This window comes from Phyllostomus hastatus, unplaced genomic scaffold (genome assembly GCF_019186645.2).
Source record: "Phyllostomus hastatus isolate PE091 unplaced genomic scaffold, TTU_PhHast_1.1 phas_contig_58, whole genome shotgun sequence".
Classification (NCBI taxonomy): Eukaryota; Metazoa; Chordata; class Mammalia; order Chiroptera; family Phyllostomidae; genus Phyllostomus; species Phyllostomus hastatus.
This window is the reverse complement of record NW_025333916.1, coordinates 32204368-32326263: the sequence shown is the minus strand read 5'-3', so window position 1 is coordinate 32326263 and position 121896 is coordinate 32204368. Positions and strand designations below refer to the sequence as shown.

General features: G+C 49.6%; 2 protein-coding genes and 2 pseudogenes across 2 annotated transcripts; all 4 read right to left on the bottom strand.

Moving 5' to 3' along the window:
* Window positions 1-444: 444 nt before the first annotated feature.
* Window positions 445-6220, bottom strand: LRRC14B (leucine rich repeat containing 14B). The gene is made up of 2 exons (XM_045848073.1): window positions 5290-6220; window positions 445-2145 (listed from the first exon to the last, which is right to left on the bottom strand). Exons 1-2 carry the CDS (start codon window positions 6180-6182, stop codon window positions 1500-1502), a joined length of 1539 nt encoding a protein of 512 aa, XP_045704029.1. The 5' UTR covers window positions 6183-6220; the 3' UTR covers window positions 445-1499.
* A 1715-nt stretch (window positions 6221-7935) lies between these two features.
* On the bottom strand, window positions 7936-92413 carry PLEKHG4B (pleckstrin homology and RhoGEF domain containing G4B). Its single transcript, XM_045847698.1, has 22 exons — window positions 92262-92413; window positions 64670-64867; window positions 48187-49336; window positions 43965-44156; window positions 43290-43413; window positions 40287-40380; window positions 34293-34379; window positions 30287-30403; window positions 29883-29981; window positions 29110-29252; window positions 28311-28449; window positions 24320-24463; window positions 22688-23439; window positions 19987-20239; window positions 18794-18883; window positions 18487-18717; window positions 16716-16886; window positions 15923-16103; window positions 14476-14592; window positions 14064-14291; window positions 10942-11120; window positions 7936-8845 (listed from the first exon to the last, which is right to left on the bottom strand). Exons 1-22 carry the CDS (start codon window positions 92307-92309, stop codon window positions 8840-8842), a joined length of 4743 nt encoding a protein of 1580 aa, XP_045703654.1. The 5' UTR covers window positions 92310-92413; the 3' UTR covers window positions 7936-8839.
* On the bottom strand, window positions 75241-76088 carry LOC123824903 (annotated as a pseudogene).
* Window positions 87074-89056, bottom strand: LOC123824902 (annotated as a pseudogene).
* Window positions 92414-121896: the final 29483 nt, after the last annotated feature.

Genomic DNA, 121896 nt, shown 5'->3' with positions numbered 1-121896 from the left:
ACAGACACAAAGAGTGGAAGCTACTCTGCTCTTCACAGTTAGAATCAAATCATTTAAAAATGTCGCCATGCCTACTCTCTTTGCAAGAGCTTCTTACAATGGCAAACTCCATGTGCCGGAAATAGGATTCCAGAGATGACCCACATAATAGAACCGGGTGTGCAGCGGGTCAGCAGAGAGCAGATCTGATTAGCACGCATGCTCCAGGTCCCCACTTCCCTCCCCCCTGCCCACTCAGTGGAAGGAAGGTTACTGCCTCCCTCAGCTGGCAGGCTCCCAAGAGAGCACTCTGGAGACCCAGCCCCAGGGGCCCCACTCCTTTGTGGGAGGAAGGCAGGGGACATACCTAGGGCAGGAGTATCTGGGTGGGGGCACACCTGGGGAGGAGCAGCACGGAGTTGGACCCTCATGGAGCCTTGTGGTGTAAGGAGGGTTTGGCCAGATCAAGTACCAGCTTCTGTCTTGAGAAAATGTTTTATTTTCTTTAGGGTCCTTTAAAAATTCTGAATTGCACTGAAATTAAAATCACATCTGAATAAGACACACTGATGTTTTATTTGTATTTAATCATCCTAATCACCTTTGCACCAATCAGAGCTCGGTGGAAACCAAGTCCACCTGTGTCCTCTCGTGCACCAGGACTGAGACAACCAGGCAGAGCCGCTTCCCCGGACCCCACAGAGAGCCCTGCCCCGGGCCTCCACCCGAGTCTAAGGAGGCAGAACCTGGGCCACAGGGGTGGGGTTGTTGCAGGCCCTGTGGTTTCCGTGCAGTGACAGGTGCCCTCCCAGAGCTGCGGTGGGCAGAGAAGGCCCTTTGGTTCCTTAACCTTGTGCTCTCAGGCTCGCCAGCAGCAACAGAGCCCGAGCACTGCAAACCCCTCGAAAGTGGATGGAAGCCATTAATCACTGAAGCCCCAGGTCCATGCTAGGCTGGCCTCTGTACATACCCAGACAGACATCACCTTGGAAGTGTCAGCACCGCACACAACCGAGGGGGGTGGGCCAGCGTCTGGCTCCCATGCTCTTCACTTTCACCCTTTTCCCAGTTGGTTGCTTTCTGACATCTGATCTGTGGCGTTTCCTCTAGTTTCTTCCCTCTCATGCCAGCCTGATGTCCTGCTCCCGCACCTCCTCTTTGCTGCCACTGCCAGCCTGCACCTCACACGCAACCCGGGATGCACCACGACCAGGACAGCCACTCTCCGTCCCTTGGTGCCTTCGTGCCCACCACTGTGATGGTGGCTTCTGTGACCCCAGGGCTTTTTCTGCTCCAACACACCCGCTGTGCTTTGACGCTAAAGTGACCCTCGTGTCACATCTACTGAGAGGCAGGGCTTCCTCTCCTGTAGCGCCTAGCGGATACCAAGAACAACTCTGACTAAGAAATGCTTTGGGTGACGCGGTGAGGGTGCCAAGGCTCGGCCCAGGCTGCCGGCCTGGGGCCGGAACACGACCTGCCGGCTGAAATGCCAGACCCGCTGGGGCCTGTTGAGGGGACTACTCCATTTGTTTCAGTGCCCTGGAAAAGTTTTCTAGGGCAGTTTTGAAAGCTTGCAGCAAGAAAGCTCCAAGTTCATTGCTTGTTTCTTGAATATCTGGGTCAAAACTGCCGAAGACTGGCGTGGAGACCTGGATGTCATCCCGGCCGGCCCGCAGCAGCACCCCACGCAGGTCCTCGGCGATTGTGTTGTATTTCTGCTGGTCGAACCTGGACATGGCCAGCTCGTCCTGAGGGTAGGCGGCACCCTCAGGGAAGCAGTCCTTGGGCACTGGGAACTCCACCCACCGCAGCTTGGGGAGCTCACAGAGAGCCAGGAAGAGGCGCCGCAGGGCAGAGGCGGACAGCGGGTTCCCCAGGAAGCGGAGCTCCTGGAGCTGCTGGCAGGGGCTCAGGGCCAGGATCAGCGTGCTCAGGTGGTGGTCGTCGAGGCTGCACTCCTCCAGGGTGAGGACCCTCAGGGTCTGGGCGGCCCTGCCCAGCAGCCTGAAGAAGCTCGAAGGGAAAAGGTGGACCAGGCTATGCCCGCTGAGGTCTAGCACCTCCAGGTGGGTGGCGTGGGTGCAGTCTGCCAAGAAGGCCATGTCCGCGTGGTTCAGGGAGCAGTTGGCCAGGTCCAGCGCCCTCAGCGGGGTCCTCAGGGGGCTGCAGGGCGGGGTGGAAAATAGCAGATGTGAGAGGCGGTCCCAGCGTGGAGCTCTAGGGGCAGTCTGGTGGATTCTGTCTCCAGCCAGCAGTCCACAACCGGAGGGCCAAAGCCACCAGCCACCTGATTGTGTCCCTACTGAGATCTAAAGTGGTTCTGACATTTCAAAATAGTTGGACAAGTCAAAAGAAGAATAATAGTTTGTGATATGGGAAAATTACATGAATTCAAATCCCAGTGGCCATGAATCAGGTGTCATTGGGACACAGCCTCGCTCATGCATCTCCGTACTGTCTGTGGCTGCGCTGGGGTCAAAGGGCAGAACTGCACCCTCGAGACAGTGGTGTGGCTGCATGGAGGAGAGTCAACTTTACCAAAGGCGGGTCTGGGTCTGGCCTTGTCCACAGCTCCTAAAAGGACAAATCTGTGTTGTCAGCACTTTTCAGGGTGACTGTAAGGAAGTGACCCCGGCGGTCTCTTCGGAGAATGTCTGCTCATGAGCTTGTTGTGGGGCAGTGAGGTACATGTGAACTGGCAGGAAACGAAACACCCAGGTTTCATTCAAGAGTGAAGCCACAAGGTTTCAGGGCTGGGAGGGCCTTGGAGCCATCTATTCCAGGCTTAGCATTGCTTGGGACCTAAAAGGCCCTCCCTTCGTGGTGGGGGTGGCCCGACATAAATAAACACACAGCTGGGGTGCAACCCTGCTTTGGCCCAGGGTCCTCAAAGTCAGGAACAGCATGCGTCACAGGTCCTTCGAGAGATGTGCATTCTTGGTCTACCTGCGCCCAGGTCGCTGGACCTGAGCCTGGTTTCATGGGAGGAAGTATGGCGTCTTGTTCTCTATCCCTGCCCATCTTCCTGCTGGAGCTGCCTCCCCTCGCACCTCCTGCACCTGTACTATGCATGCACTGAGTGCCTAGTGTCTACCCATGAACCTGCATGGCTGAGCACTTGCTGTCTACCCACAGTGTGCTCTCACTGTCCTTGCTTGGCTCCATGGGTGAATGTTTCTCATCCCATTTTTTTGATGCCAGGTCCACCCATGAGGAAATCCAGTCAATCCTCCCTCACGTCAAGTCCAGGTCTGAGCTCTGCTCTCCACCTGCCTTGCTCACAGGTGATCCTTCCCCAGTCCTCTTACCGGCACTTGGCAGGGCCTCCTGTGTGAACAAGGGCCAACAGAGCAGGCCTGACTACCGCCCCTGGGAGGCCTGTAGCTGGAGCTTGTATTTGGGGAGAGTTCTGCCACCCAACTGATGGGTGGTCCCTGGCCTTGGATTGTTCGCACAAACAAATGGTTCGTTCCAAGCCCCTGCTTCCTTCTGGGGTATGGGGCCCACCTACCAGTGCCCAGAAAACACCCAGGGCATGGGTGTCTAATGAACCCCTTGGTAGATGGTACCTGCACAGTGTTAAGGGATAAAGCATGTCCAGGAACTCCACTGGGAGGTGACCTGGGAGCGCCTGCCTGACCCCACCCCACCTCATCCCCCATGCTTTCTCTCTGCAGGCTGTGCCGTGTCCTTTTTCTAACAGATCACAGCTGTGAGGACGACTGTGCGCTGGGTCCTTCTAGGAATCACCAAACCTGGGTGGTCTTGGGGGCCTGACACCTCCTACAGGGGTCTCCTCGCCCCTCCGTCCAGGTGTGTTGTGTGGCCCTTGTAAATATGAACCGATGATGCCACCCTGTTGCTTAGAACTTCCGGGGCTGGAGCCCTTCAGTCTTTTTCTCCTCTCCCCACCTTCACACCGCCCTCTCCCTGCTGACCCCTGGCCCTGTCCCACCCCAACTTGGACCTTATGCACCCGGGGTTCCCTTTCCAGGTTACTGTGCAGGAGACTATTCCTCAGTCTCAAAGGTGACCTCAGGAGTGTGCCTTCCCTGACAGCCTTCTTGCCTGGATCTTCCAGGAGCCTTAGACAGGCTCTCGGCAACCAGCTCAACTAAAATACTCTATGGAGCATGAGTTCCATCCATTGGAAGGGCAGACTGTGCTGGGCAGTGGGAAGGTATTTCAGGGGCTGCATCAACAACACAGCCCTGCCAGGCTTGTGACAGGTCCTTCTGGCTGTGGAACACATTTCCCAGCACAGAGGCACCTGTGGGTAGAGGAACCAGGACAGCCAGATGCGAGACTGTCCTAAAGGTGCCAGAGAGCCAGCCACCCATCAGAGTTTTACCTGTACGTGGGTGTGGTGGCCACCCTTCTCTGTGTCAGGAGACTGTGGTCCCATGCCTCTGTCTCTCCCTCCTGCCTCTGTCTAGCAGACCTGGGGTGGAAGAGCAGGGATGGGGAGCCAGGGCGCCTGGAAGGGAGGGAGGGGGCATGGCCTCGGGCTATCCGGGCTGGCAACTTCTGGGTTCCATTTGTGTAAAAGAGAAACACCTGTAAGCCAAGGGCTCCCTAAACTAGGAAAGAAACCTTCACACTCCCTGGCTCAGGAAATGAGAAGCTCAATTTTCTATACACTTTTATAAGTATATTCAAGGCAGGTGGCCACCAAAGTGACCCGACAGCCCTCCTGGTGCTCCCACCCTTGTGTGGTGGCTGGCTCCTCACCGCCGTGATGAAGCCCAAGGGAGGACACGCTCCCAAGAGGAGGCTACGAGGACAGCCTCCCCCCTGGGCCCTCTGGCTCTAGGATGAACAGCCAGAGGCTTGTGGAGAGCCCGAGTGACACAAGGCCCAGGCCACCTGCCCACAGCCAGGTGAGTGAACCTGGAAACAGATCGCCCACTTTCCTGCCCAACCAAGCCTTTAGGAAGACCGCAGCCCAGCAACAGCCAGAGGCAACCTTGAGGTAAGCTTGTGCATTCAGCCCAGTGCTGGAGTAGTTTGTTACAACGCTAGTGATTAACGCAATATAATACAGTTACTTCCGTGTCATTGGTTTGCCAGTCAGTAGTCAGTAGTCTTTTGCTTACTGACTGGAAACAGTGCTTCCCACTCCCCCTCTAGTCTGGTCCCTCCTGCTGCTTTGATCCTCTTGTAAGTTGCAAGGTCCCGATATCTTGGTCCTTGGTACATCTTTAGCTTAGCCCCCAAGAGGGCCCCAGGTTGCCCTGACCCAGATGGGCGGCTGTGTGCAGACACTGCACCCACCCTGCAGCCTCCCTCTGGTCACCCCAGACTCACCCAAGCAGTTTCTGGATCTTGCCCGTCAATGTGGAGAAAGCCACACTCAGCTCGGTGAGCTGGGTCATCTGGCTGAGCTCCCAAGCAATGGAGGTGAAGAGGGGGTCCTCATCCTCTGTGGTTGGGGTACAGTCAGGGGGCCTGTCAAAGGCCTTGGCAGGCAAGGTGAGCGAGGCCAGCTGGGGGAAGTGCACCTGGGCCAGCAGCTGCTGCACGTGGCCGGCGTGTAGCCGCACGTTGTGCACCACCTGCAGCCTGCGCAGCTCGCCTGGCCTGGCCAGACACAGCACCTGCAGGAGCTGACTGGGGTCTAGGCTGTCTGCCCGGAAGGACAGGCAGTGCACTCGCAGTGGGGCAGGGCCGGCCGGCGCCAGGGCCTGCACCACAGCCTGGAAGTTTCCCTCAGTGACGAAGAGATCCGCCAGGACCTTTACGGAATGCCGGGCTGCATGGGGACCTGCCTGCAGCTCACAGCAGGTCCTGGCCAGCAGCTCTGTTCGGCCCCACCTGCCCAGCGCCCTCCCACAGGGGCACTGTTGCACCTGCACATCTCGGACTCCCATGAGGTCGGCCAACTGCAGCCGCTGCCGGCCCCTGCCCTGGAGCACGTGGTCCGCCAGGCCCCTCACACAGGCCTCCAGGCAGGCCCTGCAGGCCCGGTCCCGCAGGTCTTCTGGGTGGTCTGTGCTTGGCCCCAGCAGGGCGCCTAGCCGGAACTCCTCCAGCGGCCAGCCCTCCAGCAGAACTCGGATTACCTCTGCCCGCTCCAACAAGTAGCTGGCTTTGAACAGAAGTGGGTAGAGGTTGTGTGCCACACTGTCCAGGCTCTGCAGGGCCACCTGGGGGTGGGACACCAGGGCCTCAGCAGAAGCAAAGCGTAGTGACTTCATCATGCCCGTCTGCGGTGGCAAAGGCAGGACAGTGCTCTCCCCTTGTGATTCTCCCAAAGACACGGGTATGCCCTCCTCCCCTATTTTTAACTACAGCTGCTATGAGCAGCTTGCCTTTGGGAGGGAGGTGGCCAGCCAGCCCTCTGGTCATCTGATGGTTATTTTGGTCCTGGGTGCCTGTTTGGCTCTGGGCGAGGTATCTGGCAGTGGCCGGCTTGTCTTAGTGGAGCTTGGCTGGTGAAAGCAGGGCTGAGTGCTTAGCTCAGGGGGGCCCAGGCCTCGGCAAAGTGCTGCCTATGCCCACTGCAGGGGTGGCCTGTGCTTGGGAGTGGCAGTGAGCTGGTCCTGGGGAGGCCTCCTTGGGGGCAGCATGGCAGCCCCAGCCCTGGGCCTGCCCCGCAGTCATGGGAGCAGAGAACACTGTCGCCCTCCCGGGGCTGGAGTCCGCCCCTGCTGTTCGTCTGCGAGTAGGGGCTCAGTACCAAGAATGGGGGAATGCACCTCTGATAACTTTCCTGATCTCAGGAGAAAACAAATAACACCAGTCCCATGAGGTGTCGACACTGCTTCGTCCCCGCATGTGGTTCCTCGTGGGCCTGCCTGACAGCAGCTGGGAGAGGCAGGGCTCAGCACCACCCCCACCCCCGGCAGTGTCCAGCTGCCTGCAGTGTCCTCCTCTGTGACCACAGGACCCAGGAGGCGGGTGGTGCCGCCGATTGGATGGCAGGCCCTGGGACCTGCGATATCTCCCCGACAGGGTGGTCGCTCACTCTGAGGGGTGGCAGAACACGATGTTCCAAATACGCCACTTTGGCACAGGGATTGCTTTGAGCCAAAGGCACTGAGCAACAGCAGGTGTGCTGACCTCCCTGTTTCCTCTGGAAAGCTGGAGCTAAAGCTCCACGTGAAAGTCACCTCCCTGCACCAGGAGGGGTGGAGAGCTCAGGCCACATTCTGAGCAGACCGACCTCAGGAAGTACATCACCTTGCTTTACTTCCCCACGATCGCCTCTTCGCTCAACTTAGAGAAATGCTTGGGCTTCTCCACTTGGGGTCTTCATGTCCTGTGAGGGCTCCCCTGTCACTTAAACCTTTTGTTAAATAAATCAGTTTGCTTTTCTCTTGTTAACCTGTCTTTTGTTACTAAGGTAGATGGAGAAGCATTTCCTCCCTGCAGAGCCTGGGCATCCATGGCTGTTAACTGATTATTGAGTAAGTAACACCCCTAACCCCAATGTGCGCGCACGCGCGCGCGCATGCACACACACACACACACACACACACACACACACACACTCACAGTCCCCATCCTTTGGGGCAGGGCTGGAGCAGTTACTGCACAGGCCACCTGGACAAGCACCAATCTGGGGCATCACAGCTGGGGCAGGGACACAGAGAGGGATAAAGAACAAGAGGAGGGGGAGAGGCAGAGGAAGGCAGTGGGAGGAAAGGACGTGCTGAGGGTTGTGGCCCCTCCCTCAGGGTCCTGTCAAGCGGCTGTCCCCTGGAGCCTCACTGTGCCTCCGCTCCCAGGGTGGAACCACCACAGTGAGGCAGGTGAGGTGTGGGCGTGAGGCAGTGGGACTTCGCCAGGCACTACCAGAAGGTGTTCCGTGTGGATGTGGACCCCAGAGTGAGGCCCTGCTGTCCCAGCCACACCCGCTCCCCTCCTGTGAGGACAGGAGCTGGGCTCCCTGCTGACGGAGATGACATGCAGGAGATGTATAACCACGTGGTAGAAACATGTCCCATTTATTTCTGTTCCTAGAGTTTGGGACAAGTCGGCACTAAAAAAAAGTAGCAAAACAGTTTACACAGCTGGCAAATCACAGAGGCGGCCCCTGCCGCTACCGCTCCTGGTCTCGGTGGTCCCTGTGGTCGGGCAGGGGCGGGGTCGTGGGGGAAGCTCACTGCAGGTCTGGCATCCCCCCGGCTCTCCTTGCTTCTGGCTCCATCATCTGGTGAGGGTGGGCCTCTCTGGCCGTGTCCACACCTGCAGGACCTCCCAGCACTGGCTCCTCAGGGCTTCGGGCTAAACTGACGTGCCCCAGCCTCAGCCCCAGCCCGGCGCCCACCTGGGGAACAGGGCGTAGCCCTGTCTCAGGCTCACAGGTGGGGACCGTGGCCCCTCAGCCTTGCTTGAGTACTGCTCTGATGACTACATACGACTTACCGCAGATGAGAGAGAACTGAGATTCCCATTATACTTGCCCTGCGCCTGGGACGCACTTCCATGGGGACCATCACCCACGGCCCAAGTTGCCCAGGAGGTAGGGAAACCCAGTCCCAGAGGGCTCGCCCTGCTCTAAGGCCCGAGAATGCCTGGGCCTCCGCACAGATCGGGGGTCTGTGTGCTCCCACCATGGTGGGAAAGGCCTCGCCATACAGGGTGTCCATGCTGGACGGAGGTGGAGGAGCTGTACGAGGAAGGATGACAAAAGGGAGCCCTGGCCATGCCCGGGTTGGGGAGGGTGGGGAGGAATAATGGGGATGACTTCAGGCCTCAAGGGGGGTGAGACCAAGTGGCCTGAGTAGCCCGTGGCTGGGGGCCGGGTGTGTCAGGAGACTGCAGCTTCAGTGTTTCACCCCAGTCCGCACGCACAGGTCTGGGCTGAGGTTCCTCTGCACTCTCCCTGGAGGAGCCACATCTCGTCCAGATCTCAGAGCTGCCAAAAGAGTGACCCAGTTATGCACATGCCCCAGCCTCCTCCACTGGCGCCCAAGCCCCCATGTCTGTCACGGCACAGAGTCCTTGTCTGTGAGGCTCTACAGGGGTCCTCACACCCCTAAGGGCACTCTCGCCTCGTGGACACACATCCTTTCTAGGAAGCACTTGGGGCCAGGCAAGGACATGGCAGGGCACCACGAACAGGAGCCTCGGTGAGACTGAGCTCGCTCGTGGCAGGTGCAGCGCCAGTCTGTGAGCTGGCAGGTCTGGGCCCGGCGGCAGTGGCCACTGGCAGCCCTCAGCCGACACTGCGGGGCGTCTGTGGGTGAAAGGGTTTCAGCCCTGAAATGTTTCAGGTTTGCGTTTGCCGTTCTGATCCCGGAACATGAGAGAGTGTGTGTGCGTGTGTGTGTGTGTGTGTCTCACCAGCAACCACTCATGTGAACTGAAATCACTTATGATTTCACACGTGGCTTGTGGAAAACAGTCTATGTTACAGGCATGAGGGATCCATGTGTACGTGCAGATTTTGTAATTGGCTCTGAGACCTACATGTGCACTGAGGGCGATCAGCACAGGGAGGCTGTGGAAGGCGGTGGGGATGGTGGGAGTAGGTGTCAGGGAGGCCCCATTTTCAGGAGAGGACCCCAGGTCTCCTTGAGCCGCTCTTGATAGGGGTGCTCTGGAGGGTGCCCTAGAGGCAGGGGTGGGTGGAGGTGGTCTCCCCTGCCTTGGCCTGGCCTCTGGGGAGTGACTAACTGCTCCAAGGGCTGAGGGGCCTGGCCCTCCTGTCAGAGAAAGACCTGAGCTCTTGGAAATGGCTGGACGCTGGCCTCGGATATGCCGGTTACATGCGGGTTTAGGCAGGGAACCCCCCAGGGAGGTTAGTCAGGGAGATGGGGGAGCAGTGGAGCCGCCCTGCCTGGCCAATGTACCCCTCCTGCAGTGCTAATGTCAGGCTGTGCCATCGAGACTTGGAAGCATCTGCAACAGGCAGAGACACAGCCAGGCAGCCTGGGTGGCGGCAGTGGCCGCAGTGCCTTAGGGTTTATGGTGGATGAGGGAAACCCCGGTACCCTGCGGAGGCTGAGAAAGCCAGTTACTTGTGGCGTGGTTTGCCCGTCACTCAAACTGCTGCCCAGAAGCCTAAGACATGCCGGGTTTTGTTCTGACACAAGGAAGAGGGGGGGTCACTCTAGAATCAGCGTCACTGGTCACCCCGAGCAATCCAGGGCATGGGAACGAAACACCTGCTCCCTGGCTCTCAGCCCCGCACGCCCTTCGCATCGGACCTTCCCTTCCGAGGCTGCCGGGGGTGGGCTGCGGTGTCTCCCAAGAACTGCGGATGTGCTGGCGAGTGGCGCTTACAACCCGGGGTGGGCGGAGGCAGCTGCACCCACAGGCCTGGCCACGTCCTGAGGAAAAAGACCCCTTTGTTCCCTGTCTGACGGGCCCCTCTCCGAGGTCACTTCAGTCCCTCCCTTCAGGGACGATGACTCTGAGTGCACATCCAGGGCGCTGTCTGGGGCCTCCTCCTGAAACAGGCTGGGCCCCAGACACCCTTCGAGGGTAAAAATCCACATTTGCATCAGTTCGGGGAAACCCTGGTTTGCCAGGTCTGTGGTCCCATCAGAGGGCAGAACTGGGGGTCCTGTGAACACCCCGGGCGGGGGGGCTGGACTCCAGGCAGAGCCACTGACCCCTCGGCCCTATGTCCTCTGACTCCAGCTTGCCTCTCACCGGGCTGTTTGGAAACGGACTCTGCTGGCCACCAGCTGTCCTTCACCCAGGACTGTGTGCGCCTTGCGTGGGGGCAGAGCTGGGCTTGAAACCAGTGAACACCAGATGGTGCAGAGCAGGCCTCCTTGTGGCCAGCAAAATGTAGGCAGCGAGAAGGCCCTCAGTCTCCCCTGCTAAGTGACTTGGAACTGCCCAGGGACGGGGCCAGGCCTTCGGTTTCAAGCCAGCCTGCCAGGCGCGCAGTGCTGGGGTGGGGGGTGGTCTGTGTGGCAGCCCGGCCTCACTTGGGTGGGTGCTCACTACCCGCTAAGCACCTGGCCTCTCGCGTGGGGTCTCAGAAGAGGGGGCACTCACGGTTGTGGTGGATTGGCCTCCGTCGAGCTGGGGCTGTGGGTCCCTCCAGAGAAGGGTAGGAGAGGTTCCCTGGGGGCCATCGTCAGAGAGCAGTGCTGAGGGGAGGGGCTGTGAGAGCCGGGGTTGGCCAGGGCTGCTGTCCCCCAACACGCACTGGGAAGACTCGGAGCGCTCCGTCCCTGAGAAGAGGAGCCGAGTTAGGGCTGGCCCACCAGGAGGAGCAGGCTGCCCCATCCACCTTCCACAGTCAGGGGGCCCGGATCCTGCCAATCAAGGGCTGGCTGTTTCCTGCTCCAGATGCCAGTTTCCAAAGCCTGTGAGGACTGGGTGAGAACAGGACGGTGTGGCTGGAAGGTAGACACCACGTATGCTCACGGACAAGTGTTTCTTGACCGGCTTTTTAGAAATCAGAGTAGAGCCAGTGTAGCCAGAAGACCAGGGTGGGAGGCGCCCAGGCCACCTCTCCACCAGCAGGAGGCCTCCAGCTCATGCGGGACGGCTCTGTCACCTCTGGATGTGCCAGTCAAAGGGGAAGCAGAAACTGAGTCCAGAGAAGGGCCTCATGCTTTAAACAATGAGCAAGAACAGACGGGCGAGGCCTAACACCCCCACTCCACCCCACCCCCACTTCCCCCGCAGGGCTGTTGGGCCCTTCTGTATCAGTCTAGACCCAGACCTTGCTGAAGCCACTGGGTGCGGGCCCAGCGTCACTCCCCACGTCTGGGACCTGTGCTCTAGGCCAGCGCCATGTGCGTGGCTGGTGGCTTTCCCCTGTGCCCCTCTGCAGGGACCACCAGGGCTGTATGGGCACTGAGCTGAGGACGGCCAAGCTGAGCCCTCAACACATACACTTCCACCTTGGCCTCACGTCCAGGCTCCCGATCTCCAGACTTGGCCTTGACTGGAGGCTGTTCCAGCCCAGATGTGAACTACCTGTGGTCCGGGAACTAGAAGTATGCACCGGGGGAGTGCAGTCGCTCTGGACTGGCAATGCAGCACATCCCCACTGTGCTCTGGTGGCCCGTCCCACGGTGGCTGCTGCCTGTTCTGACCAGGTGTGCAGCACCTGGCCACCTGGGCTCCCCGGCAGTTTTCATGCGCAACACCTTCCACTGGGCATAGAGATGCCTTGGTGTCAGTTGCAAAACCCTCAGATGCTGGCAGTGACGTATTTCTGGGCTTGGGAAGGTGCTTGTTCCAGGCAGTGTGGCCTGATGATGAGCCACATCTGGGCTGTGGGATGGGTTTCTCTGAGGCCTCACTGACCTGAGGCCCAAAACCCGTGGTCCTCATGCCCCACGCAGAATGTCGAGAACCGACCGCGGAGAATTCCACAGACACATCCCTTCCTCCGTGTGGAGGTGTGTGCAAAATACTGCTTTACTGGGACATGACACAACAGACTGCACACCTCTGAGGGACAAACGGGCGACTTTGGACATGTGTATACACCCTGAGGTCACACATGTGTACACCTGGGCCAGACAAGACACACGTGTTGCTCACCAAAAGCTGCTGGTGCCCGTGTATGTTCAGTGTGGTCACGGACAGGGTGAATGCTGGGTCCACCTCAGACCAGTCAGCCCTGTGTTCTGTTCCCTCTTCCTCTTTCTCTACATTCTCTGGACTTTTTCCTTACAGTTGCACTTGGTGCCCTTTGTTGGAGTATCAGCTCTGTCTCTTTTATTGTAAAGGTCGTTTGGGGCTTATAATCTAATGGTCACAGTTCACCTTCAGGTGATACCACTCAGCTCACCAGGAGCGTAAAGCCTCGCGCCAGCGGACTCTGCCACCCGACAGCACCGGTGCGCCCTCCCCCTCCTCTCTCATCCTCTGCTGCATCGTTTCGGGTGCTTCCTACTGACGCGCCTTCAAATTAACTAACGTTTTCTTCTGGCCCCCCATCTGACGTCGTTTTCACCTTAGACACTGCAGTTTTGTCCCTGTATGCTCAGTCTTGGTGTTTTCATGTCTTCCATGTCACTACTTAAACTTTTAGACATCAGCAATGGTTCCAACAATGGTTTGAAGGCCACGACTGACACTTCTAACATCCGTGTCAGCCTCGGGCTGGCTTTGCCCGATTATTCTCATTATGGTTTATGTTTTCTACTTACTTGCTTACCTGTTGCTCTGAATGGATGTCACACAATGTGAACAGACTTTGTTGGGTGCTGGAGACTTTTGCGATTCTATAAATGTCCATGAGCTTTGTCCTGGGGTATAGTTAGGTTACCTGGGAACTAGTCCTCTTGGGTCTTGCTTGGTGAGCTGGTGGGTGGGCTGGGGGCAGTATCCAGCCGAATTCTCCTTCCTCCTGAGGAAGACCTTTCCGAGGACTCACCTAGTGCCCCTGAGTCCCTAGTGTCTCATCCAGCTGGTGGGCACAGGCGCCCCTGTGACTGTGCAAAGTGTTCTCCAGTCCTCACGTGCTACGCTGACCAGTACTTCTCTGGATGCTGGACTCTGGAGAGGACCCATCTGTCAGACCCCCGAGGCCTCGCACTGCACAGGTCTCTCCTACTCCGTCCTGCAGACCCCCGCCGCCTTGGTCTCCCCCACTCGGGGAGTCCGCCGCACCTGTCCTGGGACTCTCAGGCAGAAAGCAGGGCAGCCGCAGGGCTCACCTCATCTTCTCGCCCCTCAGGGTCACTGTTCTGTGTTGTCGGCTGTCCTAGGTTTTGAAATCTCTCATTTCATATATTTCATCTGGTTTTGTTTTGTCTTTTTTTTTTTGGTTTATTTGTTTTAAATCTGTTCCCTGTTACATTGTCTTGGATGAAACTGAAAGTTATTTTGTTTAATTTTATTTATTGATGAGAGAGAGAGAAGCACTGATGTGTTGTTTCACTTATTCATGCCTTCACTGGTTGATTCTTGTATGTGCCCTGACCAGGGATCGAACCCACAACCTTGGCATATTGGAACTTTGCTCTAACCAACTGAGCTACCTGGCCCGACTCTGAAAGTTTTTTTTTTAAATAAAAGAAAAATTATAATTTGTTTGAAAACGTTGGAAGTACATAAAATCAAGCAAAACGGAAGAACACATACACTGGCCCCCACCCACACCGGCTGCCAGAGGCTGGTGCGCACGCGGCCACGCGCTCAGGAGCACTCACGTAGCGGAGTCTGGCTCCCCGTCTCCTGCTCCAGCTCGTCCTCCTCGATGCAGGTGTGGACGTCGTACGGCCAGGGGCAGTGGGCTTGGCCGGTGGCCACGTGCAGGGTGGCAGAGGACTGGCTGCTGGAGGAGGAGGTGCTGCTGTCGGAGATGGTGGAGTGCGGCCTCTTGAAGGGGGCGCTGTGGTTACGGGAGGGCACCGCCATGCACGCTTGGGTTCTCGACTCTGGAAGGGAGAGAAGCAAGTCGGTCTGGCCTCTGCTCCAGAAGTACAGCCTCAATTCAAGGACCAGACAGAGCCCTCTGGGGACTGAGCAGGCTCCTCGGCCTGCCGAGTGCCACCCTTGGTGCTCTGGGGCCTGGGTCCCAATTGGACGAGCAGGGTGAGGAGAGGGCTGTAGCCACCTTACCTGTTCCGTTTATGACGTGATTGGCAGCCCGACCATTTATGGCTGCGTTGCTGGGCTTGATGTCCAGGAACGGTTTGCTGCCTAACCCTACAGACACCATTTCTTGTGTTCTGAGCTCTGAAACAGAAGAATGTAGAACACTTTTCCAAGTGACTCCTGGGTTTGCTACGGAAGTGCAGCCTACACTGTCAGTCCAGACCAGAAGCATGTCGGGGCCAGGCCCTGTGCCCCAGAGTGATGCTGGGGGGCTGAGGTGCCAGGGCTCCCAGTCTGGTACCTGCACCTGGTCTGGCCTCACAGTAGCTGCCCTCACAGGGCATGCGACCAGAACCGGGGGTTCAAGTGGGTAGAGAAGGGAGTGCTCTCTGTCTGCTGGTGAAGGGAGATGAGCAGGGTGGGTGTGGAGTGGGGGACAGAGGCCTCCAGGAGGCACACAGTCATGAGAAGGACACACTGATAGGTGTCTGTGTGTCTCTGAATGCTGAGAGGAGATCTAAGTATAAGGTGAGAGTCTAAGGTTGAATTACTGCATAAAACTAAAAGAAAGAGAAGAAAGGTAATAATTATAGTCGATGGGAGGACAAAGAGGGAGGGGCAGGAGCAGAGGAGACTGGGGAGGGGGTTGGGGAACCGGTCACAGGGCCTCCTGCTTCCCACAAGGGCTGGATCCATTCCAGGGGACTGAGGAGACACTGGATGCAGAGCAGAGCTGCCTCGTGTGCAGGAGCACACACATGCGCACACACATGGATGCATGTGTGCACACATGTGTGCCTATATGTTCACATGTGTGCAGGGGTGGTCTATGCTTCAAAGGAGGCAGCAGTCGGGGGCTGTGGGGCATCTCTGGGATAGGTCAAGGCTCTGGCCAGGGTGCAGCCACTGAGGGGACGGGTGGTTGTGTGTGGCCGTTTGGACATCAGAGCCCTTAGGGTTTCTCAGGCCTCTGGGTCCAAGCTGCCATGGGAAGGCCAGCTTGACAGGTATCTATGAACATGGCATTTATAGTGGCCACCTTGTGAGTGTAGACAGAGGTGCCCCAGTGACTAAATCAGGGCAGAGGAGAGAACAAAGAGGCCACAGCAAGAAGGAAGAAACCTGGGTGGGGGTCCCAGCAGGAGGGACCCTCACCTGCAGGGGGCCCACAGGCGGCTATCAGCCCAGCGTGCAGTCGGTCAGAAGGCCTTGCCAAGCGGGGGGGGCCAGACAGCATGGGCCTCAGGGGTCAGGGCCAGGGAGCCCGAGCCCCAGCCCTTTCTCTGGAGTGTAGCAGTGCAAGGGCGGGGTCCTGTTCATATTTGTTTTAAGGCGAAACACGTGTTTGTGTGCTGATGGGGTAGATCCATGCCTTCCGGGTAAATAGTGCTGGCCTCCCAGGGGCTGCCAGGCTTGGGCCCCCGGACAGGACCCCTGACATGGAGCTGGCCTCGCACCCTCTCTTGCCCACCTCTGTTCCTAAGAGCCTGCTGCCACAGGATCTTCCCTATCGTGTCAGTCCACATGGCCTTAACTTCTGGGGAGCTCGCCTGGAGAATGTAGGACTCCTGGGACTTCCGCCACCTGCGGAACCAGATCTCAAACTTCACGCCGCTGTCCCCGACAGTCTCCGTCATCCCGATTTCAGCCATCTGCAGTCACGGCATGGGAGAGATCCAGGAAGACGGTCTCTGAACAACTGACCACTTTTGGGCAGACACTTTGACCCCATGCCTCAGTGCTAGAGGCCTCTTCACCCAGACACCAAAGGGTGGGGACAAGGCAGAGTCGGGGAGAGAGCAGGACAGGGCGGACCCGGTTTCCACCCCATCCACACTGGCTCCCTCTGGGAGCCTCCATTTCCCCGTTGGAGAAATGAGGGCTAGACGAGAAGGTTCTGCGGTGCCCTCTGGCTGTCACACACTGGGTGGGGTCACCCAACCGCCACACCTCTGATATGTTCCTCGGTGCTGGCAGGTCAGGGATTTGGGTGTGGGCTGCTCCCAGGAGCCCCAGAAACTCTTTACCCTCAGAGCCTTCTTTAGGGGCAGGAGGGCCACCCAAAACCCACTAAGGGGAGGGCCTCTCAGGTTTTCCAGTCACTGAACCAGCACACGGAAAGCCCGGATGCTTTCGGAGTCTGAAGTTTTTACGATTCAGCCAAAGACCCATAGGAAAGAACAAATATGTGGTCCCTTCTCATCCACAGGGGGCTGGCCTGACCCCAGAGGCACAAGGCATGAGGCACAAGGCAGGCGAGTTACCTTGAAGGACTGCTTGTAGGTGTAGATGTCATAGCCTCCGTCCACCTTTCTGGTCTTGCTAAACAGAAGGAGGTCATCGAAAAGGAAGACGTGCCTCAGATACTTCTTTCTCCCACAGCAGACGATGAACTCATCCCGGCACCTCAGCTGCCCCTGCTCCTTCAAATTCACCTGCGGATGGAGGAGGCCGCCCTCAGGGACCACTGGGTTTGATCTGATCCCACCCCGACCTTTGGAGAGGGAGGGGCTGCAGGCTGAGTCAACACAAAGGCCAATGATCCAATCCATCACACCTATGCAATGAGGCCTCCACAAAACTCCCCAAAGACGGGTTTGCAGAGCTTTCTTTCGGTGAAGACATGGGGATGCTCTGCACCTTTTCTCCACACCTTGTCCTGTGCATCTCTTCCAGCCGACTGTCCCTGAATGGTATCCCTTATAATAAACCAGTGGTCCAGTAAGTGAGATGTTCCCCTGAGTTCTGTGAGCTGCTCTTGCCCATTAAGGGAACCCAGGATGGGGTTGTGAGAACCCCCATCTATAGTTGGTCAGGTGACAACCTGCACTTGCAATTGGCATCTGAAGTGGGGTGGGGGCAGTCCTGTGGGACTGAGCCCCTAACCTGTGGGGTCTGATGCCAACGAAGGGTGGAAGGTATCAGAAGTGAGCTGAACTGCAGGACATCCAACTGGTGTCCAAGAATCGCTTCGATGTGTGGGGGGAACCAAACAAGGGTTTGTACATTGGAACTGGGTGCAAACCCTTCGGGTGAGCTTCCCTCATGCCCACACTCCTGCTCGTCTGCGTGGATATTACCATAAAACCCTGTGTTCAATTTTATTTAACGTCCCACTTCATAGCCCTTCTGCTCGTTTTAACAGAAACCCCCTTGTCAAAGTGCTGGAGTCTCAGTCACTGTGTATAAACGCCCCACGTGGGGACCCCAGGAGTCACACTGTGAATCCCACGCCTGAGCTGTTCCCCACCACAGGCCTCCGTCTGAGCCGCAAGCTGGGCCGATCCTTGGGGTGTAGTCGCTGTGCCCGGGCCAGTGCTCCCTGCGGATGGATCCAACATGACAGCCGCCGTTGGGACGTCTCTCCCACCGCCTTCCCTTGGTGCGGGGCCCTGTCCTGGGTGATGCCTGAGAACTCTGGGTGGATCCCCATAGTCCCAATTGCTCAGCCAAACTCACTGGGAGAGTCTGAGTGGCTGTGGGGTCTTGGTGACGACCCTGCAGTTTGTTGCTCTGCTGTCATTGGAAACTCTTAATGCTGCTCTTAGCAAGGTGTCCACATTTGCATTGTGACCTGGAAATTCTGTAGCCATCCGTCTGACCATCAGAGACAAGGGGTCTTGCCTGAGAGGGGGTGTCCTCTTCCTGCCCGTGCAGTCCTGCCACACCACCATGTTGGGGATATGGATGCCTGGCCTCTGTCCCCAGCAGAGACCAGCCTATAAACCAGCAGGCCAGGCCCCAAGCCCGATGGTCCAGCACAACTTGCACACATTCAGTTGTTTTACAACAGCCCCAGTAAACAGTAGCATTCAGAGCCTGCCTGCTCTCACGCCCTGCAGCTGCTGCTCCAAAGCTGGACACTGAGCTCCACTCTGCTCTCCTCGCCCCCTCGGGTGGGGGCACCAGGAGGTCTAAGCTTCGGGGACATTCCTAAAGACAAGTTCTGTGCTCCTGTCCCCAGGCACGTCCTTTCCCTTGACCAACCCAAAGCCCTGACCCAGAGAGAGCCTGTCGGGGCCTTGGGTCACTTACGGTGCAGCCGCGGACAGCGTCCATGGCCAGCAGGTCGTTGCCGTGGCGCAGCTGGAAGCGGAGCATGTCCTCGGCAGCCTTCAGCTCACCCAGCTCCTGCTCTCGGGCAGGGCAGCGTCTGGCCTCCTTGACCAGGTCCTGGAGCAGCAGTGCGTACTTGCCCATGCGCTGCACGGGCTTTAGCAGGTAGGAGGCCAGGTCCATCTTGTCACCTAGCGCTCGCTGCTTGTCCTGCAAGGGCCGAGGGACAGGGTCAGCTCGGGCCAAGCCAGGGGAGGTGCGGCAGGCTCACAGGCAGGGGGATGACCTTGAAGAAGGCGTGGCCATGGCTGCAGAGCAGGGCGTCCGACTGGGGCTTGTTCTTGCTGTAGAGCACGTACATGCCAAACTGTTCTTCCTGCAAAGAGAAGGGCACGGCGCGCCTGAGTGGGGCTGGTCAGCACCTGTGCATGGCCCCAGTCCCGCAGCACAGTTTTCACTGCGGCCACGAGAAAAGGGTGCAGTGCTGCACTAGGGCCACCTCAGCTTCTCCAGGACAGTGGGTGTCCCCGGGGCAGTGCCAGCATTCTGGATGGGTCTCAGCTACAAAGGTTGGGGGAAGAAACGCAACAAGCGCTCTCACAGGGCAGGCTGGGGAGGGACCTGGGGAGTGCTGAAAGTCATAAGGGTGAAGAACCAAAGCTGTCTAAACATTTAAAATTCTCACAACCACTGTCAGTATAAACCCATATACAAGTTGCACCTTATGGCTAAAGCACCCCTTAAAAATAGCTGAAAAGACTTAATGTGGGCTTTCTGTTACCCACGGTGTTTTCTTGTGGTTACTTATATTTAATGACCCTGAGGCCAGTGTGTCCCCTGCCCACGGCACAGAGCCACTTGAGTGCCCAGTGCCTAGAGCAGTGCCTGGCACCTACTCGCTGAAAGCATCTTCTTTTTAGAGGAGTGATTTAAGCTTTCATCAGGGGCCCCGACAGGGAGTTGGTCCTTGCTCGGGGTGGAGAGGAGCCTGAGCAAGGGAGGGCAGCTCTCCCCTAGCCAGTCCATGCACCCCAACCAGGAGGCTCCCTCAGGCTCGCCAGGCTGGTCCTGGGGTCTGCCTGGAAGGGGAGCTGGGCAGGCCTCGGGCAGGAAGGTTGTGAAGGGACCAGGTGGGCTTCCTAGTGCAGGGAACAAACTGATTTCTGAAGCTCCTTCCAGCCAACTCGGCTTGAGTGGCAGGGAAGACAGGCGGCCGATACCATGGACTGTGATGGCGGGAAGCCCCCGGCACCACGTCAGCGAGGTGACGCCATGAGGACCGCGTCCAGAGCTGTCGGCTCATTGTCTGTTCTGGGGGCCTGTGTGTTCACAGGCCTTGGTGTGCTACCGGGGACACGTTTCCCAAGCCCGGAAGGCCAGCTCCCGACGGCCTGATGTGCGGGCAGGCACTCCAGCCCCCGCGGCTCCCAGGGCGGGCTGGGCCGAAGTCACCTCTGCCCGCCGCGTGGGCGCACTTACGTGTTTCAGGAACACACGCCCCACAGCCAGGGGCCCGCGCCAGCAGCGCTCCAGCTCCGTGAGGAAGTGCTGGCGGTGGAAGTTGTGGAGCTGCTCCAGGTTCCCGAAAATGACGCTGCGCTTCCCTTGCAGGTCCTGCGGCAGGTCCGCTCTTTCCATCTCTGGAAAATAGTTGTCGACGACATATCCTAAGGACCTAACATACTCCCTCTCCGTGGAGATCATCTCGGCCATTATGTGCTGCAGGCGGCGGCTGGAAGACACAGAGAGCGGACGGGACGCTGAGGGACAAACACGATGGCGCTCGGACAGGAGACGCACAGCGAAGGGGTCTGTCTTCCGCTGTGAATAACGCCGGGTGGCCCCACACCTGAGTCATGCTCACGGCTACCTGGAGCTGCTCTCCTGATGTCGAGTAAGAGAAGGTGAGAGGTACAGGAGAGGGGTGCATCCTGTATGAAATGTTTCCACGTTACTGGTTGTGGCCTTCCCAGATGGAAATCCCTTTGGAAACGGAAGAGGAGAGATGTGCAGTCTCCCGGACCAAAGTGATGCCTGGGGGTTCTCGTTTCCGGGCAGCCTGACCAGCGCCTGCTTCAGGCGGTGGCAGCTGCAGCAGTCAGGAGACCGGGCACGCAGCCGTGAGCCCTGTGCAAGCAAGGCTGTGCTGGAGCTTCATGAGAAGACGGGTTTATGATGCATCCTTCCTCCTAACCTACCAGAAGCTATTGCTGAAAAAGCAGCTTTAAACTGTAGTGACATCCCACCCAGGACAGTGAGGAGACAGGCAGCAGGTAGTGGGAGGACTGGGGGGGATGCAGGAAGTGGGGGGCAGGCACCTCCTCCCACCCGGCCCAGGTCTTCTGGGTCTCCTTCCCGTGTAGCATGCTGGCATGTACACGTCACCAGTCAACTGGAAGATCAGGGTACCAAGAAGAGGTCTGCTGGTGACCTGGCCTTCCCCCTGCTAATAACGAGGCACACTGCTTTTCTCCCCTACTTGATAGTAACCCATTGCGAACTTCCTTAAATTACTCGGTCCTAATGACACTAATGGCAGCTGCCAAATTTTTCTGCCATTATTTGACTTTACTTTTTTTTTTAATTTGGAAAAAAATTAAAAGCAAATCACAACGGGACATACACATGTGGTCCGAAATGCTTCTGACTACATCCTGTCTACTACAGGCCTGGAGAACACGACCCTTATGGATTTCCTCCCCACATAACAGATTTCACAAACACTTGTCACTTCCAAGCACACAGCACATCTGGCTGGGGCGCCTGCTGCTGGAGGGGCCTGAAGGCGCCCCTAGTCCACAGCACAGGCTGCGGAGAAGCGCCTCTCATCAACACTCACGAAAACAAGTGTCCTCCTTAACAACAAAGACACAAAGTTAACATGAGAGTAGTCTGAGGATTTGGACCAAATAAATGGAAATTGACTCATGAAGCCATAATAGCCAGAAACTTCTGGGGGAATGACTGCAGGAAACTTCAGGTGACAGCGGCTCCCTCTGGACACCTGGTAGGTCTGGGTGTTCAGGAAAGATGGATTTGGTTCAGTGATCTCCCCTACACACCAACCCCAGGGCCCGGGAGTTTGAGGAGGACTTGTTCCCTTTTGGGGTGTGCGGTAGGCTCCTCACTACCAGACCTTGGGGTGGTGGGTCTGTGGCCTGTGAACAGTGGGAGAGGGGACCTGTCCCCAGGGGCAAAGGTAAAACAGCTTTCCAACCCTGCTCCCTTCCTGACCCAGGGTGTCCACTCTGAGTGACGAGGGGAAGCTCTGGCGAGTGGACACCTCCAACCCTTTGATGTGCTGACCTGGAACTTTCTGCGTGAACGCAGTGGAACTAGAAGGCAATCCACAACCCCACATGACCTTCTGCCGCCTGCCCATGGATTCTAGCCCACAGGGAAGACCCCTGCTGTTTCCTGGCTGCACAAATGAAACCTTTACCTTCAACAAGGGACATTGTAACTGCCCAAGGTTTTGAAACTTAGAGGTGTGTTTCAGAAGCCTATTTTGTAACCATCTCAGCTCAGATTAAAGTTGCTCTGCATGAGGAGAAAACAGGGTAACAAACCAGCTAATAAACGAGGGCGCCCCACCTCCAGGCCACAATGCTCACTGTAAATGTGGCCAGCAGCACAGAGGTGCTGACACCAGGCCGGTGTCCTCTCTGGCATTAGGGATGGACAGAGATCCTACTACTTTAAACAATTAATGAAAAGTATTGTTTTTGCAAACATCTCAAAGAGAAATTAAAACGGACATCTGTCTTCACTTGGGCAATGAATAAATGGGCATACACTTCCTATCACAGCACTTAGAGACTTTTTTTAAAAAGCAATTTTTTAGGTAATTTCTTCATACTGTGGGCTAGATTTGCTTACTGTCGTTTTCTACAGATGGGTTCCAAATAACTGGACTTGGTTGTTTACCCTTCAGAGTGGGTGTACCAGGTCACCACACGCCCTGAAGAAGGAAGTAGCTGTCAGTGACCCTGTCCTGAACGCTGGAGGTAACTAACATGTAGTTTAAGATCAAATGTGAGTCTGCCTGGCCTGGGCCGGGCAGGGCAGCCTAGAGGGAGAGCCGTGGACTTTCTGTTCTGCGGTTGCACATTTAACGGCTTTGCGTGTCTAGATCCCCACTGAACCCTACACCCTGAGGCTGCAGGGACATCCACCTTACCTTCCTGCTGGCCTCCTCCGGTCCTCCTCACAGGGGTGGATCCTGGAGGGGGAAGACAGGCTCCGGCTCAGAGCGACTGGGGGGCTTTCAGCATGCGGCCTCGGTGAGGGCTTCTTCTCTGAGGCCACGGTGCTGGTCACCTCCAGGCCTTTGATGAAGACCCCAGTGTGGCCTGGCCAGTGGGAGTCCCTGGGGCCACTGTCCAGCTGCGGAATCTCGAAGCTTAGTGTTTTCTTCATCATTTTCTTCACAGGATGTTTCCTGTGGTGGATGATGGGGGTCTGGGTGGACTCCAAGGAGCAAGTGGAGCCGTCGTCTGGGGTGTGCATACCTGGGTCCAGGTGCTCACCCTCCTGCCCATACAGAGCGACTTGCCTAGGGAGGCTGGACAGCAGTCGTGCCCACTCCCCAGTGCGGCCCTCGGGGTCAGTGAGGGGGACCCAGGGTGCCTCACTGTGCCTCATCTCGGCCCCCTGGACAAGCTCGAGCTGCAAGGGGCTCTGGTCCGGAGGCGGAGCACTGGGGCCCGGGGCAGACTCAGAAAGGGCCTCGTGGGAGTGGGGGTGGGCCTGCTGGCACTGTAGCCTCAAGGCGTGCCACTGCCCCAGGGCCTGCTGGCCACCCAGGCCCACCACCGCCATGTTCGCAGGCTCCCCCAGGGCCTCCTGGCAACCTCTCCTCAAATGCTCGGCCACCGGCTCCGGGCCTAGGCGCTTCAGACACTCACGGCAATGCAGTGTTGCCTCGTCCACCTGTGCAGTGAAGGAGAGCCCTGGTCAGTCCAGCAAAGGGCTTGCAAGGCTGGAAGGCTTTCTGGGCCCCACCCATGTCCTGTGGCCAGTGAGTGGCTCAGGCGAACTCAGGACAGGCTTGTTCTGCCACCTGGGTGCCCAGGCAAGCATCAGGGTGAGCCAGGAGGCCACAGTGAGAGGAACACCCCTTGGCCCATGGCAGCAGCTGCCATCTGGACTCACCCACAGGGCAGACATGTCCGCCACAGCTCCCAAGGGTACCATGAGGGCGTCCCAGGACCACGGGATGCTGTGAAATCAGTTATTCCCCATCTCTGCCCAGTGTGGGAGCCCCAGAGAGGGTGGGGCAGAGAATCCTACCCCTGCCCTGGGCTGTGCCGACCTTCCCTGACCCCTCGGATTCTGTCTAGAGGGGCTGTGCTCCAGAGGGCTATAGCCCCAGGCTCCCCAATGGCTAGGCTAGTGTCGGGTGCTGGTGAGGTCGCAGGTATGTGCTGTACTGTGGCAATTACTGTGGGGTCTTTGACGGTAAGTGGACTGAGAGCCAGGGATGTGGTCTGAAGGGCGTGTTGGCCTGCAGCCCCGGTGCTTGGCTTGCTCAGACCTGCAGGGGGCAGTGCTCACTATCAGAGGAGTAAAGGACACAGGCAGCACAGCTCCCAGAGGAACTCTGCTGGGCCCTCACCACCTCTCAGAACGGGCACTGGCGAGTGCACCAGGCCAATGCTCCCTCTCTCCACTCAGCCTGGCTCAGACGCCTCCTGAGGTCTCGCACTCTTTCCTCTGTGGCCCGTGAGTCATTCTCCATCAGCGGTTCATCCTTTCGGACAACACTGCTGTAGCCCAAGGAAACAACCGTCAGCACAAGCGGGGCACTTACTCCGGGGTTTCCGAGCGAGGGCTGGACCGCACCCACCGCGAGCCTGGCCCACAGCTCCTGCTGCTGCGGTTTCACCTTCTCAGCACAGAGCAGTTCCAAAGAGCCCAGGAACTTCTTTTGCTCTTTTTCAAACCAAGATCTGATCTACACAGGGAAAGAAGGTTTCACTTTCAAGCATGTGAAGGGGTCTGGCCCTGACATTTGCAGGACGACAGAGGTGTCCAGCGCAGCTCAGGGGCCAGAGCCCGTTCCCACAGATGGCAGGCCTCGTCCCCAGGCAAACGCTGCATCTTAAACTGGGACATTTCACGAGTCACTGCACAGCAGCGAGGGTCACAATAAAGGCTCCAGTGTATGACCACTTTCGTTGTTTGGAAATGGAAATTAGGATCACTGAAACATAGGTCTAGAATTTTCAGTTTGGAAACTTCTTTCCATGATAAACGTACCCCAGAGATATTCTTCTGGCTGGTGGTGCTTGGATACCCAGGGGCTGCCTGGGAGTGACAGAGGGGCGGACGGCAGCCCTGCCCACACCTCACAGTGTCACAGGGTTCAGGATGTCACTTTAGAGACAAATCCTGTGGCAATATCACTGGTTCATAGTGAGCACGTCATAGGGAAATGCTTCATTTTCTCGCACAGTTCTCATTGGAGAGCCATGCCAGAGACCCCTGGCTGTTCGGTACCCAAGAAGAGAGGTCTGTCATTAAAAATGGTGTCCCTGGGCTGCACCTATGACCTCAGGACTTCGTGAATTTGGGGGTGCCAGATATACAGGCAGAGGAGAGAAATCAGAGTGCATAATGTGTTGTGAGAGTCGTGGAGAAAAACACCAAGATGGGACTTTTGTGAGGAAGCACTGGCCACCCCAGAGCCGCCAGGTGGGGGAGCGGGGAACAGCCAGGGGAGCAGAGGACCTCAGGGAGCGGTGGAGAGCGCCCTCCAAACTCACGAAAAAAGGAAATTCTAGTTGCTTTGAAGATTTAAATGGGAATATTCAAACCATAAGAGTCTTATGATGGAATATATTAGTTGTTCTGTAACCTTAAAGTAGAGAAGCCCATTTACATCACAAGCAAAGTTACAGGACAGATTACAAACCTGGGGGGGGGGATTATTTGCAACATGATCAAAGGATCAATAGAAGTGATACAATGAAACTATTACAAACAGTAGAGAAATTGGCCAAGTGCAAGAAAATGCAACTTATTAGAGGGTAAATAAAAATAACCCATACATTTATGGAGACAAAGTTTGACTGCAGCATTAAAAGAAAATCCCGAAGGCAAACCCTGGTGAGATCCCGAGCTTCCGTCCACCAGGTGAGGGAGGCCCTGGTCTCGGCGGGGCAGGCTGACAGGGGCCACTTGCTGAATGTGTGAAAACCTCAAACTATGCGAGCTCCGCTCTGCCACCCTGAGTTGAGGAATCTGTCCGCAGCAAATGGTCACAAAGTGTGAGGGGCGCAGGCATGGTGATGCTTGTACAACAGCACAAAGCAGGGCGGAGCCCGGGAGGTGCAGGCCACTCACTCGGGGGCGCCCAGCCCACAGCCTGCCTGACAAAGCAGGCCAGAGACGGCCGTGCTCGGTGGGTGTGATCACACTTGTGTAAAAAACCCTCTCCTTTCTCATTCTTCCACAGTGTTCACACACTTCTTAGGTTGAAAAGAAATTAAATACACTGTATATAGGACAATCTTATTTTTAGGTTAAAATATATTTAGTATTGGGTGAAGAAGGCAGATTCAGACATACCTCATTTTGCTCCCTCTAGAAACACTATGAAAGCTTTAGGAAACTCCTTTAACCCATAAAAGATGGGGGAGCAGCGGGGCTGGGCAGGAGGCACAGACAGTGGGAGGGCCCCGGGAGACCTGAGCAGGGAGAGTGGTGGCTGTGGACGGGTGAGGGGAGCATGTCCAGCAGGACACCATCCACTGCGGAGAGACACTCAGAAACCAAACAAAACTCCGTGGCAATTAAAAATGTGATTGCAGAGGCAAAAACACTCCCATAGGGTTAGAAAACCAAGTTTAGAAAATCTACACTCAAAGTACAACAAAAAAACACACAGAAGGGAAAACAAAACAGGAGAGAAAATTAGTGAGCTGGGGGAAGTGTGGAATTCTAGAAAAGGAGAGAGCTCACCAAAGACGACCACAGATCCCAGGGCAGAGAGGCGTGGAAGCCAAAGGAGGAACCCCTGGCCCTGGACCACTGGGGCCAAGTGCCCTGAAGAGACCAGAGGTGAACAGGCGTCCAGTGAATAAACACAGGGCCCGGACCAAGGGCGAGAGCAGAAGAGGTGAGGACTCCTCCCTTGCCATGTCCAAAGCTTAAAAGGCGGGAAACGGTGCCTCCAAAATCTGGGAGGGAAATTAAAGCAACTGTGAAATGTGAAGGCAGAGAAAGACATTGTCAGATGGGCAAGATCTCAGAAATTTTCATCCCACCATCCCTTTCTCTGGCAAGTCCTGGTGGGCCTTCTGCTCAAAACCACAGAAAAATGAAGAAAGAGGAAAACTGGTTGTATGAGAAACAGGACAGAGGAGATGCCACAGGACAGAGAGGAGACCCCACGACAGAGAGGGACCCACAGACAGAAAGGGGACCCAAAGGACAGAAAGGGGACACCCCAGGATGGAGGAGGAGGAGGAAGAGAAGCCACAGGACATCAGTGCTCCAGGCGGGGGCAGCCCCTTCAGCCCCAGGCTGCCCCCACCAGGGACCTGGGGAGCTGGCTCGCCTTTGGTCTCCTGCTGCCTTGTCCCAGATGTGCTGACGGTCGCCTGCCCCTGCCCTGCAGCCTGGATCAGCCGGGTCATCATCTACCCTGGCCCCTGCCCCCCGCTGGCCCATGACTGGAGCTGGGATTGGGTGTCAGGAAACCATGGAGGGAAAAACACAGTGCCCACACCCCACCATTCCTGATGGCCATCCCGGGGACCCCCTGCTTCACGGTGGCGATCCTCCCACCCTGACAACCCAAGGATCCAGAGACGTTTTCCAACCACTCTTCACTCTGCCCTGCACACCCGGCTGTGCAGGCTCTTGTCGTTACATTATTTACATGGAAATAGGGGCTTATAACATAATATAACATAATAAGGATTTTACTTAAAGTATGTAGTCACAGGCAGCATGATGACGTTTCAGTCATCAACAGACCGCATACATGAAGGTGGTCCCATACGGTTATGGCAGAGCTGAAACAGTCCTATCGCCTAGAGATGTTGTAGCCACGGTAACATCGTAGCACAGCCCACTGTTCGTGGTGATGCTGGCATAAACAAACCCACGGAACTGCCAACTGCACAAAGGGTATAGCACACAGTTATGTACATACAGTACATAATACTTGATGATAATCAGTGATTATGCTGATTTATGTATTTACTATCCTACACGTTGATCATGATTTTAGAGTGTACTCTTTCTACTTACAAAAAACGTTTGCTGTAAAACAGTAGCTGTGTTATGCTGGCTTCATACATCTCATTTTACTGTCTCTGGATATCATCACTTTCTCTGGTGATTGATTTAATCCCACCTTGTTTTGCACAGCAGCAGGCTGGACAGGCTGGCAGCCCAGGGGCAGTAGGCTGCACCCTAGTCTAGGTGTGTAGTGGGCTGTGCACTCAGGTCTGCGTAAGTGCCTCTGTGATGTTCTCCCAACAGTGAAATCACCTATTTTCTCAGAACGTATGCCTGTCATTATGCAGCACAAGACTGTACAAGCTTCTGAAAAGCATTTATATGCATCTATACATGGAGAAAAGTCTGGGTTATAACATACCGAGTGTTAACACTGATTATTTCAAGAGGCAGAGGTTTAAAATATTTTCCTCATTTGGCCCCTCTGACTGGAGCGCTGACCTGGTCACCTCCCTCCTAGAGCGTGGCACGGTCACCTCCTTTCTGGAGCACTGACCTGGTCATCTCCCTCCCAGATGTTGACCTGGTCGCTTCTCTCCCAGGGCACTGACCTGGTCGCCTTCCTCCTGAAGGGTCCTCAGTTCTCGTAGACTCTCCAACTCCTGCAGACACCTGTTGGAGGTGAGGACCAGCCTGTGGACCTCCTCGTCCACTTGGTTGTACAGCTGGGAGGCAGCTTCAATGCTGTCTCTGGAAGAGAAGGCAGCTGTTGGGGGGCATGTCTTGAGCATGGTATGTTCACAGGCTGTCCCCTTAGGGGTATATGTTGGTGACAGCCTACTTAAAAAACACAACTGCACTGATTTTTGTCCCTCGAGTCTAACAGAATGGAAGTGCCAGATGGGGCCCGGATGGGGCAGCCAGAGCAGAAAATTGAACATGCCCATTAGTGGTAACACCTACTGGCCACACACACACACACAGGCACCTCAGAGGTGGGACTGAAAATGTAGGGGGGTGGACACAGCACCCCAGGATGGAGGAAGCACTTGGTCAGGACCTATGATGAGTTTTTTTTTAAGGTTTTATTTATTTTTAGTGAGAGGGGAAGGGAGGGAGAAAGAAAGGGAGAGAACCTGGCCTGTAACCCAGGCATGTGCCCTGACTGGGAATCGAACCAGTGACCCTTTGCTCCACAGTCAGATGCTCAATCCACTGAGCCACACCAGCCATGGCCCACTATGATGAGTTTTGTCTTCCACTTAAGCACTCCAAGGAATGGGCTAGTTTTTCCTCAGAGTCTTCCAATGAGACAAGCTCTGGTCCCATCAAGCATGTCTGTCAGAGGAATGGAAGTCTGCCTGTGACAGAGTCAGGCTTCACCCCAACCTGCCCCAGCGTGACACTCACCGGCCGTCTTCGCCGGCCCCACGCTCTTCCCTCCTCAGCCGGGCCAGCACAGTGCCGCCCTCCAGGCGGAGGGCCACCAGCAGCTCATCTTCCAGGACTCGCTTCATGATGGCCTTGTGCTTGCGGATGGACTCTGCGACCGCCTGTCGGGGCAGGAGGAGTACTCATAGAACCCCCTCCTCCAAGCAGGCCCTCCCGGGGCTAGTGCTGGGTCGGCATTAGGTGTGACCACACTGGGCTTTCACCACTCAAACTCAAAGTACATTGGGATGGCCACACCGGCCACCCAGTCCTAGCAGGAGGGTGGGTAGCAGATTCCAGATGCCCCACTCAGGGCAGGGAAGTCTGAGACAGAGACTCAAGAGCAGAGGACAGAGGGAAGCGGAAACTCGGCAGCAGGAGAACCCGGGTCTGGAGGGCAGCACACCCGGGCACCCATGAGGTAGCTCCTGGTGGTCACGGTCCCTCCGGTCAGCCCTTCTCTGTACTGTATTTGAACTGCCTGCTCCCGGCAGCCACCACGCATGCCCTGCTGTCATAGCATCGACTGTGGTGGTACTGTTTCTCTTTCTGGGAGGGTGGGATTTTCTTGGTCATGAGGGGGAGGAAGTGATGCTTTGGAAGTCGTTTGCTAACGGAAAGGGAACTACAAATCAAAAAGGCTGCAGAGTTTCTAACTAAAACTCCACTTAGTGAAACTAAAGATCCACTTTTAAGTGTCAGTGAGCTCTCTGTTCCCACCTGTCACGTAAAATAAAATACAGAGCACTCACCTGTGCCGTGTTGAGGGTCCTGTGGGTGTTCAGGGAGCCGATTAAACTTTGTAGGAAAGCAATGGCATCCTGGCAGTTTGTGGTAAAGGGCTCCAGCTTCTGTTGGCATTTGAGAGGAGGAGACGATATAGACACATTCTATCAGACACTGAAGTACGAAGCTGTGAGTTCCCACGTTTAAACTGATCTCAGGTAGCAAGCCTGCCGTGGGGTTACCCAGCAACCTCTGGGTGTCCACAGAAGCACAGGAGCAGCACCCTCCCCGCCCAGGGCTGGATTTCAGTGGCATTCTTAAGCCTGTGCCACGTGGTTGTCAGCAACAGACTAGATTTGAGTGAAAACACCCCTTAGGAGAAGCCCCTTGGTGACTGTGGCGCACACAGTTGCTGTGAGCAGCTCCTTACCCTGCGGAGGCAGATCCAGTCGCTGTGGATGTAGGGGAAGGAGCCTTCGAGGTCTGCGGTCAGCTGGGAGCTGTCGACAAACTTGTGCAGGGCCTTCAGGGAGCCCACCACCTCACACTGCCGAGGGGAGGGAGACACTGCTGGGATGGCTCGCTCCCAGCGGACCCGCTACTGGTGGGTTCCGCTCTGCTGCCTTGCGGTGGCATTAATGGGGGGCGTGTGGTTGTTGCAGGAGGGAACGTGAGAAGAAGTGAGAGGAAAAGGGAGCAAAGAGAAATGAAGGAAAGGACCCAATTAAGGAAAGACAAAAAAAAAAAAAGGAGAAACTGGGAAGGCAGCAAGGGCAAGATGATGAGGGGACAAGGGAAAAGGCAGGAAGAGGACAGGAGAAGTGAGGATGGAATTGAGGATGCACCACCCCCGGTACGGCACAGCAGAGCCCCCTCACACAAAACCACACGCTCTGGACAAAGTGCAACGACGACAGTCTGGAAGCTCTGGGTGGGGGTAGGGGGACAAGCCAGGCTTATTGTGAGCAACTGGCACTTGGATGAAGGGACAGGCATGGAGGGAGTGTCCCGGTTCTGTGGCTCTGGTGGGAAGGCAGGCTGCCAGTGGTGAGACTGGAGTGGCTGAAGCTGATAGAAAATCGGCATCTTTCTGGCCCAAAAGATCAAAGGATAGACAGGGTGGAAAGTGAAAATCAATTCTCACAAGGGAGAAAGCCGGGAAAGGAAGCTCCAGATGTCTGTGAACTCTGACCCTGAACCACGTGTGTGTGGGGAGGGCTTCCGGCGGCTGAAGGCAAGAACTGCGCTGGACGTGTGCCAGGGACGGTTTTCAGTCTGAGTCTAACCAAGTTAAATCCACGCTAAAATAAAACTGTGTGGGGTTTCTGACAGAATCCCGAGTCTTTACAATAGGGTATTCACAAAGTCTAGAACACCATCCAACACTACTTGACACATGAACAATCAGGAAAATGTGACTCATTCTCAAAGGAAAAGGCAACCAACAGAGGTCAACACAGAGAAGACCCAGATGCTGGAATTATCAGATAAGCACTTTAAGGAACTATTATAACTATGCTCAATGATGTAAAGGAAAAATGCTTGCAATTAATGAGAGGATAGAAAATCTCACAGAGGTATAGAAAATATATCTAAAAACCCACTGGGAATTTTATAGCTGAAAAATACAATATCTGAACTAAACAATTTACTAGATGGGATTAACAGCTGAATGGAGATGAGAGTATGGAGTCAGTGACCTTGAAGACCGATCAGTGGCAACAACCTGACCTGAAGAAGAGAGAGAAAAAAATGTTTTAAAAAACACATTCTCAGAGACCTATGAGATGATGTTAGTATGTGTAATTGAAATCCTAGAAAGAGAGGAGGGAATCAGGCAGAAAAAAACATTTCAAGAAATAATGACTGAGACTTTTTAAATTTGGCGATAGATATAAAATTTTAGCCATATCTAACAGGATAAATATGAAAAAAAAAGTCAACATACCCAGTTACATTATAGTCAATTTGATGAAGATAAAGAAAAAATCTTGAAAGTAGCCAGGGGAAAATGACATATTTCCTATAGACAAACAATTACTTGAATTACTATGAATTTTTTATCAGAAAATAGGGAGGCCAGAAAATAATAGAACAACATCTTTAAAGTGCTAGAAAAACAAACAGAAAAACTACCATGAAGTCAAAATTCTTTATCTACTGAAAATATCCTTCAAGAAAGAAGACAAAGTGAAGAAGTTTCCAGATAAAAGAGAAAGAATCAAAAAGAAAGAGAAGGAAAGAAAATAGCTGAGGTGGAGAAGAAAGATCAGATTTTCAAAGTGTTCTGATGTTAGGCTCTGCACAGTTTCTGCAAGAACTGAAGGGTCGCCCTGGCTGGTGTGGTTCAGTGGATTGAGTGCCCACCTGCAAACCAAAGGGTCATCGGTTCTATTCCCAGTCAGGGCACATGCCTCAGTTGAGGGCCAGGTCCCCAGTAGGGGGCATGCCAGAATCTACCACATATTGATGTTTCTCCCTCTCTCCCTCCCTTCCCCTCTCTTTAAAAATAAATAAATAAATAAATAAGATCTTATTAAAATAAAAAAAAGAACTGAAGGGTCAGAGACAGGTCTCTGGGCTCCTTTGTGGGTAAGACCAGAACTGACACAAATTCTTTCATATGTTTTATCTCATCTGGGTGCCTTAATATTTAATTTTATGCATCACTTGGAGTCATATCTAATGTTAACAGTCTAAAACCAGAGTTCCAGCTAAGATGGAGGTGTAGGTAGAAACCTTTCACTTCCTCACATAACCAAAAGGAAGATAATGATCAATCTAAAATCAATAAACAACCAGAAGTGCCAGAAAATCAAACTGCATGGAACTCCAACAACCAAGGAATTAAAGAAACAGTCAACCAGACCAAACAGACGGGTAAGAATCCTCAGCGAGGCAACGGACCATGCAGGTGGGGCTGGTTGAATGGGAAACAGACTCAGAGCTGACTGTGGACTACAGAGGTTGCCACGGTGGGAAAAACTCCCAGTCTCACCTTTGTTGGAAAGTGGGCTAGAGCCGAGCAGCTGAGCTGCACTGTTCTCTCTCTGGCCCCTCCCCCACAGGCAGCGCTGCAGTGCAGCAAAGAAGGTTGCCCTGCCTGGGTGAATGCCTAAGGCCCCACCCCCTTACAACTTATCAGGTGCACCAAGACAAAGAAATAGGGCCCAATGAAAGAACAGAGCAAAACTTCAGAAAGAAAGCTAAGCAATGAGGAGATAGCCAACCTATCTGATAGAGAATTTAAAGACCTGGTAATCAAAATCGTCACAGAACTGATTGAGCTTGGTCAAAAAATGAAAAAACAAATGAAAGGTATCCAAAATGAAATAAAAGCAAAATATTTAGGGAACCAACAGTGACAAGAAGGAAACCAGGACTCAAAGCAGTGATTTGAAACAAAAGGAAGAAATAAACTTCCAAACTTTGAAGAAACGAGAATTCAAAAAAATGAAGAGAGACTTTGGAACCTCTGGGACAGGCTGAAACATTCCAAAATCCAAATTATAGGGGTGCCAGAAGGAGAAGAACAGCAGCAAGAAATTGAAAACTTATTTCAACAAATAATGAAGGAAAACTTCCTCAATCTGGCAAAGAAATAGGCTTCCAGGAAGTCCAGGAAGCCCAGAGAGTCCCAAAGAAGTTGGACCCAAAGAGGAACATACCAAGGTATATCATCCTTAAGTTACCCAAGATTAAAGACAAAGAGAGAATCTTAAAAGCAGGAAGAGGAAAGGAGAGAGTTACCTACAAAGGAGTTCCCATAAGGTTATCAACTGATTTCTCAAAAGAAACCTTGCAGGCAAGAAGGGGCTGGAAAGAAGTATTCCAAGTCATGAAAGGCAAGGACCAACATCCAAGATTACTCTATCCAGCAAAGCTATCATTTAAAATGGAAGGGCAAATAAAGTGCTTCCCAGATAAGGTCAAGTTAAAGGAGTCCATCATCACCAAGCCCTTATTATATGAAATGTTGAAGGGACTTATCTAAGAAAAAGAAAATTAAAAAATACAATGGTAAAATGACAACAAACTCACAACTATCAACAACCAAACCTAAAAGAAAAACAACAAAAAGAAAATCTAAGCAAACAACCAAAACAGGAACAGAATCAGAGAAATGGAGATCATGTGGAGGGATTTCAGTGGGGAGGGGGAGAGGAGGAATAGGAGGGAAAAGGTACAGGGAAGAAGCAGCACAATTATTAGGCATAAAATAGACACAGAGAGGTAAAAAAATGGTATAGGAAACAGAGGGCTCAAAGAACCTATATGTACAACCCATGGACATGAACTAAGGGGGGTAGGATGCTAGAGGGTTGGGGGGTACAGGGTGGAGGGGGGTATAGGGGGAAAAATTGGGAAAACTGTAATAGCATAATCAATAAAATATATTTAAAAAAAAAGAAAAAAAAAGAGTCTAAAGCCATTACCTGAATTGCTACAGCCTTGTCAGGTCTGAATGCTGATTCTTTATCCACCAACAGTAAAATACTATGAATTATGGGGGGGGATGTGTTCTGAAATGAGAAACACTAATTAGCTTTCTAGTTTTTAACTTAATTGAGTTAATATAATTGTCCAATTTTGGTTGGTGCTACTTCCACTTTGATATTTTCCCCAAATACCTAGAATGCATAAAATGCAGTTGCCTTCACACTGAATGTAAATTACTTGCCCTTATAAATTATTTAATGTAATCAGGTTTATTGGCTTTGATTTACATATAATAAAAGTCACCCTTTTAAGTGTATAGCCCTCTACATTTTGATGTAACTTATAGTCATGTAACTACCACTGCTATGAAGGTAAGAACAGTTTAACATACCCTAAATTTCTTCATGCTCCTTTTTAGTCAAGCCCACCAGCCCCTGGCAGCCACTGATCTATTTTCTGTTCCGATCACTTTGCCTTTTCCAGTTACCATATACATGGAACCACACAGTACTGGCTTTCTGCACTTCACACAGTGCATCTGAAATTCACCCATATGGTGAACGTCGGCAGTTCATCCCTTTTCATTGCTGAGCAGTATTCCACGGCATGGAAGTGCTGGAGTTTATCATTCCATTCACCAGTTGAAGGACATTTGGGTTGTTTCTAGCCGTTTGCAATCATAAGTAATGCCGCTGTAAACACTGCGTGAACGTACGTTTTCATTTCTCTTGGGGACATAGCTAGTAGTGAGACTGCTGGGTCCTATTAGAAGTGTACATTTAACTTCTAAAGAAAGAGCCCATTGTTTTCCAGAGTGGCGGGACCACCCTGCACACCCACCAGCAATACCAGGCACTCGTCGCTGTCCAGTTTTGCCGTTGCAGTATGTGTGTTATCTCGTTTTGGCTTTAAGTTGCAGTTCTCCGGTGACTAGTGATGTTGACTATATTTCCATGCGCTTCTTTGCTATTCATACATTCTCTTCGGTTAAGTGTGTTAAAATCTTTTGCCCCTATTTTATTGGGCTGTTTGTTTTATTATTGGGTCTTGCAACTTTAAGTATTCTGAGTACAAGTCCTTCATTAGATACGTGTTTTGCAAATATTTTATCCCAGTCCATAGCTTGTATTTTCATTCTAGTAACAGTATCTTTTGAGAAGTTTTCAGTTTTGTTAAATTTTTTTGTTGAAGTCCAATTTATCTTTTTTTCCTATTGTGGATTATTCTATTGGGGTCATAGGGAAGAAATCTTTGCCTAAGCCAAGGTTATGAATATTTTCTCCTATGTGTTCTTCTGGTGGCTTTGTAGTTTGAGATTTTACATGTAGGTCTATGATCCATTTTTAGTTAATTTTTACCTATAGTATGAGGTATGTGTTGAGGATTTTTTCCCTTTTCTTTTGCATACAGATGTACAATTGTTCCAGCCGTACTGGTGGAAAAATCTTGTATTTTGATGTGTTTATGACTTTAATCAAACCTCCTTGGCTTCTGTCTGCTAGACTATATTGAGGCCAGATCATTTAGCAATCAAATGCTTTTATTTACATAGTGCTTCTTCATTCATCCTCTCTAAAGCTTTACTTTTTCAAAGTTTCTCATAGTGATAAACGGATTTTAGAAAATTCCTTATTTTGAGATAAACTTACTGGATGGGCCTCAGAGCTGGTGTCCTCTTGGTCTTCCTTTAATCTCACATACTTGCATTTTTGTCAAGTGGCTTCTTAGGAATGATGCTTTATAAATACTTGTTGAATAAATAAACCATAGAAAGCCCAAAGGAGGAACCAGTCTTGCTTTCCTATCCCACAGCTGTATCCTCTTTCTCTCACTCAGTTCAGCTAAACTTTTCAGTTACCATGCATTAAAATTACAGTTTTGCAAAGCGTTTTATGTTTCCCTATAGTCCTATTTGAGTGGAGTTTTACTATTAAGGTCTGTTCTATTGCAAAGAAAATCAATATTAATTCTCAGATAAATGAGAACAGAGTCAATGCCTTATGACAATTACCCATATTAGTGTCTCGCAGTTATGTGTTTTGGGGGGAGCGGCGGGAGGGAGGTGATTAGGAATGAGCAAATTCTTAGGATTTCTGTCACCAAGGGGGGAAAATTCATTATTTCCTTTCAAAATGGAAAGTTGTTTATGGTATTAAAGTTGAATAATTTAATAAACTTGAAGCATAGTTACTTGAGGTAGTAATGAAAAAGTTACATAGTTTTGCCCACTGTGAAAGAACTTACCCACTTTTGTATATTCCTCAAAAATGAAACTGAAAACAGAAACACAACCCTGGAATCCCAGGTCATAGCCACGCTTCTCACACAAACTGCAAACCTCGAGGCTGCCGCCCACCCCCCCCACCCCAATGCCAGGCAGTGGTGTCGAGGCCACGGCAGTCTGGGTGCCAGTGTTGTGAGCAGCTACAGTGGGACTGGATTCCTCTCCTCAACCAGCATGAAGACTCACTTGTGATAACAAGGTAAAGGTCCCAGCTTATGCTCTGGAGAGGTATGGGTGGAGAGTGACCATCCTGCTCTTGGCTCAGTCTCCCCTGTGGCACTTGAGTGGTACAGGATTTAAGGGAAGTCTGAAAACAAAGAAATGCTGGGAAGGGGCTGTTCTTACAAAGAAAACTGATAAGTGGTTCTGGGCTGACTTTGTCTGACCTGCCGAGAAGGCCGACCGACAACTGGGGGGCTCCAGGGCCATAGGCGGGACTGCCGGGGCCTCACACACCATGGGAACTGCTGTCGCTAAGCTTGTACACTTCCCATGAAGGGCTCACTCATGTCTCTTTGAGGCTAGGGTCTTAATCTTAGAGTTTTTATTGGATGCTGAAGGATCAGAAGTCGTAGCAGTCCTCTGGCCTCAGGAAGAGCCTGTGCAACAGCATCTTCCTGGTTGTAGGCCCCGCTTTGCTCCTGGTCCCACACACACCATGCACCTAACACAGTGCAGCGCGGGAACCCGCAGGTGGCTCATCCTGGTACCTGGATAGCTTCTCACAAAACCAGTGCCACGCTGGGTGCAGGTCTGGGACCTTGTGGTGGTGGGAGAAGGTGGTGATACTATGCTAGCCCCACCCTTGGCATACACGTGGTTCTGACCTCATTCCTGCCCAGAATCTGCACCTCACCCCTCAGTACTGGCCCGAGAACGACCACCTGCTAGCAGAGCTCTCCAAGCCCTTTACAGCTGTGAAAGGTGCTCCAGCACTAACCCCACCGTCTTAGGGGCCCTGGCCCTGCGCTCAGACAGGAGGGGTGCCATGGGGAGCCTGCAGCTCGAGTACCACCTTCTAGTCGGGGAGGGTGCTGTCCTGGGTCCTGCAGCAAGTCACTGGGTTTCAAAGCTTCCTCTGAATACAAATTTCTTTTTTTTAAAGATTTTATTTATTTATTTTTAGAGAGAGGGGAAGGGAGGGAGAGAAACGTCAATGTATGGTTGCCTCTAGTGCACCCCTTACTGGGGACCCAGCCTGCAAAACAGGCATGTGTCCTGATTGGGAGTCAAACTGGCAACCCTGTGGTTTGTAGGCGGGCACTCAACCCACTGAGACACACCAGCTAGGGCCAAATTTCTTTTTTGATATATATATTTTATTGTGTATACTATTACAGTTGTTCTAATTTTTCTCCCTTTGAACACAAATTTCAAACCTTCTTCATCATATTCTCCAGGGTAGCTAATGACAAAAGTGATCAGCATGGACACAATTTACTGACTCTGAATTAAGGGCCATGAATCAGGGCTGACAAGGGTGGCAGGGCACCCAGCAGATAGGATGACAACCAGGACTATTTCCCCAACAGGCTCCCAAAACCACCACCTGGGGCTGAAGGTGGAAGAAACACAGTGGAAAGGAGGGCAGGGCTGGTCCAGGCTGGGTGAGCACTGCCAGCCCCAGTGAGCCCCTTGTGGGGCTCCCAGAGCACTGTCCAGGGGAGGCAGGGACTGCCTGTGGACAAGGGTAAGTGTTGGGGGCTGAGTCCCCATGAGAGGGAGTGAGGCCAGGACCCTCCAGAGGAGCTTTCATGGGTGGGGCCATGAGCAGCTGCCTGCTTTGGCCTCTGAGGTTCGGAAAAGGCTTCCACGAGGGCACTGGAACCTGGACGTGTGGGTGACAGATGCACCCGGTGCTGCTGGACACCTAGCCAGGACTCCATCACAGCACACGGGTCTGGAGCTCCCACAGGGCTTTCATTATTACACACAGTTTTCCCAACAAGCTACATGAGGCAAATGAAAAAATTTCTAGGAATTTGATCAAAACTTCTGGTTACATTTTTCAAAATCTTTCATCAACGATGACATTTTAGTTTGGTTTTGGAGGCAAAAACAAAGTTGCTTTTCTTTCAAGTTGCTATTTATATGGGTGTTGACCTGATGTTATTACCTGAGGCATACCTGCTTCAGCCGCTGTAGAGACGTGCATTCCTGAGACAGAAACAAATGCTGCCTTATTGTCCAGGTGGATTCCAGCCAACCGGGGAGTTCAGATGAACAATCTTTTAGCAAAATCAAAGAACTCGGAGAAAATCCTAGGGTCGCCAACACTTCATCTTTCAACGGAACTTCCCTCACAATCTTTCTGAAAAGCAGTCATTTACCTATTTTCTTAGAAAATCTCACTTGGCAATGTCTCAGTCTTTACTGTTATATACAGTAAAATTGCATGTAATTAAGGAAGACCAGAATCGCGGAGGAATTTCCATGCCTTGAGCAGAATATGAACACAGAGGTGGATGACATGCTGGTTTCTGACTTTTGAGTCCGACGGCAGGGAATAGAGCAAGTGGGAGATGACGTGCTTCTGAACTGTCTGACGGAAACTGGATCCGGGCATGTCAGACCGCTGCTGTGTCAGACCAGCGAGTGCGGGCTCTAAAGGCATGCAACGTGAGCCTCTCCCGGTGAAAGCGAAGACGGAGCATGCACATCCCTCTGCGGTGCAGGCGTCACTCCTGAGGTTTGCTCTGAGATTCCTTTCAGCGGTGCCATGTGGTCAGGGGCCTTGTTTCCTCTCCCAGAATCTGCTCCCTTTGATTTCTTTGATTGCTGTGCCAGGCCGGGAGCAGCACCACCATTTGGGTGCCCTAACCAGGGACACCCCTGCTCCTGCTAACGCGTCTACCCTACTCCCTGGCCTTGGCTCCAGGCCTCGTGTGTCCTGCCTGGACGTTTCCATAATCTCCCCAGGTCTCTCTGGCCTGGCCTCCCCAGCCCGGCCTCAACACCTACCTTCAGACATGCCCCAGCCTCTGCCTTTCTTGGAAAGAACTTCCAGTTGGCGTCCCTAAACTTAGGGACAGTGACCTGTTCTGTCTCTGCTAAAGAGACAGATTTTAGCTGAGGGAGTAGCTGAGGCAGCTGGAGAAGCTTCCAGGGGCCTCTGACCTCAGACTCCAGGACAGCACTTGGCACATGAGGGCCCTTTGTGCACTGGTCTGAGGGAGGCTGATGTTCTCAGGCCCCGCCTGGCCCTGGGTCCCTGTCACATCCCAGCAGTACCTTTATCCCCCCTCCAGGGATTCAAATTTCCTCTGCATTTTACTTATGAACCAGAATGCAGGATGGGGTCTCCCTGGGGGGACCACGAACCACCTGAACAAATCCCCTGGAACCCATCTGAGGCTTCTCAGAAGTCCTGGCCCCCAGGGTCCAGGGTCCCCGTCCTCACAGTGAGCAGCAGCTGCCCCTTCAGGCCTCTATCCCTGCCTGGTGGGGTGACGTGCGTACCTCTGCACCTGATTTCGTCAGATGTTTGATACGGGCATGCGAGGAGGGGAAGGGGTCATTACCAGTCCTGCCAAGACAGAGCATGGCACCAGAATGCCTGCACAGGCGGACCCTGCTGGCTCTGCTGTTAAGGCCTGCAGTGATGACCAGGTGATGGGCTGGACACTTTCCCCAACAGGGCTCTGTGCTCACAGCCCACACAGCCCTAAGATGCTCAGACATGAGTTCAGGAGTGACCCCGACTCACCTGCAGAGCTGCCAGGGCCTGGGAGAGGGCAGGAGCGGCTGGACTCCTGCGTGCGTCCACCAGGATGACCAGCCCCAGGTCCCGCACCTCCTTCCTGGAGAGAGAAAGACAGATGGTGTTAACCACTGCAGGTTAAATCTCTTCCAGGATGAGTTTCTCCATCTCTCAATGAGACCTCCTCACCCAGACCCTCCTGTGTCTAGAACTGAGGAGTCCTGACTTTACAAACATCAGCCTTCTTAGGAGTCAAGCTGCTTGTCAGGTGGAAGCAGGCAATCAGGTCTCATTGTGATGGACCACTCATGTCTGGTGGCGTCTCCAGGCAAGGGGAGCTGCCACAGCCTCAGGGCTGTGTTTCTGCCACCACTGTGGCCTCTCCGTCTGCTGCACACTGAGGTCAGTGTGGTCTTCTGGCCGAGGGGCACCTGCTCCCTTCACACTGTCTCTGCCCTCACTCTCCTGCCTCTGTCAGTGAAACCTCCTGACCGGAAGGTGACTGACTGTCCTGGGGCTGCGTGTGCTCTTCCTTCTACACGGACATGTCTGCTCTCTTCCTGTCTGCATTCACCCTCCCATGTCAGGAGCCCCCTTCCCTGGCTGGGAATGCAGCTCCCTCCCAGCACTGTGGACTCGCCTATGCTGGGAGCTGTGGGACATGGGGTTCCCATGTGTGTCTCCTTGAGGGCAGGAACCATGTCCTCTTCCCTTTTGTGTTCCCAGGGAAGTGTGGGATGGATGCACGGGTTTTTGGATTCCTTCATTGTACAGGTTGGATGAATGACAACCGACATCCTTTCTAGTTTTAAGAGTTTGTGTATGTTTTGAGTTTGATGGTAGTGCATTGACAAGGTGCACCCACAGAACACGTGGCTCCTTGTAGCGCCCTTGCAGCAACCACTAACAAGACACTGCTAGGTGCTCTTCCTAACACTGCTGACATCTCAGGTACCTCATTTGGAGAGCAGAAGGCACATATCACATCCCATGACGGTGCGTGGATTTCAGCTTTTCGAAGTGCAATGCTCTACCAGGATGCTAGTGAAATCACAATGCTTGCAGGGAGAAAACCAGCCAAACCCTGGCGCCCGAGAACGGCTTTGTCTCCAGTGCTTTAGGAACGTTCCTCAACAGAGGCTTTCTCCTAGAGCCCCTGAGCTGGCGGAGACGCCTCCCTTGGTGAGCAGCGCTGGGCTGTCTGAAGTTGCTGCGGCCAGGCAGGAAAAGCAGGGGGCTGAATTTCCAGGTCCAAGCGCTGGCTCTGCTGACCCCGTAAGTACCCTCAACCTTGACTGGCAGGCATTCCTTACAAAATGGAGAACACAGCACTGCTCGCCCACTGCTCAGGGCTGAGGATGCTGAGGGCAAACACCCCAAAAGTGTACAGCTCCCCACTGCAGCCGCCATTAAAGAAGCCTTTGTTAACAGATGACATCCTTTACCTGAGGCTTACGAGGTATAAACTAATGCGAGAGTGAAATGATTCTTTTTCAGGAGAGTTTCAATATATGGAAACCTGTGCCGAAGGACAAATTTGAAATCCCTGCCTTCCCCAAAGGCAGCAACGCCAGTGCCCTGCAGATAACTGGGGAATCCATTCTGCAAAAAGGAGTGTTAGGGAGAGTATTTTAACTCTTGTCCTCTGCCTGGGTGTTCCCACACTGATCCTACCTAGGCTGTTTCAGAAGAAATTAAATTAGAACATTGATATACCATGAAGAACATGAGGCCACATGTGATGATGTATCACGTGACCATGTGCCACATGCCATGTGCTCACACGAGCTCACACGTGTATCACATGGCAGCATGCTTTCACACGAGATCACATCACATGATGCGTGCTACGTAATCCTGGACTGTTGTTGGCGTAGATATGAGATCTGAGAGGAGGGGTGAGCCTGGCACTCATCCAGGCAGGCGAAGGCCATGCTGGCCTGAGAGATTGATGGCCACTGTTATCATCTGAGTGTTTGTGTCCCCCAAATTCACATGTTCAGATCCTAATGCCTGATCTGGACTTCAGTGCAGGCACCTGAGGGAGTTACTTCTAACCCTCCTACGTGCCTCGGAGAGAGCTGTCACCTCCCTGTTTTATGCTGAGGTGCACCGTGCGCCCAGCCGGTAAACTCGCAGCCAGCATTTAAAGACAGGCCATGTGTCCTTATTATGACTGAGCTCATCCTCCTTTGGGGGTGCTTCTGCCAACACCATTGGGGGGATGTTGGTCTGGAAGCCGCAGGACGATCCAAAGCATGTCTGCATCTGATGAGACCAAGGGGCCCTAAACAACACGCTTTAACCATCCTGGACTCCAGCTCTTCTGTCTCTGTCCTTGGTCCATGGAGAGACCCGCACCCACTGCCCAAGGAAGGCCAGGCAGACCTGCTCCATACCCATATCCTTACGCAGGATCCAGGAGACCTGCTCTCCTGAGAACTCTGTCAGGAGGATGCGTCTCTCTTGAGGAGCCGGCACACTCTTGTTGCGGCACATGGCACTGCCCGGCTGAACGGAAGGCCCAATTTTCACCAGTCGGTCTTGCCTGCTTCCTAGTACCAGATTCTACTCATTTGAATGATTTCTTCACCGGTTTAGTCTAAGCATTATCTTTACATCAGTTCGTATCTTTATCTGAGACCAGTTCAAGTATGTTTTAGAAAGTGGTGGAGTATGAACCAGTAAACAAAGAATGCTGAGAGCAAGTACCACGAACAACGCAGAGCAACGCCGAGCTCAGGGCTCACGTGTGTGGCAGAGCCTCGGCTCAGCGGGGAGAGGGCAGGGCGAGCAGAGGGCAGCGCGGCGTGCCGGAGGGAGGAGTGGGAGATGGGGCAGAGGGCAGAGAGGAGCCAGGCAGCAGGAGTCTGAGGGGCAGACAGGGGTGTGCTGCCCATGTCACGAGAATCCCCGAAGCTATAGATGAAAACTCTCATAGGAGGACACGTGTTCACGGGAGCTTATCCCCGAAGGGGTCTGAAAGGTGGAAACCTGGCTCAGTCCCACCTGGGGATGCCATGGAGGTACTTCAGCAGGCGGGTCAGCTCTGCGCTGGACGTGTGTTGGCTGGACCAGAGTGGGCTCCTCGTGCAGACCTGCACGACTGCTCTCCCCTGGCGGTCTCGGGTCCCTGCAGAGATGGAAGGCATTGAGAAAGGGGGAAGCCCCAGTGGGGGCACATGTCTTCAAGCCTGAGAAGTTGTGAGCTAGGGTCTGCAAACTGTTGTTGGCGTAGATATGAGATCTGAGAGGAGGGGCGAGCCTGGCACTCATCCGGGCAGGCGAAGGCCATGCTGGCCTGAGAGAGTGATGGCCACTGTTATCATCTGAGTGTTTGTGTCCCCCAAATTCACATGTTCAGATCCTAATGCCTGATCTGATGGTGTTAGGAAGTGGGGCCCTGGGACGGTGCTTAGGTGATGAGGGTGGAACCCTCATGGATGGGACTAGTGCCCTTATAAGAAATCCCACAAGGCTCCATGACCCCTTCTACCGGGTGAGGACACAGTGGAAGTGCCGACTGTGGATCAGGAAGAGGCCCCGCCCCAGAACCTGATGATGCTGGCTGCTTGATCAGAGACTTTCAGCCTCTAAAACTGTATGAAATAAATTCATTTTTATAAGCTGCCCTGTCTGGCATTTGTTACAGCAGCCTGAAAAGAGCGGGACAGCCAGGCTCACCTGGGAGGCTGATAGCCCCCAACTGCAGCAACTCCGAGTCGATCTCCAGCACCTGCCTGGGCACCTGGTTGGGTAGGTCTCCTGTGCTGGGGGGCTGCCCTTCACCCTCAGAACACAGCAGCTCAGCACGCATGTCTGGGAACTTGCTGGGGCCGTGTCCTTGGGAGCGGCGGCCATCTGCGTCGACACCGGCTGGACAACAGAGAGAGACCTGGTCAAAGGCAAAGTATTGCTCCGGTCTGAGGGCAGCTGCTCGGCTCGCTACGGGCACAAGGATAGAATTGCGAGTGAAAACAGTGGGTTTCCGTGAGAACCTGTCCCATTCCTGGTGGGAATGCAAGTGCGCCACACCTTCTGGGACAGGCGTGTTCGTTCCTGAGAAGGGGGGCACAAACACACAAGGAGAGTTAAATATTTCAGTCCGCTTCAGGAGTGCTCATTACCTGAAGACCTTGGGGAGAAACCTCCCATAGTGAATGCTGTCATCCTGATTTACTCTGTAATACAGATTTCCAAAGAGCGTGGTAAAACTATGTCCCTAGAGGGTGAGAGCACCCCAGGGCAGGTGTCATCCTCATGAGAGAGGCAGGGACTTGCCCTCCTGCATCCTCACAGACGGGGTCCCACACTTGTGCATCACCATGGAGGGGATGACAGTGGCCCCAGTCCCTCTTGGGGGCACCCCAGTCAGCGCTGGACCCACACAGCACTCCACAGGACAGCCACGTCACAGACAGAGCGAACAGACCCAAAACGCTGTCCCGCAATTGCCCAAGGCATGTGTCGCCCTCCTGGGTGGAGGGACAGGCTCGGTCAGACCTGGCAAGCGGGTGCTGGAGCCTGAGCCCTGAGGGGCACCGTGAAGCAGCCCAGGCTTAACCTTCCCGTCCCTAAGCCTCGTCCTTCTCTCAGAGCGAACACTGTGTAACTAACTGTGCACGGCGTCCTTATCAGAGCTGGGCCTGAGGAGTCCACAGCAGGCTTTCCCATATTTTAAAAAAGGCTTTATTGAGGTATGTTTTACACATCATAAAATTCACCCACATCATGGGTGTACAATTCAGAGGTGCTTAGCAGCTTTACCAAGTGGGGCAACCATCACTATAAATCAGCTTTAGAACATTTTCATCCCTTGAAAATGACCTGCCATGCCCACTGGCAGCAGATGTCCTCTCCCACCCCGGCCCCGGGCCACTGCCTGACTACCTTCCGTCTGTAAATTTACCTGCTCTGGACCTATCATACAGACAGAACCAAACAAAACTGTGTTCTCTAGTCCGGCTTCTCTACTCAGCAGAACTGTTTCTGAGGTTCACCCATGACATTGCCCGTGCCACAGCCCCATTCTTTTCCATGGTGGGTCTCATTCCACGGACCAATGGATGGCATTTTGCTTATCCCTCCACTAGCCGGGGACTCCATTCGCACAGTATCCTCGAGAGTGAAGTTTTTTCATGTACATCCACACATTTTCTAGGACATGTCACCACCGGCCAAGGGGAAAACCCGTTTCGCAGTAAACCCCAAGATTCCTCTCACAAACAGGGGTCGGACCTCACATTCACGGAGGGCTTTTCTCATCAGACATAGCTGAGTAGGCCACTCATGTAGGCTTTTCCTGAATTCAGCCTGCACCCTGAGACAGTGAGAGGAGGGGTCTTAGGTAGGGGCTATTACGTTAAAGTGGCCAGGAATAAAAGCAGTAGCCATCGGTGGCTAATGAGAAATAGCTACTCAGTTACTACTGGCTGAATGAACAGTGAATGATCTGAGTATGATATTCTTAAAGTAAATTCTGAAATGCTACATTTATAGTTTTGAAATTATGGTAATTTTATGTTTAAAGAGGAGACAAAGCCAAGTCTCAGGAGCTGGAGGAAGCCAGAAGAGGAAGAGCAAGTGGGAGCAGAGGAGGAGCAAGCTGGAACACAGGAAGAGCAAGCTGGAACAGAGGAAGAGCAAGCTGGAACAGAGGAGGAGCAAGATGGAACACAGGAAGAGCAAGCTGGAACAGAGGAGGAGCATGCTGGAACTGCAGGGACAAGCTGCACCTGGAACTACAGAAAAGTGAATGTGCTAAATTTCACTTGTTTAACATAGTGTCAGCAGGGGGTTCCAGATGAGGTGTTTCCCTGTGTTAATGAACATAAGGAGTCTGGGACCACACCACAGACTTGACTCCAGTGACAGCAGGTTGTGAAGGGCAAAGCAACCACTGTCACTGGTTGGGTAATCAATGTCCTGGTCCTCTGGCCAGACCTTTGGTACCACTGCCCACCTCCTCACGGGTGGAAGTAGCCTCTACTTATTCAGTGTCTTCCTTCTTTCCTGGCTGTTAGACACCCCACACAGGTAGGTTCTGCTTCATCAGCAAGGAGGGAGAGGAGGTGGCGTAGGAAGGGAAGGGGCGCTGTCCTAGGCAGTAAGCTCCAGCTTCAGATCCCCCTGACAGCCCCCAGTGTTATCTCACGTGCAGTCTCCGGACACTGAGTAGACAAAGCCCACTGGGCCCGAGAAAGATGATTACTTGAGAATACAACATTTTTAATGCTGAGGCCCTGAATCTGCTTAGATGTGCTACTCTACACACAGGAGTCAACTGGCCCCATTTCCAATGGGCAGTGCTGGTTTGTTTAAACTAAACCTACCACCTGCATGACTGTCAGACACCATCTGGTTGTTGTCAAACGTCTGCGACCCTGTGCCACAGCACTGTCAGTGACACGGTGCCCGAATGTCCACGAAAGCATCTGCACAGCCAGCACCCCTCCCTGGGGAGAAATGTACTTGATTGTATTGTACACGCACATGGGGCTGAAGACATAAGCACTGTCTCCTACCTGCGGATTTGCTGCAGACATGAGTTTTCAAAGCGTCACCCAGTGTGTGCGTGGGATTGTGTGTTCCCTGCCCAACACAAATGGGAAAGGAAATGGACAATAAAAGACAGTTTAGGACCTGGAAGCAATGGTCAGGGTGTTATTGCTTTACTTTAACTTTAATTGAATTGCAGAGTGGTGATAGAATGTTTTGTAAGTATCAATCCTAAGTAAATAATGACATTACGCAACGCTGCAGTACGTCCAGTGTGTGCGCCATGCTACCCGAAGCCTCTCAGCATTTCAGGCAGGAGCACCCGGCCTCACTTTGGGACAGGCCCTGCACAGGTGCGGCGGACAGGCCCACCCGGAGGAGAGGCCTCCAGGAGCCCTCAGATGCAAACAAGACTGGAGCCTCCCCACCGGCCAGGGCTGGGGTGGGCGGGGGCAGGTGAGGAGACCAGAGAGGAGCCCTCACTCCCACTGCTGCACCTGCTGTGTGGGGCTGCTGGCACTTGCTGAACCCGCTCTCTAAGGCCCACGGCGCACTCACACTTCATGCTTCTTACTAAGTCATTGTTTTTGTTCTCCACAGAACATTTCTTTATACAAGAAAAGGGGAAATAGCTGAAATGTTTGACTTAAGAAATATGTTATCATACTTTCCTTATCTTTATGCACCACACACAGTCTGCTAGGTAATCCTTTTCCCTCCAGAGCCTGTGGAGAAGTGCTCTAGGAGTGGATGCTCAGAAACTTACTGAGGGTGTGTAACTAAGGGGCATAAAGTCACCGACCTGGTGTCATTGCAAATGAACATTAAACTGAATTTATCTATATGAACAATGATTAATACCATCTTGGGATGCGTGGTGTGCACACCATGAAAGGGTGTGTCCCCTCCCAGAACATGTGAATGTGACCTTATATGGGGAAGGGTCTTCGCAGAAGTGGATTCATGAAGTTTAGGGCAGGCCCTACACCCAGAGACAGGTGTCCTCAGAAGAGAAAGGGCAGGGTGGTTCCAGGCACGGAGAGACAGACAGGGAGAAGGCCAGGAGTGCCACAGGCCCAGGAGTGCCCGGAGCCCCCAGCAGCTGGAGGGGCTGGATGGACCCTCACTCAGAGCCTGTGGCATTGTGAGGTCAGGCTCTGGCCTCCAGTCTGTGAAAGGATGGGTTTCTATTGTTCTAAGCCACCATGTCTGCGGTACTTTGTGCAGCAGCCACAGGAAAGGAACGCATGTGAACATTATTTTCAACAGTCAAGATGGATATGGAGACAGGTTTCTACTCAACCAAGTGATCAGACTAAATGGGACAGGGTGGGTGGGGGAGGAGAGGAAGCTCAGGGAGAAAGGGGACAGTGGGGGAAGAAGCGGGTAGGGGAGAGGAGACATTTACCTTTCTCTTTGGTGCAGACAGAAGGCTGGCTGGAGCCCAAGTTTCTGGTGCTCACGGCTTGTCCTCCTAAGAGACCTCCGGGTCCAGCACTGGCTGAGTGAGGGGAGGCCTGCAGGACGTCACCTCGGACACTCCTGAGAGACCTGTCCAAGGACCTGGACCTCCTGGTAAGGGTCCTCCCAGCAGTTCCCGGACAGCTCTCTTGACCCCCGATGCCCTGGGAGTCTCCCTGGGGTCTGGGGGTTTCTTTCTGGGTGGGGCTGGCTGCCGCCCTGGTCCTCTTGCTCTGGGTGCTGGAGGCCTCATCCATGAGGGACTCCTCGGAGCTGGAGCCCAGGGGCATGGGGTTCCGAAGGGCCTCCATGTAGGACTTCCTGAACCAGCGTCTGGTCTCCATGCCAGCGGAGACCTCAGGTGGCTGCTCTCTTGGGCTATCTGAATCCTCAGGAGAGGTAAGGGCCTGGGGGCCATCCTCCTTGTCCACAGGGTCCAGCCTCCCTCCTGGTCCGTCAGGGCTTTCCAGGGGCTCCCATGGGCCGTCGCCAGAGCTCCTGGGCAGGGTCGTGGGGCTTTCGCACTTGGCTCTTCTCAGGTAAGGAATGTGGCTGGGCTGGTCACTGCCAGGATGCCCAGCGCAGTGAGGCAGGGTCGGAGTGTCTCCGGAAGAGGTGCTCCCCGGCAGACCAGGGCTGGCCATGGCTGGTGCTGGGCCCGGGGCCTCCAAGGTGCTGTTTAGCGGCTGCTCGGGCCCAGGGGCAGAGCAGCTGGGCAGTACTCTTCCGCTGGCGGGTAAAAACACGGGGACTGTGACGTTACTCCACGGGGTGCGGTAGACAGTGGAGCCTGAGGTCAGCAAGCAGTTTTTCAAGAGGGCACTGTTGCGTTCCCTGTTCACATGGTCCAGGAACTCTCCTGTGAAGACACAGCCGTACATGGCCTCAGGCACAGTGACTTCCTCGGAGCCTCGCCCCAGCTGAGAGAGGCATTTTAAGACCAGTCTGGCTGACCGCTTCCCCACCGAGGTGACCTGCAGGTAGAAGTCCCCGGGCCTGAGCCTGACTCCGCGGAGGGACGCCAACTGCACCACCACCTTCCCGTGGATGCACAGTGGCCAGCCTTCGTGGAAGAAGATGAGGCCTGTGTACCTGGCCTGGGACAAGAAAGGGAGGGAGATTAGCAGCTGGCATGGACCTGTCAGGACCCCTGGTCTCCACCCAGTAGGGAGAGTGAGAGAGGAGACCACCCTCTGCACCTCAGAACAACAAACAAATTAGGGCTGGAAATGCGTTTCTTTTTGATTCAGTGAAGTCAAAACTGCACTTTTACAGCTCCTCCTGGGAGGCTGGGGGAGGGTAGGCAACGGGACAGGAAGGGAGGAAGCCACCCCAGGAGCAGTCTCACGCAGCCAGACCCAAGGGGATTCTGCAGGGAGTGACTCCTAGGGATTGTCCCCACCTGGGGTTCCACACTCTAGCCTCCCCAGCCCCCGCCCTCGGTCTAATCTCCATGGGCTTCCGGGGGCCCTTGGGCATGCCCCTCAAAGAGCACGGCTTCTGGAATCACAGGGTCAGGGTACAGAGAGAAAATGTGGGATCTGGGCAGGACTCCAAGCACACTGGCTGCAAACTCCCACCTAATGCAACCGGCGGTTTCTACTTATTGAGTCAGTGGTGGTTACAGCTAAGCTGTAAGTTCCTGGGAGAGTTCTCAAGCACTCTGAAAAGAACTTGCTGCAGAAACGGTTTCAGCTCCAGGGTGGGTGAAACACAGTCAAACAAGGGCAGCGTCTTCACGAGGCACAGCAGTGTCCGCCGGTCAGGGAACGAGGGGTGGGACACTGGCATGTCAGAAGCTGCAGCTACACGTTCTAACTTGAAATCACATCCTACAGGACAGGCTGAGTTCCAACATTTTTTGGTCTGCAACTCACACTTCCCCATCCCAGCACCAACTTACTGCACACACATTATTACAATAACCAAGAATATAAAAAGAAAAAAAAATCTCCACCCAATATACCTTAGCAGATTTTAAACTTTTCTTTGTCCTTACCCACATGGGAAATAACTTTTCTGAACTGTAATGCTGATATAACTTGGCATTCTTGTCGGCCTCCAAAAACATTTCTCCACATCACTCTCTCAGTTACCGTCATGGTGGTGACAACTTACTGTCCACTGTGCTGTAGATCTGCAGTGCTTCGACTCTGCTGTCAACAGTGAATACCAGGGACATTTTCATGATACGGTTCCTTTTCCCTTTAAATGATCATTTTAGGACACATTTCTGGGATTAGTAGTACAGGATCAAAGGTTTGGAATGTCCTTTATGATTCTTGGCACTGCGACCCATTTGCCGTGAAAGGAGATTGCAGTCAGCGCCGCCACTGGGGCAGGTGTGCCAGGGTTCAGGAGCACCGGGCTTTGCGCTGACACATCATTTTCTAAACTGGTGTGTACAGTGTGGAATATCGCTGTTTTAATTCACATTTAGGTGATAATGAAGTCAACCTTTTTTGATGTCTGTTTTCTGTAAATTTTCTGTATGTATCTTTTGTTACGATTGTCTTGTTTTTTTTGCCTTATGAGTTGCCAGGGATTTTTTTTAAACTAATTTTACAGAGGTCTTTTTTTTTTAGATTTTATTTATTTATTTTTAGAGAGGGAAAGGAGGGAGATAGAGAGAGAGAAACATCAATGTGCGGTTGCTGGGGGTTATGGCCTGCAACCCAGTCATGTACCCTGGCTGGGAATCGAATGTGGGACACTGTTGCCAGGGATTTTTTTTTTTAATTTAAGTTTTCTGCACAAACCACTAGCCAATGTTTCTGTAATTTATCTACTGCAACATGTATCCAGTTCACTTGCTTTATAGTTTGGTTATGTTTTTTTCCCTCTCTACAGAAGGTTCAACTTTATATAAGATGCATTCCTTGAGTTTTTTGGTGACATCTTTCACTGTCTTAAAACTCAGAACTTGGTATCTCAGCAGACATTGTCTTTCACATTTCTTTTATTTAGTTTTCCTAAGAGTTGAGGTTTAAAGATATTTCATACGAGATCTGTCCAGAAGGTATCCAGCCCATGTAATATAAAAAATAGAGATGTTTATTGAAGAAGATACAAGATACAAGAAACATTGTACATAGGACAATGATGCCTCAGTCCCCTTCAAAGTAGGCACCTTGGGACCTCACACAGTTCTCCCAGTTGCCATCAGCTGCCCCATCGTATTTTCCTGAATCTCATGGAAGGTTTGAAGTCTCTTCCCTTTCAAAGGTGGTTTTAGTTGAGGGAAAAGCCAGAATTCGCAGAGTGCCAAATCTGAGCTGTAGGGTAGCTGAGTCACCTGGGTGATTTGATGTCTCGCAAAAAAAAAAAAAAAAAAACAAAAACAAAACTGCACAAGATGTGATGCACGAGTTGCAGCTTCATTCACAAGCATTGTTGTGATGAAGCTGCCAATCACCAGTGGCCCATAGCTGTGGCCTTCTGAATCATCTGAATAGTTTCCGTGGAGAAATGTTCAAGCTTAACACAAAATTTGTTGCACATTCATTGCTCTACTCGCTCATTTTGAATGCAGCAGCCACCCAGTACACACGCTCACTCAACAGCATCTACTGCCCCTACTGACTAGGACAGATAAGTTGTCATTATTCATGCATGCACATTCCAGTCCACTCTCCTTGGCTGCCCAGTTATATCAATGTCACACAAACTGTTTTCATTATATTAAAAATGGCTGAACTTTTTTCAGACAGACCTTGTATACCTGGAGTTTACTTTGAAAATTGTACTTTGAATATACAGATGTGTTCTTAAGAGTGAAGGTCTCATTGGCTACGTCCCTGCTGACATGAGCTCACTGTGCATGCACATGTTACAGGAAGGAGGAGTGGATGGTCTGGACAAGGAGCTGAGGTGGACAGCCTTCGAGGAGGGCAGCATAGTGTGGCCTCTGGTGCAGATGCAGCTAGTATTTACTGGACACCTGCTAGGTGCCTTCACACCTGTGGCCATGTTTAACTAAAAATTAAGACTTTGAGCCCTAAGACTGTGGCTCAGTGGATTAAGTGCTGGACTAAGAAGCAAAGCTTCACCAGCATGATTCCCAATCAGGGCACCTGCCTGGGTTGAGGGCCAGGTCCCCAAGTGGGGGACACTCGAGGAGCAAGCATACATTAATGTTTCTCTCCCTTCCCCTCTCTCTAAAAATAAACAAAATCTTTAAAAAAATAAAAATAATAAAAAAATAAAAATTAAGACTTTGAGATTAAAGAATAAAATAATCCCAACACCAACGCTCAGGTCAGCGTTGTGGACATTTTGCCTTGTGGACATTTATGGGTTTCACCGCATTACTTTCTCTGTGCATTTGTAACAATTGCGATGACATCACAAGTTCCCCGAGCACCTTGGTTTCTCACGTAACAGGATTTCATGAGCATGTCCTGACTGCTAGAAACTCTTCCCACAGATCACTTCACTGCCAGGTCCCAGCATCCCCTGAACTTGTCTCTGACGCATGAAAATACCATGCACTTCTCTGGGCCTGGAGCCCAACTGGGATTCCAGATGCTCCTGTGGAATCGGAGGCCTTCGAGCAGGTCAAACAGTATGGTTATTCCCGGGCCCTTGGGGTGAGCCAGTGCCCACGGGTGTGGGTGGCCGCAGATGTGGGCTGCGTCTCTGCCGAGTAGTCAGCGACCTCCGCACACGGGGCATGAAGTTTCGGGACACTGCCCCGCCCTGCCCCACAGTCCGCAATGGTGAGGTTTCCAGCCTGGCAGCCGCCAGGAACCCGACAGCCACCAGGGGGAGAAGTTCAACTTGAGCTGCAGCCTAAAGATGTGCAACTGTGGTCAGTGGTTTGAGCCTTAGGAACGACCTTCATGACAGAAAGTTCCAGAATCAGAGAGTCCAAGGACAAATGAGGCAATCCCTTTCTGGAGGGCCCAAGTAAGGTCAGGGTGGAGGCTGTGGGTAGACTTTCCCTTGGTGACCTGTGACTGTGCAGCCTTCACAACCCAGTCCTGCTGATTCCTCTCCTGGCATGAAGACAGCTTGACTGTCCACGCCCTGGGTTTGCTCCCACCACCCAGTGGGCCACAGGCAGGAAGCTCCAAGGCGGGGGCGGAGAAAACTGGCTGCCAGGGGCAGGTGCTACCCTGTCCCGCCAAGGGAAGAACCAGTCATACCTGTGATTTGGTGTTTGGCCCTCTGGCCACATTGCATGGTCTATCAGTCCCCAGTGCAATGAGAACCTCCCACCCAATACACAGCTCCCAAGCCCTGTCTGCCCCACCCCGCCCCCTACTCAGAAAGGCACGTGACACAGATCGCCCAGTCTGAGCCACTTCTGTTAGGTCTTGTGAGAGACGCAGGCATTTTCCCATCTTTGTGAGAAACTTGTTTACAATTGCTTAAAGTTTTAAAAAATTAAATATTAAGAGATACAAAAAATGTTTATATGTATAAGATCTAAAATATCAAGATACAGAAGTTTAAAGAAAAGAGCATCCCCATCATGGTGGCCATCTCCTGCACGCCCGTGTCCTCTCAGAGGACAAAACTTTCCCAAATTTTGTTACTAGTCTCTTCCTTTTCTCGGTATTTACCACATGTTTGAATCCCTAGACAGTAAATACTTTACTTTTGCATGTATCTGAACTTTACAGAAATGGAGTCATATAGTCTGTATTCTTCTGACTTGTTTTTCAATCAACACGGAAATTTATTAATACTGTTACAGCTGTAGTTGACTCTCTTTGCAAAGGAGAGTTTGCTATGTAGTAATTTGATCTACTACTATTACTAGCATAACCAACTACCCCCAAATTTAATGGCTTACAAAAACGACCTTATTTTGCTCACAACTTTGTGAGTCAGGAATCAGGGAAGGGCTTGGCTAAGGGGTTCGTTTTGGACCCAGGGTGTGAGCTGGAAGACCCACTGCAAGATGGCTACCTCGCCCCCACATCTGCACCGTGGGTCTCCGAGGTCTTTCTCTGTCTGTCTCCTTTCATCTCTGTCCCTCCTCCAAAGGGCATCTGATTCTCTAGAGTCTCCTTCATGACATGGGCTTCCTCACAGCACAGCTCAGGGCTCAGGGTAGTCAGGCTTCCCCACAGTGACTGTTCTAGAAGCCAGCATTGCAAACCCCCACCTCCATGACCTTTCTCAGAAACCTTGGGAAAACTTCTGCTACATTTTACTGGTCCAAAGAGTCACCACGGACAGTCTGGACTCAAAAGGATAAGAGAGAATGACATGACATACAGGGAGGGAGGCCATGGTGAGCACCTGGGAGAAGAACTGTGGGTGGGCATTTGAGCTGCTTTCTAACTGTCTGTCCTGTACACTTCGGCGGCTACAGACACAGCTACAGTGAACAGTCTCAATCACGAATCCTGGTGCACAGATACAACAATGCTTCCTGGGGATAGCCCTAGAAGTGGAATTGGGTTTGGGTACATCAAATTTGCTGGCACCAACCTGTTTTCTAAGGTGGTGGTGCAAACCCACATTCTTCCCAGTATGCATGTGTATAACCCTGTCGATCATTCCACACTCTCACTCACTTGGTATTAGACTTGAACATTTGTCAGCCTGGAGGCTGTGAAGTAGTATCTCATGTCTTTAGTTCACGTCTTTCACTCATTGTCCTTCAGGCTGTTTTTTTTTTATTATTTGTAAATTTCTCCATATGATCTAGAGATGGTCCTTTATTGGTTATGTGTTGCAAATGTTCTATGTTGTTTTCACAGTTTTATAGTTTTGAGGTTTGCATTAGGACTCCATCCACATGGAATGGATTTTTGTGTATAGTGTGAAGTCGGGTCCAGCTAAGTTTTTGCATGTGGCTACCAAGTTGCCCAGTGCCATGTATGGGGACCCATCCTCCTTCCACTCTACTCCCATGTCCCAGAGGCGAGTGTGGGCACAACGGTCTGTAGGTTCCGGACAAATGTGGCCTGGCTCTGCCCAACTCCACTTTCTACTCAGAGATCATGAACCAGAGTCTGGTAGTGTCTGGTCTGAGTATGGGGACAACACCCTGGGTGCTCCTCCTGCTTGCTTAGGCACTGAGCCCTACCACGGATCTCCCCCTCTCCCTTCTGAACCTTTGGCCCCTCTCAGCTATAAGCCTGCGCAGCTCTCCTCCATAAAAGCGCACAGCCTCCCTGACCCCTATCATGCCCCCCCTGTGGTCACACTCACTCTCCTTTCTGCATTCTCTAGCCCTCCTCAGCTCACTGTGGTCCAAATTCAACCCTCCTCCCCCCGAGCCTATGCCCACCAGAGCTAGGGGTGCCTTTAGGCTATGTTCTTGTGTTGGACCCCACGGCCTGTGGCAAATAGTGTGATTTTGGAAAATAATGCAAATTAATAACTGAAAGCAATGCAGAAACACAAACAGAAACTATCTTTCCATTTCAGATGGAAAAAAAATAGCTGGGGCAGGGTCCTCCCAGGGTCTTCTGTGGCCACCAAATACGAGTCGTATTGTTTAGACAGCAGAGATCGGGGGTCAGACACAGAAGCTCTCCAGGGTGTGCGAGCTGTGCAGCTGCACTGTCCGCTTAGGCATTACCTAATTTTAAAACTCTCTGAGAATGTTCCTTACATCAGTGAGCGCACGATTCAAGAAGTAATTCCGCAACACACCTCCCTGAACGCTATGCATGGGGCCTGGTGCCCAAGGAAATGCATGTCTCCAGGTTGCGCCACCCCCTCCCTTCCCTGCACATTTCACCCCAGTAAAGAAAGGCATCCCCTGGCTCACAGGGCCGCACCTGAAATCTGTCCCCCCAAACACCGAGGGCCCATTCCTGGTGATGCAAATGCCCACCACAGCACAGTATGTGCATCCAGGACACTTTTGTCTGCAGAGCTGATCTGATGTGGAATGAGCAAATGACCATTTACAAGATAGCTATTTGTCTTTGGAATAACCACTGGGTTTTGCTCTGTTAGAAACACAAGTGGAAGCAAGTTGGAGTCTTTGGGGTCTTTTGCCCCATCTCCAGGGGTCCACATCTCTACCTGTTAAATCTGCGACAAGACAAACAGTGTTCTCAATATGGATTGGTCTGTCTGCATTAACTAGGCCCATCTCCAGAACTTTTCCATCTCCCCAAACTGCAACTCTACTGATTAAACTGTAACTCCCCATCCCATCCCCCAGCACCTGGGGAGCACCACTCTACCTTTTGCCTCTGTGGGTCTAGCTCCTCTAGGGACTTGATATTAAGTGGAATCACACAAGGTTTGTCTTCTTTTTTGACCAGCTCACACTGCCCCTTTAGAGTTAATCCTGTGTTATTACAGAATAACATTAATAACACCAATCTCCTGATTAAATGTCTCTGTGGCTTCTGTCTCTAATGCATCAGGGGGCCCAACTTCTCTCTGCTGATGTGGAGGGCTCCGCTGTCTTCCCTGGGCTGCGCACGCCCAGACTGCTTTGTCTTATGGTGCCTTGGACGTGGAGCAAGAATTTAAGACAGTAGGGAGGGATTAGGAATGTAGGATTCTTCTGGATGTCCCCCCTCAAAATATCCTAGTCTTTTCAGTTGTTTTGCTCATACCTAATATGACAGCACTTTTTTTAGTGACTTTTCATGAGTCTTTGCAGAACATTCAACTTCATTTCCTCAGAAAAAGCTATCTCCTTTATTTTTGCCCTTGTATTTAATTAGTTTTAGGTTTCAATTTAGTTGGGTTTAATTAGCTCTTCTCCTGGCTTCTTAAGGTGGAAATCTGGATAACTAATATTAGATTCTGCCCTAAAACTATATATATATTATACTTTAAACATTGTTTCACTGTATATAAAAAATTCAACATGTTGTTTCATTATGATTCAGTTCCAATAATTTTCCCTGTGATTTCTTTAACCTATATTATTTAGAAATATATTACCTAATTTCCAAATATGTTAGGAGTTTCTAGTTATATTTTTGTTATTTGATTCTGATTTAATACCATTGTGGTGAGAAAAATTATCTGTATAATTTCTGTCCCTTGAAATTAATCGAAACTTGGCTTTTCAGTGACCCACAGTATGCGATCCATCTTGAAAAGCACGTCATGTGCCTTGTGAAGGGCATGCGTGTTCTGTGTTGTTAGATGCGATGTTCTGTACATGTCAAATCGGTCACTGTGCTCATAGTGTTTGTTGGTCAGCTGTTTTACACGCCTACTGACTTTTTGACTGATTGTTCTATCAATTGCTGAGATAGGAGTGTGAAAATCTCCATTTGGTGTTGTCATTGGTTTGCTTTATGTGTTTTGAAGCTCTATTATTAGGTATCTTGTTGATAAATTGGGCCTTCAGTCATTACAAAATGTCCTGTCCTCTCAGTCTCTGGTGATACTCATGGTCCGAAATCTAACTTGTGCCATATCTTACTCCATTCTTTTACTTTTCATCCTTTGTACGTATTTATATTGAAAGGGTATTTCTTATAACCAACATTTAGTTGGTCTTACCTTTTGTCCAATCTGGCAATCTCTGCCTTTTACTTGGAATGTTTAGTACCTTTAGCTATATTTAATATAATTATTGATATTGTTGGATTAAATCTATCACCTTAGCATATAATTTCTATCATCGTATCTGCTCTTTGTTCCTTTGTTCTTCCTTTTATCTCCTCTTCTATTTTTTGGATTCCATTTATCTCCTCCACTGAATTTTTAGTTATATTCTGTGTTATTTTTAGTGGTTGCTCTCAAGATTACAGTATGCATCTGTAATTTATCACAGTTTATCTTCAGTATTTTATTATTTAATAACAATGTAAGGACCTTACATTAGTGTAATTCAACTTACTCCCTCCCACACTTCATGCTTGTGTTGTCATGTGTTACTTTTGTATTACAGATCCCACAATACTGCTCTAAGCAGTCCATAATTTTTAAGAGGAATTCACCCTTATGCATATGTTAATCTTGCTTGAGCTCTTTATTTCTTACTGTAGATCGGAGCTTCTACCTATTACCATTTCTCTTTAGCCTGAACACCCTCTTCCACATTTCTTGCATTTGCACCTCTGCTAGTACACTTTTATTTATCCAAAGATGTCATTATTTTACCTTCATGTTTGAAAGGTATTTTTCCTGGCTATAAAATTTTAGGTTGACGCTTTTCCTTTCAACATTTAAAGATATGTTCTCATTGTCTATTGAGATCCAATGTTGCTGATGAAGAGTCACTCATTATTCTTACTGCTGTTCCCATATGCGATGTGCCTTGTTTCTCTGTTAGCTTCTCTTGTTATTTTCTCCTTATGACTGGTTTTCAGCAGCTCAATCACATTGTATTGAAGTGTTTTGTTTTGTTTTTGCATTTATCCTCTTCTGAATTTGATGAGCTTCCTGGCTCTAAAGGTTGCTGTGTTTTAACAAACAGAAAAATTTTCCAACAATGTTTCTTTAAATACTTTTTTTCCTGTCCTATTTTCTCACTCCTCCCCATCTGGGAATCCAGTCACACATAAGTTTGACTGCTTGATACTCCCACAGGTTACTGAAGCTTTGCTCATTTTCCCCCCACTCTTTTTTCTTTCTGTGCTTCCTTTTACTCAATTTCTTTTGTAAGGTCTTCAAATTGATGTATCCTTGTCTTTCTTGTGTCCAATCTACATTAATCCCATCTAGTAAGTTTTTTTAAATTGCTGATATTATACATTAGGGTACTAAGATTTCCATTTTGGTCTTTTTTTATAGTTTCCAAATCTTTCCTGAAATTCTCCATTTCTCCAATCAATTCGTCCATATTTATTTACAGAATATTTAGGTTCATCATAGTTTTTTAAAAGGCCTTTGCCTGATAATTCCAAACCTGGGTAGTCTGAGTCTGTTTGTATTGAAATTTTTTTCTCTTGTTTATGGGTTGATAATCCAGTGCCTTTGTACATCTTATAACTTTTTATTTTTATGCCAGAGATTGTGTCTAAAGTCGATGATTTTTTAAAACACATGCTTTGTCCTCTGTGAGGCAGCTAGCATAAAGGGTTTATCAGTTTAGTACATTTAGAAATAGAGGTGGATTGGGGTAGTTGAGGCTTGAACCTCTAGAGGAGCCTTGGAATTCAAGCTCCAGGAGTCTAATGAGATACCTCTCCATTTTCCAGCACAGCCCCTGACTCCCCTGGCCACCAGGGATACCTTATAAAATCTGAACTGGGTGGTGTGTGGTTCCACTTTGTTAATTTCAATTTATCTCTGCTTTCAAATGCTAGACGGTTCACAAGTCTCCATCAATCACCCCTGGACTTCAATACTGAGAGATGCTCAAACTATGAAACTGAAATTTTAAGATTGTGTGACCAAGAGACTATGAGAGTTAGGGATTATGACACTTTGAAACTGTGACTATAAGATTTTGAGATCTTCCCTTGCTTTCTGTCCCCATTTCTCAGTCTCCACTTACTCAGCAGAACTGCCTGTAAGAAAATGCTTAGGGTTAGTAAAGAGGATTATCCTTACAGTTCCAGGCTCTCTTAAGTTCTTATCTGATGAATCAGTCCTGAGGTTTCTTGAGTTCAATTTCTCTTCATCTAAGCAAAATAGTCCTTCTCTGGCAGCTTGCTTCTCCATCCAGGCTCCCCACAAACTAAGTGACTGGCCCCAAGCATGAAAGTGTTTTCTGTTTTTCGCTCATTTAGGAAAGCATTGTCTCTTCACACTTTGGTTCTTTTGGATCTCTGTGTATCCATAGCTCTTGGACAGCTTCAAAGGAAAGGGTAATTGTTTTGGTTTCTCTTAGGATTTCTTGTTTTGGCAGAGTAAAGGTCTTTCACATACTTTCACGTCCTAAGTAGAAATAGGACTCACCAATTCATCAGTAAGACATGTTTTGCCAATTTCCTTTGTGGTTTTCCATTTGACCCTTTATTTATTTATAGGAGTATAATTTTCCAAATGTAAGGGTGTTTTTTGTTGTTATTTCTAGATTTATTTTCCTACAGTCTCTAGATATCAATTATTTGTTAATATAAATTATTTGTTATTTCTTGACACTTTATGGCTAATAGTCAACTCTGGTCGATTTTGGTAGATGTACATGTACACTTAAGAAGGTAACTTCAAGAGACACATGTATAGTTTCTTGTAAAATTTGACCAGAATTTTATCAAATTTTGATTAAAGTTGGAAAATGTTTCATGTGCACTTAGGAAGGATGTGTATTCTAAAATTATTGGGTTCAGCACTCTGTGAATGCCTTTAGTGGAAGAGAGATACGTGTTCAAATGTATACCTTAATTAATATGTGGTTTGCTTATCCTGTTTGTGCTGGAGAAAAGTGAAATCGCCCACTCCTTGTAATTCCCTCAATTTATACTTCAAACATTTTCATGCTATGCTAAGTATTGACAATTTTTTATGTATTTGTGGTTGTGACTAGTACTACTATTGAATGATCCTCTTTAGTCCTAATAATGCATTTTGCCTTTCACTATATTTAATTTGTTATGAATATTGCTACACCAGTTATCCTTTGGTTATTAGAATTTTGCTGGTAGCTCTCTTCTGGCCAAGATAGTTTACCTCGTTGCACAACCAAAATAAGGATCACAACAAGTTTAAAAATAAAAAAAATGCCAGAACTGACAGAAAATCAAACTGTATGGAAGTCTAATAACCAAGGAGTTAAAGAAGAAACATTCATCCAGATTGATAGGAGGAGGTGGAGATTGGCAGCCAGGGCAGAGAGGATGCACAGCAAAGAGGTGGCTGGAGGACCAGGTGGGAGAGGTGGCAGCTGGTGGCTCCACGTTTGCTTGTGAATAAACCAGGAGGAACAACTACAGAGCGAGAGAGACCAAGCAACCCAGGGCTCCAGCATGGGAAAGGAAAGCCTCAAAACCTATGGATGTAAAAACCTGTGGGGGTTGTGGTGGTGGGATAAACTCCCAGCCTCACAGGATAGTTCATTGGAGAGACCCACAGAGTCCAAGAATGTACACAGACCCACCCATCCAGGAATCAGCACCAAAAGGGCCCAATTTGCTTGTGGGTAGTGGGGGAAGTGACTGAAAGCCCATGGAAAGCCCAGCAAGTGGCACTGTTCCCTCTCTGACCCCTCCCCCACATACAGTACCGCAGTGCAGCAATGTGGGTTGTCCTGCTCTGGCCAATAGCTAAGGCTCTGCCCTTACAATGTAAGGTGTGCCAAACAAAGAAATATGGCCCGAATGAATGAACAGATCAAAACTCCAGAAAAACAACTAAGCAATGAAGAGATAGCCAACCTATCAGATGCACAGTTCAAAACACTGGTAATCAGGATGCTCACAGAAATGGTTGAGTATGATCTCAAAGAGGAAGAAGTGAAGAGGATGCAAAGCGAAATAAAGAAAAATATACAGGAAACCAACAGTGAAGGAAAGGAAACTGGGACTCAAATCAACAGTTTTGAGCAGAAGGAAGAAATAAACATTCAACTAGAACATAATGAAGAAACAAGAACACACAAAGAATAAGGAGAGGCTTAGGAACCTCTGAGACAACTTTAAATGTTCCAACATCTGAATCACAGGGACGCCAGAAGGAGAAGAGGAAGAGCAAGAAATTGAAAACTTACTTGAAAAAATAATGAAGGAGAACTTCCCCCATCTGGCAAAGGAAATAGACTTCCAGGAAGTCCAGGAATTTCAGAGAGTCCCAAAGAAGTTGGACCCAAGGAAGCACACACTAAGGCACATCATAATTACATTACCCAAGATTAAAGATAAGGAGAAAATCTTAAAAGTAGTAAGAAAAAAGGAGACAGTTACCTACAAAGGAGTTCCCATAAGACTATGAGCTGATTTCTCAAAAGAGACCTTACAGGCAAGAAGGGGCTGGAAAGAAGTATTCCAAGTCATGAAAGGCAAGGACCTATATCCAAGATGACTCTATCCAGCAAAACTATCATTTAGAATGGGAGGGCAGATAAAGTGCTTCCCAGATAAGGTCAAGTAAAGGAGTTCATCATCACCAAGTCCTTATTATATGAAATGTTAAAGGGACTTATCTAAGAAAAAGAAGATCAAAAATAGGAACAGTAAAACGATAATAAACTCACAACTATCAATAACTGAACCATAAAAAAAAAACAAAAACAAAAATGAAGTAAGCAAACAACTAGAAAAGGAAGAGAATCACAGAAATGGAGATCATATGAAGGGTTATCTGGAGGGAGGTGGAGGGGGGAGATTGGGAGAAAAGGTACAGGGAATAAGAAGCATAAGTGGTAGGTACAAAATAGACAGGGGAAGGTTAAAAACAGCATAGGAAATGGAGAAGCCAAAGAACTTACGTGTATGACCCATGGACATGAACTAAGGGGGGGATATGCTGGTGGGAGGGGGATTGCAGGGCAGAGGTGAATAAAGTAGAGAAAAAAAATGGGACAATTGTAATAGCATAATCAATAAAATATACTTAAAAATAAAACAGAAATAAAATCTAAAAAAATAGAATTTTGCTGGTATACCATTTTTAATAACTTTATTTTTAACATATTATGTAAGTTGTGCTTTTTATTTTCCACATCTTTGTTGTATTTACTCCCTCCTTTTTTGACTTCTACTTGATTTTACTTTCTTTATTCTAATCTCCTCCTCCTACCTTCCCCCTTAGTGGAAACATTCTATTTTTATGTATTTCTGATAACTCTTTTTTTAAATTTCTCCAGACATTCTCTGATTCAAACTGTGATGAAACAAAATTACAAGTAAGTCAATGAGTGATTTTAAGCATTTCTTCTATCTAGAGAGGAACGACAGAATGGTGGTCATTGAAATATTAGCCTAATACAGCTTATCTTAATGTGATTAATAATAATTTCCAAGCCATATACTTTGACAAACGTGGGTAAAGGAATAAAAACTGCATTAAATTTATATTAACTAAAATATGTTTATATTCACAGTTGTTAGAATAAGTTCATTTTCTATGTCATAAAGATGATCAAATTTTATGTTCTACATTAAAAAGTAAAAAGCAATAGCAATAGAAACATGAAGTAGTAAGGTTTTTAAATTTCATTTTGTGCTTATTAAACGCTTGTAAATATGCATCCATATTAAAGAGTAATATTCATATGGCTTTTTCAGGAAATAGGCAGTTCTGTAAGTGAGAAGGGAATATATGCTTGGAATGGAAGGAAAAAGAAACTGAGGAGAAAAAGGCCAAACATTAGGTCAGAATAATTCTTCAAGACGTGCCTTTGAAAGGGGACAGGTGTTTTCAGATCCATCGTGAAGCAGATTGGTTCTCTGTGCTGAGAGGCACCTTCCCCCACTCCTGCTCTGTGTCAGTGTGTACAAGGCACGGACCACAGAAGGAAACACCCTCTGAGCAGACTGCTTCAAACAAGGGATCAAATCCACGTTACCCTTGGTAATTTCTCTGCCACAGTTCTTCTTCTAGCTAAAAGATACTCAAAGAGTTTAATAAACTGAAGTAGCCCAATGGTAGGGTTTTTTTTTTGAAGCCCTAATTCAATACAAATGGAATAATAAAAGGTGCTGATAAATAAAATCTGTCTTTTTAAGATTCAGCCATAATTTTTCCAGCAGCTCACTACATATACCCACTACTTGGCTGTCGTTAGTTTTTAGCACTGCCTCAAAAATAACCTACAATAAAAATATCCCAAGAAATAAACTGAACACATGAGAAATTCATTAGGCAGATTTTATTTGTATGTATTGGAACTGCTCCAGGAAGCTGGCCCTGAGAGGATTACTCAAGAGCGAGGTTTCCTTCCTTCATGAAAAGGCTGCAGTGAAAGTGTGCTGGGGGGGACCAGAGTGGATGTCTGCAGGCAGAGTGGTCTCCACACTCCCTGGCAGGCCTGAGAAGCTGGTTTCTGGACACAGAGTCTTACTTCACCCATCGTTTGGGACGTGAAAAAGGAGGAGCCAGAAGCTAGAAAGAGGGAGACAAGCCAGTCCTCATGGATCCATCAAATAGAGAGGAATGGGAAGTTTTCTCTATTTATGTGTTTAAACTCTGTGAAAACATGGCTGAGATTACAATACCGGTTTGTTTTTTCATTATCTCACAGCTTTCTTACAGAAAGAAAACAACACATGTTTACTGGAATTATGCTGGTTTTTATTACTGGCTTAATTTCAAATGTTCTTCCTTGCCTCTAATGGCCTATTTCCCTGGTTCTAAAATTCCACTGCCTCAGCTTCAATGCTCAATAGTTTCCAGGTACCAGGTATCCTTGCCTGTCTCTTCCCCCAGCTGGAGAACAGTTAAGGTGTTCCCTGCAGGGAAGTCCTCAAGCAGGCTGTGTCCCCTGAGGGGAGGGTCTCACACAGGGTGTGTCCCCTGAGGGGCGGGTCTCACACGGGCTCTGTCCCCTGAGGATGGGTACTCACACAGGCTGTGTGCCCTGAGGGGAGGGTCTCACGTGGGCTGTGTCCCCTGAGGGGCGGGTCTCACACGGGCTCTGTCCCCTGAGGATGGGTACTCACACAGGCTTCCTGCTGCAGGTGCTGCAAGGCCCTCTTGGCCGGGATGAGGAAGTCAGTGAGGCAGCGCAGCCCATCCCCTCCGTGGAGCCTCTCAGCCACGCTGAACACCTGCCAGAGCACGGTGGCCGCCGTGGCCTCGAATGGTGGGTAGAGGGCAGAGAGGGTGTTCTGGATGTAGGTGTCGAGGGATTCCAGATCCTGAAATGGAAGAGAGCATCCGGCAAGTTAAGCTACCAATAAAGACACATAGGTGGATACTTTCACAGGCTGGCACCTAAGGGTCCCAAATTGCATCTGTGCAAGAGGAAAGGTATACGTGAATCCTCAGCATAGAGAGAAGGTCCAGTTGGGAGCACCTGCTTGTCCTTCGCGTTGTCACACAGCAGCAGCACACTGAGGCTGCATCAGGGAGACTCGGGACCTCTGCCCGCTAGGGCAGCCCTCAATAGCACTTTGTAAGCAAGAGTCGTCACTGTTATCACACGTTTAGATTTAGCAGAAGTTCCATCCCACCACATTCTGAAATATACACCTCCAATGCTACATTTTGGGATCTTCCATGGGGCATGTGAACTTTCTCAGGGGGCCTTCCCCCTCCCTGGCACTCCTGGGTCTGCACACGGAGTGGGGGGGAGGCTGTGGGGAGAACAGAGTTGGTCCAATGCCATTTTATGCTCAGGAATAAATTCATCCACAGCAAATACATTTTAATTGTATTGATGTTTTAAAGTTTAAATAGAAACCATTATCAAAAATCACAGGATTGTGCTCTTTCAGTCATTGTGAAAACAGTATCACTGGTATTTGATCTCCCTTAACATGTTTGATGCAACATGCTTTTATATAAAGATGGAATGCTTTTATTTTTTTTTTAAATGGTTTAATACTATTTTTAGATACAACATTTCCTGAGGAAATGCCACAATGTTCATTTGTTTGGAAAATAAACGAAAGGCTACAAATAATGGTTAAAAGCCAAAGAGGTTAAACTGCGAAGTAGATTTTTAAAGGGACAAATGTTCATCTGAGACTCCTCTGACGAGCTAGTCACACAGATAATTTCCTAAGAAAACTGACAACACAGCAGTGAAATCTCCGGGCCTGAGGTGGACAGGACTCAGAGGGAGTCTGCCTGTACTCTCTGAGGGGCCAGGCCAAACAGAGAGCCGGCAGGTATGTGCTGCAGTGTCAAGGTCAGCTTCTAGAAAGCACGTGACTCAAGGCAGACCTGAGCCAGCTCGGCTCCCGCCTCCGCGTCAGCATGGAGGCACCAGGGCTGACACCCTCTGGAGCATCCACGCCCCACACAAGTCTTGCCTTGCCTGGTCCTCCTCCGTCAATGTGAATTATCTAAAGACTGATTTCATCCAGAAAATGCCAATGTGGTGTGATTTCCAAAAACTCAAATCACACCCGAGTCGAAAGCAAACATCCAGGCCATGAGCATAAATGGAGCTGGCTCTGAGCCAGGGGTAGGAATCACCCTCCGGGAGTTGTGCGGCTCCTTACAGAAGTCTGAAGCAAATGCTACTGGGATGAGAGATCCTGTTAGGAAGGCGGTGCAATGTGGTACTAGGGGACACGTCTTTAATGACCTATGCTGGAGGAACTGAAATGCAATCTTCGGACCCTCTCAGGGAGTGAGGTCTTTCTGTTGCTCACATGACCTAATCCAGGCCCATTCCTCCTCCTGACCCTCAGGGAAAGTCCTGACTTCCCATGTCCAGCTGTGGTCAGCAGCCTCCTGATGGGTGGGTCTCCTGGCCTCCACCTCCCCAGTTCATCTTCTGAAAACTGCCCAACATGGAAGGAGAGGAGGTCAGCCAGAACCTCCCTGGCTCCTTCTTTGTCATTTGAATTCACTTGTGACTGGGTAGGCCCAACTCCCCGTGCAGCCATCCCCACTCAGAGCCTGGTTCTGGCAAGAGCTGCCCAAGGGAAGTAGTCTGCTGGCCAAGAGGCCATTTCCCTGGTCAAGTAAGTTGAGGAAACTTGGGTAAGCCAAAGTGAAACAACTTCTCTACTTTCTTTTTTACAAATTAAAAGAAAATTCAATTACAGTTGACATACAATATTATATTAGTTTCAGGTGTATAGTAGTGGATAGACATTTATATTACCTATGAAATGATCCATCACCCAATAAGTCCAGTACCCATCTGACACCAACATAGTTATTATACTATTATTGACTATATTCCCTATGCTGTACTTTATATCCCTATGACTGCTTTTTTAATCCTTATCTGAATATATGTTTATTGATTTCAGAGAGGCAGAGAGAAGAAAGAGATCAATGTGAGAGAGAAGCATCAATCGGTTGCCTCCTGTATATACCCCGACCAGGAATTGAACCTGCAACCTGAGTATGTGCCCTAACCAGGAATCAAACCTGGAACCTTTTTTTTTTTTTGGTGTACAGGACAATGCTCCAACCAACTGAGCAACCTGGCCAGGGCCCATGACTGTTTTTATAACTGGTAATTTGTGCTTCTTAATCCCTTCACCTTTTTCACCAGTCTCCCCAAATCCCCTCCCATCTGGCAACCATCAGAATGTTCTCTGCATCTATAAGTTTGTTTCTATTTTGTTTGTTGTTTATTTTGTTTATTAGGTCCCACATATAAGTGAGATCACATGGTATCTGTCTGACTTATAGCATAATACCCTCTAGGTCCATCTATGTTGTCACAAACAGCAAGATTTTTTTTTTATGGCTACGTAATATTCCTTTGTGTATATGAGCCACATCTTCTTTATCTAACTGTCTATTGATGAGTGCTTAGATTGCTTCCATATCTTGACTGTTGTAACTATGCTGCAATGAACACAGGGGTGCATATATCTTTTCAAATTAATGTTTTGGGTTTCTTCAGATAAATACCAGAAGTGGAATTGCTGGGTCATGTTCTAGTTTCAGGTTTTTGAGGACTCTCCATACTGTTTTCTATAGTGGCTGCATCAATTTACAATCCCACCAACAACCCACAAGGGTTCCCATTTCTCCACATCCTTGGCAGTGCTTGCTGTTTGTTGATTTCTTGATGATAGCCATTCTGACAGGTGAGAGGGGACATCTCATCGTGGTCTTCTCCAGCCTCACATGGTAAGGTGCCCTAACTGACAAGAGAGGGCCATGGCCAAACTTCCTGACCATCACCCACCTCACTGGGTGCTTCACGATGAAGAAGAGAGAGAGAGAGAGATACCGGATCGTGCTTGGGGCCATTGCTGCAGGAGCTCCCCAGCCATTTTATGGATGGTGGTTGTTCTTGGTCTTGGGAAGAGAGGTTCTAATGCACAAGCTAGGTTATGTGACCGGCCAGGCTAGGGCCACCCCAGGCTGGAGCACTCAGTGCCTGTGCCCAGCCCAGGACAACCATTCCCACTTGGCACAACTCTAACAATTTAGCTTGTCAGGGCACGTGAATTATGAGGGCAGGGGAGACAGAGACACTGGAGAGGCAGAAACTCTTCAGTTACAGCAAAATCAAGTTAGCTTGAAGACACTCAAGGCCGCTTAAGAAAACAGGGCAATATACAGTATATTTTAGAATGATTTCCATAATAAATGCTTAAGAAGAGAACACTGTCTTGTTATCTTAAAGGGTCAAGTTCATTCATCTGGAATATGTACTCTGTAAAGCATTTTCTTCCCTCATGTTTGCTGGGCCAGATGTGTGTGTGCACGTGCACGCACTGTTGTGTGCAAAGGCTGGTGAGTGTGTGAGGGTGGGTGGGTGTCAGTGTGTGTAGGGGGGCTGGTGTGTGGGGGGCAATGAGTGTTTGTGAAGGCCAGTGTGTTTGTGTGTGTGAGAGCCTGCTTGTATGGGAAGGCCAAGTGTGTGTGTGTTCAAGGGCTGGGTGTGCTGAGGGCCAGTGTCTGTGCACAAGGGTGTCTACAGGTGTGTGTGTGCATGGGTAGAGAAGTGGTGAACCAAGAGAAATACATGTTAACAAATTCTTAAAATTGTTTCTAGGCCTTTGGGTGCAGAGGAAATGAAGGTGGTAGACGGAGGGTCGGGGCGAATGTTGCATGAGCACTCCTAACCATTTCAGCCTGGCCTCTGGGTGACACGACTCGTCCATTTACCAAACCTCGCACACTGTCAAAACATCCAAAACTGAGAGGAGACAGACAAATGCTGGTGACTTTGTTGACAGCAAACCACTCGTTTCTTTTCCTTACATACCTCAGGATTTCTATTTCAACCGAACCCACACACGTGGAGATAGGCCGACACCAGAATGCAGAGCCTTTGCCTGTTTACTTGATCGTAAATCTGACTGTGGCTGAGAATGGGATTATGTGCTACACTCGCTGGTGGACTGGCAGGTACAGTACTTGCATAAAAGCTTTTAATCACCATCTTGCTGGACTGTGAACTCGGGTGTGCTGTTATTTGGCTGACCGTGGGACTGCCTTTGCAGTTTTACAACCGAAAATTCAGGTCTACAGACATTTTAAAACTTCACTCTTCAACAAAGGGTTTATTTTCCCTATTAACTTTAGGTAAAATTTTATTGAAATGAGGATGATTTTTAAAGTCAAGAGCTTTGTTCCTTATCATATCCCCACTCCCCAGGGAATAAGCATGCTTCTCCTGGTTCCAGACCCTCAAAAGATGACCATCTCAATGCGATACTCCGGGCCTCACAGAGGCTGGGGTCAGGGGGTCTATTTCAGGAGCCCCTGAAATAGGAGCACCCTGTCCAGGGCCTGGTGGGCTGAAGGGACGTGGCTGAGGTTGTCTGAGCAAGAAATGTCTATCAATGCTCAAGTTTTAATTTAAGCACAACATCCCCATGGGCAAGTGAAGGTGCAAGTCCAGGAGGCAGCCCAGGGCTTTGGGGGTGGCTGTCCGCAGGCTGGGCCTAGACATCAAGACCCCCTTACCTGCTGAGAAGGTCTGCAGGGGCTGACTGAGGGGGTCCCTCTGCCCCCGCTAAAATAAATATTTAGCAGTCCCGCTAAGACTGCTAAATAGCGAGGTCCCCACACACATGGGGCTCCCAGACCCTCTCCCCACCCTCTCAGCACAGCCACTTTGGGGACATTTTCCCTGTGGCCACCCCATGACCAAAGGAACCCGCTGCCCAATCTCATGGGTGATTCCTTGATGTTTGTGCCCCTGCGCCCAAAGATAGTGGGGTGTGTGTAGGATGGGACCACAGGACACTCAAGACATGGTCTTGGGTGGGGAGAGGAGAGGACTGAGAAGCAGTGGTGGTGAAAGTTGGCACAGTCCTCTCCATATACCGCTCCCCACCCCGCCAATCAGCCAGGCTAGGGGGGCTGTTCTGGGACCCAGTCACATTGTCTGACTTTGAAAATCCAGTGGGCTGACATTGGGGTGCAAAGAGCAGACAGAATGTGGGGCTGAGGGTGACAGAATGTGGCCTGGGGGCATCGCCCAGGAGGCAAGGTGTGGCTGGGTGGATGAGGATGGGGTGGAGGTCACAAGGGCCTCTCATCTGGTCTGGGAGCTTGGCTCTCCTGCAGCCCCAGGCCCAGGCCCAGGCCCAGGCCCAGGCCCAGCCCCAGCGATTAGAGGCTGCAGCCCAGGGTGGAGCCATCCCGAGTGGGGAGTGTGGTGGTGTCTGTCACCCAGGCACTTCTACCTCAGAAGGTAGAAGATAGCCTTTTAATTCACCGCTGGGCCTTTGCCTCTAGCCAGAACTTAGAAACAAAAACCAGGATGTACACTGGAGCGTCCTGCAACCCCCCAAGCAGGGCCTGGGTCAAGAGGGGCCCTGCTCTGCCCCACTTTCCATCAATAGCCGCTTTCTCAACTACGCAGGTGAGGGAGTTGCGTGTGAAACCCACACTCCCCAGAGGCTTGCTCTGGGCGGCCAACCTGGTTAGAGCCGCTCAGGTGCTATTAACAGAGGCCCCCTCCCTGAAAGGGCCCAGTGACGGCAACCAGTGTCCCGCCACCCAGGGTCCCCGCCCAGGCTGCCGATGGCCATCGCTGGTTTCCTGTGTGCACAGACCCAGGAACCAGCTTCGAATCCAAGAACCCTGTCTAAAAAGCCTGGTTTCCTCACCTGGGCTGGTGTGTCAGCCTGTCTACCTACACCGAGTCCGCCTGCATCCAACCTGTCTGGATCCAGTCTGTGTACATCTGGCCTGTCTACACCAGTATGTCTACACCCAGCCTACCTGTACCTGCCCTGTTTTCCACTCACAAGCTGCTGTGCATTTGGGATTCCTGACCCTCACAGCTGGGGAGGCTGAGATGTTCCTAAGAGGTGAAGATTCTTTTGGCCCAAAGCTGGTGCCCACAGGGAAGAAGGAAGGAAAAGCAGTGGGGCCTCTGTAGGTCTGCACTCTACACCCTTGGTAGAGCTTGGTGACTAACAAAAGCAATGCACACCCCTAGTTCTGCTGATGTAGATTTGGAGATCCTCAGGCCCTGGTGAGAAGCTTCACCTGACATGTACTTTTCCCAGCCCGTTTTCTACTTAAATTAGCATGAGAAGCCTAGCAGAGATGTAAGACACCAGCAGCTGGGGGTGGGGGGTGCCTCTGGGGATCCTCTATCATCGAGACCTCTCTCCTGATTCTACAGCCTCCTGTTAAACCTCTCAGTTATAACTGAGCCTGGGAAGGTGACGGCTGCAGAAAGAGCCCTGCTTGACCCCTCCTACCCCAATGCTTGTAACTCCCTACAGCCCCAAAACACACACACCTAGTTCATCTAGGTCTGACGTCACAGCCCCACCTGGACCACTCAACCAGGACCTGGGGGTGGCCCAGGTGAGCCACTAAGCCTTGTGGTGATGTCCCATGTTGGTGACACCACCACCGTGATCTGGCCAGATCCCCTCGTCCCATACCAGAGCACAGCTGGCAGCTTAAAGCCTCAGGAGGCTCCACGGCTGGTCCAGTTCCCTTCTTCTCAGCCCCTGCTCAGGGTGACCCGGCCCTCCACTAACTCACAGTATAAGGGGAGAGGACTCTGAAGAACTGACCATGGACCAGACAATGAGGCCGGACCAAGGCAGGTGGGCAGGTGGAGCACGGACTAAGCAGATCCAGGTCAGCTTCCCATAGATGCAGGGCGCAGGTGTGAGCAAGGTCTCACTGGGTGGGCAGATGAGGGAAACAGCCCTCCAGGGGTTCCTTCTGCTTTCGTGCAGGGTGCCCACCCATTCCCTGGGATGGCCAGGAGCTGTCCTGGCTCTCTGGATGAACCCACCATGAAGGAGAGAATGAGGCCGGGTCTAAATTGGAGTGAGCAACCCAGAGCAGAGAGCCCAGAAGGCCAGGCAGGGTGTCTATGGGGTCAGGTTCCCAAGAAGAAGCGAAGGTCCCTTGAGAGTCAACAGTGAGGGGGTGCTGTCCACTGGCCCCCAGGGCTGACCATGGGTACTTGTGGACTTCCCATCAGGGCTGGCACCCTCCTCCAGCACTGAGAGGCAGGTGAGGGCTAGATCTGGCTTTACAGCCAGTAAGCACTGAATGAGCCCATTACCTTGAACTCCTGCAGCCCAACAGAGATTGGTCTGTGACAGCACATCCCAGTGGGCAGGACTCAGAAAGCTGCACATTCTAGCCTGCTGGGATGGGTTGGTGCCCTGTGCAATACCTGGGTCTTCCTGCACAGGTGTGTGCACACACATGCACACATACATGCATGCACAAACACAGGAGAAATGTGCCCTGCACCATCTTCTCCCTGCATACATGCATGCAGACATGCACGCACACACACACAGATGGTCTCTGGAACATGTGCACACCCACACACACTCAGGAAATGCAGAGAAACCGCCCCCCCACTCCTGTCTGTGCAGCCCTGGACTCAATCTTTCATTTCTGCAGCCTCACTTCTCACCTAGGTCTGTTCTCAGCCCCTGTCTGGCAGCAGTAGGAGTGTCAGAAGCTTGGAGCTTACAGAGCAGTCAGGAGAAAAAAAACTAATTTAATACCCTGGCTGGTGTAGCTCAGTGGATTGAGCTCGGGCTATGAACCAAAGTGTCGCAGGTTCAATTCCCAGTCAGGGCACATGCCTGGGTTGCAGGCCATGGCCCACAGCAACCGCACATTGATGTTTCTCTCTCTCTCTCTTTCTCCCTCCCTTCCCTCTCTAAAAATAAATAAATAAAATCTTTAAAAAACTAATTTAAAACTTATTTGTAAAGCTCAGTGCTAAAGCTTTATTACACTGGATACTAAATACAGCTTGCAGATTTTAATTTCAAATTAAAAATAAAATATTGAAATAAATAAACATGCAAGTATTTAAACACAACACCATGTATTTAGGTCTAAGGTGTTTATTTTTAAATCTCGAGAACAAAATTTCTATCTGAGGACTGGGACTTGCACCTGAAAAAGACAGGGAGCTGGACATGGAGCTGCCCATGTTTCCCTCCAGCAACTGAAAACAATTAAGAGGGAACAGAGGCAGGCTGTTCCCAGTTTTTTCATACTCAGACCAGGACCCTTACATTTACAGCAGCTGAAAGGCAAAAGCTAAGGGAGCCCCTCTTGAAGCTTCAGCTGCCCACTGCATCCCTTTTTCTCTTTTCCTAGTGCCTTCAGGTCAGGGTCCTGTATGAGCACCTGCCACCCAAAACTTCCCGCCTGAACTGGACCTTCAACGCTATTTGTCAGTGAGGGATGGTGATGTTGCTAAGGTTGCCAGCTTGCTTAGCAGACACAAGGGTCTCTAAACACCCAGAGGGTTTCAAGACACACGAGTGATTCTGAAAAAGGCAGTTGCTTCCAGGAAAATTCTGGCTACTCTGAGCAGATGCTCCCTCCGTCTGCACCTGCTTCTCCAGCTAAGCCTCCAGCTGCCCCATTGGTGACCCCAGCCACCACTTGGGACCCTTCCTGGGCGTGGACTGGGTCTCCTCGCCCTGACCAGGGCTCCTCAAGCATGACACATGGGCGATTGTAGCTCACCTCACACCTTCCACAAACACTCTCGGCCTTCCTAACCCAGGTAAGGGCTTCCTTCTCAAGTTCCAAATTGGCACTTAGCTGTCTTCTTGTTGTCTGTCTCAAAACCAGGCTCTGCTTTTAGGAGTCAAGTTAAACCAAGAAGTGTCTACAGGATCTTTTGAAGAGAGAGGCAGGGAAATGTTTGCCCAAATGTTTACCACAAGGAAGTCCCGGCTCCAAAAGAGCTTCATTGCACGGAAGAGACTCCTCTGAGGGACAGGAAATGCTGGATTCCACCGAGGTACTGACCTGGCACAGGGCAGAGCAAACACTCTGGTGGGCCGTGCTGTTCACAGAACCCCTGCCCCCTGGCATCAGGCACGGCCATGTGACAAAGGAATGTGGTGGCCATGGCAGAGGCCAGCTCCAGAAGAAACTCTTCGAGCTGGCACACGAGTCACCATCAACACCCCAGAGAAGGGCCATTCCATGAGCCTGGATCCCAGGGCAAGACTGACGGGATGATGACATAATGGCCGTGTAGCATGAGCAGGTCATCTGTGCTGGTCACTGAGACTCGAGGTCACTGGTGACTGCAGTGACCTGCCCACCCTGACTGATGCTCCCCAGGGCCTGGGACATGGTCCAGGGGACAGCTGAGCTCGGGCCTTCGCCCACAAGGACAGCCCCAGCACACACCTCAGCATGGACTACCACCTTTACCCATGGCCCCCGGACAGGTGTCCTGTGGTGCAACCTGGGAGCACGGACTATCTGCAGACATGTCCATGTATCCTGAGCTGGAGCTGGTTCTTGGAGGCTTCCTGGACAGACCAAGCCCCATGAGGTAGCTTCAGGAGCAGGAGCCTGGGGCTCTGTTCCCCCATAGTTGACATGGTGGCTTCAGGGTGAAAGGCCCATTTGGCATGTCTCAATCTTGTCTGCATTTCCAGGAGGCTGGGGCAGTTCCAGAAGCATCTCAGCTCTGAGTTTCATCATCTGCAGATTTTGCTTTTCCAGGGCACCAACACTTCACAGCGTTCAGGGCCAAATTTGGAGAATGTCAAAGCAAAGGAAGCATTTCCGGGGCCATTCTTCAGGGCTGAACCTTGTGTAACAGGCCCAGGAGGAGAAGCCAGAAAATGATGTCTTCAGATATAACCCTGAAATGTCTTCTCTGAATTTATAGACAACTTACAAAATATGAAACACACAATCACCTGACTTCAGCGATTTAAAGCTGGTGTGCGATTACGGTGGATTATGGGATGCTGAGGATCACTGACGATGAAAATCCGTTAACAGCGCTAAATACCCAGCCCAGCCACTGTCTCCACTGGCGTGTTAGAACTGCTGCCCATTGCAATTCGATGCCCAGAGCCCTGCTGGGAGAGCTGCCAGACGGGCTTCTCTCCAGTTTACGAGCAGAACGAGGCTCCACTGCCACTTTCTTTGCTTTGCTGCCTCCTCAGATGCTCACATACACCTGGAGCAGAGACTGCAGGTGGCTTATGTTCCAATTTCTTTTTAAATGGATCTCACCTTCTTCCCGCTATCCCAGCTGCCCAGACTAAACTTCCTGAGGTAGAAGTGGCAGGTGCAGCTGGGGTTAGGCTGTTTTTTGTTTTAAATAAAGTTTTATTTTTCAAAATGCACAGCTGGTGGGACCTGTTATTCATGCATCTTCACCAGAAGCTGGGGTGTCCCCACCTTTGGTGTTTCCGGTGTAAATTACTTGAGCTCTGTGCTTTGAACTAGTTTAATAGCAAGTCCTTTACTAAGGAGCTCCTGCAGGGCTGCCCAGGCCAAGGAACCAAGGAACCGAGGACCTTCAGTCTCTCACAGACAACAGTGGGGGTTAGAAGCTTATAGCTGGGAACTTCCTTACAGTTTGTCATAGGTCGCTTTGTCAAACCAGACTAGAGTATTGAGCTTGTCTCAAACTTTGCCTTTGGACCACTTCTTTTTGGACTTGTCCCAGATTTGCTCACTGGGTCTTTGTCTTTCTTGGCTGACTTTCTGGCACCTTTTTTTCTTCTTGTCGTCCTTGGGCAGCACAGCAAACCTCGAGGAGCAGCTGCTACCACCGCAGTGGTGATAAGGTATCTGGGTTGACTGTTTTGAAGGAAGAACTTGGATCCTCCCCCTCTCACACTTGCCACCAACCCAGCCAGGACAGCTGAGTGGGCCTCAAGGTCCCTATTCGTATCAGGTGGCCTTAGGTGTAAGGGACGGACCAGGCCTGGGTGACCTCCATCTCTACTCTGGGCCTCGGTTTCCTCCACTGTTACACACACAGGGGCTCACAGGGTGGCTGCAAGGGCAGAGGGCGGGAACCTCAGGAGGGAACCTGGTCCACGGAAGGTGGCACCCAACAGGGCCTGCAGGAGGAAGCTCTCCCCTGGGGGGCTTCGCCCTCACTCCCAATCAGAGGCCGAAACATGCCCAGCCCAGAAGCCGTGTCCTTCTTCACCATGACACCTGTTCTGTTCCAGGAGGGTCTCGTTCTCCCATTCGGGTCATGTTGTGAGGTCCCTGCTTTCCTCTCCAGGGCTCCACATTAAACAAATAAATAGACCCAATCCTATGTCATAAAACAAAATCATAAAAACCAACCTCCCCAAACAGAACTTCAGAGGCAGAAGAATATCAGTGCCTTCCTTCAAAGGGGAGGAAACCGAGGCAGTTGCAGGGTAATGGAGGTGTCACGGCCACCCAGCTGCTAGTGCAGAGTTTGGGGGATGGGGCGTTCACCCTCGGGCCCCCTTCCAGCAGCCGCCCCTAAACCACGGCTGTGGTTTACCAGAAGGCTGTGCGCCTTGGCTCCCAGGCCACCAGGGGGGTATCCGCATACCTGCCCACCATGTGGCCTCTGAACCTCCAAACTGTAATGCCGCAACCACCACGGTGTGATAACTGAGGGTACTTCACTGTTTACAACCATATTCACACACTTAACTCCTATGCCTGACAAAGCAACCCCGCCCCACAACTCTACGTTAACTCTGTGATCGTGTCTTAGCCTCTTAGCCGTTCTAGCAAAGCCACCACGTCACAGAATGGCCCGGACCCGATGGGGTTCCACCCCCTGGTGGCTCTGCCTCCACCGGGCTCGCTCACAATCTTCCCCTGGTTGTTCTTTGGAAACGCTGCCTCAGGATCCCGCCTGCATGTGTGGCCACCTTGTGTCAGCCCCGCTCTGCCCTTGCTGTCTCTACAAAACGCTCAGCAGTCCACAAGCCATGGCCCAGTGGTCGAAAAAGAACCAAAGAAGAACACTCGTCTGTGATGTGAAAATCACATGACACTCAAGTTTCAGTGTCCGTAAATAAAGTTTTACTGGAACACAGCCACCCTCAGCCTGTAGCGGCTTCTGTGCGACAAAAGCAGAGTTGAGTAGTTGTGACCAAGACTGTGGGGCCCCTCAAAGCCTAGAACAGTTCCTGTCTGGCCTGTCACAGAAGAGCTGCCGACCCCACTCTCAGGGAGGCACTCCAGCCAGCAGCCGAGGGGCAGCTCCTCTCCCCCACTTCACCCACCTCCCCGTCTGCTGCCCCGTGGCGTGGAGCCTGGCTCCGCATGCCTGTGGCTCTGGGTGAACACGCAGAGGAGGGAGGGCTCTGCTCACACCATTCTCTGATTCAACAATCAAGTTTCCACTAATTGCAGTGACACAGGATCCTTCATGATTCAGTCGGGGAACAGCTTTGCTCCGTGTGCTCTGAGGGTGGGCAGTCGATGGTCTCAGCCTGCGAAGGAGGGGGCGGCCACCAGGCACTTCTGTCTGTCGGGGAGTTCTCACTTCTACTCACAGTCAAGTGCAGGGAAAGTGTCTAACACAGTCATTTAAAGTCCTGTTGTATTTTGGACTTTTTTAAAGACTTAATTTATTTTTTAGAGAGGGGAGGGAGTGAGAAAGAAAGAAACATCAATGTGTGGTTGCCTCTCACACACTCCCTACTGGGGACCTGGCCTGCAACCCAGGCATGTGCCCTAGATTAGGAATCAAACCGGCAACCCTTTGATTTGCAGGCTGGCACTCAACCACCAAGCCATCCCAGCCAGAGCAGGCGTTTTTTGTTGTAGTTTTTTGTTTTTGCATTTGACAGCCTAATAAGCTACAGGGGAATTGCCAAGTGGGGGGCTGTGAAAGTCCTGGGGTGCTCTGTGGGGCAGCATGTTAGGTAATGATGGCTGCATGTGGGGAGTCGCGCACAGTCCTTGCCGCCTGTTGTATGTTCGCCTGGCCTGTCCCCAGCACAAAAGCAGCTGCAAGCACAAGGTGTCCTGGGTGCAGGAGCCCATCATGCCAGCAGCGACCAGGAGGTGACCCCACCTTACTGTTCACCTGCTGATCCTGCAGGGGTTGGTCAGCACACCTAGTCTGCCCTCTGCACAGAGGGGAAATGAAACTACCGGAGACGCAGAAGGAAGAATGGGCGGGCAGAGGACAGGGCTGGCGGGATGAGAAGCAGGCCCCAGGAAGGGCCCAAGGGGGCCTGAGTGAAGGTGCCAGTGAAGAGGAGGCTGGCCAGGCCGTGGGCAGTGTCCTCGGGGCCAAAAGCAAAGGTGGGGATGGGGTGGGGAGAGATGACACTACATATAAATGTCACCTGGGGTGCTATGTTGGCTGTTTCATAGTACCAAGTCCCCAAGATTTCTACACATCTGGTTTATCCATTCGTAAAATGGGAAAATTGCTAATAATTCACCAATTATTCCACAATGGTAACAATGTATTTTATCTAAAAGGACTTCAAAGCTTTTTATTTTTAATAGGAAAGGCAAACTGACAATAAAATGTTGGTTTTTCAAGGCATTTTGGCTGAATTTAGTTCTTTAATTTGTTTAGTTCTTTGAAGGTGCTTGATAAAAAGTGCACACGACTTATTAACCACCCTTAGTCCAGTCCAGGTTCCTCGGGCTGAAACGTAATTTCAGCGGGAAGTAAGAGTTTCGTTTGTTCTAAACCATGGCTGGACCAGAAAGATGATACCAACTTAATCCCCTGTACTCCTCGTTACGCCAAACCTAACTTTCTGCGTTGGGCCCTCCTTCCAGACCCGGGGCACGGGCGAGTGGAGACCCCACCACGGAGACCCCCCCACGGAGACCCCGCCACAAGGCCTGGGCCTGCGCGGCCCACGAGCGCCGGTCTGTCTCTGCACACGTACCTGCAGTTCTTCGGGAGGACAATGGACAACGGCCACTCGTTCCTGCCTCATTCATCTGAACAACCCTGGGTCAGGAAAGGAGAGTGCTCTTGAACCGTGTCGGCTCCATGAGGTGTGCAGCTTCTCATGTATGAAAAGCAAAACTTATTCTCATCCCTCCAAGTTCTTTGTTGTCCTTTTTGGTTCACACACTGGCAAACGGAGCCAAAACAAACCGCCTTCAAAAACAGAGCGAGCTCCCTTTTGTCTGAGCCCCGCTGCTTTGCCAGCGTCTGCCCAGCATCCTGTCTTCGGTCAGCACACCTGGCGTCCCACACCTTTCCCGCCCAGTTTCCAGCAGAAAAACAACTAATTCCAGTTGATACGCTGGAGGAAGGGTTGAAACTAATTTTTCTAAAGTGTAGCTCTGACTGCAGATTCCACCTAAATCACCAATTACATGTTTTTTTCCCCACACTTTCAGATTACATTCCAACATAAATTTTTAAAAAGTTAGGTTCAAAAAAGCCGAGTGGGAGTGTGACGTTGTATACCTGCACTGCTAGTTTAACAGCATCTCCTGACACCTTCCCTGAGCAGGGACCCCAGACCACAGCGGGTTTACTGCAGCGGCGGGGACCAGACCACAGTCAGGAGTCGGTCTGAGGTGGGCCCCTCACAGCGGGAGTGCAGGAACCCTCCCCGCAGACTGGCAGCGCTGCTCTGCTTGATGGTGCCTTGAAGACAGCTGGTACCTGGGTCCTAATTTGATTTTAACAATTAAGGTAAGGAGGCCCCAATGTACGGTATTAAAGAAAGACCACAGATGTGCTTTAAATTAGGCATGATTACTGTGCTTTTCCTAAAGGACCCCATGATTTAGATGTAATCTTTAAATCTTTAGTTTCAGTGGGACAGTGATGACTGCTGATGCTGGGCTGAGCTGTCTGGGAATCAGTGCTGACACCGGGCTAAGGTTTCTCAGGATCTGGTGCTGGGCCTGGACCGAAGCACCTTTGTTTACTCCAGGAGGAGGCTGGAGGAAGGCTTCAGGACAGCACGTCTGCTGGGAAAGCTCTGTAGGAATACCCCCTGAGGCACCTCCCTCACTGGGGTGCAGGAGGGAGAGTAAGAGGCAGAGGAAAAAGCACGATCGAAAGTATTATAAGGGAAATGCAAGCTTTAGATATATGATAAAAACGACAAAAATTATGCTAATGAGAAACCCACGATGTATGTACTTGGAGTGCTGAGTAGCTCTTTGCATGGCCTCCCTGCCCAGGAAAGTCACCATTAGGCTGGTGCAGGAAGCACATGGCCCCAGGCAAAGGCCAGCCTGGCACATATGGCTGCACATGATGTGAACCGGCTCCTGAGGTTTCCCACATGGGGCCCAAAGAAGGACCCAGAAAGACATGTTCAACAAAACTGTTGGGGATCCTGAGTCTGCAGATGAAGCCAGAGCATGAAGCCCAAACCCACACTCAGAATGGGCAGGGCAGGAGGCTAACCGATTGTTGGTATTTCAGCACAGGGGAATTGTGATGCAAGCAAGACGAACACAGCATACAGCAGGGGTGTCAAACTCATTTTCATGGGGGGCCACATCAGCCTCGTGGTTGCCTTCAAAGGGCTGACTGTCATTTCAACTCCTTATCAGTTGAGCAGTAGTTACATTTATACAGTCCTAAAATTATTCCGGCCCTTTGAAAGCAACCGCAAAGCTGGTGTGGCCCCCCGGTGGAAATGAGTCTGTCACCCCTGGCGTAGAGGAAAGGAGCTGTTGGTGCAAACTGGAAAACCACTGACAAGGGGTGTAGTGCCCAGTGGTGGCCAGGCTCAGTACACAGGCAGCCCGCACCTGGCAGAGCCCTAACAGTGGGCTGGCTCGTGGCGACAGAGGCTGTGCCCACGTCTGCTGGGGGCTGGCCACATGCTGTGTAGTCAGCATGTCCGCACAGCCTGGCTCTAAAGCGCTCCCACTGGAATTACGGCACCTGGCTTTGGGAGGGCACCTGGCTTTGGGAGGGAGTCGGTAGGCACCCGATTTCTGAGCATGCCTATCCACAGGAGGGACTTACTCCTGTCATTTACAACAAAGTCTCCAGGAGGAAATGACGGCCCAAATCACAGGGTTCCTCAGACAATCTGAGTTTTTACCTGTGGTCCCAGCATTACCTCTCTTTTCCCCCTCAAAGTGGTCCAATTTGGACAATAAATGATATGGCCACTCTAATTATAACATGTAAGCTTCCTTGAGCTCATAAGGTGACAGTTCTCACCTCAAGTGGCCACAGGTTTATTACCCTGAATTTTCACAATTTGCTTCTCTCCCAACCGGCCTCACCTTGAGTGAAGGGTAGGAAGTGAGTGAAAGGTGGAAGGTAAATGACAATGCAGAGGGCTGAGGCGTGGAGGTGAGTGGAAGTGAAGATGAGTGAAGAGTGAAGGTGAGTGAGTGATGGAGGTGAGTGAGGGGGGAGGTGAGCGAGGGGGCGATAAGTGGGGGGAAGGTGGGTGAGGGTAGAAGCAGGTAAGTAAAGATAAGGTAAGCGAGAGGTGGAGTGAGGGAGGGTAGAATTTAGATTAGACGCTAGTAAACTATTCGACCTCTGTGTCCTTTCAGGACAGTGCTGCAGCTGCAGAAGGCGTGATCAGGCTTGCTGAACTCTCACAGCAATTCCACAGCAATTCCACAAGTAATGCCAGTACATCCAAAGTGATGGCTGAATGTAGTGCAAAGGTGTGTGGCTGTGAGCAAGCCACGGGGAGGTGGAAATCACGACCCTGCACACAGGAACAACTGGGGAAACAGCTGTGTGTGGTTGAAATGTGCACTTGGGTTCTCTGGTCAGCGCTGCCCAAAGCCTCTCTCTTCCCAGGGTGGGGGCACTGTTCTCCCACCTCACACACTGTGTTTTACTGACAGTGTGTGAATTCAAAACCAGTAAGCCCTGAGAAATGTGTCACTCTGTGAACAAAGTCTAGGAAGGAAAATCAAGAATGAAGCAGTGAAATTAGAAATAAAGTAAAACTCTCCCTTTCTGCACATGACATGATTGTGTATGCAGAAAATCCCAAAGAATCCACAAAAAAACCTACTAGGGCCAATAAATGGATTCAGCAAAGTTGCAGGGCATAAAATTGACATGCAAAAATCCACTGTGTTTCCAGCAATGGACAATCCAAAAGGAAATTAAGAAAACAATTCCATTATACAATAGTATCCAAAAAGAATAAAATACATTTAGCCAGTGAGGTGAAAGACTTGTACACTTTAAACTACAAAACATTGCTAGAGGAAATTAAAGAAACCTAAATAAATGCAAAACATCCTGCATTCATGCATTGAAAGACTTAACTACTCTTAAGAAGTCAATAGTATTCAAAGCAATCTGAACAAAACCTTTGCTGGTTAACTGAGAGACTGAATCTTTTTAGCTCCAGAAGAGAAAGGACACTTGCTTCCTCAACACACATGGCAAGTGGGGTTATGACTTGTCCAGATCCTTGAATCTGGAGATGGGGCCCGGGGCGGTCCAGTGTGGTAGTGCAGCCAATCCTGGAGAAGCCAGTGGGAGCCCAGGGGAGAAGGGCAGGGCACCCTGGAAGGGGTTCACCCTGGAAAATTATTACGGTAATAATCTTCATGGTAATCTGGTGGCGTCCGGTGAGCTCTTCCTACCCTTGCTCGGGTATTCTTAGATGACCAAGAATCTTTGTGGGGCTGCAAGAGGATAAATGAAAAACGTCCTCTAGAGTGTGAAGTGGTGCTATAGGGACATCCACTTCATTTGGCTTGTCCAGAGATGTGCACATAAAGGCTGGTTGTCCCTAGAAACGTGTTCAGACTTTGCAGACCTCAAAACTGACACAGGAAACCGTGCCTCTGAGGCCAACAAGCCCCACGACAGTCAGCCTCCTATTAATACCAAGATGGCCAAGATGAGGATCCTTAGATACCTCTACACTGATTTTTGTGTGCACAACTAGAAAAAGCTAGCTACACAATCAGGCAGAATGAATGCAAGGAAAATGATGAGAGACTGTCTCAGAACTTAAAAAGGCTTTCTCCCCTAAGTTAAAATGAATCTATGTAAAAAGATTTACAAGAAAAAAAAGAGAGAGAAAACATTTCGATAAATGGATCAACTAATGATGTCACTTTGGTGGCAACTCAGTTCTTTCAGGCACCAAACATGGCTGTCTTTATTTTCAGGGGGCAAGGTCATCTGGAACTTGGCTCATCAAGGATAGCTATAAATTGTAAATGCCACTAAAACAAAATTTGGACCCAACTGTTCTCTCCTGTCTGTTTGAGTGAGTCTATAAAGGTGTGTTGTAAATGTGAGATAATATTCTGCCTCTGGTTGGTATTGTTAAAATTAATTTAAAGGCAAGCGCCTGTAAGGATTAGGTGCTCTAAAATTCCCAGAAACTAATTTGTGCTTTTCAAGTTCATGTGCTACAGGATTAATCCTTACTACATAAAAGCTAGCTTAAGTTTGTTGGTTTATGTAGAACAGACATGTCTTTATTTTACCTGGGTTTTACGAAAGTAAGTTTGTGTTAATAATTTATTTTGATGTGTATGAAATACGTTTATGGAGGCTAAGTGATAAAAAAAATACTGGGGCTCTGGGAAACCCAAGTAGCTGCTTGGTTCTTTTCCTGGCTTCCTGGCTCCCCATGTTTTGGTTTTTGCATCCCTCCTTGCATGACAGTGTATTTAAGCTGAAATTAAACGAAGGAATTTATGAGCTGGCATTATTGAAGGGAGACATCTTACTCTATCACCAGGTTGGAAAGAGTTACCTCAAGAAAATGCCAAGCTGGTAAATGCTTCCTTTCACAGTGAGCTCCCAGAAGACCAAGACTTTAAATGTCACTGACAGTCACCTGGAGATTCTGTTTATTGGAAAAGACACAAAAATAAAAGACACTCTCCGACCTTCATGGATCAGACCTTACCAGAAGCCTAATCCTGAATGGACATCTTACCTGTCTCTGACGCTTGCTTCCACCTATGAGGGACATCAAAAATTCCTCAGAGACAAGAAGCCACTGATACCAAAGGTAGACAGCTATCCCAAGATGTCAACAAGACTTGTTTACCTATGGACTGATAGTGAACTCAGAAACCATTCTGTTTAATTGTCTTTATCTGTGTGCTAATGATATAATTCATAATAGTTATACTTGTTCTTTGGGCTTTTGCATGTAGTCCAACTGAACAAGTATAAGATAACTGTTGATGCTCTTTTTCTATGGCTATGTAACTGTTATACTCAATGCCAAATACAGAAAAATGAGGCAGAAGGCGAAACTCAGATCATGACAGTTTACGGGATGGAAACAATCCAGTGTTTTTTCACAATGAAAACCACAAGACACGACAGCCTTCCATTACCTGCCCTTCCCCATTTCAGGAAAACTTGGCCTCAACTGACAGCCCGTGCTGTTACAGTACCTCCCCCCCTCCCCGTGGTCGGAGAGATGACGTCAATACTGAGACATCCTTGGCACAAGCCTTCCTAGCACTGTAAGACCACTATCTGATCAGAAGGTTGGTCATCAATGCATCCTTTGGGTAGATTTATGACCAAAGAATGGGGAGATTATAGAAGAAAAGCGGGTTCTGTGGTAAGTCGCCTCACAGGGTGATCTGATCATAAATTCCTAACTGGGCAGGTATAGGTGGGTAGTCACACCCCAGGTAAACAAGTTCTTTACAAAAAGGCTTGTCTTTACTTTAGGCAAGCCCTATCCATTGTTTCTGTGCACCCAGGTTAATGCACCTTTGCAACGCCCCCTCTCACCCTCCCCTTCTAATCCGATCCCTGCCTTGCTTCCCCCATCTTCATGTTATCTTCCTCGTGTTCCCTCCTTAAGTCAAAATGCATCAAAGAAACTGCAAACTGTTATTCTCTTGAGCATCTGACACCTTGTGTCCTGGCATATGTTGTCAGTTCTCTCAAATAAACTCATAAAAGTTCTCTATAGGATTGAGGGTCTGGAAATAAACCCATACAGCTACAGCCCATTGACTTTCAGCCAGTTTTCCAAGACTATTCAATAAGCAGAAACTAATTTGGTGGACAAAGAGGGACCACATTCTAAAACTGACCAGCTCAGGGGAGGCCTGCATGGTGGGGCTTACACACCCAAAGACTGAAAGCATCCACACAGGACAGTCTGAACATACAAGTTCTTAACTAAAAGCAGGTCATAGTGCGTAGTCACGTCCTAGACCCGTAGCTTCCTTGATAAAGGTCAATCTTTAAGTAAGCTTGTCTATTGTCTTTTACATCTAAGGTAACGTACCTTTGAAATCTCAGAATATCTTTTGCAGGAGATCCCAGAACCCTTCATTGTTACCTTGTCCCCTGCATGCCATCTCCATGTGCTGTAAATATGAACAATCCGGTACCGTCCAATGAAAAACAAGTATATATCTTTCTGTTTTGCTTTTAATCTAAGCTCAGAGATTTCCTTGTGTTGCTTTCTCCTGCCCCCTTAATCTAACACCAATGGAATTCCTGTAACCCTAACACCTCTTGCTTTCATTCTAATGTATACAATAAGCTGCAAAACTGCAATTCTCCAGACATTTTCTCACTCTGTTGAGATTTTGCTTCCTGGCAATTGTCAGTTTGTCTTAAATTAAGTCATAAAAATTCTCTTCAGTTTCGGATGTTTCTTATGTTAACAATTTCAACAAGTGGTGCTAGAAAAAGTGGGTATCCATACACAAAAGAACAAAAGTTGGATGCCTATTTCACGCCATACACAAAAATTAACTAAAAATGGATCAGTGACCTACACGTGAGCACTAAAGCTATAAAACTCTTAGGGAAAAAAAGGTAGGTAAATCTTCATGACCTTGTTTGTGGCAATGATTTCTTAGATAAGACACTGAAAACAAAAGCAAGTATACATAAACATGTAAATTGAACTTCATTAAAATTAGAAAATTTGGTGTATCAAAGGGCCCTCCCTATCAAGGAAGTAAACAGATAATCAACAAGTGGAAGAAAATATTTATAAATCATATACCTGATAAAGAGTCCCATTTCCAGATTAGATAAAGAAACATTGAAACTCTACCCAAAAAGACAAACAATCCAATTTGAAAACAGGCACAGACTGAATGGTCAGCTCTCCCAAGGAGATACACAGATGGTCAACAAGCACATGAAAAAATGCCCAACATCCGCAATCGTCAGGGAAACGCAAACCAAAACTCCAGTGAAATGCTACTTCGCACACATGAGGATGACTATAATAATACTTTTTAAAAACCAGAAAATAAGTGTTGGTGAGGCTGTGAAGAAATTGGAACCCTCATACATTGCTGGTGGGAATTTAAAATGGTTAAGCTGCTGGGGAAATGGTTAAGTGTGGTGGTTCATTAAGAAGTTAAATGTAGAATTTTACCATGTGGCCTTGAAATGCTCCCCAAAGGTATATACCCCCAAATGAAAACATCTGTACACACAAAAACCTGTAAACATATTTTCATAGCAGCCCTATTCACAAAAGTCAAAAGATGAGATGGTTCAATATATAGTATATGTATACAACAGAATATCACAAGCCTTAAAAAGGAAGAAGTTCTGACACATGCTATAACGTGGCTGGACCTTGAGGACTTTATGCTGAGTGAAATAAGCAGTCACCACAAGACAAATACTGTGTGATTCTACTTATATGAGGTCCTCAGAGTTGTCACAATCATAGAGACAGAAAGTAGAATGATGGTGTCCAAGGGCTGTGGGTTATGGGTGATGGGAGTTAGCATTTAATAGGCACAGAGCTGCTGATTTACAAGATGAAGGAGTTACAGGGATGGATGGAGGTGACCACTGCACAACAATGGGAATGTTCTTAATACACTGAACTATACACTTAAAAGGTTAAAATGGTAAATCTCACGGTACATGCTTTTTTGAAGGGCAGCAAATGTTTGTTAGTGCCTCCAACAGCCAGTCTAGAGGTAGCATCTTCCCTCTCCTGGACCAGATTGGGCTACTCCACCCCACACACGCCCACAGGAGGGGGTCCCACTCAGCTCCCCCAGGAGCCACACCCACAACCGGGCCAGTATTGTGGGAGAGGAAGGCGGCGTTTTGCATCTCAATTTGAGATCGGGGAGTAAGGAGGAATAAAAAATCAGGAGAAGCAAACACTTTGAAAGGTTCTGTTTGATAACAGGTTCGGGTAGAGGGGCTTCCCAGGCAGGCTGACACCCCGTGTTCTGCTCCGCCATGTGAAGAGACCCATGCTGGTGCTGATGGTCAAGAGGAACCAGCCAGACAAGATCAGTTGGAATGCACTGATTTGGAGGCTTTGTGTTCATTTTGCCCTTGGCCCCTTCTTAGTCAGCTTCCCACTGCCCTTCCCCTGGAGCCTGGGGCCAAGGGCTCTCTCAATTTTGCCCAGAGCCCGATTGATAGAAATGGTCAGTCCACCCTCATAGTTCACGATGACCTGCAGCTTTTTGTTGACTTTCATCACTAGGTCCTCCTGCACCAGTTCCTTGCCCTGCTGGCCCTGCTGGATCCCCTTGCCCATCTCCAGGGACTCCTGGTCGTGATGCAGCTCCTCAATCTCCCTGTCCAGCTTGGCCATGTTCTTGGTGATCGGATGCTACTTGTTCTGGCCAGCTGCACATTTCTCAGAAATCTCCACATCTCTTCTGAGTCACTAAGATGGCCTGCAGGGACTTGGCCCTCATGGCTATGGGCCCTTCTTGAGCAGCATGCTCACTGTGACCCAGTAGTTCTCAGCCACAGGGAAGTCAGTGGGCAGGTCCAGTGGCTCCACAGCAGCTCCGCATTATATGTATTTTAACACAATTTAAAGAGCCACATAGTGTATGATTCCACTGACATGAAATATTCAGAGTAGATAAATTCACAGAGAGCACATCAGTGGTCCCAGGCACTGGGAGAGGGTAGGATGGGGGGACTCTGCTTAATGGGTGCAGGGGCTTACTCTGAGGTGACGAAAATGTTCTGGAACTAGAGAGAGGTAATAGTTGCACAGCATTGTAAATGCACTCAATGCCACTGAATTGTTTACTTCAAAATGGTTAATTTTATGTTACGTAAATAAATTTCACCTCAATAAATTATTTTTAAAAAATTAGTTAAAGCCCTGGCTGGCGTAGCTCAGTGGATTGAGCACAGGCTGCGAACCAAAGTGTCGCAGGTTCGCAGTCAGGGCACATACCTGGATTGCAGGCCACGGCCCCCAGCAACCGCACATTGATGTTTCTCTCTCTCTCTCTTTCTCCCTCCCTTCTCTCTCTAAAGATGAATGAATAAAATCTTTAAAAAAATTAGTTACAGTACCTTCCAGAAATTGCGCTAGTATCTTTTCCCCTCATTTGTTGCGCTGCTGTTGCTCTCTGTCCCCAACAGCCCTTGCACGTGCTTTTCCCAGTTAACGCTGTGCTTGGGACACAGGTCACATTCTTCTCTGAGGCTAGTCAGCACATGTCGCTAGCCACCATGAGTCTCTGGACACACAAACGTCACTTGGAGAACTAAGTGCTTATTCCTTTACCCAGTGTGGTACTCCAGACCGACTAAAAGCTCATTCCAATTAGGTTTGCTTTAGTCTCTGAATAATCCAGAAGGAAAGCTCTGAGGCCTTGGAACCAAGCAGAGTTTGATTTGGGCACTTCCACAAAACATTTCTTTTTTAAAAAGTAGATGATTATATTGTCAAAAATAGTGCCTAATTGTAGTCACAATTCCTCTTCTCAGTTGATATCTTTGAGTACAAAAATGCCTTGAAGGTAACTTTACTGAATAGTTTTCCTTAAGTGATTTGACAAAAATATGAAAACTCAATCCTTTTTTTTATTTGTAGTTAAATCCCTATACTGAATCACAGAGTAGCAGCTAACATTTTCAAGTACTGTAGATGCTGTTCTAAGCAACTGTAATACTGGTCTCATCCCCCTCCTAAAGACCGGGAGATGGTGAGGGGAGGGGCTGGCCTGCCCACCCTCTCAAGGGGGAACCAGGACTACACGCAGGCCCCTGCGGCTGCACGGAAAACGTCCCAACCACCAAGCCACTGCCTCTGTGCCGCACTGTCCTTTGTCTCATTCTGGGAGGGACAGGGTAAAGAGCTCTCAGAAACTCATTCTACCCCCTTCACTCTCCAGCAGTCACCTGATGGCTCACAGCTAATTACAGATGGGAGAGTTTCTACCACGCCAAACCACAGCTCCACTTGACCATGAAGGGAGGGGTCATCCTCCAGGCTGCCCTTTCCACTCATTTGAAACACATTCAGGCGTTTCTTTTCTGCTCTGCTCACCATCATCCCCACCCCCAAAACACACACAACAAAGCACATTCATTACGTCACACCAGGGTTTATTGAGCCTTTCTCTGTAATTGTCTTGGGCCCGCTTTGACTATATCCCACTTGGACAAAGAAGGTTTCCCAGAATGAGCTATGCCCTGGCTGCTCCCTCAGGTTCCACAGGACAGGCTCTGCATCTGTGTGGCCCACAGAAGGTTGGGACTGGACAGGGCAGCGAAAGTGGGCTGTAGAAGTGGGGGGGAGGCACCACCATGTGACACCTACTGTGTGACATGCACTATTCCAGGTATCAGAGAAACAAGGGGAATGAAATAAAGCCCGGGGAGACAGGCAATTGAGGAGGTCCAGACACAGGTGATGTCACTTCAGACCCTCCTATGGAGACCCACATGTAGAGAAACCAACCAGGAAAGGGGTTAGGGTGGGGTGGCAGCGGGAAAATGCCACAAAGCAGGCTGCAAGCAGGATGACCGGGGGAATTTTCTGAGGGCGATGCCTACAATGAATGACCGGGGGACCCCAGGTCAGGAGGTTGCAGGCAGGTGAGACTTCTCCAGCAGGGGTACATATACTCATGACCTGGCTGACTTGATCAATTCTAGTGCAGAACTCCAAATTAATTAATTCCTAACTGTTGTTGTATTAGATTTAACCCTGTTACTAGGTCTCAGAAACGTAAGTAGTTTTAAAGGAATTTGGGCCCAGATGTGAACAGAGACACGTGGAGACACCTGGAAAGGTGTCCCAGATATCAGGACAGAGGCAGTGCTCAACTTGGGGACATTCAGCTAAATGATGAACTGGGTTTCCTTTCCAGAGAAGCATCTACATATCCATTTTTATGATATTTTTAATTTTTTTCCCTTTTTACTGAATTTATTGAAGTGACACTGGTTAACAAAATTATACAGGTTTTAGGTGCACAGTTCCACAACACACCATCTGTATCTTGTATTATGCGTTCACCACCCCAGGTCTCCATCCATCACCATTCATACCCTCCTACTCCTCCTCCGACCCGCCACCCACAGCAATCACCACACTGTTGTCCATGTCCATGAGATCCTTCTCTTTCATTTTTTTCCTTTACTGCTCAGCGCTCCAAGAGGTAGGTGAGCCATGCATTATTCCTACACATGTGCACAGACTGAAGCTCTGAGAGGCTGAACTACTAGCCCAGAGGCCGACAGCTAACAAAGGGTGGATGCAGGAGCACGTGCAACCTCTGAGACTCCAGGCCTGTTCTCTAGGCACTGGTTGGGGTCTGGTGTCTTTTCCCCACTCCACGAGCACTGCCCTTCTGGCCCCTTGTAGAGTAAATAGTGAAGGTGGGCATGTCTTCTCCCCATAGGACCCCAGATTCCCCAGGCACCCAGGATCAGCTCATGCAGGAAAGGACTTGGCACCTCTCAGCCCACCCACCACTTCCCCCCACCTCTCTTATCCCAGCCTCCTCTCTCATCCCAGCCTCCTCTCTCATCCCAGCCTCCTCTCTCGACTCCCTGAGCTGAGGACCAGAGAGCCCAGGCAGAGGGATACAAGCGAGGAAGTCTCAATCCCCACCTCCCCCCATCCCCCACCCAGCTTCCCAACAGAAGCCAGAGCTGAATACACTGCCTCAGGGTGCAGCCACGTGGGGAGTAGTGAAGGAAACCACAGCTTCAGGGCTGCTTCTTGTCTGGGAGACACGGGGCAACAAAAAAGTCTCACTTTGCACCATCCAAAGAATGGGTATCCAGCCTGGGAAGACTGTTGTTGTTAGGGCTCAGCAGGCTGCTGTTTGGGCCTAGCAGGCTGTACGTCACTTGTATTTCTGTTCCAGCATAAAGAGAGGGCACAGTTTTGTGTGAAGGAGAGAGGCGGTGGCCTGTGAACTGGTTTTGAATGACTTTCTTACAAAGCCGCTGGGGTCTGGGAACCTGGAGCCTGATATACCCTTCCCCAGGTTTTATAAGTATTCACGTGAGACCACCAGCAGGCTTCGAAGCTAACTGATGCCGCAGACACAACAGTCTTAATTTCACTGAGGCCATTTCAGACTAGACCCACACTGGACCCCTCTAATGGGATAAAACATGAGGACTCTCCGGCTAACCACCGGTTACCTGCCACCCAGGCCCACCACCCACTGGGATGTCATGGCTCTGCTCTCTGCGGCACAGCTGGACAGTTCACAGCCGCCTTGCACATCTGCAGACTAGACCCAACACAGTGAGATCAAAATGCATGTCACCACAGAAGGAAAAGTGGGTCTGTTACCTGGGTGGCTAATGCCCAGCTCTGCAGATAGGACTGCATTGTGAATGGAAACGTGTAGCGAGCTGTTAAACATCTTAGCCTCTGAGAGCAACAGCTTGCTCAATGAGAGAGCAAGCATTTCCCATAAAGTGACCTGGAGAGTTCCCCCTGACCCAGAGACCCTGTAGATGTGAGGCCAGCTGGGGAGTGGAAACCGAACCTCACTCTGTCCACTTTGAAATCTCTCCCCGTGAAGCTGAGAAGCTCACTCTCCTCCCAGAGCCCGCGCCCTGTGTAGCACAGCCATTTCATAAGGCATTACTTATGCAGTTTCAATTACATTTAACTTAATTTTGAATTGCATGTTTTAATTATTAAACACCTGCAAGTAACAACTAAAATTTTTTAAGTAAAAATGCTGTCAGGTAACACGAATCAAGTGTAATTACTTTACCAAACACTTTACTCTAGTTTCACTGGAAAAAGGGAAAGGCAAGCCCAATACACTTCTTTACAGTTCACACGAAGCAATACTCGAAGCAGCTTTCCTTACATTTCTCCAAACACTTGTTTTACTAGGCGACGTTCATTATTGAAATCAACTGACCTTCCGATGTAAAAGTCAATCCTGGAATTTCTTTCAGTAAAAATTCTGTGCCTTTGTGCACCATAGTTCATTGGATTGTCCTACCAGTTTTGAGCTAATGAGTAACTTAGGAACATTCTCATCCTTGGCAACAATTTCACAAATGTCTTTTTGTCTTACACTCCCTCCCTCTACACTCCTTTCAGATCCCAGGAATGCAAATCTGTCTTGGAAAGCATATTTTCCTCATAAATATTCATAAAGTTAAGGGAAAAGTTTGCTAAACTGTGTTCCAAAGAGGAGAAAATCAAAGCTTCCTCCCCTTGCTGCAGCGGAGGCGCTCAGGACCTCACCTTCCCGCGGCCGGTTCCTTACCTGGCCGCTCAAGCCCCTGTCGCCGGAGCCGTCCGCGCTGAGAGCCATGGTGGTGCTGCCTTTGTCCAGCCTCAGGGGCCAACGTCCCCATAGAGGCCACCGCCCGGAGCCGGGGCTGGACTGAGGCCCGCAGTGGGCCTGGCGGACCCTCGCCGGCCGCACCCCCACCCCGCCCGGCAGCGGAAGCGATGGGCGGACCACGAGGGCGGGATCTCACATCGAGGGGGCTCCAGGCGGGGGCGGGGCCTCACCTCTCTGGAACTCGGAGGCGGGGTCTCATCCCCACCCACCCACCTCCCAGTTCTCGGGCGGGGTCTCACCTTGCACGGGCTCCCAGGCGGGGGGCGGGGTCTCACCTCGAGTGTGGAGGGCTTGGCAGGAGCAAAGCCTAACCCTCCCCACCCCAGGGGTCTACAGACGAAGATGGGGTCCTCCTTCCCCCGACGCAACCTCCCCTAGGGGAGGCGGACCCTGAGTGCAAGTGCTTCGACCTGACGTTCTCACCTGGGCGGGGCCCAGTGGGGCTCCACCCTCTGGAGATGGAGCGGCGGTGGCATTTTCTTTTACTTTGTTCTCACGAAGCCTCGGAAACTTGCCATTTTGTTCTCAGACCAGTAGCTGTTCCTCTGCACTCGATTTCCGCTAGTGTAGACAGACCAGACCCTGATTTCTGTCTGCGAAGACTATTGAACCCCGATTTTCCCCAGTGAAGACAGGTATAGACAGGTCCCCGATCTCCGCTGGTGTAGAGGGACTAGTAAAGACACCTGGACCCCTGATTTCCACCGGTATGGATACATTGGACTTCGATTTAGGCTAGTGTAGACGGACCGACCTTCTCTTCCCGTCCAAGTGAGCACATTGCTTGTGGGGATTCCAGCTTGAGCCCTCTGGCCTTTGTCTCAGAATAAGGGGCTTGAGCTGGGGCCCACCTTCCCCTCTTTGGGGAGTCAGGCACCCGGAGAGTTGAACAGGCTCTCACCGGGTTTGCGATTTTAACGCCTTGTTTTATAGACAACCTCCAAAAAGCACAATATCTCCCACACCACAGTGAAAAATGACTTCCCTGTAGCTAGGCAACTTGTAGGATTTTGGTGGAGCACATTTCCTGACCACCTGAGAAGGCAGCCAGAGTCCCAGGTGAACCAGCCTCCTCTAGGGGTGGTATCCCAGCAGAGCCTGCCCATCTTTATGTTGTCTCTCCCTCTGCTGTGTCCTGACTGGAAACTCGGGTACAGGCTCACCCACCGGCATGCTCATTTGGGATAAAGTTCAGTTGTTCAGAGAAAAGAGCTGCACTCTCAGACACAGGTTGCAGAGGGAATGGCAGTAAGGGTGGCAGGGGTGAGCTCTGCACCCTCCCCCAGCACAGGGCCTTTTTGAATTTTTCTGGTTGTTCCCTGCCTTGCTTCCTGAAACCTCCAGCCCTCCCATGGAGCCCAAGCAGAATCCACCAGTCTTCTGGGAATCTGCGTGTTACTCCTGTCTGCACCTCCCTGAGGCCACCAAGCATCCCTGCCTTGCCCTTCTGCCACCTGCGCTCCCTGTGGGAGTCCTGACCACGACACTCTAGGAACAGGAGCCAGGCTTTATAAACCTGTATGGGTCCAAAGCACCTGCCAGGGCAGAACTGGGAATGTTGGCACACCTCCAGAGCATGTGACTTTGTCCCTCACAGGACCCAGGAGCTGACCTTAGGGGAGGTCAACAGTGACCCAGATGGCTGGTCAAGGTGCAGCCCTGGACTCTCACTCTCACTGGAGACTTGGGGGCTACAGGTGGAGCCAGTCTTCCCACGCCTCTGTTTTTGGGGGGAAAGCTGGGCTGGCACAGGGCAAACCCGGAAGGCTTCTTTGTACTGTCTTCCATCATAATCTCTAGGGATCCGGTTCCTGCCTTGCTGTGTATCCACAAAGTCAGGGATGTTTTCTAAGAAGTTTTTCCCCAAACTTAGACAATTGAGATGGTTTCATTCATTCAAAAGATACTTACTGATTATATAGTTTTGGCCAGTCATTACATAGCCCCTGTCAGAGCCCTAGAGGGTCTGACATTCCAATGGAGGGAGACAAACAATAGACCTAGAACAGAGAACATAAACCTCGTTGAAGAAGATGGTCCGGGCAGAGAAGGCTGTGCAGGGGCTGGGAGACAGTGAAGGGAATGCCTAGGCCAAGCCCTGGGCTCGGAACGGACCTGGTGCGCGTGGGGAAGGCTGGTGTACACAGGAGCACAGTGAACGAGGGCAATGTGAAGCAGACAAGGCTGGAAAGGCTCCGGGGGTAAGTAGGTCACAGTGATGGGTTCTGTTTTATTTGGAGTGTTGTGGGAAACCACTGCAGAAAGAGTTTGGAATGGAAGTGACACTATTTGATGTACATTCCAAATATCTCACTCTCTGCCATGTGGAGACCCCAGGCGGTCAAGGTTAGGGAGACCAGTCAGGAAGCACTTGCCACAATCTTGGTGAGAGTGATAGGGCTGGATCAAAGTGGGAATGACAGAGGTTGTGAGAAGTGGTCAAAGCAGGATATACTTAGAAGCAGAGAGGCTGGGAGGACTGGCTGACGGCTGGCTGTGGAGAGTGAGGGAAAGAGAAGCCAAGGAGGACCCTGGGAGGCATTTCAAATTAGCTAAGCACAGCCCATGCCCACCATCTCCTGAGTGCTTTCCTGCATGCAGAAGCTAGAGACAGCAAAGCTACATGCCCTGGGTCCCTTGAGTCTGAGATCACAGATGGGCCTGGTTTTGCTGAGACATGCACCCCCTGAGATGTGCAAGGAGCCACAGAAAGTAGTGGCTATCACAGCATATTGGCGGTGGAGGTGACTGGTTTGTCTGGGGCAGTTGAGACCCCGTCCTGGCAGCAGTGGTGCTGAGAGCAGAAGGGAGCAGAGCAGGGGGAGTTTCCTAACACTCTTACAGCATGGTCCGCTATTTCTCTGACTTGTTGGTGTTTCTGGCTGGTCCTCAATACCTGACCCTCTCACAGGTGCTATAATCTACTAGTATCTTCTACTACATCTCTTCCTGCATAAATTAGCTACAGCAGATTTTGCTGTCTGCAGGTGAGACTCGGCACCAAGACAGCAAATCAGGATTTGAGGTCTGATTGGCAGGTGGAAGTCAGTGCTACTTACAGAGATGGGAGAGACTGGGGGGAAAGCAGATTTTAGAGAAGACATATTAATATTGAGATACCTGTTAGACCTGTAGAGTGGACCAGCTGCTGAATGAGCTTGGTGCTATGCAGAGAGGAGAGGTCAGGTTGGAAATACAGATCTGGAAGCAACTACACATAGGTGTGTTTAGAGATGAGGAGACTGAATGTGTAAACAGAAGGAAACCAGGACTGAATAGATGGGCCTCCTTCTCAGACCTCCTAACTCATTTGATGAGGCAGCATTACCCTGACACCAAAGCCAGAGAAAGACACACACAAACTACACATCCACATCTCTGATGAATATATAATAGATGCAAAAATCCTCAATAAAATTTTAGCAGCATATTAGAAGAATTATTCACTATGAACAAGTGAGATTTATCTTAGGAATGCAAAAGTAATTTGACACGTGAAAATTAATCAATGCAATGCTTCTCAGTAACAGAACAATGTGGGGGGCAGGAATGATCATCTCAGTGGATGGCAGTGGAAAAGGCATTTCAAAAATCCAACACCCTTTCATGATAAGAGCTCTCAGAACATCAGGACTAGAGGAAAAATTCCTCAACATGATAAACAATATTTATGGAAAACAGATAGTTAACATCATAAACAATAGTGAAAGACTGAACGCTTTCTCCTTAAGATCAGGAACAAGACAAGGGTGCCTGCTTTCACCACTGCTATTCAACTTTGTCCTGGAAGTTCTAGCCAGAGCTGTTAGAGGCAACAAAAAGAAATAAAAGGCATTCAAGTTGGAAAGAAAGGGGTAAAACTATCTCTATTCATAGTGACATTATCCTATACATAGAAAATGCCAAAGAATCCACCAAAAAGTCACTAGAGCCAATTGATGAATTTAGCAAAGTTGCAGGGTACAAGACCAACACACAGAAATCAGCTGTGTTTGTATATACCAGCAATGAACAATTCAAAAAGAATTAACAAAATAAACCTATTTATAATAGCACCTAAAAAATTAAATACTTAGGAATATATCTAATCAAGGAGATAAAAGGCTTGAATGCTAAAAACTATAAAACTTTACAGAAAGAAATGAAAGAGATCTAAATAGATGGAAATACATGGAGTTCGTGGGTAGGAAGACATAACATTGTCCAAACGTCAACACTACCTAAAGTGATCTACAGATTGAACACAATTCCTATCAAAAATCCCAACAGAATTTTTCACAGAAATTGAAAAGCTGATTCTCAAATTCACATGGAATTACAGGGGTCCCCTAACAGCAAAAACTCTCTTGAGAAAAAGAATGAAGCTGGAGGGCTCACAGTACCTGAATTCAAAACTTACCGTAAAACTTCAGCAGTTAAGTGTGGTTCTGGCATAAGGACAGAGGTACAAACCAATGGAAGAGAACAGAAAGCCCGGAAATAAACTCTCACATGTACGGTCAAATGATTTTCAACAACGGTGCCAAGAGCATTCAATGGGGAAAGGACAGTCTTTCAATGGGAGAACCAGATATCCACTTGCAAAAACAGTGAAGTTGGACCCATACACTTCATACCATGCTGGTACTTCATACCAAACACAGAATTTAACTAAAAATGGGCCAAAGACCTAAATGTAAGTGCTAAACCTATAAGATTGTCAGAAAAAAAATCGTAGGAATAAATCTTCATACCCTTGGATTTGGCAGCGGTTTTGTAGACATGACGGTAAAAGCATGTGCAACAGAAGAGAGAATACATCAGTTGGACTGCATCAGAATTAAAAACTTTATGCATTGAAGGAGTCTATCAAGAAAGTAAAAAGCCAACTCACAGAATGGGACACATTATTTTTGCGACATAAGTTCTACAAGAGATTAAAATTCAAAATATATACATAACTTCTAAAATTCAACAACAGAGATGAACAATCCAATTAAACAATGGTCAAAGGACCGAAATCAGTATTTCTTCAGAGAATATATGCAAATGACTAAGAAGACCATGGAAAGGTGTTTGACATCATTAGTCACTGGGAAACGTAAATAAAAACCACTTCACACTCATGAGGACAGCTGTAATAAAAGGAGGGAAATAATAAGGGTAAGTGAGGATGTGAAGAACTTGGAATCCTCCTATCTTGTTCTTGGGAATGTGAAATGGTTCAGCCTCTGGAGAAAACAGTTTTTCACTTTCTCAGAAAGTTAAACATAGAGCTACTATGTAACTAAGCAATTCCATTCTTATGTGTATACTCAAGAGAAGTGAACATGTAAGTTCACACAAAAATTTGTACACATGTGTTCACAGCAGCACTTTTCACCATCACCGAAAGGTGGAAACGACACAGTGTGCATCCCCACATGAACAAATGAACAAAAGTGGCTGGTCCATCCGATGAAATGTTTGTTGCCTCGCCAAGAGAAGAATGAAGTCCTGACACATACTACAGCACGGATGAGCCTTAAAAACATTTCGCCGACTCAAAGGAGCAAGACACAAAAGGCACATGTTTGTGTAGTTCTGTTTATATGAAATACCTAGAGTAGATAAGTCCACAGAGAGGAAGTAAATGATTGTTTGCCAAGGGCTGTGGAGAGGGCCTGGTGGGTAGTGAGTGCCTGATGGGCGCCAGGTTGCCTTCAGGGGTGATGAAAACGATGAAGCCAGGTGGTGATGATGATTGTATAACACGGTGGATCTACCAAATACTCGTACCACTGAACTGTACACTTCGTAATGGTTAAAATGGTGAATTTTATGCTATGTGAATTTCACCTCAATAAAAATAAATTGCAAATAGATTGAAGAATTGAATATATAAAGCAGAATCTTAAAATTAAAAAAAGATCATTAGGAAGTTGGGATAGGGAAGTATTTAATAAATGAGATACACAAAGCACAGACTTTGAATAAAATGATTGATGTATTTGACTACATTAAAATTTTGTACTGCTGGGTGATAAATTTAAAATATGAGCCACAAAATGGGAAATATTTGAAACTCTTACAGCCAACTAATGACCAGATTCCAGAATATTTAGAGTTCCTACAAACTATCATCCATAACAAAAGCCTTGTGGGACATTCTGCAAAGGTTATGAATTGGCATTTTAAAAGACTAAACCCTAATGCTCAATTAAAAAAAATGTTCAGCATTTCCAGCAATCAAAAAAAATGAAAGTGTAAACAAGATCTCATTTTATACTTGTAATTTGGGAAAGTATTTAAGGCCTAAAAATATTTTTATAAAATATAAAGCTAAAATATATAATAGGCTACAATATTAAGGTCTAAAAATCCAAGTGTCTGCTGTTTGCTGAGAGTACTGGTGGACATGCCGATGAAACGTCACATAATCAAATCCCCTTAAGGGACACATCTGAGAGGAACACCTGCAGTGGCAGAGGGGACTCACAGGGTCCCCTCTACAGCACTGTGCCCGCCGAGTTGCAGAGACTCTCCATCAGCTTGGGAACAAAGAGTGAGTTCTGACACTTGCACAAAGGAGCACGGCAGGTAAAATAAATGAACAGAGAAGCTTCCAAGGCAATGTTAAATAAAAAACACCCGGCAAGTTACAAAAGGATCAGAAGAATGTCCTGTCATTTAGGCAAACCCTAGAAATATCCCCAATTCTCTGGACTGTCTAGCAATGCATGCTCATACTCTTAAAGCATAAAATCGTGCATGGAATGACAACACGCAGAGGTTTATTCCAGGAGAGGTCCGTGTTAATGTCTGGTGAAACCGGGCTGCAGGTGGGCGGCGGCAACACTCCTCCAGGAGCGGGAAGTTTGTTCGGGTTCCGCTGTGGGAGCCGCCAAACGCCGGGCTCAGGGCTCCGACTGCTTTACAATATCTCGTTGTGTGTGTGTGTGTGTGTGTGTGTGTGTGTGTGTGTGTGTGTGTTTAAATTTTATTCTACATTTGCTCCCGATTCCAGTTTAAGTTTTAATCAGAGATTATACTAGGAAATACACTGGCACAGGCAGCAATGATCGAATACGTGTGCAATTGCTTGCTCTGGGGAGGACGCGATGAATGCAGCCCCTGAAATGAGGGTGCCAGTAGAGCCGCGCGCACCCCCGGTGCCCAGAATCGCTGCGCGGAATCCGTGCGGGGTTAAGTGCGCGTCATGGAGCAGCTGCCCGCTCCTCCTGATCCAGCCTTCCTCAACTGCCTTTCCTCCCAGATTCCATCCGTCCTGTGAATTTTTAACCGTTCATCTCCCAAAGTTAAGCAAATGCAGAGAGCAGCAACCAGAGGGCAGTGCGTTGGGGAGTGGGTGTGAATGCTGCTTAACCGTTACCCCCACGCCAGGGCGACCGTGAGATTGGCCTCCCAGAGAAACAGCAAAGAGGTGAGGGAGACACCTGTGGGCCCAGAGCCTTCAACTGTGCACCTGTTGCGATAGGGAGCCCCGACCTCAGGGGCTCAGCGCCCATTGGTTAGAGCTCAGGCCCGCCCCGCAGAGGGAATCGCAGGGCTAGAGGCCCGGAGACAGGATGGATACAGTGCATTGTGGGATTACAAAGGGCTAGTGTGGCTGCCCAGGGGAATGGGGATAGGGGTTGTGTTTGGGGACATGGCTGTGTAGGGCTGGGCTGTCCTTGGGGAGATGACCCATGCCTATCCACTGGCGCTGTGCGTCAGAGAGAGGAGTATCTGGGAACTGGCAGAGGCTCCCTTGTGACAGGACTCTGGTGGGCAGTGGGCCAAGGCTACTGTTTGGTGTTTACTTTTGGAGCATTTAGGTTCTGGTGTGGAGCGTTTAGAAGTCTTAAAGAGAAATTTTAAGCATTGATGGCCCAAATTTGTTGTGAACTTTGCCTTTCTTTAGTTACTTTTTCATATTTTGTTTTCATATTTTTCATTTCACAGGCACCACCTAACTTTAAAATTGGCTTATTCATTTCATATTATTTTTCAATCCTTTGTTGTTGTGGTAGGTTACAGTAAAGAATGTAATAACAGAAAATATTAGCTTTCCAGCGGAATGTTCCCACAGTTACAAAACATCAGAAGGCACCTCTGACATGCAAACAAGAGCAGCGCTCACGGATGCAGCAGCACAGAGGTGCAGGGATCTCCTGCCCAAGTCTGTCCCTGGCCCTGGCCTGGGGCTGGCCACTGCCCCCACTCATGGGTCACTGATCACACTGGGTGTTAGGTGAGAGGGTTTGTGTCCCTGACAACCCCTTTCACAAGCACACTCAGAGCTTGGGGAGGAAACCTTTATGTCCTGGGTTACCTGGTTATGCTTGTTTTAAAAGCACTTACAGACGCGCTCCGTGCCGACAAAGTAGGCACATGCAGCTGATGAGCAAACGCCTGTTTGAAGCAGCTACCGGTTCACTGAAATACAGGAAGAGGGACACCTGTCTGAAAATTTTGCTGTGATGTTTAAGTAATTGTTCTCAAACAATTATTCAAAACTACTGTTACTTCAGATTTAAATATTAAAACTCTAAGACCAAGGAGATAAAAATTTTAATATGACAAAAAGTTTTAGTATGTTAATTTGCTAATTCTTCTGAGAAATGGAAAGGAACTATACCCCTTGATCACTAGAGTACTACTGTAGAGCATATGAATTAAAATTATTTTCAGTTCAGAAATAGTTAAAACCTAATATTATAAGAAGGTTTAGAAAAGCCACCTGTTCCAGCCAGTCCTGCACACCCCTGGTCCCTCCAGGGAGCTCAGGGGGAGACGGGGGCGGGGGTTAGTTGTCTGCTCTCGCTGCCCACACCGATTCCATTATACACAGGATTTCACTCTGACAGAACTGGGCAGCAGAAGACAAAGGGAGACTCAGGCCCTGCCCGCCCTGGAATGTGAGTAATTTCGGAGCAGGGCCCTCTGTGCCTCGGCCCATGGGGAGACCTGCCCTGGAGGACAGAGCGGCCTGTGTAAACAGAAACTATGCTGTGGGCTCGGATGCTGCAGGTCCGGGCCAGGGCGTATCAGCCAGGGCTCTGAAGAGCAGAGGCAGGCCCGATGACCCACCTCTCACTCCTGCAGAAGTTGCTGAGTTGCTGGCCCTACCAGCTTTGGCTGCCTTTGGTGGAGCGTGAGGGGGAGGAAAAAAGGGCTCACAGAGCTGGCAGAACAGGGACGTCGCATAAGCTGTTCCGGCTGTCTAGAATTCGCTCTTCTCACCCATCCCCTCACCCAACTGCAGATCCCAGGTGAAGCCCCGTGCAAATCGTGCCCCCACCTGTCTAGCCAGCCTGCTGCAGTTGGCACTGGCTTTGAAGTAACTGTGAACTCTATTCCTGTGGTTGTCTGACTAACGTCTGCCTCCCCGACTAGGGCTTTGGCTCCAGGAGGGCAGCTCCTGTCCTCCCTCCCCAAATCCCAAGCACTTAATGTGGAGGGAGGTGTGGCAGAAACGGAACCTTTGCCGTGTGTTTTAAGCACCCCCTCAGTTAAGTGTGACCATCACACACCGTGTTTGCTGAGCTCAGGAGTGAGGCCAGCTGACACCATCTCTGAGAGAAGGACCTGAGAGACAGCCATCAGTCCAAGCAAAACAAAGCCCAGGTGGCAAGGGTGGCAGTGCCGCCTTCCAGATGGACAGCTGTGGTCGGGAGGCCCTGACCCCTGACTGCAGGCCGGGGTCCTCAGCCTTCTCCGGGAGCAGAAAGGTGGGACAAGATGCATCTGGAGAGTCAGACTTGAGGCAGAGACTGAACACGGGAAGTGGGTCCTGTATGAAGGGGTGGGGAGAGCTCACATCCTTACTGTTCCAGCTCAGCGGTGTGAAGCCAAATTCAGGGCTCCATTTTTGTCCCTGTTAATTATTTTTTCTCTTTTAATTGTGACATGTCCTGTAACCAAAGGAGCACATAAATAGATGCATATGTCTTCTGTTAGCCATCACCCAGGTTGATGCACAGTCCCAATCATCCCCCCCGACCCTGAGGCCGTTACTGTCCTTGAGGTGGAAGCCTTTCCAGCCTCACCAGCCACACTCCCAGTCACACCGGAGAGACCTGTGCTGTGTTTGTGGATTCACGGATGGATATAATCATGTGTCTATGACTACACACCGGCTGTGCTGTTCCTTCCTCCTCGTGACCTGCGCTGTCCTCTGTGGTAGGAAACACCTCGATCTTTGTCCATTCTCCTGGGGGCAAACTTGTGTTATTTCCATTTCTTGGTTACTAAGAATAGTGCCACCATGAATACTCTTGTGTATGTCTCTCAATAAGCGCTCACAGCACCTTTCTGCCGTCCACGCCAAGGGGCAGAGCTGACGGCCGTGCGCACCTCCCTCAGTGCCAGAGGGAGGCCAAGCCCTTCTCCAGGGTGTTGACCTTTCAAATGCTTTTTCTGTTGCAGTGGAGATTATCATATGATTTTTCTCCTTTAATCTGTTGGTATGTGGATTATAGTAACTGATTTTCTAATACTAAACTAGCCTTTCTTTCCATAAACCCTATTTGGTCATATTTTTATCTATTACTGGATCCAGTTCATGAATATTTTAGAATTTCTGTTCCTATGTTCATGTATGAGATTAGCCTGTACTCACCTTTCTTGTTCAAACCTTTACATTTTTAGTATGAAAATTTATACCAACCTCATAAAATAAGTTGGGATTTTTCTTTCCTTTTCTATTCTTTAGAAGAGTTTATATAATATTGGAATTATTGGCCCCATATATATTTGATACATTTCCTGGGGAAGCATCTGGGCTTGGAGTTTCCCTAGGGAAATCAATTATGATGATTGATTTAGTTTTTGTTCATGATTATAACACTATTAGATTCAATATTTGTTTTTGAGTCATTTTACTTTTCTAAGAATTTGTCTACATCATCTAGATTTTTTAATTTGTCACCATAAACTTGTTCAAATATTCTGTGGGTGAAAAAAAGGGGTTCTGTGGAAAATAACCTCATAGTGTGATCTGCTCATAAATTCCTAACTGGGCAGGAATTTATGATGGGGAGTCACGCCCCAGGCCTGTTAACTTTAGTGAAAGGTTTTTAAGTTTGCCCTGTCCATTGTTCCTGTGCATCTAGGTTAACACACCTTTGAGATGCCTAAAGGAATACTCCTCAAAGGTGTAATCACCCTTAACAAAGCACATACTATTGTAATCCAATCCCTGCCTTGCTTTCTCCCACCCTCCTGTAATCTTCCTTATGTTCCCTCCTTAATTTCAAATGCATGCAAGAAGTTGCAAAACTGTTATTCTCTGGAGCATTTAGATCTTGCTCCCTGGCCTGTGCCCTCACCTTGGCTCAGATAAGCTCTTATAAAAATTCTGTGCAGGTTTGGATGTTTCTTATGTTGACAAGCCTGGAACTCCATTCTCTGTCTCAGTCGTGCTGGCACGCGGGTAGGATCTCAGCTCAGAAAGCTTTCAGTTGGCCTCGTTCACGTGTAGCTAGGGCACTGGCTGGAGACCCAAAATGTTGAGTTCCCTTTCTCTCTGCTTCTCTTCTTTTCAGATTGCCTCTGTTTGTTTGTTTGTTTTTTTAATCTGTCAATTTGGCAAAGCTGCAGTCCCATTATCCAATGAAATACTAATTGATATATTGCTGTGAAGAGAACAAGTTAATAAACAATTGGTGGATATAATTAAAGTCCATAATTGTTTGATGTTCAGTAGGGGAGATGGTCCTGTATTACCTGATGGGCCTGATTAAATTAATTGGAAGGACTTAAAAGCATGATGAGAGAGAGAGAGAGAGAGAGAAAAGAAACAAGAGGAGAGAGGAGAGCAAGAACAAGGGAGATGCTGAGATGGACAGAGAGAGATTCCACCTGTGGACAGCAGCTCTGGCCCATGCCTGTGAGTTCTAGTTCGCCTATGGTCTTCCCCTCCTGATGGATTTTGGCCTCGTACACTGAAGAAGCCAATCCCTTTTGTATCCTACCGGTTTTGCTTCTCTGGGTGCCCCCTGACTGATACACTTCCCTCTACAGCTGGTGGTCTGGGATGCCTTGGGCTCTTTCCCCTGGTTCCTCATGCCAGAAAAAAGGTGGACTTCCCATAGTAGTTCAGTTAGATAGGACAAGGGTCTCAAGGTCTGGGTAATTCAAAACGTTATTCTTGCTAAATGTTAAAAATGTAGCATAGTATTTTGCAGAAGAGCTATAAACAGGATGAGCTTGACAGGAACTCAGCCACATAAATGTAGACAACTGCAAAGAAGAAATATGTATTTGGCCAAATAGTTTATAGAAACAAAGGCTAAACCTCCCTTAGGGGAGAAAAAGCTTTGGATGTGAATCACATCTTCTTAACTTGCTGTAAGTAAATAAAATGACCTGGCAACAACCAAGTCCTGTTCTTGAGAAGAGCAGCTGGAGGGACAAACCCCTTGAGGTCAGTAACAGTTCCAGCTGCCCTGCACCACCATGTGGCTGTCCTCAGGTCACTAAAAATTGGAACTCACCTGTGCCAGCCACTCCCTCACATTCTGATTCTTCTCGAAAGCCTGTCCGCTTTTGTTCCTCCATCAGTGCCCCTGTGTGATTGTTTTGTAGTTCTCCGTAGTTTAAAGCTGTTACCTCTGGGAGGATTGTGATCTCTGGAAGCTGAACTTCTACCTGTTGTCCTTGGTTTATTTGTCATCCCTATTTCTGATTAATCTCACCTCACCAGACTTTGTCAGTCCCATCGGTTTGTCAGAGAACTAACTTTTGGCTTTGTTCATATTCTTTACCATATTGCTTTTTAACTCAGAAATTTCTGCTCTTATCTTTGATCAGTTGTTCAGCTGCTGTTCATCGAGCACCTACAATGAACCAGGCTCTGGGAACGTAGTGTTGAGCAAAGCAGAGGAAGTTCATGTCCTGGGGATGGGGAGTAGACAGTAAACCAAAGTACATACGTGGAATATGTAATATTTTAGTTGCCCAATTGTTAAGGGGGAAAAGTGAAGCAGGGAAGAAGGGCGATCGATGTAAAGGACTGGGGGAGGGGATGCTATTTCAGGAATGGTGTCTGGGAACAGTCCCACTCTTTAGGTGGTGTTTGAGTAGTGAACACATAGATCTCTGAAGGCAGAACATTCCAAGCTTAGAGAGAAGCCAGTGGGTCTGGGTCTATAGAGACTGTGCGTATATAGAGACTTCAGCATTAAGCAAGATCGAGTGCCCTTCCTTTTCCTGGGCACACAGCTAAACTTTATTCCGTAGCTTCCCTTGCATTTCAGTGGGACTATATGACTAGGAAAGGCTGGATATAAAACAAGGTCCCTGGAGTTCTCTTCATACAGAGTGACAGAGACCTCACTGGGAGAAGCCATGAGAAGTTTGATTTCTGTGCAGGACAAACGACCACTCCTTGGAATGAGTGGTTTAAGAACCGCAAGAAAGGGATAGAAAGGACGGCAGCTTCCTACATGTTTTTCCAAAGACAAAAATAGCCTGCAATGGGTTTGGGGTGATTCTGTAGAGGTTCCTTGAAGGGGAAAGTGGTAGGAAGTTAAAGTAAATGTGATGGAGGAACTCAAGAGTTGGAAAATTTTTAGTTTTAGTTATATAGTTAGCAGGCTTCATAATTAATGCATGTAGAAAGCTATCGTTCCAGGAAATGGAATGTGTGACTGGACCTATCCTGACGCCAGGAGACCCATAAGCAATTCGACCTTTGTGCGCCAGCAGGGGGACTGTGAGTGATCAAGATGGTATCTGAGCCATTGTGCTCCAGGGAGGGAATGTCCACGGACCAGGATGCAGATAACGACTCACCTGGTCAGCAGATGAAGTGATGCTGGGAAAAGGTCTGGACAGCCACTCTTATCTGATTAACCTTTTCCACTGAATTCCAAACCACTTACCTGCTTTTCTCCTGAATTCTAAGCCCCTTACCTACCCTTTTCTTATCCTTACAAAACAGATTGGCTTGACACGGGATGTAAGACGGTCTTTTAGGGTACATAACCCGCTGTCTTCTCAGACTGCTGGCTTCTGAATAAAGTGCCCCAAGAGACTCAATCCTTGCCTCTACTTATTGGTTCTGGCAGTGACAGGGAGCACAAATGCTGACTTTTCTAGTTTCACATGAAGAAGGAAGAGGAGATGAAGGTGGACAAAAGATAGGTGAGGAGCAGAGAGAGGAAGGAAGGAGCTGTTGGAGAGGGAAGTCAGGAACACATTGAAAATGACCTCACAGTGATGCTCCACAATGCACTCTGACCACAGGGCCATGCTGGCTTCAAGAACTTATTTGGAGCCTGGGTGTTAATGTTCAAATTCCATGGGAACCTGGCGTTAGGTTCCATGACACAGCTGCAGTTTCTACAGTATGAACATGATGCTGTGAGTTCCTTACCAAGCAAAACAGGTGCTTCCAGAAGCTGGCCATGGGGATGGAGAAGTTTACCAAAGAGGTGATATGAGCTCCTCTGGGTGGACAAAGCCAAGAGGCATCCAGTGGCTCCCAGAGGCAACCAGCAGTTTGTCCTAGGGCTCAAATCAACCAGTACACTAATATATACACTGTCCTTCCTGCACAAGTGTCTGGTGACCTAGGAGTTGCCCTAGCTGGAAGCATGCAACTGTGATGAGCCCTATTGAGGGGCCGGGCCCTCCGCCCCAGGGGAAGGTCTAGAAAGAGAATGCACCACAGCTGTCACCTGAAAGTTTGTCAGCCACATTGTAAAAAGGTAAACAGAAGTAAACAAAAGCAGATGAAATATATTTTAATAACATAACTATGTAACTTAACAGCCAAATAATATAATTCAACACACGATCAATGCAGAAATTACTGAGATCTTTTTGTTCCATTTTTCACATAGGATATGAACATCCATGTGACACTCATAGCCTCTCAGTCTGGAGTGGCCACATTTTACCTGCTCAGCACCCAGGACTTCACATTGCCCATGGCACTGGGCCCGGAGCTCCAGAGGCTTCCCCAGGTCGTATCCACCTGACTCATTCCTTCCTCTTGTTCTGCTGAGGGGCAGGGGGCCTGCCTTCAACTTTATCCTTGGCAAGAAACTGCCAGGGAACAGAGAACCATGGTTTTTGTCCTTCTTACTCCCTGAGGCTTGAGAGGGCCATTCTGAACTGTACGGAGTAAGGGCACCAGCGTGGCCAACCTCACAGTGACTCTGCTTCATGGGAAGGATGATTGGCCACACCTTTGGCTGAGCCCCCTCCAGAGCCAGGCCCTGCCCTGAGGGGTGCCCCTGAGCCTTGGGAGGTCCACCTCTTTGTGAGGGCAGAGGTGCCTAGACCCAGCCTAGAATCTGCCTTTAGGAAACTGTGCAATGCTCTGTGAAATGTCAGGCATTTGGAACAGAATGATGACAGCCCAGTCATGGGGAGAGCAGTTTCCATCCCTAGATGCTCTGATGTCTCGTCTTAGTGAGCCAAGTCCAGGACTTTACGATTCCATAGACAGGTGTGTAAGGCAAAATATCAGCTTAGGTTGTTAGTTTTGATGAACTTACTGATGGTTAAATAGCAAACCATCAAAGATTTGTAACTAAAGTCACATTTAAACACAGAACATTATTCAGTGCTCCTCCTGATGGCCAGTTAGAGCTATCTGCCAAAGTCCACTCCTCTTTCCAGAGCAGACACTCCATTCAGGCCTGTGGCCTCCATCACCAGGCTGCTGTGGCCGTGAGCTGCCACCCACGGGAGGCTCAGCTGTGCCTCCCATTCTGCTGTTCCCCTTTTACCTGGGTACAGGGGCATGTCCCTAGGGGAATGCAAGGCCACAGGCAGGAAGACACCTGGGTCCTAAATGACCCGAGGGAATGAGTTTCTCTGCAAGATATGACTCATTTAAACCAGTTTCTGGTGTGGATGCTGTCTCCCTGTTCAGGGAGTCTGAGGCACATTGAGTAGGGAGGAGATAGGTTCCTCTGTCAAGGGCCTCTCCTGCACCTCTCAAGTCAAAGCAGCTGCTGCTGCACCAGCCCCAGCTATGACCCGGAACTCATGGCACTAAAGGAGAGCTAAGTGTGCTTGCTTCTGCTTTCTGGCTGAGCCTACAGCACAGGATGAAAAGTAAATATGTTTTTTAAGTAATACAAGGGAAGTAATTCCTACTTTTATCTCACCTAGTGCAAACCGTTGGTCTATCCACTGCCATGTGGAAAGCACCTGTAACTATGAGATGCCAACACTTCCCTCTGGCTTTCACGATGCACTCTTGTCTGGATGAAGCTAAAAATGCAGCCCAAAAGCAGAAAGGAGAACTCTGTTGTCAAAGGTGGGACTGTTCTCTAGACTGGATGCCTATGAAACGTCCCAAAGATGGGAAATGAGGCCACTCCGGGTTACGACAAAACAGGAGCAAGAGAGGGGGAGAGGAGAAAATGAAACTGTAGTCTAAGTTGCTGAAAGCCGTCCCACAGTCACGTGTCTAGAGCAGACATGCAAGTGCGCTACAGGGATCCCTGTGAGGTCCTGCAGCCTCATGTCACACAAAACAGGTCAAGACACTGAAAACTGCCCCAGATTTCAGGCCGGCAGTTGGAGTCTCCGCCGTGCTGCTCTCGAGTGAACTGAGAATGTTCTGTCACTACCCTGGGTTGTAATTTTGACACTGTTTCCAAGTACTGTTCTATCCCTTCCCCAAAATGTACTGTTTCTTGCTCCCTTTCACAGAGCCCATTATTCCCTATGTGGTCCTGTCACTGTCCAGTATCTTCACATAGAGCCTTTGTAGGTTGGTTACCCTGGGCCTCTTGCAGAAGCAGAATTCAGGCAAAGCAACCAAGGAAAGGCTTTGCAATGAAAAAAAAATGTGTTCAGTTCTTTCCCCTGTGCCCCCTCTTCACAGTGGGAGACGTCTTCCTTTTTATAGGAGCTTCACCCCATTGCTCCTGAGACCTAGGGTGTTTCTTCTGACCTGGGGGCTTCTGCTTTCCTTCCCAATGGTGTTCTTCCCTTGGTGATACCCCCTCCATTCCTTACAGACACTTCCAAGGTCCATAATCAACCCTGCACCAGCCTGCTCTTTTCTGCAGAGCCCACCCCAGGGCAGGCTCAGAAGTTGGGGGGGGTGTGGTCCTCACCATGCGGGTGGTTTGGGCAGGACCCAGTGCACTTGATGAGAAGGGGCAGGCAGAGGAGAAGGCCCAGACAGAAATAGAACCTGCTGGGGCCAGGAGGGGATGGGGCCAGCAGGATGGGCAACACTCCTGCCCAGCAGTCCCCAGGCCCTGGGAAGATCAAACAAGGAAACTTGTGAACTGTCTGTGCTAGTGTTTCCTGCAGGAGGTGGGCACGAAGGGTGGGACCAGACAGGGCAGAGCCCTCACGGTGAGTGGATAGCGGACGGGCTGTCCTTGGAAAAACCCAAGTGCTAGTTCACAAACAGTTGTTCTGAAAGCAAAGCAATAAACTGGTGGGGAAGAAAACAGGACAAGTAAATGAGAAAAATAAATTCATGGTCAAAGAACAGAAATGAAGGAAGAACAAAAATGAAGACTTTCCACACCTGTGAGGACTGAGTCATGTGTAATGCAGCTGGACAGGGCAGGACTGAGACCAGCTCCTTCCTCCAGGGCCCAGAGCTGTCCCAGCCCCTGGAGCCCTTGCAGCCCCCAGGGGGCACCTGACCAAGACCAAAGCTGCATGGACAGAAAAGCAGCCCAGCTTTGTGGAACTGTAGGGGCTGCTGCAATCTACATTGTTTATGTGGTCCTCAGGCCAGGCCCACCCCTCATTCAGCAAGGATGGTCCCAGAGGCAATAAGGGGCAGTCCCCAAAGTTCAAGGATAGCCAAGCCAGCCAGGGAGCCATGTACCAAGGCTGGAAGCTGCCACCCACCCAAACAGACACAGTGCACATACAAATATACACATACACACATGTAAACACACATGTGCAAGCAAACATACATACTACACCTTCTGGGCTGGGCTGGAATGCTGGGGGTTGATACCATAAACCACCTTCCCCCTCTTCAAATGGCCATGCTGGGGACCCCACTTTGTGGGAAAGAAGCCATTCTCTCATCTTGTCTTGTGTCTCAGGTTCTCCTTCCTCTTACTGTAATAGAGCTGTGAGTTTTCTTTAACAGCCAAGTGTTGGTTTCACGCCGACCACTTTTTGTGCAGCCAGTAAATTCCTGCAACTCCCTTTCTGAGGAAGCAACAGGGGAGGCTCAGAGACCAAGCAGGTATCATATCCAGAGTCTGAATGGGCCAACCGTTCCCAGAGCCTGTGTGTTGCCTTTCCCTGCACCAGATCCCCACGTGGCTGGAGCTTCCTCTTCTCACCTCCTCCTGGGTGGCTCCCCAACATGCAGAGGGATGCTGGCTTGAGAGAGTCAAAAGATGCTAGAACTGGCAGAATTTAGCCATTTTGTCATCTGAACCCCTCCTTTGAGAGATGAGGACTCCAAAGCGCACAACTGTCTGTCCACGTAGGGAAGAAGTCTTTATTTTCTTGACTCCAGACCCAACACTCCTTCCAAAGCCGCCTTGGTTTGAATACCACAGCCCTGAGTCTGCCTATGCTCTCCCTGCGCCATACCTGGAGATCTCGGATCCCAAACCACAAGTCTAGGGAGTCACGGACAGGCCCAGCCACGAGGCACTGGGGCAGTGGTGACGTGGGGAGTTAGGAAGGGAAGAACGACTAGATGGGAGGGTCATGGGCCTGACCACATGGGCACCAGTTTTGGGAGTGTCTCCTGGCAGGGCAGAGCTTGGGGTCTGGCCTTGAAAAGGGAGGTCCAGTGAGATGAGGGGGAGGCCGATGCCTGTTCAGTGCCAACAGGCCACAGCGGGGAGTGATGGGACAAGGTCTGGGTCTCTTCGGTTGGGTGACCTTGCAGGAGGGTTGGCTTTCTCTCAGCCATTTCCAGAGGCTGACTCACAGGAATGAAAACTCCGTTTTCAGGAGTTTAACTGAAATGGAAAACTGGCACCTGGCCAGCCTGAGGGAGAACCCCTACTTCTCCTACCCTGGAGTGGAGAAAAGGCCCAGGACTCAAATGTCTCCCCAAACTCCCCTTGATAGCGTGCCCTCACTCCGTGAGATATCCTGCCCCACAAAACCCACACAAATACCCCAGCCTCCCTTAGGATCACAAATTTGAGCACGTAACCACACGCACACACATTCTCAGACACCGGCCCGCCCCCGAAACCCTGCCTCACATACATGCCAGCCAAGCACATTCCTTAGACACTCACTCCTTCACACTAACAAGACTCTCATAAGCATCTCCCTTCACAGAAAATGTGAGTGCACAAAAATGATGGAGAATTAGAAAGAAAAGAAACTGAAGGAAGTCAAAGCAAATATAAACAAACAACAATAACAACAAAAACCTAGGACACAGACCTGAGAAGGAGGAGAGCAAGTCACAGAAAAGTCAGAACCCAGACAGGCTGCATCCGTACTGGGGGTTGGGAGAACATGCAGGGCAACCTGGAGACTGCGCTGTCCCTGGGCAGACCTCAGGGCCACTTGTGCCCTGTCTGGGAACTTGCCACTCAGATCGGTCCCCAGGACAGCGTGGCCAACACCACGAGCGAGAGATGGAAGACAACAGGAGACTGGTCACCTCAGCCCTCTGGCTTCAGTGCAGCCCGGAAACGCCCTGCGCTCACAGCCCCAGCTTGCTCACAGCAACCAACCAGCCGGGAGTGTGGGTGATTCTAGGCACTGGTGAGAAGTGCAGGCTCATTTCGGGCTACGGGCAGTGTGGGCGAAAAGGGGCCACATACTTAACCTGGCAAGCTCTGGGGAGGCCAGCACAGTGGGCCTTACAGCCTCAGACAGCAAAAGTTACCACATAGGATGGTCTGAACATACAAATCCCTATCTCAAAGTGAGTCATAGTGGGTAGTCACACTGTAGGCCTTTAGCTTCCTTGATAAAAGGTCAATTTTTACCTTAAGCGTGCCTGTCTGTTGTGTTTTTGCGTCTAAGATAACATGCCCTTGACATGTCAGAGTAATCGCCCTTTTCTGGACCCCTCAGGGTACCCCCATGCAACAGACCACAGAGCCCTTCCTTGTTATCGTGTTCCCCAAATACCATCTCTGTGTAAACATTAGTGGTTCACTAACCAATGTGAAAGAAGTATGTGTCTCTTCATCTGATTCTTTATCGAGTCTCAGAGATACCTCCTCACACTGCTTTCTCCCACCTCCCTAATCTATTGCCAATGAATTTCATGTAACCTCCCCTTATGTCCCCTCCTTTGACTGCAGTGTGTAAAATAAGCTACAATACTGCCATTCACTGAAGCATTTTCTCAATCTATTGAGATTTTGCTTCCATCCGTTGTCATCACGCTGACACAGATAAGGTCATAGAATTGTAGGTTTGGATGTTTCTCACATGGACAGCAGCCTCCACGTCCAGCTGTTGGCTCGGCTCAGCACAGGCTGCAGAACCCCCAGAGCACTAGTCTTTCTTTACCCTGCACGGGGAGATGCTTATTGACTATGGGGAGCTGGGAACTTGTCTCCATTCCTTCAAGCAGCGGGCGGGGAGCGCAGGTATGCCCATCGCCCATGGATGCAGCCTTCTCCTGGCTAATGGACCCTGCCAGCCGGAAGTCCTTACAAGCATTCTCCAAGGTCAGATTTTGTTAGTTTTCCAGCCTTTCCACACCAGTTCATTTGACCCACGCAGTGACGGAGCATAGCGTTTCTGCCCCCTTCTGGGCTCCATTATTTTTGTAGAAAAATGGATTCTGAGCTCCAGTTCCCCACCTCCACCCAGTTACAAGGAAAAGGGAATGAGAGGGTTACACATGGCCTGGAGATCATCCTGGGTTTTTCTCCCCCAGCTGGTTCCCACACAAGTAGGTGTCAGGACAAACTTCTGATTAGAAAGGCACACTGGCCCCCAGGCTTCTTCATTCCCTGCATTCTGGCCTCAGGGTCATCCGCTCTAGGGTCCACACCACTCACCCTCCGGTTCGGAGGTAGCGATTCCAGAGAGGCAGGAACCTGTGAGGTTCAGAGGTTCAATTGAGTGGAAAGGAAAGAATGTTGCTTGGAGATGGAGGGAGGGTTCTGATCATCAAACTTCTCACCGCTCCCCGGCCTGGCTCCCTCAGCACAAACCTCCCCCCTCCACACACTACTAGGCACCCATGCTCCAGAACTGACCTACCTCTCTCCAGCACTGCCCCACCCCTCCTCACCAAGCACAGATTCCCCACTTTCCCATGCACCCTCTGAAGGACCTACTCGCCTGCTTCTTCCCGGATTGGCACGGTTGGTGCTGATGCAGCATGGACCCCTGGGACTCCTGGGACACCTTGCAGAGTACAGGACCCCAGCCAGGTGCTCAGGTGCTGCCCATTTGCGCCTGCTGGCCACACACCATGATGTGTGCAGCAGCTCCAGGGAGCTGAGACCCCTACCACCTTAGAGAGCGACTATGGGGCCACGCAAGCTGGGGGATGGTGTTGCTCTGTGAATGGGGAGGGGGTGGGGACCTGAAGTAGCTGGCTCTGCTCAGCTTCTGCTTGTCAGCTCAGAGGAAATTGGGAGGGGTCACCAGCAGAAGAGTGTGCAGAGGTGCGTGGTCCCGTCCCACTTGCAAGTCTCTAGGTGCCCGTTCTGTTCCCGAGGCCCACCCAACCCCTCACAGTGGAGGGGAGGGCTCTGGGGCTGCAGGGCACAGGAATCCCGATGTCCAGTCAGTACCTCTGTGAGCGGAGTAATGCTGTGCGGGCCGAGCTTGGCTTCGTGGACACCGCTGAGGACAGCTGCAGAGACGTTCCATCCAGCCCTTCTCACCTTTGCGTCTCTGAGATGACTGGCCCGGGCGGGGCATGAGTCTGGATGGTCAGTAACATTGGAACCCTTCCTGATTTCAGAGCAGGGAGCTGAGGTTTAAAGCAGGTAGGTAGGTGTTTGTGCAGGTCCCTAGTCAGCGAGCAGGACGCACAGCAAGAGCTCCAACCTACAGGGAGCAATCCCGTACCAAGCCCAGTCCAGATGAGTCCAAGCACGTGGTCAGTCAGGATGCAAGGTCAGCAGCCCCACCCTGGCCCCCCAGCTAGGAAAGCCTTCTGTCTTTAGATGAGGTATCACATTGCCCACCTGCAGGTGCAGGTGCAGTAAAGACGAAGGGCAGCCAGCACACCTTTCTTTTTCCTGGAAAGCAGTGACCTGTGGGGTGGGACATGTGGCCAAGGCTGGAGGGAGGGCCGATGGCGAGTGGCAGCTCTTTTAGGGGTGAGCTTCCCATTGGTTAGCGAATAGCCTTTCTTTAAAAGTAAACTTGGCAAGCTGCTATGTTGGCAGGGAACTGTGGGAAAAACTTGCCACTCTGGCTGGCTCCTCTGTTGCTAAACTCAGCAGGTTCACCTCTTGGGGGTGAGCAGGTTACTCACCTACAGCAAGTAAAGGAGATGGGGATTCAGATTCAAAGCTGTGTCCTGAGGGGAGGCTTAGCCATTGCTCATATACACTATTTGGTCAATTATTTGTTGATTTCTTCTTTATAGTCGGCTACATGTAGTTCGTATCTGAACAGGAAGTGACTATGCAGAAAGGGTGAGCCAGGTGGCTGAAGCACAGCAATCACAGAGGGGAAAGGGATACTGGAAATGCATCTGGTTATTTCTATTAGTTACAGGAAACTTGTTTATGACCTTGACTTACAAGTTACCATGATGGGTAGATTGGCCGAGATTCAGATTGGAACAGTGCACAACATTCAGTTGGTGTCCCACGGTTTCTCGGTTTCTCAAGCACAGTGATGCTGGCCATGTGGCTGAGTGAAGAGCTGCACCTCCTAAGGCCTCTCAGCCCAGGGAGGGAGGCAGCTGGGGACAAAGTCCTGATACAGCTCTCTGCATCCGTGCACCCTCTTGGGACAGTGCACCACAGGAAATCCCCCTGTGATGACAGGAGCCAATCCTGGGAATACGAATTGTGTGTGTGTGTGTGTGTGTGTGTGTGTGTGTGTGTGTACACATACACATGTGCACACAAACACAGGAGGAAAGTAAGGCCAAACAGGTGAGGCCATGCTGTTCAGGCTCACAAGTACAAGGGTCTGTATAATCAGACATCCTATTAGATACCATCCCCTCAGCTAGCCAGCTATGCAGCTGCCGTTCATAAACTAGAGCTCTTCTGAAAATCAGGATTCAGGGAGAACGCGCCAGTTGCTCACTACCTCTGCCCCCCAAATCCACTGCCCACTAGGTACTGGGATGAGCCTTGAGATGAGGTCTAATATAACCCACAGTTTCCGTCTTTCATAGACTGTGTCTCCTCTCCTCCTTGCCCCCAGTTTGGAAACATGAGGAGCTCAAGACTGAACGTGAAGACTGAAAGCAGCCGCAGGCACTTTGGTCATGAAAGAGGAGAGAAAAGTGGGGACAGTCAGCAACGCAAGGATGGCTGCGCACACAAGGCACCACCCGCCTCACTTCCTCCTGGCCTCAGACACCCACTCTAGCGAAATCACCTCCCGCTGCAGGTCCCAGACTCCTAAGGAGGAGGGCTGGGGAGGTCTCTCCAGGCTTGCCTTTTTCTACTCTCTCTAGTCTCTCTTTTTTCTCTCCATTTTCTCTTCTTATTCTTTAATTTCTTCTCTCTCCTCCCTCTCCTTTTTTTTATCTCTCTCCCCCTTTCTATTCTGTCTTCTCTCTACTCTCACTGTTCTTTCTAAACTCTATTTACTCTCCCCATTCCATCTACTCTCTTCTCCTCCTTTCTTTCCTTATCTTTCTCCTCTCTCTGTACTCTTCTCCCCGTCCTCTTTCTCCCCTCTCCACTGTTCTCTAGTTTCTCTCCTCTCTATTCCCTTCCTTTTTACTTCTCTCTTTTCTCTCTCCACTTTCTCCTCTCCGCTCCATGTTTACTCTCTCTGACCTCTGTCCTTCCTCTACATTCTATTCGCTCTTCTCTCCTTTCTCTGCATTCTTTTTACGCTCTCCTCTGTCACCTCTCTCTCCCCTCTCCCCTCTCCCTCTCCTCTCTTTTCTCTCTACTCGCTCCTTGCATTCTACTTCTCTTCTGTTTTCTCTTTACCCCCCTCCACTCCCTTTGCTGCCTCCTCTCTCAGCCCGCTCCTTTTCCTCTTCTCTTTCCCCCTCTCTCTCCTCTCCTTGTACTCTTTCATCTGCCCTGTTTCCCTCTCCTCCCCCCTCTATTCTCTTCCCTCTCTCTCTTCTCCATACACTTTTTACTGTCTTTTCTTTCTACTTTCTCTTTTCCTCTCTTCCCCTACTCTTGTTTCTTCTCTCTCCTCACTCTCCCCTCTTTCCCTCTCCTTTCTCTCCTCTGTCTCCCTTGCTCCCTCCTTTCTCTTCTCTCTCCTTGCTCTATTCTCTATATTCTTTCTCTCTGCTCTCCACTCTTTCTCTCCCTTCTCTTCCTTTTCTTCTTTCTCTCCTATGTTTTCTTTCTTCTCTCTCAAGAGGAGGCTATCATAGACTAAAAAAGTGAGGAAACAAAGTAATAAAAAGAAATCCATAAAAATAATATACTGAATATTATTTCATGCTCTACAAATTTAATTATATCACTGAATTCTTTTCAGTTACATACATCTTATTCAAGCAGGAAGTTTGGCAGTGAGGGAAATGATAAAGTAATATTCTAATTTTAAAGTTTGAAAGGTAATCAACAACATCTTTAAACTCATTCTGGACTATGATGTAGGGATAAAGGTAAGAAATGGGGAGATGTAAAAATTATACAATTGACATAGCTTTTCCTGTTAAATAGTCCAATTTGCAAAATGTTTCCTGAATAAAATTGCTAATGTTTAAAAAATTACAGAAGTATCACAGAGAGATGTAGGCAGGCAAAACTATTTTACAGATTAAAGATATACTTAAATACAGCTTGCAAAAGAAAAAAGAAAATAAGTTGCTTCTGACTTCTTGTTAGGACCCCAGCCAGTGGCCACCACTTGGCATTAATGTATATGTTTCCTCTAGAAAGGCAGGTCGGACTGTGGGTGGGACGCAGGAGCAGCCAGGTTGCTGCTGCAGGTCTCTTTCAGAAACACCAAACCTACCATTGGGCGAAAGGAGCCAGCAGCCCATTTCAATTGTTAAAGAAATTTGTTTTCATGATGCTGGACATATAAACTGGTTCTCTGCAAAGTGTATTTGCTTCCTAATTATTTGATCTTTCTTTCTTTTTTTTTAAAGATTTTATTTATTTATTTTTAGAGAGGGAAGGGAGGGAGATAGAGAGAGAGAGAGAAACATCAATGTGCAGTTGCTGGGGGTTATGGCCTGCAACCCAGGCATGTACCCTGGCTGGGAATCGAACCTGCGACATTTTGGTTCGCAGCCCGCGCTCAATCCACTGAGCTACGCCAGCCAGGGCTATTATTTGATCTTTCAAACAAAACTTAAGTCGTGGGTCATTTTCCTTCTTTATCAGCTAAGAGTGACTTTTCCTAGTCGGTACCATAGAAAGACTCTCAAAACCACTAGTCCCGGGCAGTGATGAGGCTCACAGACTGTCATGAAGACAGACCCTTCCACTAGGTGCTTCGCTCTCCATCCTCCCATCTCCCATGATACCTCCTGGGTGTGCAAGCATTCTGATACCCTCAAACGCCTGCAGACTTTGCAGGGGAAGCTCCCCCAACTGCCTATTATACAGCAGAACTCCATTCAAGGGATCCTACTGCCTGAGGGCTCAGGTCCCCTAGGGCTCTTCTCAGTGTGTCCCAGATGCTCACCTCTGAATCCTTCCAACGCATCAGAATCACGGAGGGTGGGCAGGGGTATGATAATTACACATTCCTAGATTCAATCTCAGTCCCAATGAGTAGAATTCCCTATATTGGGCGTGAAGAATCCATATTTTTAAAAATAATCCCACTTATAATTGCATCAGAAATAGTGAGGAATAAATTAACTGAGGTGTTAAAAGACCCTTCCTCAGAAATGATAAGGCATTGAAGAAAGAAATTGAAAATACAAATAAATGAAAGCATATACTGTGCTTACGGATAGGAAGGATTAATATCATTAAAATGTCTGTACTACTCCAAGCAATCTATAGATTTGATGCAATCCCTATTAAAATACCAATGGCACAAATTGGTATAAGAACTAGAAGAAATAACTCAAAAATTTACTTCACAGAACTGGAACAAATCATTCTAAAATTCACATAGAACCCCAGAAGAGCCTGAATAGCCACAACAACCTTGAGGAAGAAGCGATAGGTAAGATAGGTAGCAAACTACGGCAGGAAGGAGGAAGGAGACATGTCTCACTCATTGACTCAGCAGTCCTGAGCCTGGTCCGATAAGATTGCCAGGTGTTGCAACATCACAGGCAGGGATAGCGCAGGAGGAGGAGAGTCCTTGGGACTCTGTGTTGGGAAAAGGAGGCTCTGTAGCAATTCCAGCAACTAAGACAAAGAGCCTTTACTAGCTGAGAAAGAAGGCCTCTGTAGCTATACATTACTCCCAAGGTTTAGAAGGGGAAGAAGGGGGAAACTAGGAGCTAACTGAAGTGTATAACCCTTGAACCTCATAGTTGGTGCACTCAGATTAGCTGAGTGCCCACTTGTAGCCTTGGCTCAAGCATACAGAACAAACTTACTAACAACTTTATTTCCTCTGAATGTAGGGCATTCAGACCAGCTGGGTGCCTGCTTGCAGCTTCGTACTCATATGGGTTTCACAAATAAACTTGCTATCTCATTTCCACTTACATGTGTTGTCTCTGGCTTGAATTTGTCTCTTGCAAATGAGGCAAGAACCAAGGAACAAGCTCAGAGGGAGGGCCCCTAACTCGGGTCTCTCCCCCGTAACAGAAGTACAAAGTTAGAGGTACCATATTACCTAATATCCAAACTTCTACAAGGCTATGGTAATCAAAATAGCATGGTACTGGCATAAAAACAGACACATAGATTGATAGAATAGAATACAGAGCCCAGAAATATACCTACATCTATATGATCAATTAATATGTGACAAAGGAGGCAAGAATATACAATGGGGTAAAGATAGTCTATTCACTAAATGGTGTTGGGAATATGGGACAGGTACATGCAAAAAAGAAAAAATGAAGCCAGACCACCTTCATATACTCTTTACAAGAGTAAATGCAAAAATGAATTAAAGACCTAAATGTAAGATTTGAAATGATAAAACTCCTATAAGATAACGTAGGCAGTAAACTCTCTGACATTGCTTTAGGTAACATTGTTTTCTGGTGTTTCTCTTTGGGCAAGGGGAACAGCGGGAAGGGTAAACAAACAGGGCTACATTAAGCTAAAAATTTTTTGCACAGCAAAGGACATCACCAATAAAACAAAAAGACAACCTAACAATTGGAAGAAAATATTTTCCAATGATACATCTGATAAGAAATTAATATCCAAAATTTCTAAAGAACTCATACAATTCAACACAAAAAACCCAAACAATTCAATTAAAAAATGGGCTGAGGACCTGAATAGACATTTCTCCAAAGAGAACATACAAATGGCCAACAGACACATGAAAAGATGCTCCATATCACTAATCATCAGAGAAATACAAATTAAAACCACAGTGAGATACTGCCTCACACCTGTCAGAATGGTTGTTACCGGTAAATCAACAAACAAGTGCTGGCGAGGGTGTGGAGAAAAGGGGAACCCTTGTGCATTGTTGGTGGGATTGAAAATTGGTGCACCACCTTGGAAAACAGTATGGATGTTCCTCAAAAAGTTAAAAATATGACCCAGCAATTGCACTTGTGGGTATTTATTTGAAAAAATCCAAAACACAAGCTTGAAAAAAAATGCACCCCTATATTTATTTCAGCATTATTTACAATAGCCAAGATATGGAGCAACCAAAATGCCCATCAGTGCACAAATGGATAAAGAAGAGCTGGCACATATATTCAATGGAATATGACTTGGCCATAAAAAGAATGAAATCTTACCATTTTTGACAGCGTGAATGAGCCTGGAGAGTATTTTGTTAAGTGAAATAAGTCAGACAGGGAAAGGCTAATGCTGTATGACCTCACTTACATGTGGATTCTAAAGAACAGGATAAATGAACAAACAAAGCAGAGACACTCATAGATACAGAGAACAGATTAGGTGGTTGCAGATGGGAAGGGGGTTGGTGGGTGGGTGAGAAAGGTGGAGGGGATGAAGAAGCACACATGGTAGCTACAAAACAGTCATGGAGATGCACAGTACAGCACAGGGAATACAGTCAATAATGTCGTAATAACTACGTATGGTGCCAGGCTTACCGACGAGACCACTTCATAAATTAAATAAATGCCTAACCACTCTATTGTACACCTGGAAGTAATATAAAATAATACTGAATGTCAACTATAATTGAAACTCTTTTACAAAGGAAAAATGCAAATTTTTAAGTATTTTATTAGGTGAATCTCATAAACAACTGATTTCAGAACTGTTGAGCTAGGTGAAAACCAGTAAATTGGATATAATGATGGTAATAATATCAAATAAAAACAATATAATACCAAATAATGCCAAGAATACTACCAAATTCTTCGCAGGGTTCACAGTGTGCATTCCCCACGGAGTCATCCCAGCTGGCCCCGTGAGATAACAGCCACAGCAGGAGGAGCCCACTCGCACTGCCCACTCACAGGCATGCTCAGTGTCCTGCAGGAGGCAGGCTCCGTTTGCATCCTTGTTCTAAGTGCTAGACATGAAACAAAGCCTTAAAAACAACTAGCATGGTTGTTCAAGATCAGATTTGGGAATTGAGTCAAGGTTTGATTCCAGACCCTCTAACTCCAATTTTTCCATCACACAACATTGCTGTACTAGTTTCTGAGGTAGGCGGAGCCAGGCCTCACCTTCTTCTGAGTGAGGACATTTGGATTCCGAAGGCCTAAGACAACAGGATACAGCTCATTTTCTGATACATAATTACCTTGACAATAATATATATTTTTAAAGATTTTATTTATTCATTTTTAGAGAGAGGGAAAGGGAGGGAGAAAGAGGAAGAGAAACAGTAATGTGTGAGAGACATCGACTGGTTGCCTCTCACACGCCCCCAACTGGGGACCTGGCCCACAACCCAGGCGTGTGCCCCAACCAGGAATCAAACTGAAGACCTTTCAGTTCACAGGCTGACACTCAGTCCACTGAGCAACACCAGCCAGGGTGACAACAGCATTTTTTAGAGGCAAATTTAAAGTATCTTTCATTATTTTTAAAGATATTCCTGAAATGCCTGCACGTGGGGTTACTTTTCAAGCACAGGAAATAGGTTGGGACTAATCCATTCATATTCTTCATAGGTTTTTCTTAAAACAACCTTTCAACTGAATGAATACAGACAGATTGAGGGATTTCTCTACAGCCATAGAAAAGAGACTCACAATTCCATTGACCATAGTAAGTAAGCTAACTGTGGCAGACCTTATTTTTTCAAAAATGGCTGGTCGTATTTCTGAGTCCTATTTGCTTTTCCAGGTCTTTGCCACTCCCCCGAGAGGTGGGGTCTGTGTCCTCTCCCTTTGATCCTGGGCAGGTTTTGTTTATATGGGATATAACTGACATAATCAACAGAATACTGCAGAGGTTGTTAAGTGACTTCCAAGGCTGCGGCATCA

Bases quoted from the DNA above. Each gene is read 5' to 3' on its own strand.
- PLEKHG4B (XM_045847698.1), bottom strand. From the start codon at position 92,309: ATGGCTCTCAGCGCGGACGGCTCCGGCGACAGGGGCTTGAGCGGCCAG. The intron at 40,381-43,289 runs GTGGGACTGAGC...TTCTCTCTCCAG, and splicing joins TACCTCCATGGCATCCCCAG to GAAGGAGGTGCGGGACCTGG. The intron at 23,440-24,319 runs GTAAGTGCCCCG...TTCACTGCACAG, and splicing joins CCTCGCTCGGAAACCCCGGA to GTGGACGAGGCAACACTGCA.
- LRRC14B (XM_045848073.1), bottom strand. From the start codon at position 6,182: ATGATGAAGTCACTACGCTTTGCTTCTGCTGAGGCCCTGGTGTCCCAC. The intron at 2,146-5,289 runs GTGAGTCTGGGG...CCCGCCCTGCAG, and splicing joins AAGATCCAGAAACTGCTTGG to CCCCCTGAGGACCCCGCTGA.